General features: G+C 55.6%; 1 protein-coding gene across 1 annotated transcript; it reads right to left on the bottom strand.

Annotated features, from left to right (window-relative positions):
* Positions 1–5,420: 5,420 nt before the first annotated feature.
* On the bottom strand, positions 5,421–99,635 carry GALNT9 (polypeptide N-acetylgalactosaminyltransferase 9; the record flags this gene model as incomplete). Its single annotated transcript, XM_082640619.1, has 11 exons — positions 5,421–6,300; positions 7,196–7,363; positions 11,141–11,236; positions 13,259–13,396; positions 15,421–15,606; positions 41,868–41,985; positions 49,529–49,726; positions 54,094–54,268; positions 56,247–56,413; positions 74,381–74,561; positions 99,395–99,635. The coding sequence occupies 11 exons, from the start codon at positions 99,633–99,635 to the stop codon at positions 6,154–6,156; spliced, it is 1,815 nt and encodes a 604-aa protein (XP_082496745.1). The 3' UTR covers positions 5,421–6,153.
* Between the last annotated feature and the right edge of the window lie 20,741 nt (positions 99,636–120,376).

The following is a 120,376-nucleotide window of genomic DNA, read 5'->3' as shown; positions in this document are numbered from 1 at the left end:
CTCATCATTGTCTGACCTGCTCTGTAAAGGTGAGGCCCAGGTCCACGGCAGGGCAGGTCATCCGCACCAGGGACAGCGCACAGTGTGTGGTGGGTGTTGAATAAACGAATGAATGAAAGAGTAAATTATTGCTCGCAGTCGACACATTTCTTGGCAGAAAATTTTAAAAATACAGATAAGAAAAAGAAGCAAATGAAAAAAGTCAAAACCACCGTGGATAAGATCTCTTATATGTTTTTTCCTAATCCTCAGAGCAAACTTTGGAGCAGGAATTAACTTCTCCTTTTCAGGTTCAGACAGGGAAGGACGTTGACCAAAACCACACAGCAAGTAGAAGCCTCTCCTGGTGTCCCTCCCTAGGACACAGGGCTGCTTCCCAAAGGTCCCACAGACCCTGGAGCTGCCCCTCTGTTTATTTGTTGCCTTTGCTTCCTTCTTAGCTAAATTTTGCTCATGAACAGAGACAAGATGCTTCTCTTGGATTCTCAGAAGATTCTCCATCCCTTGTGTCTGTTGGGTCCCTGGCCAGCCCCTGCCAGGCCTGCACCCCGGCCTGAAGCCCCTGGGGGCTGCCTCTCCCTGGGCCCAATCCCACTGCAGTCTGCTTCCCCCAGGGTCACTCACTCAGACAGTCTGAGCTATAAATGAAGATGCATTGGAGTGATGAACATTTTTATTAGACAAAATTAAATTCTGATATACATTATCTCTCAAGAGCAGAGGAAAGGAAAAAAAACAACAACAAAAAAACCCAACACTGCACATTCACTGTTTCCCATCAGAAGCATCTGCTTGTTAATGGCCTTTCCCAGAAACCCGTTTATTAGGTTGGGTTACAAATGAACCGTTTTAAACAAACGACATGGATTTTTCTGAATTTGCTACAGAGCCAATTTATAATTGAATTAATGAAAAAAGCGGGCCTGTTATTAAGTTTTATTAAATTCTAGTTGCTTGTATCTTTGCCATTTAAAACACGACTGTTGTTTAAAAAGGGAAAAAAAAAACACTAGGCAGCCGGACAGAGTGGAAGAGCAGAGACTTGGGGTCAAGCAGATCTAAGTGGGCCCCCGGGGCCTGCCTTGGGCAAAGCGTGTGTTTGTGCCAGGTCACTTCACTCCCAGGGCCCCTGTTGCCCCATCTGCAAAATGGGCACAGAAGTTCTCAGCGCTACTTGGGGTTATTTCAAGAATTAAGCGGGATTAAAATCTGGCATTTTAAACATATTTCTCCCTCCCTCTCCCCTCCTTCCTTCTCCTCCTCCTTCTAGAGAATGGTTGCCAGCTCTTTCCCCAAGCAGGCAGGGGTAGGAAATCATTGGGCAGGAGATCCCCTTTGTTCTGTGTGTCTATCCTAGTCCTGGTCATGAGACCGAGAAGACTCCTTGTCGGGGTCCCAGGGGAGAACACAGCAGCAGTGTGCTGGTCAGACCCTAACCCCCGGCTCTGTGACGCCCGGCCTGGTTTGCAGCCTGGCCCATTTCCATCTACAAATATTCCCACCAGGGGTGATTTCCAGCTCCCAGCCTGCCCTCTGGGAGCGTGGAGTTGAGAACAGGAGCTCGCCACTGTCCTCACCATACGGATACATAAACGCAAATAATCTCAAATAGAGTAAATCACCAGGAAGTGGTGAGTTTTGAGTACTTATTACCTTTGCTTTTAATATAATTGAATTGTAAGTTCATGCAGTTTATTTTTAGTAATAGCTCTGGTTCACAACCGGTGCACAGAATTCCTGAAAATTTCAAAACCGGCTCTTGCCAGCTGGAGTGGTCCAGCTTCAGGTGCTGCTGCGGGTGACAGTGCAAGCCTGCTTTCATCATGGCTGCCTCTCAGCCCGGGCCCCGCGAGGGGGGAGGGCGTCCCGGGCCCGCTGCAGGGCAGGGGGACCCTCTGGCCCGGCTTCAACCCGTCCGAGTCAGGAGTCCGGTCCAGCTGAGATGAGCTGTGGCCGCCACCTCCGGGCCTGCGTTCAGACCCACCTCCTGCCTCTATGGCCCTGCCCTGCAAAGCAGAGCGTTCTGTGTCCCATGTTTCTTGTCCTTCAGCTCCGGGTAGCGTCAGCCAAAAGGATGTGCTGGAAAATTGGAGGGTGGAGAGAAACCAGGGTGTTTCCCTCCCCATCTCTGGCTTTAGGGCTCTTTCTGGAAACGCTGTGTCTCGTCCATCCCTCCTTCTGGCTGTGGCTCCTGGCTCTAGTTACACCACCCCCTCCGTGGTCCCTTCAGTCGGTGGAAGATGAGTCCCTGGGATGCCTCAGCCCTTCCGTAACTTATGTGATCAATCCCTGGTATCAAATTCCCTTTGTCTGGGCTTCCCTGGTGGCGCAGTGGTTGAGAGTCCGCCTGCCGATGCAGGGGACACGGGTTCGTGCCCCTGTCTGGGAGGATCCCACATGCCGCGGACCGGCTGGGCCCGTGAGCCATGGCCGCTGAGCCTGCGCGTCCGGAGCCTGTGCTCCGCAATGGGAGAGGCCACAACAGTGAGAGACCCGCGTACTGCAAAAAAAAAAAAAAAAAAATTTCCCTTTGTCTGACAGATGGGATGCAGGCTGGTACAACAGGGGTGGCCTCAGCCGTGGGCCAGTGGTTGGAAAACAAGACAAAGAAGAAACATTGTCCCTAAGGTAAAGGAAGTATGAACAGGAGGGCCAAACGGTTTAGGGGGCCGGGATGGCTTCAGTACTGTCCGTGGATGGCGTTAGTGGTTTTTCTGAACCCAGGATTACAGAGGCGGGGGTCAATGAATGTGCATGTCACCATGAGTTAGAAAGCTCTGTGAACTTGGCCCCAGACAGAGGCACGCCTGGGGTGCAGGCAGGGGTCTCGACCAGCAGGGATGTCCCACCAGCCGTGGCCAAGTGTCGACCACAGAACTGCAGGGACCACTCCCAGTGGCACCACCGAGTGGCCGCCCCACACACAGCAGCATGGAAACCATGGTCCATCTTCAACTCTCTTTCCAGCTGACGTTTGGGTGGGGACTCTTTGCATGGAGTTACCCCCAGGGTTCTCGGGTGGTTCTTCTAGAAAGGGGCGATCCTCACAAGAGATACACCTGCTCATGAGGCAGGTAAGGACTGCAGGGAATAGACATAAGCGTGCTCCAGGGCCATGTATTAGGATGAAGGCCACTCGGATCCGATAGACAGCTGCCTGCCGCTAGGAGACCGTGGACGGCGCTGGGCCATCATGGGCTGACTGACTTAGTCCCGCTGCCCGTGGGCCCAGCTCAGCACCCCCTGCCTGGTCAGCACCTTTGTCCTCACGTGTCCTGGTGCCAGGCAGGACCCTGACAGTACGAGCAGGGTTTCAGAACACGGGCACTCACCTCCTCCTAAGGGGAGGAGAGGTTTGTCAAGACACTGAGAAGCAATTTTCCAGGTGTCGGGCTTTCACAGGATCCTGTGTGGGCTACAAACCAGCCGACTGTGATGGGAGTGTCAATTTGCCTAATGAATTGTAACACAAGTGAGGTTTAGAAGTTCGAGCCTGTGATATTTTCTATTTTAAACCACAGGCAATGCACTTTGCATGCTAATGGCCGCGACATGTCATAATTTCACTTAAGAAACTTCTGGATTCCTGCAGACCAGTCCTTGGCTAGAGACTGGCTTTTAAGGCTTCACTCATTGCCAGTTTTTTTTGCCTCCATCATCATCTTAAATTTGGGGGACAATCTGGAATAGAGAGAGGGTTTGGAGGACTTAGGTTAGAGCTGGTAGAATTCTCTGCCGAGAATGGAGAAATTGGGACACTTCAGAGCTCTCCCAGCAGCAGGAAGCAAGGAATTGGAGGAATGGGGTCAGGATCCCCAAGGAAGGAGAAGCGGAAGAGGATGCCCTGTGGGCAGGGCACTGGGGGAGGGGTACATGCCACCGGGCTTGGGATGGAGGACAATGAAGTGTAGATTCATTACTTCACCCCAGGGCAAGGGGGCCATGGATACATCACAACTTGCCCCCTCAGACTCCGAGGGAAGGCCAGAGCCCTCACTCTCCCCAGAGACCCAGAGTTTGCTTCTGTAACTGAGCAGGACCCTGTGGGGCCTTCTTGGGACAGACCCCCTGCCCCCGCCACGTCCTCTGCCTGCCTCTTGTCTGCAGAAAAACTTTAGCCTCCTAAGCCTTCCCCAAGTTTCAAAGAATAAATTTAATCAGAGAAATGAGAAAATGCAAAAACAAAGGAAAACAGTCAAGCAAGACTATAATAGTTTAGCCATTAAACAAAGTCAAGGACTTTTAGTTCCTCCTCAAGGGCTGTAGATACTATGCTGAGCCGTGTCCTTGAGCTGTTTTGCAGATACTGAGACCCCCACCAGGTGGGAAAAGTTAACTCTATGCTGACCACAAGCATGTAGACCCCAGACCGGCTGGAACCAGAAAGTTGATGATGTTGACTCCTGATGGCCTCACTACCATCCAATCAGAAGAAGGTCCACAAGGTGATCATGCACCTGGAAACCCCCCTCCCTCACCCTGTCTTTTCCTTTCCCTGAAAGCCCTCAGGGAGTGCGGGTCTTTGGAGCACTAACTACCTAGACTCCTTGCCTGCTCCCTGCAATAAACGCTGTCCTTCCCTCCACCACACCTCGCGTCAGTAGATCAGCTTTACCGTGTGCAGGCGACCGGACCCAAGTTTGGTTCAGTAACACTTCTTCTGCTTCTTTCATATCTTCCAGGAAAAGTTTCATCTCTTCTTTGGGGAAAATTCCCCCACGAGATATAAGATCCCTGGCACTACCAGAAGGGACTTTTCCTCTCCCAGAAAGAGGCACTAGGGGATTATTGACTGAGAGGCAGGGAGCAAGAGCGGGGAGCCCGGGAGGTGTGGGGGATGGACTGGCTCCCCGTCTTCTGGAAGGATGGGCTGCCTGGCCACAGCAAAGTGAGAACAGGTAGGATCTTCAAGCCCCCAGCTTGAAGCCCTGATGTCTGGAAACCCTGCCAGCCTGCTTTCCAGGTTACTCTATACGAATGGGGAGAAACTTGGAAGTTACTGATGGTGCCCACAATTTCTGTCCCTGGGAGACCACCAAAGGGGCCAGGAGACCCTGTGCATGGGGTGGGGAGCTAGGTGGGTTGGCTTTCAGGAGCTTGGCATCCCATCTACTGTTCATTTCCATGGCTGGGTGAGCCAAGCCCTGGGGCCCCTCACCGTTGCACAGCTGAGGCCTTCCACCATCGGGCAGGAGGCAGGAGGAAGCAGCTAGCATTGGGAAGAAGCTAGCTTGGCACTGGACCTGATGGGGGAAAGGGACAGGCAGAACTTTTTGTCTGCAATTTTAAATGCAATCTTGAGAGGACATCCTAGAGGCCCTGGGACAGCCCTGGTGGGGGTGTGCTGCTTCTCAGCTCCAGCCCTGGAATGTGAAAGCCGCTGTGGACAGTACATAAACCGAGGGGTGTGGCCGTGTGCCAATAAAACTTTATTTATAAAAACAGGCAAGGGGCCGTGGGTCATTGTTTGCTGACCCCTGCCTTAGAACAACACAAGAGGTGCCTGGCCCCGGGTAAGCCGCTAGAACAGGGTTCCTCCCTGGACGGCCGACCAGCTCTGGCTCCTGTGGATGAGACATCAGGTCTGTATGGTTTAATCACTCTTTACTGGATTGAAGCAGTCACATCAGTCTCCTCGCACAAGCGCTGCCGGGGGGTTGTCTTTGAGGCCACTGCAGCTGCTGTCCCCATCCCCCCTCACCAGCCAGGGAGAGCCTTGCTCCGCTCGGTTTAGATGGTGGTGGTCACTGGGGCAGCCCCGCCAAGGGGCAGAGAGGTCAGGAGCTCAGAGTTCACAGGGGGCTATTGCTGCCTGGGGGATGGACGGGAGCTTCAGCACATGCAAGGAGGTGGTCACTGGCGGCTCGACAGGAATATCGTAGAAAAGGCACGTGATTCGGATCTGGAGCTGGCGGTCAGCTGATGCGCTCAGGCAGAGCCGCCAGCTGCGGGGGTCCACGCTCCTGGAGGGGGGGAGGTCCCCATGTCCCCAGGACCCGCCGGCAGCTGAGGACAGGTCCCCCCACCCCAAGGTGGTGCGGGCACGGCCAGGGCCCTCTGGGTTCCCGTGGTGGGCTGAGTGGGAGGGGCCCCACGCCTGCCCCAGGTCCTCGGGGTCTGCGCTGGGGCGGGGGCACAGGGTGAGCCTGGGGGTCAGTGCCGCCCTGGCTTGATCCAGTTTCTGATGGTCCACTTCTGCCCCGAGCACCTCTGCACCACCAGCCGGAGCCCGAAGTGGGCGTCCTTGGACATCTCCACCTCCAGGCACCGGCCCGTGTCTCTGCTCACGATGGGACCGCCCTGCATGGGAGAGAGACCCAGTCAGCCCGGGGGTCCCATCGCAACAGCTTCCAAGGAGTGGGGGCGATACCAAGGCCAAGCGGGCCACTGCACGGCCACCTGAGACTCGGGGTCCTGACTCTCCCAGTCCCTCGGTCCCCACTGACCCTCGGTCCCTCCTGACCTCCTATCCCCATCCCTCCGTCCTCCCACCCCCGCCCCCATCAGCCATCTCCCGTCTCCTGGAGTCCCAGGAGTGATCAAGACAATGGACTCCAGGGCCCCGAGACGGGCGTTTCCCTCACAATGCCTCCCTGACCCCTGGCACGTCTGATTTGCCCATCGGCCACCTCTGCAGGCCCTCGGGTCCCCCAAACCCAAGGACCCCCGAGCTCGTGTCCTGTGTGTCCTCTATCCTTCTCCAGACAGGTCCTTCCCATGCACACTCTGGCCCTCAGCGTCCTGGCCCCAAACACGGCCTCCTGGGGACCACTGATCTCGTTGGCTCCACTTGAGACAGTGACAGCTCGTCACTGCAGCCTTTCCTGTAACCGGGAGCCCCCAGACGGGACCGTGCACACGTCTGTCCCAGGGGTTGGGAGGGGTTGGGTCGATTTCAACAAATCCCTGGGGAGTCCAGTCTGGCCCCACTTGGCCAGCAGCTGGGGCAGGGCTTCCGGGGCAGTCAGACCCCATCCCTTCTGCCTAAAGCCCTTCCCCAGGAGGCCAGAAGAGGCTGCCACGGGGCTGTGAACAGCCCGGCCCTTCCCTGGCTGTGGCTGCAGGCAGGTCCCCTAACGTCCGTGAGGAGGGTCACGTGGGAGCAGCTGGTCCAGCCCCCGAGCCCGGCAGCCCCCGCTGCCCTCAGCTCCCCACAGGCTGGTCCAGCGCCTCGGGGTCCCAGCAGCCCGCTGACCTGGGTGAAGTCCCACAGCCGCTGCGCTGGCCGGGCCACGTCCTCACACTTCCTCAGGGCGGGCATGCGGCCCCTGCCGTCATCCACCAGGCACTTGGAGTCGGGCAGGAAGGCGGTGGAGCCCAGGGGGCCCAGCTGCAGCAGGCCCTCGGCGCTGTACCGCACGAGCTGGGGAGAGGCGCGGAGCGGCGCGTGGGCGGGGCTGGCCTCACAGGGGCCGCCCGAGGCCCTGGAGGGAGTGGGCATCGCGGGCGGGGCCAGCCCAGTCACAGGGCCAGCCTTGCTGGGGAGGGGCCGGGCCGTCAAGAAGCCCCCTCGGCCCCAGGGCGCCGGGGAGGCCGTGGGCGGGGAGCCCACGGGGGATGCCTTCCGGTGGCCCAGCGACCCCAGCCCCCTTTCTTCCACAAATCCCCCCAGCAGGATGCTCTTGGACTCCTTCCCCGGAGCTCTGCTCGGACCCCTCCCTGCATGCGGCCCAGAGCCTCGGCCTCAGACGAGGAGGACTTCACACGTGCCCCGGGCCGCCCATCTGCCCTGGAACCGGAGGCCGCCCCAAGTTCATGGTTCCAGGTCACGTCATTTGCCAAACACCAGCTAAGTAACACCTGTGCGCTCACGAGGAAACCAGTGCGCTATATTCCTCCGCTCCCCGGCTGTGTGGCTTTGGGCAAGTCACGTCACCTCTCTGTGCCTCGGTTTCCTCATCTGTGAGCGGGAGATGATGACAGTGCCTGCCTGGCAGGGCCACCGTGAGGAACCCACGGGCGTGCGGAGCGCAGGCTGAGCACAGCAGGTGCCGGGGTCGGTGAAGTGCTTCTCTCCTCTCCTTTCTCGCGTTTTCTCTCCCATAAGAGTGGGTGCGCGCACACACACTCTGCTGTGTTTTCCAGTACAATCTGATGGCACAGCACCTCCCCTGCGTGTTCGCGCGGCCCTGCGACTCTGCCACCCCCGCCTAGCATGGGGCCCACGTTCTCTCCCGCGTCCTTCTGGGGGCGGCGTGTGAGCATTGCGGAAGTGGTGCCGCCAGACTCAGGGGGCTGGGCGTAAACGCACGTGACACCTCCCACGTCTCCTGGGACGACCGTCCTTGGCATCACTGCTCCAAGGTGAGGAGGCCAGAGCAGTGGGGGGAGGCCGTGTAGGGAGGGGCCGAGGCCCCGGAGCGGCCAGCCCACGGCAGCTCAGAGGTGGCCTCACCAGCCTGCCGGGTGGCCTGGGCAGTGCCATGCAGACAGTGGGTCCTGCTGCAGATCTGTGAGCAAAATAAAGACTGTGGTCCTTGCGGGCCATTCTGCCTGGGGACAGGTGGTCACAGATACGCTCGTGTCCCTTCTCTGTAAACTTTCTGAAGCCACGGAGGTTTGAATATGGGGCCCGCAGCCCCTGAAATGTCCAGCACAAGCTCCAAGCTGGAGCCCCTGCCACCTGTAGCTTCAGCCTCGCAGGTAAGGACCTGGTGGAGCTCAGAAGCGGGAGCCCCAGTGCCGGGGAGCCAGCACGGCCCGTGCTCAGGGGGGTCTGTGCCAGACGCCGAGCGGGGCAGCGAGCCAGGCTGGGAAGGACTTCGGTGACACAGGAGTCACCGCTGGCTTGTGGGGAAGCTGTGTACTTTTAGAGATGCGTTCTGAAATACTCCGAGGTGAAAGGACCTGATGCCTGCAACTTGCTTTAAAATGACTCAGAAACAAATAAATGATGCAAATACGGCCCGATCTGAACACCACTGCCTCTGGGTCAGGGGTGGAAAACCGTGTCTGTGAAGGACAGGGAACAAGCGTGTGGGCTTCGTGGATCCTGCTTTTCCCTCCATAAACCTTTAAAAAGGTAAAATCTTTTCTTTGGCCGGCAGGCTGCTGTTTGTTGACCCCATGAGTGTGTGGTTGGTCATCTGAAGACTTTTCTACTTTTCTGGAGTTTGAAAATGGTCAGAATAAAAGCTGACAGGTTAAAGGAAGGGCCTCCTAACGACCCCCAGGCTACGTCGAGTCCAGCCCAGGAGGGGCCCCCTGCCCACACGGAGGGGGACGCGCCTGCCCCGGGCCCCTCTCACTCGCACTGGTCAGGCCAGCGCAGCGGACAGAGGACAGAGGGCTGGGCCCCATCGTGAGGGGTCCACGCACTGGCCTGTGTCTGCTCCCTGAAGCCTCTTTACGAACCATCTGTACGTGTGCAGATTTTGGTCCGAGACTGGCTTTCTTTGTGTTGTAGGCTGATCTGTTTCCCCCCAAAAGTCATGTTGAAGTCCCTAACCCCCCGGCACCTGTGAACGTGGCCGTATTTGGAAATAGGATCATTGCAGAGGCGCTCAGGTAAGATGAGGCCATACCGGGTTAGGGCGGCCCTAATGCAACATGACTGGTGTCCTGATAGGGAGAGAAAACAGAGACACAAGGAGAAGGCAGGGTGAAGACCCAGCCACAGGCCCGCACAGGCCACGTGATGACGGAGGCAGAGACTGGAGGGATGCGGCCACCAGACAAGATCTGTGGGACCACCGGGGCGGGAAGCACGGCCCTAGAGCCTCAGGAGGGAGCACAGCCCTGCCCGTGCCGTGATTTCAGATTTCTGGTCTCCAGAGCTGAGAGAATAAACACCTGTCCTTTAAACCAGTTCCCAGCTGGCCCCAGGACACTAACACAGCCGGGGATCGGGGTTTGGGGATGTAGCTTGTCCCCGTGAACACTTCAGCAGCCTCCACTGAGACCAAACCAACTGAGGTCATTTGCAAAGGAGACACCACCGCGGGCGTGTCCGGCCTGGTGGGCACGTGGCTCCATCCGACCTCTCCGTGGGGAGCGGCCCCGTGGGCTGGCCTCTCCGTCCACGTTCACCCCGGTTCCAGCAGCGAGGCGCCAGCCGCCCCAGGGTCCACTCGCGGGGGCGGGGCTCCCCCAGGTGTGGCGCGGCGTCCTTGGAGCACCCACACCTCACTCAGCCACTCGATTCACTGCCCCAGACACCTCCGAGGCTGGCCCTGTGCTGCCTCGCTCCACAGCAGGGCTCGCTGGGAAATGACCACCGTCCACCCAGCCACCTGGAGCCGCAGAGGAGCAGGGCGTGTCCGGCAGCGCCCCACAGACGTGGCCTCTCACCTCGGGTCTGTGCCGGCCAGAGGATTCCCCTCCTGCAGCTGAGGGCCCAGCAAACTGGATTTCTCCCGTGAGGCCACGTCTGCGCCTCGATGGGTGATTCTGCTTCGCTCTCTTAAGGCCATGTGCCAGCGGGGGTCCTGTGAAGAGTCTGCAGGGCTGCCAGGGGAGCACGGTCTTCTCCGTCGCCACAGGCCTGGCACCTCGCGCCCGCGATGGACCCCGCGCAGCTGTGTGGATGTGTCAGCACCCGTGGATGCCCCAGAGCGGGAGCAGATTCAGAGAACTCCAAGGGGGCCGAGTGTCATTTCGGGGGTTAATTTAAATAACACCCACTGAGAAGAAGCACTGTCACCGCAAGCGGAGGGCGGATCCACTTGGGATTAGAAACATCAGGCTCTGCATCGGGGTCCAGCACACCAGCTCCACTGCCTCTGCAAACATACCTGCCTGGGGTCTGCACACCTGTGCGGCTGTTTTTAAAGCCCTCCAGGTGAGTCTGAGCTGGAGCATCGCTTGGTAGGCATTCAGCTGATAAGAACTGGTGGTTAATGTGATACTTCCTGGGTTACGTCTACACTGTGGCTACCATTTACCCTCATTTTCCACTTCAGTCCACACAGCAGCCCTGAGAAATAGGTACCATGATCATCCCATTGATGGATAGGGAAACTGAGGCACAGGTGTCAGGTGATTCGCCCAGAGCAAAGCCGTTGCTCTTAATTTACCCCGGTCCTGAGCTCACAGCCTACACGGCATCAGAATGCCCCGGCAGGCCTGCCTCCGCCCCCCGGGAGCCGCCTCCACCTGTGTTCGGGGCTGTGACCCTCAGGAGCATCACCGCCACCCCTACCTGGGAGGACATCCCGTGGCAGGGGTACAGGATGGCACGGTCATCGTCTTCTGCCCCCTGGTCCAAGCAGTAGCCACTGGCTTTGCTGTTTCTCACCTACGACCAGAAATCAAAGGAGAGGCCCCATCACATGGGTCCTAAAGGCAGAGGCAGGCTAGAGGGAGTTTTACTGACCTGTCCCCTGCCCAGGGCCTGTGGTCTCAGGAAGGGGTGGCCCTCCTGGGATAAGAGGAGGGACGGTGGTGGGGGGGAGGAAGGGAAGGGGGAGGGGGAGAAGGGGGAGAAGGGGAGGAGGGAGGGGGAGGAGGGGAGGAGGGAGGGGAAGGAGGGAGAGGAGGGGAAAGGCGGGGGGGAGGAGAGGACAGTGCTCTGGCCGGTGGGCTGGCTGTGGAGGGACTGGCTGGGCTCCTCCATGCCTGGATCTGGGGGAGATGTGGACAGATGTGCCGTGCGTGCGTGCGCGTGCAGACCCGGCCACCCTCCCTAGGTGAAGCTCGCCACAGAAGCGGTAGCCTTGGAAAACAGCGAGGAGGGCCTGGCTGGCTCCCGGGAACAGCCTCCCCACATTCACGCCTTTTGCCGCGTGACTGCAGCTCACCCCCTCACCGGGGGTCGGGGGGCTACTCCCACAGCCCCCGAGTCTGGTCTGGCCTGGAGGCTTGCTCAGCCAGTAGACGCAACAGAGATGGCTGTGTGCAGCTCTGAGCCTCAGGACACCTGCAGCTCCCACTCTGCCTTGAACCCTGACTCTACCCTGAGAACAAGCCGAGCTGCCCGCTGGGGGTGACAGACATGTCACCTGCGCCCCAGTACCCTGTTGACAGCCAGCCACCCTTCAGGTGTGTGGGTGAGCCTGTCCCCAGAGACCTGATGTCAGACTGGCCGAGGTCAGCTCAGCCTGCCCCAGGTCAGGGCTACCTGGATGACCCCTAGCCTTGTGAGCAAGCACAGAGGCTTACTGCCTGAACCCTCTGTGTTCCAGGGATGTTTGTTTGGCAGCACTAACTAACTGACACAGCACTCCCACCCCAAGAGGTAGCACAGGTTTGAACCCTGTCAGCTGGCAAAGTTCCTAACGTTACAGCTTCTGTGGGTGGGCGATGCATGAATTTGACTCATCGTGGTCAGGAGCACGCAGGGCAGCCTGGGAGGGGCTGGGAGGACAGTGGCCTCCTGCCCACGCTGCTGATATGCATCAGTGGAGCTCCCTGTCGCGTGGGAAACCTCTGTGTCCAGAGGAGTGGGAATCTGGCTTGGGGGTGGACCAGGAGCTCCAGGAACAGACAGGCCACCTGGGATTATCCCCCGCCCCCTGGTATCACTTCTGCTTGGCCCACCTAAGTTCATGCATTCCTTCGCCTTGGGGAGCCTGGGTCCCCGTGGAGGAGCTGAGGCCTGGGGTAGGGGGAGGCCTGTCCCCCAGCACAGACCAGGACGAGTGGGCAGGAATGCAGTGCCCTCCCCCGGCTTTAAGGAGAGGTGTGCGTGGCCATGCACATGGGGGCCGGTGCAGACACGTGGGTCTTCCCACAGCTGGTGCCTGTACTGGTGTGAGTCTGTGTGTCCTTCTGTCGTGCACTCACATGCAGGTACTGTGGCACACAAACGCGGCTGTGTGTGTGAATGCATCCATGTGCAGGCCTCTGAGCATATGTACTTCTGTGTTCACATGTCATTTTGTCTCAGTAACAAGTATTTGTATCGTTCAGGGCAGGCAGCTTGGGTGGGGTCTGCATACACAGGTGAAGATGTACAGGTAGCTTTTTGTGTGTGAGCAAAACTGTGTGCAAATGTACACTTCTGTGTCTGTGTGCACTTACACCCATATGCATGTTTGCACGGATCAATGCATGTGCATGAGGGCATGTATAAACACATGTGTGCAACACAGATACATATGCACACACGTGTCTCTGAATCTACTTTGTGTACCTCGGTATGCAGGCACGACTGTGTGTCCCTGTGGATCTTACACTGGTGTGTGCCACGTGCGCGTGAGTGTGCCCGTGCGCTCTGCCCGCTGCTGTCCGTGAACGTGTGCCCGGGGACAGGCCAGGACGCCGGGAGGTGGGGCGCGGGTGCGGGGTGCAGGCTGCAGCCACCCCTCGGAGGCGGTACCTCTCCGTACGTGAGCGTGTCGTTGTAGGTCCTCATCTCCGGGTACACGTTGTCCAGGTACCACTTGAAGCTGTGGCACTTCAGCCTCTGGCGCAGGGCCAGCCGCTCGGACACGTCCCCAAAGTCCACGCCGGGGTTCTGCGAAGCCGGAAGCGAGGCGGGACGGGCGCTGCTGTGTGCAGAGCCCGCACCAGCCAGGCCTCTGCCCGGGGCGGGGGGAGCCCCAGGACCTGCAGGCCCCCCACCACAGAGCATGCCCGCGCTCAGGGCTTCCCGGCCCCGAGCCTCGTCTGGGGACCCTCTGCCCTCCCAGGCTCCTGGAAGGTCCAGGACAGCGGGGCCGGTGGGAAAGGCCTGGCATCTCCGGCCCGTTTGCAGCAGGACCAGCTGGAAGGCAGCCGGCCTGGACAGGCAGCCACCGGCGGTGTGTGGGGGCCAGGCTTGTAACACCCTGCCCCCTCCGAAGGAAAGACCGAAAGACCTGCCCTCAGCCAGCTCCCGGGAGGTGACTTCAGACATCCTGAGTATTGTTTACAGGGGCCAGGCCAGGTCGTCTGTGCTACAGGGTGGTCTACGGGGGTCGCCGTGGGGTATCAGCTTGACCTCTGCAGGGGCTGGAGACCAAGGCCGGGCACGTGGAGGTCAGCCACGTGCACGTGAGCCCCAGTAAATTCTGGATGCTGAGGCTCGGGTGAGCTTCCCGGGTTGGTGATACGCTATACGTATCGTCACACATTGCAGCTGGGAGAATTAAGCGCAATTTCTGTGACCCCCTGGGAGTCGTATCCTTTCATTATAATAAACCACAGCCCCCATGTAACAGCTTTCCTGAGTTCTGAGTCCTTGTAGCGAAACACTGAACCTGAGGGTGGTCCTGGGGGCCCTGACACTCTGTGACAGGTTGGGGACGTGGGTGGGTTTGAGAAAGCCCCCTCCCCAAGCCCAGGTCCCCGAGGCTCTGATACCAGCTAAGGAAGCCTGATGTGAATGGCAGACCCTGGGCTGGACGCGGAAGCAAGTGCCCTTGGGAGCCCTCCACCTACAAGGCGGCATCACCCAGACGTGGGGCCGTGAATCCAACTCAGTTCAGGAGGTTGCAGTGAAGACGTTTAAAATACCAGGACATTTTGCACATAATGAAGATAATGTTTCTTAACTTTTTGTTATATATACGAAGCTCTATCTGCAGACAGCTAGAAACCCATGCACACGTGTGCCTGTGTGTGTGTGTCTCCTAATAAAAGATCAGCTCCTTCTGTGGGTGAATGTAAAAACAAAAGCTGTTTCCAGGAAGAGTCTACGCCAGAGACTCGAATCCTCCTGTGTCCAGGGGAGCAGGAGTGCATGAGGCTGGTCCTGCAGCCAGTGGGGGTGAGCGGGACGGGCAGCCTGTCCTCAGCACTCCCGTGCACACAGTGCATACACACGTGTACGCCCAAGCCCCTTCTCCGGGCTGCCCCGCCCCCCAGGCACTGGTTAGGACCCCCTGGCGCACACCCAGACCCTGCTTCCCGCCGGCCACAGGCAGACCCCTCGAACAGACCCCTCCTGCCCCCGCTCCCTGCAGGGCAGGCAGATCTGGCTGCAGACACCGCACGCGGGAGAAGCCGCCACCCCCGCAGCAGGCGGGCCCCGGGAGCCGCGTGACCGGGTCCTGCGCAGGACCGAGTGACATCTGGCTCTGCCCCCTTTCAGCCGCGCGCCCTCGTGTGCCTCAGTTTCCCCGTCTGCCGTGTGGAAGTGGTGGGGTCATCAGTACGGTCATCGCATCACCGTGGCCTCGTGCAGAACTGACGGGGAGAGGCTTCTGCGTGGCGGGGGTTTGCTATGTGTCCTAGGAGGGGCTGTGGTCACCCTGGGGCAGCTGTCAGCGCAGCAGCGACTGCGACCCCGCAGTGCCACGTCTGCAGCCGCTCAGGGGCTCACACCATGGAGGGAAGGAGCTCTCGTGGCGGGAGGGAGGCGTGCCAAGCAGCGTCACAGCTGCTGGAAACAGGCTCTGCTTGGTGAAGGTCATGACGTTCCTGAGACTCGTCCTGGCTGAGCTGTCCAGGAGGCCCCACCTCGCGTGGCCGGGCTATGCCTTGGATGACCCCCGAGGCTGTCCCCGGGGCAGCCCCCGCCCCCAGCCCTCCCCCTCACCGCCCGGTCCGCCAGCTTACGCTCATGGGGATGTTCCAGGCCATGTACACGTGGGACTTGAAACCGTCCATCCACACCTCGGCCGCCCGCAGGGCGTTGCGCTTCGCGTAGTAGTCAATGTCGTTGTTGTAGGGCTTCCTGGTGCGCTCGATGTGGGCCACGCGGGAGCAGGGCAGAACCTCCATGCTGCCGCCGCACTGCCACACCTGTGGGGACCCAGGCCTGGATGGCGGGCCGCCCCTCCCGGCAGCCCCCGGGGCCAAGGGCACCCTCCTCCCTCCCCGCATCCCCTGTTTGCACTCCCTGGGACAGGCCTTCCAGAGGGCAAGGAGGCCCAGCCGCCTGGGCCGTTCCAGCGGAAGACGCCAAAGAGAAGCCGTGGCCTTGGGTTAAGCCCACCAGAGCCTGGGGGCAAGGCTGCCTCCCCTTCCGGATTTCCCACCGAATTTCATTTCTCTTGCACGTCCCACGATCTAAACAATGGAGGGATATTTTCTGACATCCTGACAATTCATTATTATCCCTTTCCTATGGCCCCTGCCCCCACTCAGTGTTTGCTCTGGGCCCAGCACCTGGCCTGAGAGGGGTTATTTCCCACCAGCAGCTGTCCTCCCCCCGCAGCTGGAAGAACCGACCTACAATCTAATTTTAAAAGAGCAGCTTGCGGGACTTCCCTGGTGGCGCAGTGGATAAGAATCCACCTGCCAACGCAGGGGACATGGGTTTGAGCCCTGGTCCGGGAAGATCCCACATGCCATGGAGCAACTAAGCCTGTGTGCCACAACTACTAAGCCCTCATGCCACAACTACTGAGCCTGCGCTCTAGAGCCCACAAGCCACAACTACTGAGCCTGCGTTCTAGAGTCTGCACACCACAACTACTGAGCCCGTGTGCCACAACTACTGGAGCCCGTGTGCCTAGAGCCTGTGCTCTGCAACAAAAGAAGCCACCGCAATGAGAAGCCTGCGCACCGCAATGAAGAGTAGTCCCCGCTCACTGCAACTAGAGAAGAGAGCCCCTGTGCAGCGATGAAGACCCAATGCAGCCAAAAATAAAATAAATAAATTTATATATATAAAAAAGAGCAGCTTGCTATGCAAACAGTGCTTCAAGCACCCCAGACACAGTCTCGGTCTAAAGGAAAAGTCTAAACAAACAGCCGTTTCTTCTGCCAATAAGGCTCCCCAAGGTCCCTAACTGCTGGAACCCTCACTTGCAATAGAAATGTTATCTTGCACCAGGATCTCCTTTCATGCCTGCTTGCTTCTGCACGGCTTCACCTAACAAAACTTAGCCTTACCAGGCATGGGTTGTGTTAGTCTATTCTATTCTACCCTATCCTACGCGATCCTGCCTGTGCCATGAGGCGCCCAGATATTTGGTTCACACAGCTCTGGGTGTGTCCAGGAGCATGTTTCCAGGTGAGATGAGCACAAGTTGGTGGGCTGAGTAAAGCAGATTGCCCTCCTCAGTGTGGGTGAGCCCCAACCAATCAGTTGAAGGCCTGAACAGAACAAAAAGGCTGAGGGAGGGACAATTCACTCTCTTTGCCTGACGGTCATCGAGCTGGGACGCTGGTCTTCTCCTGCCTTCAGACTTGGTCTGGAACCACACCCTCGGCTCTCCTGGGCCTCTAGCTTGCCAACTGCAGGTCTTGGACTTCTGAGCCTCCGTAACTGTGTGGGCCAATTCCTTAACATCTCTGGAAAACCCAGACTAATGTCCTACCCTATCTTATCCTACCCTGCCCCATCCCACTGAAAAAATGCTGGTGCAACCCACCAGGTTGGCTTCACCATGAACAACTCAGTCTGATCAACTTGGCCCAAGCTCTCTTCGGTCAGATTCTTACCCCTAAGCCTCTTCTAATTCAGACATTTTGGAGGTGCCAGGCATGTGCTAAGCACCTTACTCGCCTCATCTCACTCGACCCACCACAACCCAGGAAGGACGGGTACCACAGGCAATGTTCTCCTCACTGTACAGAAGAAGATACCGAGGGTCAGAGAGGTTAAGCCAGTCACACGAGCTCAGGGGACCTGACTGATCCCACAGCCTCTTACTGTCAGTGTTGTGCTGCTCACACCTCCCACACACAGCCACTGTCTTCTGGAAATTGTTGTATTTTATACTTGAAATATAATATCAGTTCACAAACATTTGTCCATGCAGCCACACTTGAAAGTTGTCATTTCTTTTTTTTTAATTTTTATTGAAATATAGTTGATTTACAATGTTGTGGGATTTTTTTTTTTTTTTGGCTGCACTGGGTCTTTGTTGCTGCGCATGGGCTTTCTCTAGTTGCGGCGAGTGGGGGCTACTCTTCGTTGCGGTGCATGGGCTTCTCATTGCGGTGGCTTCTCTTGTTGCAGAGCACAGGCTCTAGGCCCACGGGCCTCAGTAGTTGTGGCATGCACGCTCAGTAGTTGTGGCTCACGGGCTCTAGAGCACAGGCTCCGTAGTTGTGGCGCACGAGCTTAGTTGCTCCGCGGTGTATGGGATCTTCCCGGACCAGGGATCAAACCCATGCCCCCTGCATTAGCAGGAGGATTCTTAACCACTGCACCACCAGGGAAGTCCGAAAGTTGTCATTTCTTATTGCAGAGAGGATGGGCCTTAATTCACTTCCCTATTGCCCCAGTTATTAGACATTTAGATTTTCATCCTGTAGTTTCTTCACTATTAAAATCAAGGCTGTACTCCACATTAGAAACACTTTCTTGGGCTAAATTGTCACCGTAAGTTGGCAGGCACGGGTACTTTAAGCTAAAGTCTTGCTGACAAGCACAACTGGGTGTTTCTCAGTCTTGGGCATGGATTTCACTCCTTGGGTCCCTTTGGCCTCTCGTCTAGCCTTCTTCAGCCTAAACGTTCTCCCTTATGCCCGGTTTAAGTGGCGCCGGCTTCATCAAGGCCCATTCCTCCTGGACAGCGACTGCACAGAGTGGCCTTGATGCCTCGGGGCTCCAGCCTGAATTTCCAGAACCCACTTTGGGGCCCATGAGGAGAGGGGCTTGAGAAGCGGGGCTGGCTTCACGGGAGGCATGGAAGGCAGAGCCTGCTAGAGCTCACACCAACTAGAGGCCACCTTTGTTTCCTGGGGCCGCGTAACGAGGACCACAGACCAGGTGTAAACAACACATTCTCTCACAGCCCTTGAGGCCCCACTCCCTCTGAGGCTCCAGGGGAGGGTCCCATCTCCCTCTCCCAGCTTCTGGTGGCCCCAGATGCCCTTGGCTTGTGGCCTTATCCCTCCCGTCACGCGGCCTTCCCGCCGTGGGTCTGTGTCTCAGGTTCCCCTCTCCTCTCTCGGGTAAGGACAGCAGCCATCAGATTTAGGGCCCACCCTAATTCCAGGAGGATCTCATCTTGAGCCCCCTCACAGCTTCCAGGCAGAGGTCTCTGGGGCTGCCATTCACCCACCACAGACGCCAAGCCCCCGTCTCAGGGAAGAGCACGGCCCAGCCCTGCCTGCTCCCTCGGCCCTACTCTCTGCCCCCGGAAAGCAGAGGAAGAAGGCAGGAAAATCTCGCAGCGGGTGACGGGCGGCCCCTCCTGACACCACCCACGGCTGGGATAAGAAATCACCTGAGGAGGGAGGGGAGGCTGCCCGCTCCTCGTGGCTCTCTGAGCACGTGCCCAGCACGCTCTCCCCTGGCCCGGCTCATGGCCACTCGGGACCAGTGCTTGGCACCCTGCAGGCTCAGCGGGCAGCATCCATGGCCTCCGCCCGATGGTGAGAACCGCGCATGCTCTGTGTCAGAGACGCGGCGGATGTTTACGCCCAGGTCCCGAGCTGCAGACGCGGTCTTGCTTCCACGTGGCTTTGCTTCCACGTGGCTGGAGGTGGGGCCGCAGGGGGAGGGCTGAGGGCCCTGCCCAACTCCCACCACGTCCGCTCACACACCTCTGTCAAACCCCGGCACGTGGCCCAGCTGCCCAGGAGGCTGGGAGCGCAGGTGGACACCTGGTGAGCCGGGAACCTTCCAGGAGGCCAAACACTGAAACAAACAGAGGAAGCTCTGCACACCCGTAGGGCAAGCGCCTGGTCCCCCTGCCCATCCTCTGTGGCCACCGTCACCGCACGTTTCCGGACGGGCCTCCCTGCTGTCCGTGCCTGCCTAGTCCCCAGCCGGGGCCGGGGGTTCTGTCCAGCCGTCCAGGCCTCTGAACCTCCCAGGACTCGCCACCCCTCGCCCCTGCTCGTCTCAGAGCCCACCCCACCCCACCCCACACCCCAGGGCCTCTGTGCTGGCCGCTCCCTCTGGCGGGACGCCCTCCCCGACCTCTGCCTGCCCGGCTGCCTCTCCACCTTCAACTCTGCTCGATGTCACCTCCTCCGCGATTCCCTCCTTACCACCCCATTTAAAGCGCAGCCCTGCAAGCCTCATTCCCCGGCCAGCCCTGTCAGCCTCTGTGGCTTTTGTGTCTTTCTAACATGTGACACCGTTTACCTGCTGATTCCATGTTGTCTGTCTGCCCCACTAAAATGTAAGCCTTGGTTAGTGGGGTTTTCCATTGCTGCATTCCCAGCTGACAAAGCTGGACCAGGAGGCAGCCGTGGGATGACGATAAACCCCAACAATGCCACGCGGGGGCAGGCAGGGGATTAACCTCGCCCTCGTTGCAGATGAAAATAAGAACTGAGGCTCAGAGACGTTAAGAGACACACCCAGGGTCACACAGCTGGTTCGTGGTGGGACAGGGATTCAGAACCCTCGCACGAAGGCCCTGAAGTTGCTGCTTCACCCACAGCTGTGAAAGGTGTCATGGGGACGATTCACACGGTCTAAGTGTTCCTGTCACACCCACCCTGTGTCTCAACCACTAATTATCTCAATTGACTTGGTTAATTGCCACCCAAACAGAAACAGCAAACACGAGGCAGAGGACCAGGTGTCAGGCCTTCAGGCAGCTGCTTGGAGGGAGGGCGGAGGGCACGGGGTGGGGGGGAGCCCACCCCGCCCAGAGGGACCCCTGCCCCTCAGCCAGCAGATCTCAGCTCCTGGAGCCTTGGTGATGGTTTCTGAGGCTGGGATTCCAGAGCAGCAGCCTTTATACATAAGCCCTTCTCCTTACAAAGTCCAGAGATAATGGCCCATCAGCAGGAATGCCAGTGAAGGTTTATTTACCCTCCAGCCACCCTGGTAATGCGAGCCCGACAGGCGCCCCAATAGGAGCCGAGGGGCTGGGACCAGGACCCGGTGACAGGGCGGCCGCGTGTGGCCTGGGGATGGCAGAGCGGGCGACAGGGCCTGAGTGCCTTTCCTCGAATCGACGCTCTTAGGACGTCCATCGTGAATCAAGCTGCCGTTTCTCGTGGTTTCTTCCCCACCTTCTTCCTGCACCACAATGGGCAACATGACATTTCTGGAGAGCCCTGCTACTAAAAAGCCAGTGCTTCCTGAAACCTGAGCGGAGAAGGAAAATGGTCCCAGCCACTTGGCGGGAGAGGCCACGTGTCTGTGCATCCTTTGTGTGGAGACACTTCTCTGGACTCCGAGTTCATTCCCTTGGCCGCACAGCCCAGGAGCGTGGCACGCGGCCCCTCGCTGGCCCCGCCTCTCTGTGAGCCTTCCCGTGGGGGCCAAGGAACACGGAGGGGGACTGCCGCGCTGCCAGCGCACGAGCTCCCCAGTCTGCTCTGCGGTAGCATCTCCTGGTGGGGGTTAAAATCCCCACCCCTGCGGACCACTTCAGAACTGATGGTCTGATGGTTGGGTCCCTGGGGCCCGAGTCTGCACTCAGGGGAGGCCGTGCTGTCCCAGGGGCCTCCTGGGGAGGTGGAAGGAGCAAGCCCCGCGGTTCTGTTTGGATGTAGCTGAACACAGGGGCCTCTGCTGCTGCAACCAGGGTTTCCAACTGAGTCCCCCCAGAGAAGCGACGGGGCCTGCGGCTCGACCCTGCAGCGAGACCCGCAGGATGGCCAGGTGGGTGGGAAGGACACACACGTACACGCACGCACACACACATGCACACTCACACCTGCCGCTGGGGACAGCTCGCCCTGTGGGCGTGCAGCTGTTCTGTGGAGCAGCCCCCTGCCCCGTGGGGGGGCTTCAGGAGGGACATCCACGAGCCCCCCGGGGCCTCTGCTGGAACCCTAGGGCCCAGCACGCCGGCCACTGGGACAGAAGGCAGATCTGCGCAGACACATCTTGGACCCGAAATAAAGAGCTTCGGGCCCAGAGCAGAGACCCAGCAAATCTCAGGTCCGTTGGAGCTGGCGGCCCAGCAAACAACTGCAGCTGCTTCTCCAGACGCAGCCCTGGTCCCCGAGGGGGATGGAGGAGGAATGGGGGTCGGACGTCTGCTCCCCGCTGCCTCAGGGCTGACCCCGAAGGCCTCAGGGGTCCCAGCGTCGAAGCTGGAGAGAGGCCGGGGCTGCTGCACTCCTCTCCCCGCAGAGTGGTCTGGGGGCCGGTCAGCAGTGCGGATGCTCAGGCCCGTCCCGCCCTCCCCGATCAGAGCTGAGAAGCGCCCCTGGGAGACCTAGCGGAGGTGCCACGGTGGCCGTGCTCCTGTTTATGTATCCAGTCCCACCACAGGTGGGTGCTGACTGGTGAAACAGTGCCGGATAACAGGCAAACAGATACACCACCAGGCTGCGGGAATTCCCTGGCGGCCCAGTGGTTAGGGTTCTGCACTTTCACTGCCATGGCCCAGGGTTCAGTCCCGGTTGGGGAACTAAGATCCCGTAAACCACGCAGCGTGGCCAAAAACACCCCGAAAAACAAAACAAACAAAACAAACAAAACAAAACCACTGGGCTGGTCCAGCAGCCTGGAAATGCAGGCAGGCTGAGCCTTGAGCCCCTCCCCAAACGTCTGTCCATCCTTCCTGTACTTGCAGAGAACCTGGGGAGCACCGCTGGCGTGGCCCAGCCTGGTTCACGTGGCCACTGCCAGGCTGGGTCAGGGGAAGGATCACCCCAAAGGGCATTGGAAAAGAGGGCATTGATTCATGTGCCCAAATGCAAACATCCATGACCTATAATGCTGGCTCATTACGAGACAGCTGGCCTGGGCTTGCACAGACTCGAGACAGGCCAGAGGGGAGCTATGCAAGGGGAGAGGAGGGCTGGCCTGTGTGGTAACTGTGTCTTTTTTTTTTTTTTTTGGTGGCTCCAAGCAGCCCGTGGGATCTTAGCTCCCCGACCAGGGATCAAACCTGGGCCCTCGGCAGTGAAAGCTCGGAGTCCTAACCACTTGACTGCCGGGGAATTCCCTGTCTTTTAAATTTCTTTATTCTGATACTTTGACATCTGGGGCCTCGCTGACCCGGAAGGACGGCCTCTCCCAGGTTCCCGATTCCAGGAGGCTGTAAACCACTCATCTGAGCGCCCCGTCACATGTAACCCAGCCAGCCCGAGCCCCACCCTGAGCCCCCTCTGTGGGCTCTCACACCCAGGGCAGGGCCAGCCCCGCGCCCCAGAGCCCCGGGAATGGCTCAGCCAGCCACTGCTGGGCTCCCCTGGGAAGCCCAGTCAAGGCTCTGAGCCCGGTGCACCCCACCCTCTGCCTCCTGACCTCCCCACAGCCCCTCCTCCTGGGAACTGGGAGTAACCCTCTCCCGTCAGTGGACGTGATCTCCTGATCCGCTGGCCGCTCCATACTTGAGTAATAATAAAACAGCTGGCCAGGGCTGGCGGCTACCTGGGGGCTGGGACAGCAGGTGACAGCGGGGGCCTTAGGCCCCAATTCCCTCTCAGCTTTCATCTCACAGGGGAGGGTGCGCCTGGTCACTCCACAGAGGCCCGTCCCCATTATTATTCTCCAGCTGCCCTGGAGGAAGATTCTGGCTGCTGGGCAAACTCAGAGTGTGCTGCTGGGAGACCTGAGAAGCTGCTGGGAGACCTGAGAAGCTGCTGGCGCCCACGTGCGGGCCTGGGAGAAACTTCTGCCGGTGTTGGTGGCCTTGCCAGCATCCTCGTGACTGCTCTCTGGTCCAGCCTGTTTAAGGCCACTTGGGAGGGAATGATGCACAAACTCTGGCTCTCGGGGGTGCACACCTCAGTCAGGCGCCGTGGGCCCCGCCCAGGCCACTTTGGCAGAACAGAGGTCATCAGTTTCACAGGCGACCTGCTCGGGACCCTCAAGTCTTTCTCACGTGATTTGCAGGTGATACGGGGAGGCTTTCAGTAACACAAAGCATCCCTGGCACGCATCCTGAGCTGCAGCTGTATCAGCCCTCCCCGTGTGCGCAGAGATGCCTGCTGGCGTCGGAGTCACGGCTGTTCCGCGGACTCTGCTGTGCGTCCAGGCGGGAAGGGTTCTCTGAGCGCGGCCCTCGGCTCCCGGTGACGCTGTTTCTTGGCAGCTGCCTCGGCTGACGCGTGGACAGGCTCACCCAAGCAGACGTCCTCTCCCGTCGTCCGGGGAGCTCACGCTGCTGGGTTCTCTGAGGGCCCAGCCCAGGCTGGCATGTCCCACATCCACCCCGATGGCCCCAGCTGGCCATTTAGTCTCTGAGCCCTAGACCTGAGGATGAAGAGAATGACCCTTTGCGATATCAGGATAGGCTGATCGCTCTAATCAGCAACCAGATTTCACTGGATGCGCACAGGAGTTCACGCCTGGCTTCCGTCTCAGCGCCCTGCAGGCAGCGGGGCACAGGCCGGGCGGCTCCACGCAGCCACTGGGGACCCGGCACCTTCGCGGCAGCTACATGCTCTCCCAGCGGCTGTTGGATGGAGGAGCGCGGGCGCGGGCGCGGAGGACAGCGTGGGAGGACGTCCCTGCTCAGGTCTGAGTGTGGAGCCGCTGCCCCCTCCCCGCATTGCCCCATCTGGGAGTGGGGGGCCGGGGGTGGGAGGCCACACCTAATGGGGTGGGCTGGTGCTGGACTCCAGGAAAGGGAGGCTTGCGATCACGCAGGGGAGCTTTGCTGCAGGGGGAGGGGAGGAGAGGGAGGGGAAGGGGGGGAGGGGAGGAGAGGGAGGGGAAGGGGAGGGGAGGGGGAGGGAGGGGAAGGGGAGGGGAGGGGGAGGGGGAGGGGAGACAAGCAAAATGGAGGGGGGCGATCCGGCCTGCGTGGGAGACCCCGTGGAAGAGAAGGAGCACGTGCTGAGTGAAGGCTGGAGAAGCAAATGAGAGGTCCAGAACGGCCCACCTCCATTCATCCCTTCTAAGGGGCGTCTGTGCCAGAGCTGGGGAAGGGCTGGCGTTTCCGAGGCTTCTCCCAGGGGGGCTTATCCGCGTGAGTCAATTCCTTGGTTCTGAACAAGAGGCGCTGCAGCAGTGTAACAGGCAGAGTGGGGAAGCTGGAGGTGGGGTGTGGGAGCCCAGCCTGGCATCTCCCTCTGCACCACCCTGCAGCCCTGAAAGGCATTTTCTATGGCAGGAGGCTCGTGGCAGATGTCGTGGGTCCCCAGGCCTGCAGCACCCAACCCTGGCTTCCCCTCAATGTGTCCCTGGCCTTCACTGGGCATCTTCCTCCTGAGATCCATGTGCCCTCGTCACCTCTCTGGGAAGGGGCTCCACAGTCTGTGGGGAATGTGTTTTCTCTTTGGACCAGTGAGCAGGGGACTCACTGGCAAGGCCAGAGAGAGCCACAGGGGCTGAAGCTGATGTCTTTACTGAGTGTTATTCTGAGTTTAAAGCTGGCATTGTCCAGGCTGTGTATTATGAGGAACATCTTCTTGAGTCTCTGGGCTTGTCGTCCTTGAGCTAGCCTGCGTTTGTAAATGGTGAGGACAACTTGGGGATAATTTAGTTCTTAACTCCTAGGTTTACATGTGATGAACACACACATTTCCTTCTGGGTGTTGGGATCCACTGAACATGAGAGAAGCTGGTTTTCACCTTGAAAATACTTAGGATGGGACTTTGCCTGTCAAGCTATGGCCAACATCTACTCAGGTTGGCCTCTCTCTTTTTATTTTTATTTTATTTTATTTTTTTGTGGTACTCGGGCCTCTCACTGTTGTGGCCTCTCCCGTTGTGGAGCACAGGCTCCGGACGCGCAGGCTCAGCGGCCATGGCACACGGGCCCAGCCGCTCCACGGCATGTGGGATCCTCCTGGACTGGGGCACGAACCCGTGTCCCCTGCATCAGCAGGGGACAGATCTGGTGAGGCCACATACTAAGAACCCGAGCACATACTCTCAACCACTGCGCCACCAGGGAAGCCCTGGCCTCTCTCTTTTTTACCTTTGTAATAATCCACGGATCCAAAACTGATCAAACTGTCCATCTATCCACCCATTCACTCACTGATAAACCCATTCATCCACCCATCTACTCGTCCATCCATCCATCCACCACCTATCCACCAACCACCAATCTATCCATCCACTCATCTATCCATCCATCCACCCATGCATCCATCCTTCCATCCATCCACCCACCCATTCATCTGCATTAGTGCATACAATCAACATGACTCTAGGCAATGTGCAAAGCTGTATTAAGATCAGGAAATCAAATTGAGAGGTGAAGCAAGCTCAGTGTTCCTAGCCCAGGCCTCAAGGAAAAAAGTTGGATGCACCAGTGGTCCAGGCTGAGGCTGACAGGAACCCAGGCATCCTGCCTCACCCCTGGCACATGCCCAAGAGGTACCAACCATCATCTTCCTTTTGGCAGTACAGAGTTTCCACCTTTAACAAAAAAACAGGGCTTTATATTCACTCTGAAGAAAACGATGTGCCTCATTTTTAGAGACTTCACATCTGAACCTGATTTTTAAAAAAGATTTACAATGTGCTCAATTGCCCCCCCACTCCAGCCCAGGTCCAATTTCAGGAAATAATTCCTACAGGGCAGCCAAGGCTGATGCCTCCCTCTTGTCACGCAGCCTCCTCGCTCTGCAGGAATGATTCATCTCCAGGGGCAGAATTTGACTGTATTTAGCTTTGGAAAAGCAAGTCCCATCTCCCAGGGCTCAGTTGGGCTCAATGTATAAATTTTTGACATGAAAACATCTCTTCCCGGACTATCTGAGGTTATATATATATATATATATATATATATATATATATACACATATGCTGTAAAAACTGCTGTTTCAGTGTTCTGTTCTTATGCCAGACACACAGAAACTTTCAAGCTGAGCTTTCATTCCAGATTCCTCCCACTTGTTTCACTGAATGCTTTGAACTTCTCAAAAAAAAGAAAAGAAAAAAACAGTTTCCTTCCTTCTAAACAAGTGGTGCTCAAAGTGTGGTCCTTGGGGAATTCCCTGGCAGTCCAGTGGTTAGGACTTGGCCTTCTCACTGCCAGGGGTCCAGGTTCAATCCCTGGTTGGGGAAGGCGACCACAAAAAAAAAAAAAGTGTGGTCCTTGGACCACAGGCATCAGCATCCCCCAACACTCCTTAGAAATGCAGATTCCCAGGCTGCACTCCGGCTGCATTCCTGCTGAATCAGAAACTCTGGGAATGTTTTCATAAGCCCTTTGGGGGGGGGTTCTGATGTTTGCTGTAATTTGAGAACAGCTGTGCTAAATGCTGAGGCTTCTCATCCCTCCCCCCACCTTCTCGTTAGTACTTTGAGCACTTGGCTTAATCGTCTACTTCAGAAGCTCTGTCCCTTGAACACTACTTGAGGGTGGGAGCACATCTTACTGAGTTTTCTGTCCTCAAACAGAAGTGAGGCTATACTTTTTAGGTCATGATTCCCATGGAACCAAGCCCACTGTAGCTGGATGAAATGACAAAGAAGACATCTAGCTAATATCATGGATGTGAAAATCTCCCCTATCTGCCCCAAACATATAGAAATGATAGACAAAATGATTTTAAAAGTTAAAAATATATACTAGAAAACAAGATGAAATTCCGCTTAGCTCAGAAAGAGCAGAAATGCACTGATATAAGTGAGGCTGAAGCTCTAAGGCAAATGCATCTAACCCTGACGAGGAGCGGGGGCTGAATGTGTAGTCAGGATCCTTGTGTGAAGCCTGGGGCTGAGACTAGGTTCCCTGATTACCAGTAGAAGGTGAAACCAGATCTGACTGATCCCTGGGGTTCAGCCAGAAATAATCTACCAAGAGAGGAAGCAGACGTGTACACAGCACCTGGAATCAGTTTGGTTCTCTGCATGAGAAATGAAACTGGAGATCTCAGGGTGAAAACTATCACTAATCAACTATGGTTCAATAAAAAGAAAAAAAGGAAAAAAAAACCTAAGCCACTAAATTCTGAGCCATGGATCTGGGGACAAGATAACCTGAAACTTCCTCCCAGGAATAAGTGAGTGTGTTGTGAAGATACAGCTCCCATGAAAGATGAGCTCTCAAAAAAATTACAAAGCACACAAGGAAACCCGATTCCAGGAGAGTCACCAACAAATCCAAAGATGGGTGGATTTAAACCCAAGGAAAGAGAGAGAGAAAAAGTGACTAAAAAGGTCTTAAGTAGACTATTGACATTTTTCAAAGAGATGAAGGAATGAGGGAAAAGCACTCATCAATATAGAACAGGAGGTTGTGAATCAAAACAGTCAGTTATAAAAAAGAACAAGCAGATATGAAAAATACCACTGGAAGATCTCATAAATATAAGATGTATTCATTAAAATTAAAAGGCAAAGCTAAATTAGTGGCTTAAATAATCATCTGGACCTGGCTGAAGGTAGAATTTGTTCACTGGAATATGGGGCTGAAGAAATTACCCAGAGCACATGGTAGGATGAGGAAGATGTGGTAACGTGGATGAGGTCTGAAGAGACCTGGAGGGTCAATGGAACAGCCTCACCAGGCATCCAACAGGATTTCCAGATCAGGTGAGGCCACATACTAAGAACCCGAGCACTTTCTGGATCTGTAAAACAGAAGCCTCAGGTTGATGACGTACACCAGGACTCAAGAAGAATACAAGGCAACGGGTCATAGGACACGAGGGATTCAGGGCCCAGGACTATCTTCCCATCCATTCCTGTGTGACACTCTGCAAACTCAACTGATGTACAGGTGGACAGAGTCTGATAAAATGTTTCTAAGTTCATACAAAGGAGGAAAAGCAAGAGAGCAGCCAGGAAGATTCTAAAATGACAATGAGGAAGCATTCAATTGCTAGACATTAGCATATTTTATAAAGCAGGAGATAATGGCTAAAAGTAGAAAGTTCAAAATAGACACAAGCGTATCTAGAAGCACTTAGAATATGATAAAGGTTGCCTTTCTCATCAGTGGGAAAGGATGGAATGTTCAGCGGATGGTGTGAAAGGAGACAGTCCATCATTTAAAACAGTATAAAGAAACATCACAACCTTACTTATATAAAGAACATATTCCAAATGGATTAAAGATTTTAATGTAAAAAAGGAACTATAAAAGTGTCAGAAGGAAATGTGGTCAAATAGTCTTTCAAATAGGCCTTTCTAAGAAGGACAGCAAATACACAATCCATTTAATAAAAAAGTAGGTACTTACATTAAAAAATTCTCTCTATAAAAAGTCAACATCATAAAACTAAGAACAAGGAAAGCACTTGTGTCACACAGTAAAGAGTTACTATCCCTAATGTATGAAGTGCTCTTAAAATCTACTAGAAAATGAGGGACGTCATGAGAAAAAAATTAGCAAAGAAAGAAAAATATGTGGTCAACAAATGTACAAAAATATTAACCTCATTAGTAATTGAAGAAAAGCAAGTTAAACAACAAGACATTCCCTGTGTGTCTGCCACGTATGAAAAAAGGAAGATTATATTTAATCAGATCACATGTGTTATATGCCTGGGAAACTGCCTCCTCATGTACCATTTGAGAAAACAGACACACACCACACACACACACACACACACACCACAGACACACACCCCGTACTCAGGGGCACACACACCACACACAGACATGTACACACACACACCACATACCACATACACATGACAGACACACACCACACACAGACATGTACACACACAGACACACACCACACACAGACTTTTGTGGGGGGCAGGGAGGAGGATTTGGCAAATTGTATCAAAAGCCATAAAATTATGTGTTTCAGCTGATCGAGCAACTCCATTTCTAGAAGCTCATCCTGAGGAAATGCTGAGACGTGAAGGAAGATCCAGACATGAGAACACGATTTCAGAGCTGTGCCGTGGGGAGGGGCTGCCCCATTATAGACAGAGACCCACCGTCGAGTAACTGTTGGGGTCATGGCTTTCAAGAAATGCACACATATGTGAAACATAAGCAAAAATGTGGCACACATTATGTGTACATGTACACGTGCACATGGAGAGAATTTTAGACACACGCAAGTCACCTCTGAGAGGATGTCCACCCTGGCGACGACAGAGACTGAATCCTGGGTCACTTAATTTTGTTCCTGTTAGTTGACCTTGTGTTTTTCTAATAAAAGTCGCTCTTATAAAGGGAAGAAAAATAGTATTCCAGAAATCCCTGCACAAACAATGAGCACCGTCACATGCTGGTTACGTTTCATTTAATCCCCAGCCGGCCCCAGGAGTTACGTCCTATACGCCCCTTGGGGACAGAAGTGGGAACTGAGGCTCAGAGAGGAGGTGGCCCAGGTGGCTGATGGCAGGGCCCCCTCCAAAGGCAAGTCTCAAGGGGACATCTGAAGACCCCATGTAGCCACGGGGCTTTTCCACAGGACACTCAAGTGGACTGAGACTTTCCCTCCCCTGCGTTGCATCTGCTTCCGCTGTCTGGAGGCCTGGGTCATCTGTTTGGGGGAGCGGAGGCTGGCTGGGCAGGTGAGGGGCCCCCCTGTGGGCTACTGGGGAGAGGACGCACGTCCTCACCTTATCAGGCAAACAGACCCACTTGTGACTAGAACAAGTCCTTCCTGAAGCAGAAGCAGAATGGGACTTCACAGTCCACTCCCCACCGCCACCAAGAAAGGTCCAGGACCAGCCTGGGGGACACCCACAGACCCTCTGGTGTGGAACGTGGAGCAGCGTGGATTCCTCCACAAGTAACGAGGCCATTTCCCTGCTCTGGCAGGACAGGAGCCTGTGACGACCCACTCCTGGGGTATAGGGAAAACCTACCACGCGGCCCCCAGATGTCTAGCGCTAAGACAGCCCCTCAAAGGGTTGGGAGTTGAAGGCGCAGTAATTGCCCTCCGTGCTGAGAGGTTTGCCTGTAACACCCTGGGAAGGCAGCGAGTCGGAACATTTTAAAATAGAGAAGGAAACGATTTCCAGTTTCTGTGCGGCAGAGCTTGCCTGACCAGGCGCGTGCCTCTTGATTCTGTCTTGACCTTTATTAAACCTAATGGACGCGACGGATTCATTTCCCACTAACTGGCTCTAGGACTTTCCTCATTACGGGACGAGCAGTTGGCATTTCGACAATCACAGAAATGTAAATTAGCCCCGAGACCACAGAATTACTCCTCTAATTGGACTGAATCTATCAGAAGGGCTGCGTGGCCATCTGTGTTAACGACGGATCGGATTCAGCGGCGGCTTCAAGGGCGTCTGGGCAGGAGCAGGGGTCCAGGGAGGCGGGGGTGGAGCACGCGCACCAGGGCCACCTGTGGGCTCTGCCAGGAGGGCTCTGCTCCTGCCACAGGGCCTTTGCACTTGCTATTCCCTCGCCGGGAACACTTCCCCGTAGCCACACAGCTTGCTTCCTCTCCTTCATGTCTGCTCAGATGTCACATCTCTGTATTCCCTTCCCAGATTATCCCTTTTAAAATGACAGCCTCCCCCATCCCAGACATTGCTACCCTGGGGATGAGGGGACGCGTGACTGCTCTGTACCCTGCTGAATCCCCAGCACCCAGGGTGGTGGTCGGCACTCGGACACTCGTATTCATCAACAGGACCCTGTTCTTGCTTCCCTTTGACGCCCCCCCACCAACCCAGCACTTAGCACAGCGCAGAGGCCCCGCTTTCCCAACTGGTTCATCTATTTATCCTGTAAGTAAACCTAAACGTCGACGGCCAGTCGCATGCAGCAGTGAAGGAGACCCAGCCCCGGGCACAAGGACTCACTCACATCCCAGCTGGTGACGGAGCGGGGAGACAGGCAGTAAAAAGTAAGCAAACCAGTGAGACAGTGATGGATAGAGCCACGTCGTGTGAGGAGACGCAGCCAGGCTTTGGTGGGCTGTGGCTGGGCAGGGCCAAGACCAAGGGTCAGAAAGCAGCCAGGCTGGGCAGGGCTCCTGGGCTGAGGGGGATGGAGCTCGGTTTGGATGAGGGAGGCCGAAGGTAAGGGGCTGGTGCGGGTGGGCGAGAGGGTGGGCACCGGGACACATGGTCAGCAGGATGGTGAGAGGGTCCTGCACACCATGGCAGGGAGTTTGGGATTCATTCTCGGGGTGGGGAAGCCCTAATGAGGTTGAAATAGCCCTCTCCTAGCTTTTACGTAGAATGGATGAGAAGGGAGAAGGGTGCAGGCCGGAGATGAGCTGAATTCCAGGTGGGATTGACACCGACCTGGGTTTTTTAATCAGTAGACGTTGATACTGAAGCACCAGGGAGTGAGAACTAGTAACAGGGGCCCTTGCTAGCTCCCGGGGAAGGTGGACTGGTCCCTTAAATGGGGAGCAGGTAGGGGTGGGTCCAGGCGTCAGGCCGGAGGGGTGCCTTAGGTGGTCTGCCCACCCACTCAGTGATGCCGTGTGCAGGGATCGTGGGCAGGACCCGGTTTTGCTCCCTGCACCTCAGAAATGGCAGCTGGTTTGTGGCCTTTTTGTACCTTATTGTTCAAAATTTGCCCCAACTGAGCATGCGTGCAGTTATTTTTAGTCCCTTATACTTTCTTCGTATTCTGTTGTCCAGCTGCAAGCACTCCAGTAAAGGGTCCCAGGTCCCAGCCTGTCTCAAAACCACACTTTTGTGACTTCCCTGGTGGTACAGTGGTTAGGAATCCACCTGCCAATGCAGGGGACACGGGTTCGATCCCTGGTCTGGGAAGATCCCACATGCCACGGAGCAACTAAGCCTGTGTGCCACAACTACTGAGCCTGTGCTCTAGAGCCCACGAACCACAACTACTGAGCCCGTGTGCTGCAGCTACTGAAGCCCATGCGCCTAGAGCCCGTGCTCTGCAACAAGAGAGCAATGAGAAGCCCACGCACTGCAAAGAAGAGTAGCCCCCGCTCGCCGCAACTAGAGAAAGCTTGTGCGCATCAACGAAGACCCAACGCGGTCAAAAATAAATTAATTAAATAAATAATTTTTTTAAAAAGAGTCAATATAACTTATAAAAAAAACAAAAACAAAAAGTACCAACAAACAAAAGTCCAGGACCAGATGGCTTCACAGGCAAATTCTATTAAACACTTAAAGAGCTAACACCTATTCTTCTGAAGCTGTTCCAAAAAATTGCAGAGGAAGGAATACTCCCAAACTCATTCTACGAGGCCACCATCCCCCTGATACCAAAACCAGACAAAGATACCACAAAAAAGAAAATTACAGGCCAATATCACTGATGAACATAGATGCAAAAATCCTCAACAAAATACTAGCAAACAGAATCGAACAACACATTAAAAGGATCATACACCATGATCAAGTGGGGTTTATCCCAGGGATGCAAGGATTCTTCAATATACGCAAATCAATCAACGTGATACACCATATTAACAAATTGAAGGAGAAAAACCATATGATCATCTCAATAGATGCAGAGAAAGCTTTTGACAAATTTCAACACCCATTAATGATAAAAACTCTCCAGAAAGTGGGCATAGAGAGAACCTACCTCAACATAATAAAGTCCGTATACGACGAACCCACAGCCAACATCATACTCAACAGTGAAAAGCAAAAAGCATTTCCTCTAAGATTAGGAACAAGACAAGGATGACCACTCTGGCCACTTTTATTCAACTAGTTTTGGAAGTCCTAGCCACGGCAATCAGAGAAGAAAAAGAAAAAAAAAAAAGGAATCCAGATTGGAAAAGAAGAAGTTAAACTGTCACTGTTTGTAGATGACATGATACTATACGTAGAAAATCCTAAAGATGCTACCAGAGCTCATCAATGAATTTGGTAAAGTTGCAGGTTACAAAATTAATACACAGAAATCTGTTGCATTCCTCTACACTAACGACGAAAGATCAGAAAATTTCAAGAAACGATCCCACTCACCATCGCGTCCACCCTCAGGGCGGATTTGCGGTCCGGCCTCCTTCCTGGGCTTTGGGCCCGCGTTCCACTCACTTCCGGTCCCTCTTCGTGTCCTGTGAGGTGGAGGCCTTCTACCCAGGTCCCCCTCCTCCAGGGACAGGTGGCTTTTCTGGGAGGACACTGCCCAGGGCTGCGAGGCGCCCCCGACCAGAACAGAAACTGCTCCGGTCGTTTCAAACAGGGGATGCAACACAGGACTGGTCACCGGTAGGGCGGGCGGTGAGGAGGGCGGGGCTCAGGCAGCCAGCGACCGGCAAGAGCGGGGCTGTGAGGGGCACGGGGTGCACAGCGCCCAGGCCTCTCCCTGGAAGCTGCCGGAAGCACCTAGGGACTGTCAGGGCAGGAGCTGGAGCCCCAGGCATGGCGGAGGGATGCCCAGCCCGGCCCCGCCAGAGCGTCTCCAGGAGCTGGACGTGCAGCCCGCAGGGTCCCCTGCGGGCACAGCCCCGAGACTGGGAACGTGGAGGACAGCGTGGCCCACCCCGCTCCCCAGCGGTGGTGTATGGAACTGCTCCGGTGCCGTGGGTCGGGGATGGCCACGGGGACACATTGCTGTATGATGTTAAACAGCTGTTCCACTGAGAACGACAGTTAGGAAAGGCGGCTTGAAATGACTCTCGTCCCTGCTCTACACGGGGGCGGGGCACACCTGCCCACTCTGACCCCCCCCGGCCCGGGCCTGCTGCCTTGTTCCTCTGCACTCTGCTGTGGCCCACGGGCTGCTGGGCTGGTAAGGAGACCCTGCCCTACACTCAGGGACTGAGCCAGAGCCCCGAGCCCGGGGGACAGACAGTGGAGCTGCTGCCCTCGGGCCCATGGGTTTCCTGCCACTGGCTGTTAACAGCCGAGGGCAGCCTGCAAACCACAGGGCAGACATCACCCAGGCCTCCCGCCGGCCTTCCCCACCCCCAGGCCTCTGCAAGAACAGCCTCTGCTGCCCCTGGATGGTGGGCCTGCCTTTACCCGACGCCAGAGGTGAGGCCCTGGGGTCTTTATGCCGGCCTCTGGGCTCGCCTGTGGAGGTCCCACCTCCCTTTCATGTCTCTGTCTGATTTTTTCTTTCTTCTTTCTTGCTATTTATAATTTACTTTATCTTGCTGGGATTTTTCTGTTTCCTGGCAAGCTACCTTAAATCCGGTCAACAATTAAAGTTTATAAAAATAGAGTTGCCATATGATCCAGCAATTCCATTCCTGGGCATATTTCCAGACCAAACTATACTGCAAAAAGATACATGCACCCCCATGTTCATAGCAGCACTGGTCACAATAGCCAGGACAAGGAAGCAACCTAAATGTCCACTGACAGATGGACGGATAAAGGAGATGTGGTACATATATACAATGGAATACTACTCAGCCATAAAAAAGAATGAAATAATGCCATCTGCAGTAACATGGATGCAACTAGAGATTAGCATACTAAGTGAAGTAAGTCAGACAAAGACAAATACCATATGATATCAGTTACATGTGGAGTCTAAAACATGACACAAATGAACCTAACTATGAAAGAGAATGGACTTGTGGTTGCCAAAGGGGAAAGGGGTGGGGGAGGGATGGAGTGGGAGTTTGGGTTTAGTAGATGTAAACTGTTATATATAAGATGGATAAACAACATGTCCTACTGTAGAGCACAGGGAACTATATTCAATATCCTGGGATAAACCATAATGGAAAAGAATAGAAAAAAGAATGCATATATATCTATAACTGAAAAAAATAAAAGTTTAAAAATATATATACATATATACGCACATCTGTACACTTAATGTACATAAGTGTGTGTGATTCTGTATATGCATATCTATCTCTATCATCTGTATGGATTCTACATGCCTGTCTATCCATATCTATATCCAGATCTACAGCGATATCTGTATCTACGCCTCTGTAGCTACATCCATACCCATTTCCACGCCTAATCCGTATCTACACCTACACCTGCCTCACCCCAGTCAGCAAACGTCCCCTGATGTCCCACAGGAAACGCCAATCCAAGACCCCTCCCCGACAGCTAGGGGGACCCTGCCCAGCTCAGAGCCCAGAGCCCCCTTTACAAAGTGGAGACCCAGGCCAGGGGTGTTGGGGACCCGCCTGTGGTCAAAGCACCAGGGCCAGACAGAGCCTGCTGCCGGGCCTCCTTTTGCTGGATGTGCCTTCTTCAACACCTCGGAGGGTTTCTGCCTTCCTTCTAACATAACCCCTGGCCTTCCAATCCCTTGTCGCTGTGACCACCGGCTAGAAGTCACCCAGGTGAGCACCATCCTGGCCCTTCCTCGCTGTCTAACAGCCAAACCCGCAGTCACCGTGTGTTCACAGAGCTCAGGGCTCCCAGCTACAGCTGGGTGCAAGGGAACTTCCACACCTGGACCCCTCCCTGCCTCACCAGCTGGGACCGGGGGCTTTCCCTAGCTCCGCCCTCCCCCTGCGCCGGTGAGCACCCCGTGACCCCCATGCGGCCTCGGCTGTCCCCCATGTGCCCTGGGCACCTACCCCACTTCCGGACGCCCCCTCAGTGCGGGACGCGCACTGTACGTGGTGGGCGTGGCCACTGCTCGTGTTACCTTCGGGTCACCCCCCCGCCTGTCCATTCTGTCTCCCCGACCCCTGCACAGGGTGCCCTCTCTTCCCAGTGAGGTGTCTCATGCCCCCAGTTAGTTACCAGGGCAACAGGCTCCTGCCTCTCCTTCAGGAGATGCTTCTTCGTGGAGGCTCACCTCCTTCCCCATTCCCCATGCTGCAAAATCCTCCAGGAGGATATTCCCACCCAGGTGCCACCAGGGATGGAGACTGGCCCGTCTCTCCATCGCCCTCTCCCAGGCGCCTACGTGGTGACACCCAGGGCAGTGCCTCCCCCACCCCCCATACCGAGTTCTTTATCAGACAGATCAGGGTCTCAGATGGACACCGACCCTAACCTTACCCCATACACAGCCTGCTTCCTGGATGCCGGTGGTGGCATCCAGCCTCGCTTCTCTCTCCCCCCGGCATGCGGGGTGTGGTTGTCGCCCTCGTCCAGACCCCCGACACCTGGCGTCTTCTCAACTCGACCACACCCACTGTTTCTCCCTCCCTGGTCGGTTCCCCCATGCTGGCTTCTGCCTGACCCTGCACTGACCCGCACTTGAGCCACTGCAAGCGCCTGGGGGTCCCCGCCCTCAAATTCCTCCTCGCGCCCTCATGGCCCACAACCCCTGGCCCGGCCCACCTGGCTGGGTTGGCAAGGCCCGGTCGCCCTTCCAGGCAGGTCTCTACCTGCCCTCGGGCTCCCAGCTGGGTTTGTTTGGAAGGAGACGGGCGCAAGAGGTCTGTCGGGGTGCTTCTCCCCTGCCCCTCCGTGTGTGGGCGCCTTGCGTCTCCAGTGGTGGTTCATCCTCCCCAGGGCGGTCCCTCCACCCAGGCGCATGTCCACTGAGCCCCCTGCTACCCACACCCAGGCCAGGGGTCAGGGGCAGCCCCCAGGGCCCCTGCAGCTTCCTTGGGACTCTGACTGTGGTTCCCGAGCTGACATCCTCTAACACTGGGAAGGATTAGAATCCAATGTAGAGGTGCAGGAATCAATCAAACACGGAGAACTGGCACTTTCTGCCAGGTTCAGGAATCATTGGAAAGAATTTGTCTTTAATGACGAAAACAGTTGAGAAAAGTCAGCATACTGAAGACTCTGCCGGGCTAATCCTCTGATTCCATTTTAACATGTATAACTGAGGATTGATTCTAAATTTGTGATTTAAAATTGGACCTTGTCAGAGAATTTAAAACATTTGCAAACAATACCGAAATGCTTCAGAGAAGTTGAGATTTGGTATAAGTTTAATATACTAGACACACTAGCGTTTTTTAAGCACTTAGGGGAATTTCTGCAATGATATCAGGCATTCAAGGTGCTTAAAGAGAAAAGAAAATACACCCCATTTATAAGTGTCATCTTAAAAGTTCAAGGGAATTTAATTAACTAAGGCAGAAATGGAACTGATCGTTGTCTAATAGCATCTAATCTGTTCAATCTGAGTTAATCAAGCATTAATCAAAGAAAAGGGGAAGCTGAGTGTTCTTATTTTATTTACAACCACAATAGTATGATCTCTAGGTTTAACTTAAAAGCTTAAAGCAAACAGGTTTGGAAAGGTGTAACTTCAATAAACTGTATATAAATTTTTAAAAACTAGCCTTAAATAATCTTTTCTGTGACCTAAGTCCCTACAGACAAACAAAAACCTGAATGAAACCCCAGAAGAAAACCACAAAATCCCAAGGACCCCAAACCAATTAGAGTTCAGCCCCACATCAGCAGAGCTCGGCCACAGGAGACCCCGAGGCCTGGCCCCTGGCCGCTTCCCCTCCATCCGTGGGTATTTACAGAGTGCTCAGTAATGCTCCAGGCCCTGTGCAGAGCAAGCGTGGCTGGCTTACGGTCCTCGGAGTGGTGGCTGGGCGGAGGCTGGTTCTCAAAGTGGGTTCCCTGGACCAGCAGAGTCAGTGACCCTTGGGAATTTGTTGGAAATTAAGATTCCTGGCTGGGCTTCCCTAGTGGCGCAGTGGTTGAGAATCCGCCTGCCAATGCAGGGGACACGGGTTCGAGCCCTGGCCCGGGAAGATCCCACATGACACAGAGCAACTAAGCCCATGTGCCACAACTACTGAGCCTGCGCTCTAAAGCCCATAAGCCACAACTACCGAGCCCGCGTGCCACAACTACTGAAGCCTGTGCACCTAGTGCCCGTGCTCCGCAACAAGAGAAGCCACCACAATGAGAGGCCTGCACACGGCAACGAAGAGGGGCCTCCGCTCACTGCAACTAGAGAAAGCCCGCACGCAGCAATGAACACCCAACGCAGCCAAAAATAAATAAATAAATGAATTTTTAAAAAAAGATTCCTGGGCTCCACCCTGCCGTACTGAATCCACGTCTCTGGGTTGGGGCCCAGTGATCTATTTTAAGGAGCCTCTAAGGGATTGTGGTGCAGCTGGAGTCTGAGAACCAGGCCCAGAGACCTGCCTCACCCTTCTGGTAGGTCTCCTGGCTCCTCCTGCTCTGCCTGTGAACGTGCTCTGCTCAGCGCTCTGAGTGGTGGAGCGGCTGTCACAGCATCCTGGGGCCTCAGTGAGACAGGCTGGGACCTGGAACCTGGGCCCCTTTGCTGCAGTGCTTGCACCTGGACACACGTCTCCTCCAGCAATAAATACAAAGAAACTATACGGGACTAAAAATAAATGCACGCATGTGCAGCTGTGGCAAATTCTGGACAAAAGATACAAAAAGACCAAGTAAAACCCAACTGTCACTTCTGAAGAGCCAGGAGCAAAATCAGGGTGTTGGGAGCCAAAGCAGGGCACCGCACATGCCCCCTGCACTCAACACCACCTAAGCGGTGGGCAGACCACCTGAGCCACGCCTCCAGCCCGACCCCTGAACACACCCCTACCCTCACCCCGTGTAAGGAACCAGCTGGCACCCCCTCAGGGAGCAGGCAAGCAAGGGAAGCTGTTGTTTGTTCTTTCCCCACCCACCCACACCGCCCCGCTGCAGCAGGGGCCCCAGTAAAGCCTTGCCTGAATTTCTTGTCTGGCCTCAGACCAATTTCTATTGATTGGGGAAGGTCAAGAACCCTGGTCGGTATCATCAGGACTCAGCGTCATGGCTAATTGTGATTCTTTTCCCATAAAATGTCCTAAAAATTGGGAAGTCACTGCACACACTGGCTTCCTCTTGTTTTAAATCCAGAAACAGCTCTGAACCTCAGGCTTGGTTGCTGGTGGGTGGGCAGCTCATGGCCCATCTGCTGCTGCAGGACTTGGTCAGTTCACTGGCTGTCCCCAAACCCTGAGTCTTGGTCTCTCTGAAGAGGGGCAGGAGGGCACGGGAGTGAGGTCAGAGGTGACAGCGTGGGGTTCACATCCCTGACCTCCGGCTCTGGCTTCCCAGCTGCTGGCAGCCTCGCTCCCACACAGCCAGAGCCCCGTGGGCCACCCGTCATTTCCAGGCCGTTGGAGTTGCCTTGTTTCACAGTTTGGACCCATGACCAAGCTCAGTCAGCTTCCCCTGGAGAGAGGGCCTCACCAACTGGGGCACCAACAGCTGCCTAAGTTACTCTGCCCCTGGATGGGACGCTCTTCGTACTGGCCATGTTGATAATTAAGAATAATCAGGGACTTCCCTGGTAGCGCAGTGGTTAAGATTGTGCCTGCCAATGCAGGGGACACAGGTTCGATCCCTGGTCCAGAAAGATCCCACATGCCATAAAGCAACTAAGCCTGTGCGCCACAACTACTGAAGCCCGGGCAACTAGAGCCTGTGAGCCACAACTACTGAAGCCCGCACACCTAGAGCCCGTGCTCCACAACAAAGAGAAGCCACCGCAATGAGAAGCCCGTGCACCGCAACGAAGAGTAGCCCCTGCTCGCTGCAACTAGAGAAAGCCCGCGCACAGCAACAAAGACCCAATGCAGCCAAAATATAAATAAATAAATAAATAAACAAATTTATTTTTAAAAAATAGGCCTAAAAAAAAAGAGAGAGAAAACTTAAAACAGTGTTTCTTTAAAAAAAATAAAGGGGTAATCAGGTTAAAACAAGGTCATCCAGGTGGGCCCTAATCCAGTGTGACTGGTGTCCTTCTAACGGGGAGCACACGCAGGGGGAGGGGACGTAAAGACACAGGGAGAAGACGGCCATGTGATTGGAGGGTCGCCTCTACAAGCACCAGTGTTCACAGCAAATACCGGGAGCTGGGAGAGGCAGGAAGGACCCTCCCTGGGAGCCCCCAGGGGGCGCAGCCCCGGAGACTTCAGACTCCAGCCTCAGTGCAGTAAGAGGAGGGAGCCGTGGCTTTAGGCCTCCCAGGTGACTGCACTCTGTCAAGGCTAACAGATCCAGTGTCAAAAACTCTTTGATTTGGGGACTCTGGTGTCTCCACTGGGCAGAGACAGCTAACCAGCTGGTTAGTTAGGCTTGAGCTAGGGTGGGTCTGCGTTCCGGCCCCTAGTACCAATGGCTAAGCTGCTTCCCCATCCTGGGCCTCTGAGCATTCTGTGTGGAGCGGGGTCACGGCACCTCAGAAGGAGCACTTGCGCGTGAAGGGCAAGGAATTGGTGACCTGGTGACCTGGTCGTAACCCACGACCTGGTGCTGAGGGCTCAAACCCGAACTCTCCTGGAAGCAGGGTCCTTTGGCACCCCAGGTCCACTGTCCTTGAAAGCCCTGCCCATCCCTCTCCAGATGGGCTGTGTCACGTCACGTTAATCATGCTGTGACCGCTCCTCTGAGCCGTGAACAGAACCCAGGATACTAGCCTTTGACTGGGCTCCGAACCCAACCTGATTTTATCCTAAGAATACACTGAACCAAGGCGGTGAAAGGCCTGCACACTGAAAACTACAAGACATTGATGAAAGAAGTTGAAGAAGACACAAATAAATGGAAAAGTATCCATGCTCACGGATTGGAAAAATGTTGTTAAAATGACCGTACTACCCAAAGCAATCTACAGATTGAGTACATCCCTATCAAAATGCCAATGACATTTTTCCTCAGAAATAGAACAACCAATCCTATAATTTGTATGGAACCACAAAGACCCCAGAGCAATCTTGAGAAAGAAGAACAAAGCTGGAGGCATCACACTCCCTGATTTCAAACTACATTACAAAGCTATAAGAATCAAAACATATGGCACTGGCATAAAAACATTCCATAGATCAAAGGAACAGAATACAGAACCCAGAAATAAACCCATGCACACATTGTCAGTTAATTTACAACAAAGGAGCCAAGAATATACAACGAGGAAAAGATAGTCTCCTCAATAAATGGTGCTAGGAAAACTGGACAGCTCCATGCAAAAGAGTAAAACTGGACCACTATTTACACCATACAGAAAAATTAACTCAAAATGGACTAAAGATTTGAGCATAAGGCCTGGAATCATAAAATTCCTAGGAGAAAACGTCCTCTCTGGAGCCTTCTCTACAAGCTGCCCCCCCAGGAGCAGCCGTGGGGAATTCGGATGCTCACAACCCCCATCTGCACCCTGCTTTACACACATCCACCAAGACAAGCCCACAAAACAGGGTGGGTCTCCTCGTTGTCATCACGCAAACTCCCCAAGCCGAGGACCAGCTTTTACAATTTCCAACCCCCCCCACCAGCCCCCACGTTAGTGTAACGCAACAGAACGCGTGGCTTGAGATGTAAAGTCACATCCAAAACACAATCTCTTGTTTCCATATTCATAAAGTTTCCCAGTCCCGTTGCCATCGAGGTTTCTTACATTAACCTAAGTTTTGGGGCCTTACGTCCCCCTTACTGGTAACACGCAGCTCACGGAACAACCAGGCCAAGAGGTCTGCTCGGCAGACGGTCCCCTCAAGAGGCCTCGGTGTCCAGGCAGTGACACTTACCCTCATGCCCAGCTCGATGTTCTCCCCACCGTACACCTCCATGCCCGGGTCCAGCAGGCCGATGTCCCCGAAGTACTCCCGGTCCACCACGAAGGAGCAGCCAATCATGGCCGGGGTCCTGGAGGGAAGCGGACGGTGCGTGAGCCGGCTGCTGGTGTGCGGCCCCGGGTCCCCACAGCCCGGGTGGGCTCACCATCCGCTTTCCAAGTCCTCACACCTCAGCCCTGCGCTCCTCACCTCCGCTTGGTCACTGTGCCCAGGGCTTGGGACACAGGCAGGGTTGCCTAGGACTTGTCTTTGCATCAGAGATGACAGAAACCAGTGTTCAATTCAGGCAACTTAGTGTGAATTTTTAAAAATCTGTTTAATCTGAGTTGTTTAGTTGCCCTGATGATCGGTCACTTGCCTACCTCCTTCGTTATTTTATCTGCGTTTCAGGAGTCAGGGCTGTAATGGGCAGTTGCACAAGGCTGTGCACTGCTCAGCTCTACGGAACCTCCTCAATATCGGACTCTCTCTGAATGACACACCTGGAAGTTGTGCAGTACACAACCTGTGCAGCGGTCTGCAAAAGACTGCCAACGGTACTATTATCCCTGTAACAAATCTATCTACAGCTACATATATTTAAAATGCCAGTAAATCTTGCCTTGTCCCAAGTCATTGTACCTGTGAAATCATGTGTCAATGTGCTGGTTATAGTTTTTTCTAAAATGCATGAACAATCTATCAGTGTTGAGACCTGCACGGGTCTCATGGAGCAGCGGTGGTCAAAGCAGGACAGGGTGAGACAGAGTGGCAGAGAAAAGTGGACGGTGTCCCTGTGAATAGACCTGCACATTTGCTGGCTCATTCATTCATTCCTGATACATTCACATCATGAATGCAGGATATACTGAGTGCCTATTAGTTGGAGGGGATAAAAAAGAGAAAGGAAAGAGAAAGGAAAAATATCTTGCTAGCAAGAAGTAGGCATAGTCTCTGTTTTGTAAGAAAGCAGGACCTTCCAAGCTTTTGAAGGACGTGTTTCCCTCAAAACAAAGACACCTCCCTTGTAGGCTGAGGGCTTAGTTTCTTCCGAGCTCTGAGAGGACTAGTAAAGGCTCCCCACTGGGGCTTCCCTGGTGGCGCAGTGGTTAAGAATCTGCCTGCCAATGCAGGGGACAAGGGTTCGATCCCTGCTCAGGGAAGATCCCACTTGCCACGGAGCAACTAAGCCCGCGCGCCACAACTACTGAGCCTGCGCTCTAGAGCCCGCGAGCCACAACTACTGAAGTCCGCGTGCCTACAGCCTGTGCTCTGCAACAAGAGAAGCCACCGCAGTGAGAAGCCCGCGCACCGCAAAGAAGATCCAATGCAGCCAAAAATAAATAAATAGAACAAATATATATTTTTTAAAAAGGCTCCCCATTGTCCCCGAAGGCCCCTGTGGTCCTAGCAAGGCTGAAGGCTAAGGCTGTTTCCTGCTCTGTTTCCCCCACTGTGCCCTCCCGCTGCTCCCACAGGTATGAAGTCACTCATGAAAACGCCATGATAAATTGTTCTCAATCACAATTTAAAAGAAGCATTTCTTTTAAATGTGACTAGGACATCAGAAGCAAAGGCCCATAAGTTGTCCAAGAATAACAGAGGCATTAAAAGGCGATTATCCTTTTATTTGTAAAAAGATCCAATTTGTTCAGTCATGACATTTGAGCCACAAATCTAACAGCAATGAAATTTTAATGTCATCTGTGATGTGTAATAGCAAGCGTTTGACGGTTTAAGTTATAGTTCACCAGCGAAGAGAGATATTTCTCTCATTTTCTTAACGACACAAAAATCTCAGGTGATCTCTGGTGAATAACTACCAAATCCCTGCCAAGTCTGTTGTAGCTAGCAATAATTTTTTTATTACTGCTCAGAGTTCCAAAATAAACTTAAACTCAGAAGGCGATGGAAGCAGAATCAGCTGGCACTGAATTTATTTGCATGAGAACTTCTTGCTGTGTTTACAGAAAACAGCCAGGGCGGAGGGGTTCTCAGGTTTGGCCAGGCAGGGGGAGACTTGTCGTCCTGGGGTCATCCTTATATCGGGGCTGACGTGCAGCATGCCGGGATATAGCAAGCAGCATCTCTGCAAAGGGTCCTCACCTGGGCTCCTGCCTTGTAAAGGCAACAGACATGGGGATACACACAGATGCATGGATGCACACAACACACACGCATGCATGCACAAATACACACATGCAACATACATACAGGCACACACGGGTACACGGACACATGTAGACACACACGCAACACACCGCCTACAAGGCCAGACACACACCCAACAAACAGAGGTACAGATATACAGACACATGTAATACACGTACATGGTCCCACAAATGTACCCACAGATACACAGACCTACACGTACACACCCAGATGCACACAGGTACATGCAGACACACATATATACGCACACATAACACCCAGAGAAACACACATGTGCACCCCCCGCACACATAAGCACAGACCCACGCCTGCAGTGAACACACACAGAGACACACCCAGACACCCACACATAGACAATACACGTCCTCGAGTCCGTGGAATTCCGGAGTTCTGTGTAAATGGGAGCGGATAGAATTAAGATCACAAATGGGTCCTTCAGCCTTCAGGAGAGTGACAAGGGACAAGAGAGTCATCTGCTCTTGGCGTCTTGAGGAAGAACACGTGCTCGCAGGCAGGGCACGGCCAGGCAAGCAGCACAAGCACAGGGAAGGTGTGTGCAGAATCTTGCAGACTCGCTGCCACACCGGGTGCAGGGGTCACACACACTGGTGGCGAGTTTGTGGAGAGACTGGTGTGGGTTGTGGCTCAACTGCCTTGGAAAAGTCCAAAGCTATGAATAGAGAGCCAGCAATACCTGTGCAGTGATGCAACGATGACCCGGCTCGGTGCGCACCGGCTGTGTGACCTCGGGCAAGTCACTCAGCTTCTCTGGGCTCGGCTTCCCCACCCATAACATGGCAGGATGGTGCCTCCTCCACAGGCTGCTGTGCACATGAAAACTGCATAGAGGAGTGTCTGGAGCCTGGGAACCGTTTGCTGTTATTATTTTATGCCCTGATTCCACAGCTGGCATTTATCCTAGGAGACTAATCCAAAAGCTATTCGCACAAAGCTGTGCACTGCAGCGTGAGTTATAGTGGCCAAAGGGAAATCAACTTACAGTCCATCAGTGTAGACAGTCGAATGAATTTCGAGCCATCCCTTTGATGGACTGTTACTTACCCAGCAGGCGAGGTGCTTACCAAGACCCCCAACACCACGGGAAGTGACGGCTCAGGAGAGGGTAAGTGACAAGTCAGCAGGAAAATGTCACTATCCTACCACCGTGACCGGAGAAGCAATTATGTGTGAATGTGTGTGTGCATGCGGGTCTATGTGTGGTCTTGCGCGTATGTGTGTGTGTGTGTGTGCGTGTGTGTCTGGGTGGGCGGGTCTATGTGTGGTTTTGTGTGTGTGAGTGTGTACATGTGTCTGTGTGCTTGCATTTGTACCTGTGTGTGCGTCTCTATGCACGTGTGTGCATCTGTGTGTGAGTTTGCGCATGTGTGTGTGAGTGTGCGTGTGTTACTTGGGGGCTCGTTCCACGCTCCCCGGCTTGGTGGGGGGACTGGGTGCTGGGAGGGGCCCCTCTGCCACCCCCAGAGCGTCCCCCTTTCCTCCGGGCTCCTCTGGCCCCACTGGTAGCCGACTTACACCCACGGTCCCTCCGCGTCCACCAGACACACTGGCCCGGATCTGGACTCCCCTGCGGGGGACGGGGTGCAAACCCTCACACGAGCTCCACGGCCCCTGGAAGACGTGAGCCGCGTGCGCCAAGGGGCTGCACTGCCCTCCCCGAGGCGGGGGTCCATACGGCGCAGCCAAGATGCTCCGCACCCGCACCCTGCAAGCAGTTCAGAGCCATGTGGAGACGGGGACAAACACGCCACTGGTCACGGGTCCCGTTTCGACCTCTTCAGACCCGGGAAGCAGCTCCATTTCAGTGACGGCGTTTGCGCGTGCGGCCAGCCGCCCCCAGCATGCAGGACCCCTGGGCCCACGCCAGGCCTGCGGGCCCCTCACTCCTTTCCACGTGCAGGGGAAGCCGTCTTTCTCCTTCTGTCAAGACTGAGGTACTTCCCTCCAGCAATCCAAGCCTTCTTTTCACTCCTTTTTCTTCCTTGAGCTTCAAGGATAATGAATGGTAGGGAAATTTCCTAAAGGAAATCTTCACACGCCAGCCTCTCCGGGGCTAATTTCCCACCTGGGCTCCAGGGTGGGTGTGCGAGCTGCTTCCTTCAGGAAAAGGGCGGCGGCTCCGCGCCCAGGTCCGAGGGAAACGAGAAATCCCAGGGCGGTTTTCAGGAGAGACCCTTCCAGGCCTGCGCTGTCCCCGGGGATGCAGTTTCCCAGCCTGGGGTCAGGGTCTCAGGATGCGCAGGGTGAGGGGCTCCATCAGAGGGTGGCCGGGAGCCTTTTCTGCAGGCACTGGGGTGCCAGGGCTTCTCCCGAGGGGTCTGCTGCTGCGGGGAGGTTGTGTGAAGACCCTTCCCTGAGAAGGGGGAGAGTAGGGCCGTCCTCTGGATAACAACGTTGGAAGCAAAGGACCTCGAGGCTGCCCCTGGAGTCCTGTTCCTCCTGACCCTCCAGCTCGCGGGGCGAGTGGAGCAGGCTGCTGGGAGCGGTGGGGACTGTGGCGCTGCCCCTCCCGGGGGATCGGTAGCTCCAGTGGATCGTCACCAGGTAGGAATGGGGGCCTGGGCTTTCCAGAATCTTCTACGTTTCAGAGAGTAGATATCAATTTCATGTGAAATCTCTTAAGTGTAAACATTGGTTCCAATTTCAAAACATACACGGTACAATCAAGGCAACACACTGTAACTCAGAGGCGGCCTTTTCTAGAGCTTGAAGGATGTGGTTACGCCACTCTCGGCTCCCTGGGTGCCGTGCACACTGAGATGGGATTCAGAGTGACTTCTGCTCTCCCCAGGAAGAGGGGCCGGGGGTCTGGGGGCCGTCCTGAAGCATCACAGGCAGGGCTTTGAGAAAAAGATTTATTCCCTTTTAGTTCTGAGAAGTCTCCCGTTACATAGACAGGTTATGCTTCGTTTATCTAGTCACCTGTTGGTGGACATTTGGGTCCAATTCGGGACTATTGTGAATAAAGCTGCCACCACAAACATTCGCAGCCGTCTTTTGTAGACGTGTGTTTTCATTTCTTTTGGGAAGACACCTGGGGTAGAGCAGCTGGTCATACAGGAAGTGTTTTTACCTCTTTGAGAAGCTGCCAGTTTTACAAAGTGGCCTTGCCGACGCCTCCTCCCACCGGCCGTGCTGAGCGTTCCGACTACTCCGTGTCACCAGACCCCGCTGCCACCGGTCTGTCTGTCCATTCTAGCAGGCGTGCAGGGCCCCTCACTGGGACACTGTGCGACTCCGTGGTGGGCGTTTTTCTATGAGTGTGTTCGCATTTTGTCTACCTTCCTGTGTGCAGTATCTGTTCAAGGCCTTTGCCCATTTTTTATTTGGGTTTTGGGCATCAGGGTTTTCAAATGCTCTCCAGGTAATACTAATAAGGACCAAAGTTTGAAACAACACACAATCTGGCCAGAGCATCCTTCCTGCAGCTCGGGGCATCCAGGCTGCTCTGAGACAATTTCTCGCTGGATGGCTCTTTGCTAATGGAGGGTAGGTGCCCGGAAGCCCCCGTAAGACACTCCTAGGGGAAGAGAGAGCTATCAAAGGCGCAGTGAGGGATGGTCTCGGTCACTTGCGGGCAGAGTGGCTTGTTTCAGCAGGGACACATCAGTTTGTACAGATGAGGCAGGAGGGGTCCCAGCCCGAGGCCCTAAAATCCAAACCTCTACAGGGGGAGACCTGGTCAAGGCTCCAAGGTGTCAACAGATCCTGCAGATGCATATTCACTCCAGGAAAAAAATACCTCCATCCTGCTGGGCCCCCAGGAGGAAGTGGTAGCCCCACTAGATTTTGAAACATAGATTTCCCAGGGGCTCAGCAGACTAGGGAAGTGGAAGGAAAGGCTGCAAACTACAGAAGCTCAGTCGGTGATGGAAACAAACAAAGCAAGCCAGGTGCAAGAAACGACAGCACAGGCAGGAAGGCAGAGCATCAGGGAGACAATGGGGAGTGGTGGGGATTTCGGGAACTGGAGACCACCACCCTGTTTAGACAGGGGACTGCTTCTCAGCCCCAGGGACTGCTGCCTTGTGAGAATGTGCACCTTCCCATTTTTATAAAGATGCTGGGCTGAGTTTTTTTTCTAATTTATTTTATTTATTTATTTGTGGCTACATTAGGTCTTCACTGCTGCACACGGGCTTTCTTCTCTAGTTGCGGCGAGCGGGGGCTACTGTTCGTTGTGGTGCACGGGCTTCTCACTGCAGTGGCTTCTCTTGTTGCGGAGCACGGGCTCTAGGCATATGGGCTTCAGTAGTTGTGGCATGCGGGCTCAGTAGTTGTGGCACGTGGGCTCTAGAACGCAGGCTCAGTAGTTGTGGCGCACGGGCTTCATTGCTCTGCAGCATGTGGGATCTTCCTGGACCAGGGCTTGAACCCGTGTCCCCTGAATTGGCAGGTGGATCCCCAACCACTGTGCCACCAGGGAAGCCCTGGGTTGTGTATTATTTTTTAATATTTTATTTATTTATTTATTTATTTGGTTGTGCCGGGTCTTAGTTGCAGCAGGCGGGCTCCTTAGTTGTGGCATGCAAACTCTTCGTTGTGGCATGCATGTGGGATCTAGTTCCCAGATTAGGGATCGAACTTGGGCCCCCTGCATTGGGAGCGCGGAGTCTTAACCACTGCACCACAAGGAAAGTCCCTGGGTTGTGAATTTTTAACATGTGACAATCTCTCCGTTTTCATGTTTGGGACCCGATTCAAAACAGAATAAATGCTTTGCAGGCCAGTCTCTGGGGTCTGCGGAAATGCCTGGGGTCTCCGTAGCACACACACAGCATCTGTGGCCTCCAGGTCTCTGCCCCGCTCCCCAGCTCGTGTTTTTGACCCTTGTGGCGCTGTCTCTGCCTCTGTCTGTCTGTGTGTCTGTCTCTCCCTCGTTCTCTCTAGGTCTCTGTCTCCTTTCCCTCCCTGTCTCCCTCTCTGCGTCTCTCGTCCTCTCCACTCCATGACGCCTCCCCGGTTTTGTCTCTTGGTCTCCCTGCCCCCTACCCTGACTCTCTCTCCCTCTGTGCATCTCTCTTTCTTGTTCCCTCTCACTTTCCTTGGCGAGTCCCCTGTTCTGCTCTCTCCATGTCTGTGTTCCTTTTCTCAGTCTCTTTACTGGCTCTTTCTCTTTGGGTGTTAGCTCTGTCTGTCTGTCTGTCTGTCTCCCTCCCTCTCCCCTGCCCCCGCCCGACCCCATCATCTCTCAGGTCACAAACTGGAGCCACTCCCAAGTTTCCCCATCACACCCCCATGTCCCTCTGCACATCTGGGCAGACGCTGCATGCCACGACATGTACTTCCCCACATGGCGCCAGGCCCTGGCTTTCTGCAGAGGAGCACCCCCGTCCCTCCAGCCCCCGAGCCCCCCCGCGGCAGCCCTGCCCCACCGCCACCTCACGCTGTCCTGGCTCCTTCCAGGGCAGGCCCTGCCCCAGGGGCCTCGGGGGTCGGCTCACCTGATGGGCGCTGCCTCGTCACCGCGGTCCAGCCAGTCCTGGGGCGGGATGATGTACATGCACCAGAGGCCCCAGTTGTAGCCGTGGGCCGCGCTGGCGTACTGCTGCACCTCAAACGTGTCGTACTTGATGTTGTCGATGGCCGGCAGGACGATGCGCCGGCGGTCCTCCCGGATCCGCGAGAGGGCGGGCTCGGCCCTGCGGGGCGGTGCATGTCCATGTGGAAAGGCATGGATGCCAGGACCCCCCGCCCCATTCCCCCAGGTGGGGGGGCCGGAGCCAGGCCTCCTCCAGGGAGGTGGCCACACCAGGGTCTGATGGCGCCTGCGGACGGCAGATCCAAGGGCTCCACCTCTGGAAGGCCCGGGGTCACCTGGGCTGCAGAGCCGCCTGCCGAGGTCTCGCCCTTCCCGGGGCAGCCCGTGGCTGAGGACTGATGGACACCAGGGCTATGGGCACACGGATTGGGCCCAATCTCTACGGGGCCGTCCTGGCTCCAGAGGCCCTGTGGGTCAGCTCGGTCTGTCCCTCCACAGCTCGGCCTCCCCGTCCAGCGCAGCCCACTTCCCGGCCCTCCTTCCCTGCACGGGTGGCCATACGTTCATTTACAAGCATGAATTGAGGACCTGTTATGTGCCACACCCTGCTTTAACACACCGGAGTACATTCACGAACTAGAAAAGAAAAAAAATCCATGCCTCAGGGAACTTAGGACACACTGAAGGGACGGAAAGGCTACCAGGGGCTGTTGTGCAGTGCACAGCCTACACAGCAGTATGTGGTGGCCCTGACTGGGTGGGGGTCAGGGGACAGACAAGAATCTATAAATAAATGATATAATACATTAGGAGGTGCTAGCTGTTGTGGTGGAAAAAGACAGCAAGTAAGGGTGATTTGGAATTGCACTTTTAAACGGGGTGCCTGGTGTAAGTTGGCCTGGGTGGTGACCAGAAGGAGGTGTAGGAAGTAGCAGGTGGTTGGGAGAGCTGTGGGCAGGGGGGGGGGCGGTGCTCCACGCAGAGGGAGCAGCCAGCGCTGAGCCCCTGGGATGTGCTGGTGCACTCGGGGAGCGGGCCAGGGGCCTGGAGTGGAGAGGTGGGGGCAGTGGAGGCAACGAAGCCGGAGAGGAGAGGGACCAGAGGCCATGGGCTATCGGTTGCGGATTCTCCTTGCAGGAGTCCAAGAGGCGAGCAGGTGCAGCTTGACCCCAGAGACGGCCTTGTCTACCGCAAGGATGAGATGCTGCCCGAGGGCCTGTCACCGAGCTAGAGTTCAACGTGGTTGTGAGCAGGGCACTGACGGGGCAGCCAGAGAGACGAACGCTGCAGGGGGACAGGGGGCCAAGCTCAGGCAGGGACGGCGGGGTCAGGGTGGGGCTGGGGCAGTTCCCTGACCCTCTGCCTGACGAGATTCGCCATGTGGCCCACCTTCCTTCCTGTGCTTCCAAGCGAGAGCCTGGTATTTACCTGCCTTTCAGCTTCGTGAGGAGGATTAATTAATTACTGTTAGCAGAGTGCTTCAGAAATGAAAAGCTCTCTGCAAATGCCACATCTGCTAATAAGGCAGGATCTTTGTGGAGGCAATTCTTGGAGGGGAGGGCTATTTGCAGATGGATAACCGGGTTTTCAGTTGTGAAAATTAAAGTTACACCGGTTTAAAGCTGCCTTTTGATGTGGTAGACTTGTGGTTCTCCCAAATGCCCTCCAAGTGCTCCAGGGAGTTTAACGTATATTAGAGGGACGGAAAGGCCTCCGAGTACAGCTGTGCAGTGCACAACCTGAACAACAGTATGTGGAGTGACCCTGGTGGGGAGGGCAGACCGTAACACGTCATTAATGATAGACGGTGATAGGTGTCATGGGAAGAGAAGACTCGCTTCCTGAGGGTGGCAGAGGAGAGGGAAACGGGGGCCAGCAGGGGAAGTCAAAGCAGAAAGAAGTCGAATCTCGGTCAGGAACGTACTGGCACAGAACCAGCGCTGAGAACAAACTCGTGGTCCTGGGGTGACTGAGATGCCACAGCGAGAGTGGAGGGAACGTGGAAGGAGAGGGCTCCACTCACCTGCCGACCAGGCACCAAAGCCCTGGTCCAACCAGCAGGAGCCGTTAGGAAAACCAAGAACTTTGAGAGACCCCGAAGGCCAGACCCTCGCGGCCCCCAGCTGGGGACACCGGCCAGGCGCTGTGGGGCTTGATCAGCGCATCCACCACGAACGCCTCCTTACGGCATCCGCAGCCCTCGCATCTCCCCCAAGGGAGTATCTCAGTGAGCGTCTTAGTTTAGGCTTCACAGAGTTTGAAGGTATAATGTGGGAGATTTGATATAAAAACGGTGAGGTTTAGTTTCTCTTGAAATAGGGCAAGCTGCCCACCCACCGTGGGGCTGACTTTTCCTTGCGGCTCATCTGGTAGGTGCTGCAGGCTGCACCTGGGTGCAGGGCTCACACGCCCCGCCCACTGTAGACCCCCTGCAGACCCTCCCACTGTGGGTTTAACTTAAGGATCTCGAGACAGGATCATCCTGGGTGACCTGGGTGGGCCCTAAACCCACTGGCAAGGGTACTTAGAAGAGAGAAGAGGAGAGACACAGTCACACAGAGAGGAGAAGCCGTGTGAAGACGGAGGTAGAGATTGGAGGAATGCGGCCACAAACCAAGGGACTCCTGGCGCCCCCAGAAGCCGGGAGAGGGTTGAGCGGTGTCTTCCCGCAAAGATTTGTCCATCTGGAACCTGGGATGGGACCTTATTTGGAAATAGAGTCTTTGCAGATGTAATTCAGTTAAAAAGCCCAAGATGAGATCGGCCTGGATTGGGCTGGGCCCTGAATGCAAGACGTCTCCTTCTAAGACAAAGGAGAGGGAGGTTTGAGATGCGGACACAGAGGAGAAGCAGCGTGATGACGGAGGCGGGGATGGAGGGACGTGGCCACAGCCCTAGGCCCCTGGAGCCACCAGAGCTTGGAAGAGGGGAGGCTCCTCCTCTAGAGCTTCTGGGGGGCGTGCAGGCCTGCCCGCACCTTGACTTTGACTTCTGGCCTCAGAGCTGTGAGAGAGTGAATTTCTGTTGTTTTGAGCCACCAGCCTTTGGTCATTCATTAGGGCGGCCCCAGGACACTCACGCCCTGGGTGACCCTCCCTTCACCCGCTCGTGTCCCAGCCTGCTCCAACACAGGTGGTCCCCTGGGGTCCTGGTTTGCAGTCCCAGTTAGACACTTGCCTGACGCCTGTGCGCCGGAGCCGGCACCGTCGGGTGCAGGGTGTGGCTTACAAGCATCACACGTGTAATCCTGGCAACAGTCTCACTTTGTAACATCCCCACTCAGCACTGGAGGAAACTGAGGTCCCCGCCCCCTGCCAGGGGCTCAAGCCCTCGCATCACGTTGGCGGGCCGAGCGTCACGCTACAACCCTGCACACCGGGAGCCTTCCCGCGGGGGGTCCCCCTCTGCCCTCTCCGCCTGCTGCAATTTAGTCCTCTCGCATCCACTGCAGGTCCTGGAGGGAGTGAGGGCTGCCGGGGGCGGGGGGTGGCGCCTTCCATATGCAGGCGCCAGAGAGGAAAATAAGGAAACATGCCAAGAGCCCAGTGGGCGCTTTCCAGAAAACTCTGAAGCACATCCTGCTGCTCTATCAACACATCCTCAGGCACTTGCTGTGAGAACATCAGCTCACGGCTGGCCCAGCGACCACAGGGTCTGGAGAGAGGCACCAGGACCAAGCCCAGCTCTGACGCCCCGTGTGGATGCCCGCCTCCCCTTTGGATGTGGATACTTTGCTGGACAGATGCCTCTGTTCTTAAAGCCTCGCTGGCCACCTTTGGGCATAGCCTTGTGAGAGTCCCGGGTGGGAGAGCACAGACCCCTGGGTCCCACCCAGAGAGTGTAGGTCACACAGAGCTGCATATCCTGCGAGCTCTCGGGGGCTGCGGATGCTGCTGGCCTGGGGTCCACACGGAGTACTGAGGACCTGTAGGGCCCCTGCCTCCCCAGGACAAACACAAATCCAGGACAGGTGTCCCAGCCTTCCTGCGGGGCGGGCCCCGGGGCACCGCGCGGGTGCTCCTGAGTCACCGAGGTATCCCTGCCGCTCCCCTGGCCACATCCCCCTCCAGGTTTCTCATTAGAAGCCCACCTCACCCCTGCATGGATGGGTGGGAGAGAATGGGTGGACGCTTTGATCTAGAATTTTCCATAAGGATGAGAAATTGCTTCCAACTTGTGCCCTAGACTTAGGTCTCCATTAACTGAGACCCCACAGACCACGTGTTCATGCAGCAACTGCCCCCAACCTTTGTGTATTCCCCTGGCCTGAGGTCACATGAACAGCCTCATTTGACTGTCACCTGCTGGAATGACTGGCCAAATTCCTTTGGGGACAAGGTGGGGATACAGATCAATCTTCATATATACACAACACAAACAGGGTTCTGGGTCCAGGAGCTGGACATGGACTGGCCACGTGGCTGGACTCAGCTGCCCCCAGCCCTGCCAGGCTCATCCTCTTTGTGGGGGTCCTGCAGGCGCCAGCAGACCCCGCCGACCCCGCCCAGGGCCCGGCCCCGCCCTTACCAGCCCATGCTGAACTCCACGTGGGCGTCAAAGAAGCCCACGACAGGGGCCGTGGCGACCTTCCAGCCCTGCAGCCGAGCCCGGATCAGGCCTTCTCTCCTGCTGTTTCGGACGATTTTCACAAGGCCCGGGTACCTCTTGCTGACGTACTGGTCCAGGTTGAGCTTGAGTTCCACTGCGGGGGACACAGAGATGTTTCAGGCGTGACACCTTGGGAGGGCCTGAGGTCACCGAGACCCACGGTCGTTGTGTGCCCTGGATCCATATTTCATGAACACTTAAGAGGACCCACCGTTGCTGGATGTGGGTTTGGGGTGCTGGGGGGTACCTCGGAGAGATAAGAGCCCACCTCATGGAGCTGCATTCCAGCGGGAGAGACAATGAACAATCAAGCCAGACTGATTCAGACAGAGGCACGTGTTATAAAGACAGGAGAAAACGGGGCTGAATTACTCAGCTGTAGAAAGGAAGGCAGTCCATGGACAGATGGATGGATAAACAAAGTGTGGTCCATCCATACAATGGAACATGATCCAGCCTGAGAAAGGAGGAAGTTCTGACACATGTTACTACGTGGATACACTTGAGGACATGATGCTCAGTGAAATAATCCAGTAGCCAAATGACCAATCCTGTGTGATTCCGCTTATTTGAGGTCCCTAGAGCAGACAAATCCACAGAGACAGAAGGCAGGGTGTTGGGTGCCAGGGGCTCGGGGAAGGTGGTGGGGAGTTAGTGTTTCATGGGGACGGAGTTTCACTTTGGGAAAGTGAAAACGTTCTGGAGATGATGATGGTGACGGTTGCACAATGATGTGAATGTACTCAATACCCTGAACTCTACACTTATTTTGTAAATGGTTAATTTTATGTTATGAGAATTTCAACTCAGTAAATTATTAAAAAACTGACGAGGGCACAGGCGTCTATGTGAGGAAGCTCCCAGTGGCCAAAAGTGCAAGCAACAGAATAAGTCACAATAATAACAGACTTTAGCCGGTAGGAAAAAGAAAAAGGGGAAAAGGGAGTGGGCATCTGAGTGAGGCGGGAGCTCCTCCGGGTCGGCTGGGCAGGTGCAGGGGCGGCCTGTCTCCATCCCTCCCCCTCAATCACCAGGCTCCAGTGGACGCTCCTGTGAGGGCAGTCCTGGTCCCAGGGGTGCCCCCAGCCGCAGCAGCCAGGGGTTCCAGGAGCGGCCTCCCTGTGCTCTGTCCTGCCCTCTCCAGGGCCCCGCAGGCCGGCGCCAGCCGCCCACTCCCTGCTCCCTTGACAGTGTTGGGTGGGGCTCTCCCCTCCCGGCGTAGACACAGAGCACACGCAAGGCTGGAGCTCCTTCAGGCCCAAGGGCGGCACCTCTACCATCCTGGAGGGCTCTGGGAGGCCTCTCCCCGCTCTCCTCCACCTGCCCCCCGCCCCCCGAGGTGAGGAGGAGAGGCTGCTGTGATGGGAGAGACGGAACCAGGAGGGCCCGGCAGGCCCGGCTCGGCGCAGCAGGACCTTTGTGTGGGGACCGCAGTCGAGGGCAGGCGGGGCACCTCCGGAGCCCTGTTAGGGGCTCGGAGCCCCTGTGCCTGCTGGGTGTGGACAGCGCACTGGGCTGGACCGAGGCTGACGCAGGGCCACGCTAAGGGCCCAGGTTCCGGCCGTGAGCGCCAGTGCAGCTTCCCCACCAGCAAGGCTCCCACTGGAGCTTTGTCCAGGTACGATTAGCATATGGGAGAACTCAGCACGCTGGGGGGCCTTCCTGGCTGGAGGAGTGGAGTAGCACCCTGCCAGGTCCACCCAGAGCCTCAGAATGAGACCTCAAGTGGAAATAGGATCTTTGTGGATATAACTAGTTCAGGATCTTGTGATGAAAGCCTTCTGGATTAGGGTGGGCCCTAAATCCAAGGACAAGTGTTCTTAGAAGAAGAGGAGAGACACAGACACACTGGGAAGAGGCCTCGTGAAGGTGGAGTCAGAGGTGGGAGGGATGCGGCCCCAAGCCCGGGACACCAGGGAGGCCAGCAGCCGGGAGAAGCTGGGAGAGGCAGGAAGGAGCCTCCCCTGGAGCCCCTGGGGGGAGTGTGGCCCTGCTCACAGCCCGAATTCAGACTTCTGGCCTCCAGGGCTCTGACATGCTTCCCTCGCGGGGGGCCGGCCGGTCCCACTCACCATTATCACTGCTGTCGTCCACCAGGATGACCTCCTTGAGGAGCCGGGAGGGCGTGTGGTTGACCACGCTGTGCACAGAGCGCAGGATGACCGAGAGGGCTTCGTTGACAAAGATGAACACCACGGAGATCTGGGGCAGGTCGTCCGAGTAGGTCATCTGTCTGCACCTGCGGGAGAGACGGGGTTGGGGGCCGTGGTCAGCGTCGGGATGTGATGGGGAGGTGGGAGCCTGGGGCCCCCGCGGGACGCCCACTGGGACCAGTTCTAAATCCTGCTCCCAATGGAAGAGCAACAGCAATGTCACAGATGGGAAAGGACCGAGCGCGGCGAGAGGAACAGCTCGATGACGTTGGTCCCAGAAGCTCTGGACGTCAAGGCTCTGAGCCTGAACCCCGCTGTCTCCGTGCAGGAAGGCAGGGAACCTGCACTTGTACGGGGTAAAGTCCCACTGGGATCACACGGAGCAGTTTTCCTTGATGCCCTTGGAAGGCGTGGAAGAGAGGTGAAAGGAATGGTGGTCATCTCACGGTGCAGTCCAGTGGAGGGCCTGGGAGAGAGCCCCAGCCCGGAACCCGTGTCAGCTCCTGAGGCCCAGCTCTATCTGAGCGCCGGGTGGTCACGGCGCAGGCGGCTGCTGGACAGGTGGCCTCTACTGGGTGGGTCCTGCACTCGGCGGGCACTGTCGCCTGAAGTGGGGTCTAAGTAGACGGTGCTGGGCTGCCCAGGAGGGTGGAGCGTTAGTGCCAGACGAGGGCTGCTGAAGTAGGAGAGATGTCTGCGTGGGACAGCCGAATCGTGGCCTCCGCCTGACCTTAGCATCGAGGGTGAGATAGAAGGATGAAGTATTTTCTTCCAAAGGTCTTATCTTGGCTGTAGGGTTGTGAGAGGGGAAAAGATGGGGGGCAGGGAAAGCAAAATATTCCATCTTGGGTGTGGGATGAGGTCAGTGAGTGGCTGTTAATGTAATAATACAGTGGAATAAGTTCACAAAGGGGCAAAGGGAGCTCTCAAAACTAGAGAAATGGGAAAAAAGGAACAAAAAATAAAGTAAGACAGAAGGCACCCAATCAAGTACGTTGGCTGCTACAATAAATGCAAATAAACTTACTCTCTCCTTAAAATGGCAGAGGCTTTTCTTTTTTTTTTTTAGAGGCTTTTCAATGAAGTTAGACACATACACACTAAAGCACACTTATCCATGCACACATTCACTCAGTCACACACAGCTCTGCTGTGTGCAGTTTACAATAAACACAGTTCAAATAGAGTGATTTTTTAATTAATTAATTTTATAAATTATTTATTTATGGCTGCGTTGGGTTTTCGTTGCTGCGTGCAGGCTTTCTCTAGTTGTGGCGAGCGGGGGCAAGTCTTCACTGCGGTGTGCGGGCTTCTCATTGTGGTGGCTTCTCTTGTTGCAGAGCATGGGCTCTAGGCGCACAGGCTTCAGTAGTTGTGGCACATGGGCTTCAGTAGTTGTGGCTCATGGGCTCTAGAGCACAGGCTCAGTAGTTGTGGCACACGGGCTTAGTTGCTCTGCAGCATGTGGGATCTTCCCAGACCAGTGATCAAACCCGTGTGACCTGCATTAGCAGGCAGATTCTTAACCACTGAGCCACCAGGGAAGTCCTCGGATATTTTTTGTTTGTTTGTTTTTATGAATTTATTTATTTACTCATTTATTTTTGGCTGCGTTGGGTCTTTGTTGCTGCGCGCAGGCTTTCTCTAGTTGCAGTGAGCGGGGGCTACTCTTCGTTGCGGTGTGCGGGCTTCTCATTGTGGTGGCTTCTCTTGTTGCGGAGCACGGGCTCTAGGCACACAGGCTCAGTAGTTGTGGCTCGTGGGCTCTAGAGTGCAGGCTCAGTAGTTGTGGTGCACGGGCTTAGTTGCTCCACAGCATGTGGGATCTTCCCAGACCAGGGCTCGAACCCACGTCCCCTGCATTGGCAAGCGGATTCTTAACCACTGCACCACCAGGGAAGTCCAGGAGTGATTTTTTTTAAAAAGGATTGGAAATATAATCAAGTGAGAAAGGGATGCCAGACAAATACCACCCCACCCTAAACCAGAAATTCAGCACAGATATCACATAGGATGAAGGAGGTAGACTAGTTATAAACCATTATCACAAAGTGACCTGGCAGCTGGGTATAAAAGGAAAAACTACTAGAAAAGTCTACAAGCATGCATCACCTTCAGACTGGGCAGACTGAAAAAGTAAGACCATGAAGGAATTACATAACGAATCCCCTAATTCCTTCTCGGAAAATTTTTTTCTTATGCCCATAGGACATTTACGGAAAGTGGTCATGTATTTGCAGAACAGAAAACCTCAGATTTTTATGAAGCAGGGATTTTGCAGGCAGGGCCATGTCTGTGGGCGTGTGACCTGGGCAGTCCCACGGGGCCCACGCTGGGAAGGGCTCGCTCCCATCACAGCCTTCTCCTGTGTGCCCATGTGGTTCCTACTCTCATAAGGTCATTAGATTAGTGGCCGCCCTGCCCCAGTATGACCTCATCTTAACTAATTACAACCCCATTTCCTAATCAGGTTACACTCTGAGGTCCTGGGGGTAGATGTGGACATAGCTTTTGGGGGACACAACTTAGCCCATAGTCTGTTATTCTTATCCCACACCTGGAGAAAGAGTTTTATTTGAAGGTGGGGAGGTTATTGCAGTTATCGGGGGCTGAGGATGGACGTGGGCCAGAGCTGTCTGAGAAAAATAACCCATACTGGGGCTAACCAATCATGATAAACAATAACTACATCAACCAATCATGAGGATAACTGATCATGGTGATAGATAATAATGATGATAACTGATACAGATGATAACCAATCATGATACTACTAATGGATAATCAATCGTGACGACAACCAACCAGGATGAGAGCAACAGCTAAGGGCCCCCGGCACGCAGCACGCGCTCTGCTTTCCCGAGCAACCCTAACAAGAACCTAATATCCCCGTTTCGAAGATGAGGCTCCTGGGGGGTAACGCCTCCCTTCCATAGCTCACGCTGGCGTCAGAGCTGGACCCAAGCCACCAGCTGCAGGCAGAAGTGGTGCTCCTGCCTGCCCTCCCAGGCTGCCCTCTGGCCCCTGCTCACAGCTGGGGTTTGAGCGCCAGACTTCAAGATGGACAAGAGCCCTGCGTCATTGTCGCATTGATATGGGCTGCATTGTTGCTGGGGAGATTTCATTACTCAGAAAAGTGCTTTCTGACAAGAAAACTTCACTCCATTTTTCTGTAGAGGAAAAAAGCTGGAATGCACAATTTTCATGAACTTGCAAATTGTGTAAAATAGGAAAAACACCACCTTGAGGAAGGAAATACATCTTGAGAGAAACTGTGGCTGCAGCTGCATACGGGAAGGTCCAGTTCGCAGGTGCCTTTGGGGGAGGGGCTGCAGTGCCCCCGCCCCTCCCCCGCCCCAGAGGCCTGGTCTCTGCCCTCCTGTGCCTTCTCCCCAGGTTACCATCCTTAGGCGTCCTCACGCGGCTTCTTTAGGGTCTCTGTACCCCCAACACATGCCCCCCAAGAGCTGCTCCTTCACCGCCGTACCCCAAGACCCCAGAGATGCGCACACAGTAGGGCTTACGAGCATTTGTTGACAAGGGGAAAGAAAGAACAAGAACGAGTGAACAGGCTGCCACGCAGGGCCAAGTCCTGACACTCATGGCTCCCCCCACCCCGTCTCAATGTGAAGCATCCTCAGCTCAGCAGGAACCTCCACGCATGTCCAGGGCGTGGGGGAAGCAGGTGGACTCGGGGGGCATGGGCGTTGTCACCTCCTTCCTCTCCCTCCACAAGCAGGTCAGGAGGCCATGGACCTCTCGGGCTTGGCCCCTGGGCCACGAGGGTCTGTCCTAAGAGCTTCCAACCAGTAGAGCCAACTCGTGCTGCCCGTGGAGAAGCCTCCAGCGTCCACAGCCATGTCCCGGGGATACACCCGCACAAGACACCCTTCCAGGGGCTGGGGGCAGGACAGGGGTGTGCCTGCCCGCACAGCTTCCACTGGTGGGGCACAGGGGAGAAGCAAGGAAACAGGATCTGACTTCAGAGAGGGTGGGCCTGTGGAGTGACAGAACGGGGCGATGGGGTCAAGAGGGCCAGGATGGGGAGGTGTCTTTTGACCAGGCCCGGGGGAGCCATGGGGAGGTGCCGGGAGCCCAGACCTGCGTCACGCTGCTAGGGCCGCCGAAGCAAACACCCAGACATGGTCCCACATCCTGGAGGCGGGAAGTCCGAGATGGAGGTGTCGCAGGGCTGGTCCCCCCGAGGCCTCTCTCCTGGGCGTGTAGACGGCCGTGTCCTCCCATGTCCTCATACAGTCGTCCCTGCGCGTGTCTGTGCCCTCATCTCCTCTTCTAAGGACACCAGTCCTATGGGGTGAGGACCCACCCTAGGGCCTCATTTTACCTCCGTCACCTGTGTAAAGGCCCGGTCTCCACACACAGTCACATCCTGAGGTCCTGGGGTCAGGACTTCAACCTGTGCATTGGGGTCGGGGGACACAACTCAGCCCCTAACGAGACCCAAAGGCTAAGGAGGGCCCAGCCAGGCCAGGACCGGGGCCGTCCAGCGCGGCAGGAGGGTGTGGGCACGTCTCCCGTGGGGTGACGCACTCTCTCACTTTATTCTGTTTATCTACACGTCACAAATCACTCCCGTTAGAAACATATGCAGCTTACAAATGGTTGTTTAAATTAGAAATCGTGCAACATATATGGCTCATTTTTGTCCAGCACAAATTTGCATAAAAAAATCTGTTTTCCCTATAATATAATCCCCTTCTCAGTTGAAAACAAAATTGGTTGTGTTAAATATTGAGCAGAGGGAATGCCCTGGCGGTCCAGTGGTTAGAACTTGGTGCTTTCACTGCCGTGGCCTGCGTTCAATCCCTGGTGGGGGAACTAAGACCCCGCAAGCCGAGCAGTGCAGGCAAAAAAGATAAAAATCAATCAGTAAATACTGAGCAGATCGAAGGGGATGTTCCTCACACACAGGGAGGTCTGACGTCAGTGAAGAAGTAAGAAACCCATGCCTAAAACCCCGTGGAAGACAAAGACGATTACCATCCTCCCCCTGAGCTTTTCTTTACAGTCTCTGATCCCAGGCACCTGGCCAGTAGCGCACTTGGACTTGACCTTAGGCCGGAGTCCTCCTGTCCTGCCTTTGCACCCGCACAAGCTCCTGTGGCCGCTGGGTGGGACTGTCCCACGATGTCCCTGCTTCCCTCCTCCGGGCAGGAGGTGCTGTGTTTCTGGGTTTCCTTCTGCACCTGAATTGGCCTCAGTTTCAGGGCTCAGTGTCCTCCCCACCCTGCAGGGACCGTCCCTGCGCTGAAGCCCGGGAGGCACCCAGTGGGGCGGGGGAAACGAAACTGGCCGCCACGCTGCAGCCCTGGAAGAAGTCGGTCTAAGCGGAGCCGGAAGGTTCTCCTCTGTAATTGAAAGCCCTGTTCCTGTCCGACAGAAAATAAACCACGTTTATGGTGCTTGGAAAGAATCAGAGGTCAGCAAGAGGGCGGCTCTGAGAGCTTGTAAACCTGGTGACCAGGGTGGGCCCCAGGAGTGGGGCAGCGGCCAGGACAGAGGGACTCGGGCCCTGGGGCAGGAGGACCCCATCGGCCCCTCCAGAGCCTCCGGAGATGGAGGGAGACCCAGAGCGCTCCCACACGAGGAGGATCTTGGTTCACCGTAAAACTGAAGGAAGATGGGTGACACACTTTAAAGGTTTCAACTTGACCGAGTAACATGTCTACGTTCAGACTTACAGCCAACAGGTACAAGTCAGGAGAGAGCCAGACGACATCTCCCTAAGCCCTCCCTCCTGCTGCCCCCGACCTGCTCCCCTTAGCAATGAGCATGGTCCCTTTCTGGCCCACCTGCTCTGGCAAAGCCTTGGCCTTGACTGTGGTCTCCCCCGCCTCTCCCTTGACCCTCTTCCTGGATGCGCTCACCGTCCGCTGAGAAAGGGCACGGTCTCTAGGATGTGCGAGCTGGGCCCCCTCTGACCTGACCTCTTTGTCTGTTTCCTCTTGCTCACTCAATGGCCCCACGTGGCCCCAGTGCTTCCAGGAGCACGCCGGGCCTGCTCCTGCCTCAGGGCCTTTGCACGCCCTCCCCCACTTGGCACACGTCTCCCCCACGCGGCCACGTCACTGACTGCTCTTTCTCCCCTGGGCTGGGAGCCCCCGGGCAGGGCCTCTGGTTTGTCAGGTCACTGCTTCACAGCATCTAGAACGGCAGACACTCCATGGGCTTCAATCCACAACATCTAAGAAGCTTCCAATCACAGCTCCTGGTGGAATCAAAGGTGGGGCATGAGGTGCACATTAAAAGCTGTGACATGTGTCGGAGCTCTGAATAATTTTGTATGAGGGAAACATTAAAAGTCTAAACTTGAGCCTTGAGCTGAATTTGAGGATACATGTGCACGTACCACATGGGCACGTGCATGCCCACACTCACACACACCACACACACCCATGAGCCCTTGATAGGGCTGTGCCCCCGCCCCGCTTGGGGCATCTGCCTTATTTGGGGGTCTCTCCCGTCCTCGCTGAGCCACTTCTAATCCATCCAGACCAGGGTTTCCCAGTCTCAGCCCTATGGACTTTTGGGGCTGGATAATTCGGATAATTCTCTGTTGTGGCAGTCGTCCTGTGTGTGATACAGTGCTTAGCAGCATCCTTGGCCCCCACCCAGGTTGAGACAGCCCAGAATGCCTCCAGACATCTCCAAATGTGCCCCGGGGTGAAATCGCCTGGTGAGAAGCCCTGGTCCAGGATCTGGGGTCTGGCCCTGGGGGGGCTGGGATTTGGCAACCGTTCCAGCATCATGAGGCTCCCGGCACCCAGCCCGGCATGCCCAGTGACTGATTTTAGCTGGAGTGCAACCCTCCCTAGGTCCCTTCCTCCCCCTGAAAGTCGAACTCCAGTCGAGTCCTGTCCATCCTGTCTCAGGCTGTGGACGTCTGCTGTGGTCCTGCGCAGTATCTTCCTTGTCCCCCATAACATGTGTGGTTCACCCCCCACTGTCACATTCTAAGTCACTGGGTGGAATCCCAGCTCCTGATGAAGGAGGGGGATGTGACTGGGTCTGAACCAGGCAGCTCAGCAATAGGCTCAGTAACAGACACACAGTCAGAGCCATGGAGAGGTTGGCTGGGGCCTTGGGGAGATAGGATGTGAGGCTGGAGCAGCTGCATCCATCTTGCATCCAGTGGTCAGGATGAAGCCAATGAGGCCAATAGCAGAGCAGAGAGATGGTGAGATGCCAGGTCCAGATGACATCAGCTGAGCCTCAAATCCAAGTCTACACGAAGCCAGTGCTTCCTCCAGGCTTTGTAGTTGCAGGAATAATACATTCTCTCCCCGTCTCTCCCTTTCTCTCTCTTTTTCCAGCTTAAGCCAATTTGAAATGGATCTTCTGTCAGTCCTGATCCTGCACAGGTCCTGACATGTGCATGATGCAGGGACACACTTGTGAATGCCCCTCAGGAGGGGTCTGCCCAGTCAGCCACACCCCAGACCAAGCCAAGAGGAGAAGACAAGGGACCAGTGGGTCCAGTGCTCACAGAGGTTAGTCTGGCCACTGCCTTGGCCATTGCACACCCTGTCTCAGGACGTCCCCATCCAGGCGAGCTGGGGGCTTTCTCACATTGTTGGTAGAGATGACACCAGCTGCTTCATCCTAACCCTGTCCTTGTCTAGGACACAGACAGTCCCAGCTTGGGACCTCGGCTGCCTCGAGAGGAGGAGAGAGCCAACTGCCAACCTCCTCAGCTAAATTCTCGGCAAACCCCATTCTCTGAGACTTGGGTGTCCCTGCCATCCTGAGAGGCAAAGACTGAGCAAACTAAACACTGGAGGGGCTCTGAGAAGGAGCAGGAAAGCATCCTTGCCTTCCATGGTGCAAGGTGAGACACACAGACAACCCAGGACACATGACAGGATGTCTGTAGGGGGCTCTGGGAAAGAGTCCTCTGTTCTTAAAGAGGGACAAGATGTAGGAACATATTTATTCTAGCCCTTTGGAAATTTGACCTGTGAAGATGTGATGCTGAGAGCTATGGCGACCATATTGTGACCATTAGGAGATAAGCCCAATGCGCTGAGCGTGGCAGACCAGAGAGTTGGGAAGAGCCCAGGTCCCTGATGATGTCATTGAACCACCAATGAACAACCCTGCCCCCCCCCCGAGCTGTGGACTTCTCACCATCCGAGATCAGGAATCCTAGTATTGTTGCAGCCACTTCAGACTTGCTAGGTTTTTCATCTGAAAGCATTCTGAGTGACACAGAACATCCATTCTTTTTAGGGAAATCCCACTCCTCCCTCGGAATGTCATCTAGCCCTTGTACCCTCAGACGTCACCTCACGACAGTCCGAGATGGGTGCTGTGGCAGATCACGCTTTCCAAAGATGCTGCAACAACCGCCCCCAAGTCCCTGGGGACTTTGCCACCCTCCCTTTGAATGACAGTGGGCTCTGCCACCCCTCACCAACAGGATACAGGGAAGGGATTCCTCTGAGCTGAGTCACGAAGAGCAACAAGGCTTCGTGTGCTGGGACTTTGTTCCGGGGCCATGTGGCCCCAGAGAGGCAACCGGACTCTGCCCAGGCCGCCATGCTGTGAGGAAGCCCAGGCCACACAGAGGGTCCACGTGTGGGTGCTCGGGTGGACCGTCCATCTGCTGCCAGGCGTGTGCACGATGGCCCCCCCAGATGATTCCAGCCCCCACCGTTGAGCACCCCCATCACACCTTCCCAGCTGAGGTCTCAGGAAGTACTGCTCAGAGAGGCTATTCCCCCTGTGTCCCATCTGACCTCCTGCCCCTCAGTACCTTAAAACGTGGTTTAACGCAGCTGACTAAGCAGCAGTCGTAACCAGGACAGGTTCGTTCCCCAAAGCCCGGCGGCCCTGTCCTTTTCTTGGACACACGCTGTCCTGCATCGTGCTGGGTACACGCTGGACGCTTCCCGCACGGTGCTGGGTACACACTGGACGCTTCCCGCATGGTGCTGGGTACACGTTGGACGCTTCCCACAGGCTGGCCAGCTTCACGCCCGCCCCATCAGGTCAAGGCCGGAGGAGGGGCTGGGCTGTGGGCCCCAGAGAGGCTCTGGCTTGGCTTCGCATGTGCCATCTGGAGCCGGAGAAGCAGGACATCCTCAACCACCAAGCCGTTTCACGGAGGCTTTATAAACCCACGCGGTTTATAAACCCACAGAGCAGCCCGCGCGGTTACGAGCTCTCGAAGCCACTTCCGAGGCCGTGACTGGAATGCGTCGCACGCCGCGTCCCAGCTGGCCTCTGGGGAAACGGGGCCATGGCAGCGACACTGATGGAAATTGATGGGGACGCCCTCTGTGCCGCTGGAGAAATAAATGCAGGATGGAGCAGGGATGAAGTGGCGGTGGCCTCCCGGGGGGCAGCAAGCTTTGCCTCTGACAACAGGACACACATCCATCTCCTGCCAGAGGAGACGGGTCTGGGCTGAGCACAGACCCAGGAAGCTGTACCATCGGAAACCGAGAGGGATGTTTCTGGGAACGGCTGTCAGGAGGGGGTTCTTGGAAGCGCGTCACCGGGGAGTGGGGATGCCTTCCTGGCAGCAGCATCTGCCTGCTGGGTTGACATGCTCCTGCCCTCTTGGGAACATCGGTGCGAGCCTGGAATCCCAGACCAGTGCATCCCACACCAACGCCTGGCATTCCTGCCAGCCCAAGGCAGAATCCTGGTGGGCACAGAGACAGGGCAGCCCCACGGAAAACCGGCACAAGAGAGGCTGCTTGGGAAGGCGGGGAGGAGGGAACCTGAGCAACGAGAAACGCCAGAGCCTCCTGCTTTGGGGTCTTGTCTTTCCCAGCCTGAGGCCACCCATCCGTCCAGGCAGCTGGCTGCAAGACCTCCCAGAAACAATATGTACGTGCACACACCCAGATGTGCATATACTACACACGTGTTCAAGCACACGTGCACACAAGTAAAACACTATGCAAATACACATACATACAACTGCACACACACAACATAGATGTACACATGCGCATTACACATGCCCATGATGCATTCACACGCATGCACTCTCAGGGCACCTTACGCACAGCCACACTCTGTGGAGACATTAATGGCTCATATTTATTGGAGGAGCCTGTGCGCGGAGCTAAGGCTGAGTACAGATCTCAGACTCCCTCGTCCACACCCAGGCCCTCACTCACAGCTGCGGGCAACCCACACGCACCTTTGGAGAGACACTTGGGCTGAGATGCACGAGAATCACTGCACCACATGTTCAAGGAGAAATGAGCACACACGCCACCCTCAGAGCTCAGAGCAAAAGCCGGTCAGAAACAGAACACTGGACCGTGCACAGAAAGACCCCTCACACACCCCTCATAGGAGCCCGGTGGGACTGTAACATGTGGGGTCATGCGCTCATGGGCACGGTCGCCGTCTGGCTGCCTGGAGGCCTGCCGGTGCCCAGGAGAGCAAGTGGACTGCAAGCGTGGCCAGACCACACATCCCTGGGTGCAGTGCTGCAGAGGACCCCTGGGCCCACCTGGAGTATCTCTGCCTGGGCAGTGAGGTCCATCGGGGCCCAAGTGTGCGACCTTCAGGGCCTGTGACCTCCAGCCCCTCCAGAGGGCAGTCCCTGGGGTCGCTGGGCCAGAGGCCGACGACCCGTCCCATGCCAGGGTCCAGCTCAGCACAGATGTCTTCTGTTGCCCCAGCAGGGCCTTGAGGATCATCAGTGAGCCCTTAGGGTGGACAGTGGAAGGAAAGGGAGAGGCGGGACCCCGGCATTTGTTTGTCCGGCCCCCGACGGGGTCTGGGGCAGCCCCACATTGAGTGGACCCTCCACGGGGCCCTTGAGTGGGCTCCCTCTTCCCAGCAAATCCCCAGCTGAGATGGAGCCATGGGGCAGGTGGCCCCCAATTTTCCTGTCTGGCTTTGTTAGCCTCCAACCCTGCTGCAGGGGGACCAGCTGGCTCTAAGGAAGAGCCCGGCGCACAGGAGGGTGAGCGGGTGGGGGCTGTGCCCCTCGGCGAGCATCCCAGGCCGAGGAGCAGGCTCAGCTGAGGGGCCCCCGCCCTCCCCAAGCACCTCCTGCCCTGAGCTCCTAGGCCTGGTGGGAAGGGAAGGGGGTCCACCGGCTGCAGCAGGAGGAAGGACACCAGCCCGTCTCCCTGACAGCACCTTGCTTTCCATCCCGTCATCTGGGACCCTTGCCTCCACTTGCAGACCCTCAATGCCAGTGGCATCAGAGCCCCCACGTGGAGCCGGATTGGCACGTGGCATGAGGTGCCTGCTTCCAGTGCTTCGCGATCACCATCCACTAAATCCGCACTCATTACGCTTGACCGTCGAGCCATGCTCAGCAGAGACGATTCCTACGCACTAAGACTTCTCCAACACCTAATGGGGGAGCATCACTGCACGGGAATGCAGGACGGGGCCTCGGACGGGGCCGTTCATTTTTATGATGCTGTTTAATTTGGGTTTGCCAGTCTTCCTTCCATTATCCCGTGGGCCAGTCTTAATAATCAAGATCTTTGTTATGTGCTCTGTGGCATAATTAAAGCCACCGCTTAATCAGAAAAGCTATCTACCTGCAGACAAAGGGAAATCAATAATGTATCTAATGGAGAAAGGTAGAGAGAACTTTGGTTGGAGAGTGGATGGAATTGCCAGTTGAGGTGGGAACACATGCCCACACACGTGTGCCTGCACACACACGCACACGCTCCCACACCCGCGTGTGTTTCTGATGACTACACCTGCCAGATTGGATGGATGGGCTCCGGGGGCTAAAGGCTGTTCAGGAAACCAAACTCTGAAAGTTTCAAACGGGCATAGACGGAGCTTGCATGTATGTATTTATTCATTTAATCTTCTATGAATATTTCCTGAGGGCCTCCTAAGCACCAGGCACGGCCACCGGTGTGTGACAACGCGCAGCTGCTGCTGTTTGCGGAGCGGAAGTCTCCCCAGTGCCCGTGAGCGAGCCTCGCAAGCCCGCACGTCAGCCTGCTACAGCGCCAGCCTCAGCGCGGGATCGTCGTCATCTCATTTCCTGCCGCGGCCCCTTGGAAGGCCTCGGCTGGCAGTGCCGGGTCAGGGACTGGGGAGCGGGCTGTCGGGTGGGCCTGAGGCGGCCCCGGCTGGCCGGTCTCTGAGAGCCGGCTCTCAGCGCCCGGCCGCATGGACGCTTCGCCGGAGCGCGCGGGGGCTTCCTCACAACGTGGCGGCCCCTGGTCCAGGGCCCCTGCCGGGCTGGCGGGGAGCCCTAGAGCTCCACAGCCTCACCTCCGCCCTCCTCGACGGGATGACCAGCCTCAAAAGCCCCCCTGATTGCAACGGGACGGGCGCTGTCTCCACCTCTTGATGCGGGCAGGGCAAGGTTCCAGACGAGGGGTTTGCATCCACCTTTGGAAAATACGATGGGTCACACCGGGTGACGTGAGGAAGGTGAGGCTCTGGGGGGAAATCACGCCACACAACAGGGTTCAGCCAAATGCAGGCTGCCTCCTGGATTTGCAAATAAAGTTTTTTGGGGCCAGAGCCATGCCCGTTCATGTACCTATTAGCTGTGGCTGCTCTCACGCGGCCCCAAAACCTGAAACATGTACTATCTGGTTCATGAAGTAATGAGGAACATGCACTGGTCTCTCACGCCCGTTTCTCAGACACAGAGCCGCACCCTTGGAACCTCCAGGGCGATGGGCGAGGTCGGAGCGTTCATACTGAGCTCCCCAGTGCCTTGGGAGCCCCTGGCTGACGGGAGGGAGTTTTGTTCTAATGAGGCAACTCTGGGTGGGCTCCTGGTTGGGGACTGGTCACCACAAGGACCAAACCACGATTAGAAGTTGGCGCTTTCAGCCCCTCCTCCCCACCCTCTGGGGACGAGGGGCTGAAAGTGAAGCTAAAAATGGATCATGCCAACGTGATGAAGCCTCCGTAAAAGCCTCTAAAGTACGGGATTTGGAGAGTTTCTGGGGTCCCAAACACATCCAGTGCCAGGAGGGTGGGATATGCCAGCTCCTCAGGGACAGACGTTCCTGTGCTCAGGACCCTCCCAGACCTCCCGCCGTGCAGCTCTTCTGGCTCTTCCTCATGTCCTTCATCACGTCTTCATTCTACAACAGGCCAGTAAACACAAGTGTTTCCCTAAGTTCCGTGAGCAGTCCTAGCAAGTGTCTGAAGCCGAGCAGGGGTCAGAAGTGCCGGGGCAGCCTGGATCTGAGGTTGGCATCTGAGCCCTGCACCTGTGGGGTCTGATGCCGACTCCAGGCAGATAGTGTCAGAAGTGAATCCAAGTGTAGGACACCCAGCTGGTGTCAGACAATTGGTTGGTGTGGGAAAGCCCCACACATCTGATGTCACAAGTGTTGTGAGTGTGGCAGTCTTGTGAGAGTAAAGAAAAACAGTGAGGTTTTTACACGTGGCCGTTTTCAGGAAAAGTTTTCTGAGACCGCCTGCAGAACATCAGGCACAAGGATATTACATTTTACTGAGCAGCTTTTTCACCCACTGCTGCACTCCCTGGGTGCCTCAACATCCCTCGTGGGGTTCCTAGATTCTGCCCCCATCCCTCTTGAGGATGTCACCAATTTCCTTCCAGGATCCTGGCTGACCCAAGGGCCGACTTGAACACAGGCAGAGCTGAGGGCTAACAGCAGCATCCCCTAGATCAAGCCGTGCCTGAAAGCCTACCCTTCGGGGCCTGAGCCAATAAATTCCCTTTTTTTGCCTAAGCCGTTTCAAACTGGGTTTTAGGTCTTACCAGCCCAGCCCCCAGAATGGTAGACAATAAGGGGAATTCCTGTTGGAGGACTAAGCTTCAGGGAAGATCTCGTTTCCAAACGTAGAAGACTGGATGCCTGGTCATGCTCATGAGGAGACCCCAGTTCCTCGTCAGAAAGGCCCCTGGGGGACTGGAGCCCGTGTTTTAAGCGAGGCTCTCATGAGGGCTGTCACTGCTTTGAATAATCCCCGTGATGCAGTCCCCTGAGCGCAGAGGGAAGCTCTGGGCTGAGTGACAGCGGCAACAAGCTCCAGAGAGGCCCCGGACAGAGCCTGCGGGACAGGAGGGGACTGGGGGGAGGGGCATGAGGGGCGGGGCGTGGGAAGGCCCCTTTCCACTTCTGATTCATCAGCCACATCGCCCATGGGGGTAGGAGGGGTGGTCTGCACATGTGCCCGGTGCCAAAGCTTCCTCATTTCTTTTTTGGGAAGAAATGGGATATAAACAACCAGGTAAGTAACTAAATAAAATCCACATTCTCTAATTCAGGGAGGCAGAGAGCTCTGCCCTTTTAAATCAGAGTTTCTGTAAAGCAGGTTTCTATCAATTAAGGCAGATTGTAAAGGTCAGCTCTTTCAAAGTCCGCCCTGATGTCTTCTTTTGTGACGTGAGACTGACAACCGGGGTTGATCACTCTGTCAGGTTTTATTTCCGCAGGCTGAGGTTTCTTACGGGGCATCTGAATTCTCAAAGGGAAAGCCAGAACCACTCCTGCTGCTTGAGCAAATTCCAGGCCCAGCAAGACATGGGAGGCGAGTGCTCCCAGGGACAGGAGAGTGTGCAGTGACACACCACACACATCGGGTGGAGCCCTTTCAGCTTAAAAAGCAGAAAATCCAGTGCAAATTTGCTTAAGCAAAAAATTTAAAATATATATGTGTATACTAATTTACTGCAGAGTCTAGAAGACTTATTTTTAAAATTTATTTGTAATTTATTGCAAGTGGCTTCAGGGACAGCTGGATCCAGGTGCTCATAGCACTGGAACCCAGTTCCTCCCCACCTCCCATCTCTGCCATGCCCTGCAACGGGATTTTTTTCTTCGGTTTCACAAGTGCGCCCTGGGAGCTCAAGCTCTCCCCTCATGATGATAAGATAGTGCAGATCCCCAGGCTCCTAAACTTGCAGTTTTACTTTTGGGGAAAATCCTGATTTTCCCCACCATGGCCTCAGGTAATTCCAAGGCTCACGCTGGACTGGCCTAGACCATGTGATCTCCTTGAGCCAATCACTGTGGCTGGTGGACCGTGAGCTCTGACTCTGATTGGCTTAGCCCTGGTCATGTAACCCACCCTTTAGCAGGGGTGGGACGTTTTCATGGGTCCCCACAGGGAAACAGTGAACTACTGCCCAAAGAAAGAGAACTGGATTTTGAGGAGGCGAACGACGAGCGTCTGCTACATGCAGACGTACATCTGTTCTGTAAGCGCCGCTGCTCTGATGCTGGGAGATGCGGCAGGACCGTTAGGAGACCCCTGCCCTTGGCCCAGGGCTCGGTGGGGTGGGCTGGACAGTGAGAGGTCTGGTGGCCTTGACCCCTATGGGCTGGGACTGCTCTGAAAGCAGGCCCTGGGGGGATTCAGGGGGTCACAGAGAGGCTTCAGCTTCATCATAATTTGGTCATGACTGGACTCAAGCCCAATGCCCACTGGGCAAGGGGTCCAGCCATGCAGAGGCAGCGTGGAGGGGTTCTAGACGGTTCTGCAGAACCACCAAAAGAACACGATCTCTGGGAAACCGGGCAAGAAGGGGCTTTCTTCAGTTTCTTCAGGGGCTTTCTTCAGACAACAAACGCTATGAGGTGAAGGAGGAGACGCAGCAGGAGAACGCCCCCCCCACTGCCTCCGACCCAAGTCCAGGGGCTGCAAGGCCCCCGGAGTCACAGGGACGGGGTGCTGTGACCCGATGTGCCACGTGGCTCAGGAAGGTGGAGCACGGCGCCACTTCCGTACCAAGTCGGCTGAGGTGTCCCCACTGGTAGCACGTGCACAGGAAGGGGTCAAGGCAACAGGTCTGGCCGGTCCAAGCCCTGCACCTCCTGGGAGGTGACCTCTGAGCCCTTGCAACATCCTGCCTGAGAAGAGCGTCACCTTCACCTGGTGAAGGCCCCTGCCTGGGGCCTTGCCAGGTAGTCTTTGCCACAGTGGGATTCATGTGGGGTCTCAGCTTGACCTCTGCAGGGGCTGGAGACTGAGGTCAGCCAGTAAAAACCCAGACACCAAGGCTCAAGGGAAAAAAATAAAATGGCTCGAGGGAGCCCCCCGGCTGGCAGTATGTCATAGCGTGCTCACACCTCGCTGCTGGGGTAATCCGGCAGCGTCCCTGTGAGCCCCACCATGAGGGCCAGCTGGAAACTGCTGCCTGGTGTCCTTCAGCGGTAACAAACTGCATCACGTGTGTAACAGCCGTGCTGAGCCTTTTGAGTCCTTTTAGTGAGTCATCGAAATTGAGGTTGGCCTTAGGGGTCCTCCGAACCACACCAGGGCTGCCCAGGTGCTCAGAGCTAAACGCCAGCAGCTGCGCTGACCCCGCTGGTGGGCAACTTAGTTCATCCTCCAAAAGTCAGGACACAACGGGGGCTTTCAGAAATCGACTCACACTCAAACACATGCACACGCACACACGTGCACACACAACCTCAGAGCACCTGACTCATTCAGGTCTGTGTCCGGGACTGCCGTCACATCTCGGCACCACCTGCGTTATTATTTACTTTGTTTCTCCAAATTGGGCTGTTTTATACCTAAATGCATTTTTTAAATTCAACATCCCTGCAAATGGAAAGCCGTACTACTTATGCTAAATCGATGGCAACCATGAAAATAAATGTGATGAAAATAAAATAGCACCATCACGAGCCGCGCATGGTCGAGGCAGTGGGAGCCGCCTGCTCCAGGCTCTCTGGGTATAACGCGACAGAAGGGGGCTTCTCAGGAATGGAGTCACAAGAGGGCCTAACCTCCCACTACGCAGCTCAGGCCAGCCAGTTCCCACCATGCATCCCAGCTGTGCTAGAACACGGAAACTAGGCAGATGCACTGGTCCCCGCGCCCCAGGCCCCAGCACTCTCTGGTGCCACCGCACGCTCACTGCCAGCCCTGCCCCAGCGCCCTAGAAACTCGTTTCTGGGCATCTCACCTCACTCCTCGCACAGCAAGCCCTCAAGCTTGGAGGAACAGGAAGTCTGTGAGAACCGCTTCCTGGCCCTCCCTGGGCTGGGGTAGCCCCGAGGCCCTGTGTCCCCAGTGGAGCTGATCCGCTGCCGACCACCTGTACCCGCAACGATGATGCACCTTCTCATGTTCTGGGCCCTTCCCTGTCAGCCTTCCCACCCCCTCCCAGGGCTTCTGGGGCCACTTCCCAAACCAGAGTCCTATCTCAGAAGCCACAGCTGGAAGAGGGGCAAACCAAGACAGGAGCTAAAAGGAGACACTCCCCCGCACCCCCCATCCACCTTTCCTTGAAGGCTGCTCCGCGGACTTAGGACTCAGAGTGGCAACTCTGACCACATGGCTGCCCGGCCCAGCCCAGCCCTGAACTGCAGCCCCTGCCAGGAAGAAGGTGCTGCTGAAAGTGCTTTCCTGTTCAAGGCTGCCAGCTGCAGGCTGAGTTCCTGTGGCCAGGGCCACAGAAAGGAGCCTGGCTTCATGTCCAGGGTGCAGGCGCCCTGCTTGGCTGAAGTTATTAAAGCAATGAGGTCCACTCAACACGGAGTTTTGTTCCAGTCTCGCCTCTGCTTTACTACAAGATGCAGTGATCTGAGACCAGGAGTCCTGAGTGACCAGAAGGCAAGGCACAGCCATTGAGGGGTCTGACTTTTCTGACTAATCAACCGCTATGGCTTTGGGAGTAGGGGGGACAGGGGTTTACAGGCAAGTGACAGAAACGGAATGCCTTTTAGACACGGGCGATGCTCATTTCAAGCAGGACCTCCACCCACCATCGCGGCTCCTGCACCAAAAGCGGGAGGACAAACGCATTTGGCAGAGACTATGCTTCAAGCTGTGTCACTTGTCACTTGTGTCATTTGTATAAGTGGCGGCACCTGGAGCATCGGAGATGGCGCTGCCCAGCTTCCTGGGCAGCACCGTCCCTGAGCAGCCTCAGTACTGTACTGGGCACCTGCAGAGGATGCCCATGGCCAAGAGAAGAGAAACCAGAGAAGAGAAGATGGATGGGGAGGGCCCCACCTGCCAGGGCCCCCCTCCCTCCACTCTGCCTGTCCAGCAGCTCCTGTGAACATCTGGGGGCCAGGAGCCCAGGCCTGCGGGGGGCTGCCTGGAGGGGTCTGTGGGAGGGGCCGCGTACTCACTTTTTGGGCCTGTAGTCGGGGATGGTCCTGTCCAGGGAGATGCGGTCGCTGAGCTGTGCGTTGTACCCATATTCCTCGAACTTGCCCTCTGTCTCCTGGCTGTTGTCACGCAGTGTGGCCGCCATGCCGCCCTGGCCCAGGCCGCCCGGCCCCTCCACCAGACCGATGGGCTTGGCGAGCCCTGGCGGAAAGGAGAAAAGAGGGGGTCAGGCACGTCCCAGGACCGACCGTGTCCTTCCCCCACGCTTCTCCCAGCCTCACCCTAAAGGGCCCTTTCTTTCAGGTGCCAACTCAGCAAATTCCTTACATACAGCAGGATTCTAGCTCTAGGACATTGCAGGAAAGGCAAAGCTATGGAGACAGTAAAGAGATCAGTGGTTGCCGGGGTTTGTGGGGAGGGATGAATAGTCAGAGCGCAGAGGACCTTTAGGGCAGTGAAACTACTCTCTCATTCTGTAATGGTGGGTACATGTCCATGTACATTTGTCCAAACCCAGAGCAAGTACGGCACCAAGAGTGAACCCTCATGTAAACTGCAGACTTTCAGTGATTATGATGCGTCAGTGCAGGTTCATTAATTGTAACAAATGCACCACATTAATGCAAGGTGTTAATAACAGGAGAAACTGGGCGGGGGGGCGGGGCTGTGTGGGAACTCTCTGTACTCGCCACTCAATGTTTCTATAAACCCAAAACTGTTCTAAGAAGCAAAAGCTATTTTTAAAAATATTTATTTATTTATTTTGGCTGCCCCGGTCTTCACTGCCACGGGGTCTTTAGCTGTGGCATGCGGGCTCTTAGTTGCGGCATGTGGGCTCTTAGTTGCAGCATGCATGCGGGATCTAGTTCCCTGACCAGGGATTGAACCCGGGCCCCCTGCATTGGGAGCAAGGAGTCTTAGCCACTGGACCACCAGGGAAGTCCCATGGGTCTTTTTAAAATATAAAATAAAAATAAATTAACTTAAAAAATGCAAAGCAGCTGCCCCACTTGGTCACCAATCCTTGATATTGCTGGTCTTTATAATTTAATCTAATTGTACATCCACACAATGGAAGGCTACTTTGGGATAAAAACAAAGGAACTAACCAAATATGCAACAATCTGGATGAGTCTCAAAAGCATTATGTTGAGCAAGAAGCCTCCAAAGACACAGAGGAAAACATACGTACGACTCTATTTACAAAGTTGTGAGAACAGGAAGCTACTCTATGGTGACAGCAGGGACCACCGGGGTGGAAGGTGGCATTGGCTGAAAAGGAGCCCTCCCGGGATGACCAGGGTGTGTGTGCATGTGTGGGTGCCTGAGAAGGCCAGGCTAAGGGAGTGTTTTCTGGAATGTTCCATTTGGTCACTTGTGCCAGGAGAGGAGACATCATCCCCCTGATGCCAGGGACCAGAGCAGTGCCAATCAAGCAAGGACAACACCCCTTGCTCTCTCTGGGATGGATGATTCTGGGGCATCTTGGTTTTGGGAGTGAGGTCCAGGGAGCAGAAGTTTAAGCCAGAAGGAGCTGGGATGAATTCCCATCCCGGAGATGCATTTATTAGCTTCCACAGAGAAGTCTCTGGTCTTAGCTCAGGCCACTAGAAGTATAAACTCGGGGAAATATCTAACATTGATGTCACACGCTGCCCAACACTGGGTACCAGGATCTTCTTTTGTGACACCCACTCCCTCCTTAGGTTTTTAAATTAAACAAGGAGGCCACTTGTCTGAGGGGGTCTAATACATGACCTCTATGCAAACAAACCCAAACCTAAGCCTGTGAATGCCTCAAGGTTACGAAACGGAAACCCAACCACACACAGTCAATCACACACAGCGAATCACAGACACCCACACACAGCCAATCACAGACACCCACACACAGCCAATCACACACAGCTAATCACACACAGCTAATCTCAGCCAATCACAGCCAACCACAGACAACCACACACAGCCAACCTCAGCCAATCACACACAGCCAATCACAGCCAACCACTCACAGCTGGGCTTTAAGCCATACCAGTTAACGATCACTTTTGCTTTGCTTCAGCGCTTAATCTATACTTTCTCCAGCTGCTATGGGTGGGGCGCTCCTAACCACTTCTAGTTCTAGGTTGCCCCATTCCAATCAATTTTTGTCCATATATAATCCTTTTTGTTTGTTTTTTGGCTGGCAGCGCGCATGCGGGATCCCAATCAGGGACCAAACCCACGCCCGCCTGCAGTGGAAGCCCGGAGCCCTAACCCCTGGACCACCAGGAAGTTCCCATGTCCAATATAATCTTAAGATTTGCAATATGCCTCAGTTTGTCTTTTAGCGGTTCCCAGCGAGGGCAGGGGTGGGGAGCCGACCTCCATCCATCCTCCACACAGCTGGGGGCTCCTCTGATCACCAGAGCCAAGGCCGCAGGCTCCAGGGACCGCCCCCCGCCCCCAGTTCCCAGACCAGGGATCAAACCCGTGCCCCTGCATTGGGAGTGCAGAGTCTTAACCACTGGACGCCCAGGGAAGTCCTGGGAATACTCCATTGTAAATGACAAATGTAGCGTTGGTATCTATGTAGGACTGAAGGATATTCACTGGATGTAAAGCTGAAAAATCACGACACAAATCACTTCCACTTATCTTAATACTGCAAAATATATATATAGGGCTTCCCTGGTGGCGCAGTGGTTGAGAATCTGCCTGCTAATGCAGGGGACACGGGTTCAAGCCCTGGTCTGGGAGGATCCCACATGCCACGGAGTAACTAGGCCCGTGAGCCACAACTACTGAGCCTGCGCGTCTGGAGCCTGTGCTCCGCAACAAGAGAGGCCGCGATAGTGAGAGGCCCGCGCACCGCGATGAAGAGTGGCCCCCGCTCGCCACAACTAGAGAAAGCCCTCGCACAGAAACGAAGACCCAACACAGCAAAAATAAATTAATTAATTAATAAACTCCTACCCCCAACACCTTAAAAAATATATATATATATAATCATGCTGTGTTTAAACGTCTGTACTGTACTTGCAGTTTCTTTGAAAGGTCTGTAAATAGACGTCTCCCACAGGCAAATGTACTTCCAAACCTGAAGAGAGAGTCTCACTGCTCATGGCAGCCCAGCCTCAGAGTGAGTTCAGGTGGCCAGAAGGCAGGGGTTGCCCAGAGTGGGACCGCCTGCAGCAGCCAGGCCCTGGCAGTGTGGCTGAGGCCATCACACCAGTTTCTGCTTACAGAAGTAAAATATGCATATGTTGAAAAATTCAAACCATCCAAAAAGCTATAAAATGAAGAGCTAACGTCTCCTGTGCTCTCTCCCTCTCTCCAAAGGGAATGATTTTTTCTGGTTTGAGGCCTTCTCATTTTGTCCACTGTGGACACACATAGTCATTTTATGGGTCTAGTTTTTGTCAGCCAGAGACTATTTCCCTTGACTTCCTGGCATGAAAGCTGAGGATTTAGTCCATTTCTCCTGCCGCCTACATCCCGCTCCTGCCTCCCTTGATTTTTCTTAGCTATGTTATTATTTTTAGTTGTTCTGGTGGTTACTTTTGTGACCTTAAAAGGAACACTTAAGGCTCTATTTCTGGAAGTATCAACGTTAGCTGCTGTCTATCAACTCCTTACCAGGTTACAGGAGAAATTAACATACTCCTGGGTTGCTGTTCAATGGGTATAAAGTTTCAGTTATATATATTTGTTTCAGGGGTATACACACACACACACACACACACACACATATACCTCTGAATAAACTTAGAGGTCTGCTGTACAACACTGTGCCTAGTTAACAATACTGTATTGTGCACTTAAAAATGTGTTAAGAGGGCTTCCCTGGTGGCACAGTGGTTGAGAGTCCGCCTGCCGATGCAGGGGACACAGGTTCATGCCCCGGTCCGGGAAGATCCCACATGCCACGGAGCGGCTGGGCCCGTGAGCCATGGCCGCTGAGCCTGCGCATCCGGAGCCTGTGCTCCGCAACGGGAGAGGCCACAACAGTGAGAGGCCCGCATACCAGAAAAAAAAAAAAAAAAGTGTTAAGAGGGCAGATCTCATGTTGTGTTCTTACCACAATAAAAATAAATAAATAAATAAAATGAAAGAAAAGACATTAACATACTTCCTTTGCGTCTCCTGCTTAGCTGGGCCATCCCTTTTATGGTGTCAAAGATCATTTGTAACATCTACATTTTGCTCTGTAACTGCAATTGGGCTTTCCACAGATTTGTCCATGGGTTGATTCCAAAACGAGAGAGGAGTCCACATTTGCCACACTGTGATTATGTAAATATTATTTACTGTGGAGACAAGCAATGAGGGACCATGAGGACTCAAGTGGAATTCTACCACTAACTGAACCCGTGCACTTAGTGAAGAATTTCCAAATGTCAAGGCAGTATTGATTGCTTTTGTGATACTCTGTTAATTTCCCCGAAGTATGCATATTTTGGTTTGCTTTAGGTTTGCATCTTGACTTTCTGTACAGCTTTTTAAGATGAACGTATAAGAATAACAGTAACATTCAGCTAGCATGTGTCCTTTAGATACCAGCACATTCATTCCCCACAACACCCCTGTGAGGTAGGGCTATAATTCACCCCATTTTGCAGATGAGTTAACTGAGGCACAGAGAGGTCCAGTGACCTGCTCAAGGTCACATAGTTTGCAAGCGCCAGAACCTGCATCTGTACGCAGGCAACGTGGCACCAAGGGAAGGCGCTTCACTCCTGTGTGCTGCTGACTCTCCCAGGAGCTTCCGAATCACCTGCCTCGTGAGACAGGGTCCAGTTTCCTCTTGCAGACACTCCTCATGGCAGAGCTGGGACTAGAGTGAGGGGCCTGGGGTGCAAGATTCAAGGAGGTGCCCGCCTTCAGGGTCCCCGTCTCTCAAAGTCCTCCACGACTTTGCTCCTTGAATCAGCCATTTGCCAGGTGCCCATGTCCGCAAATGACCACAAAAGCACTGCTGCGGACGCGCTGGTGGGACCAGCTGGACACTGGCCATCGTTGGAACCAAAGCCCCGGGAGCCTTGTCCATGCTCTTCATTGCTGATCTCCCAGCAGCCACAGAGCCCGGAGGGACGTGAGCTGGGAGAGTGGATGGAGAATGAATGACTGAGCCCGACGGACAGAGAGGGTGGGCAGGGAGCCAGCACGCCAACCCCAAGGGGCTGTACCCCTGAGACACTCTCCTGCTGGGCCCTGGAGTCGGGGGCTCCGCGGAGGAACAGCTGCCCTTAGATGGCTGTTCTCAAACGTGGGCAGCGACCCCTGGAGGACACAGACTGCAGGGGTCCGCCCGGAGCATCTGATTCCGCAGGTCCGGGGTGGGCCGGAGAACTGGCATCTCTGAGAAGCCCCCAGGGCATGCTGATGCTGCCGGCTGGGGACGCCACTCGGAGGGCCTCTGTCGTGGAACAGGCGCTCACCGCTTTTCACCCCGCCACGGGTACAAGACGCACTGCAGACGAGAACATGGTGCACACCCTGCCTTTGGGCTCCAGTGGGGCTGGCAGCAAGGGGAGGATCCTGGGTCGTCACCTTCTGGGCCTCACCCTGGGCCCTCTTGGCCCTGCGGTGATGGCTGACCCAGAGGAGGCTGCAGCGGCTCTCAGAGGCTGGCCCCCCAGAGCACCCTTGCGGGGAGGCAAGGGGTCAGAGCTGCCCGCCGCGGGTCTCCGATGGTCCCCCTCGTAGTCTCCGGAGCAGTAAAGATCTGTAACCGCTCGCCTGATTGAGAACCCCCGGATCTCGTTTCGCTTTTAAGGAAAGTCGCGCACATCGGTGCTTCCCCGCGGGGTTCCCGGAGCTCTCATCCCCCCCCCTCTTTTCTCGTATCCCAGCGTTGACTCACATCTCTTCTCCCAGAGAATTCCTTCTAAAGAGGCGGGATTGATTGGTACCCCCGGGAAATGAGGGAAAACGGAGAGAGAAGAAAATTGTCAAGATCAAAGATGGCTCGGCCGTTGCTGCAGGGTCTGAGGCCCACTGAACCGATGGCCAGGCAGGGCCTGCCGAGGCCTGCTGGAGCCACGCCCGCAACTGGACTTTTGTCCTCACATCTCTCAGCTCCTGGCTTCACCAAGCAGCCCGCAGGGGGTGGGGCCGGGGGTGGGGCCGTGGGCGGGGCCGGGGCCAGGGGCGCCGGGGGGTGGGGCCGGGGTGGGGCGGGGGCGGGGCTGGGGCCGGAGGGGTGGGGGTGGGGGTGTGGGGAGGCAGCAAAGTGCCCTGGTTCCCGCCCTGCCTCTGGGGGCTCCTGCTCCAATTAGCCAGCCTCGGTGCGAGGGCCCCTGAAAGAGCAAGAAACCAGATTCTCCAGACGGTTCTGGGTTGAACTGTGGCCCCCAGAGATACGCCCAAGTCCTGATGCTTGGGACCCGTGGGTGCAAACGTATTTGGATATAGGCCTTTACAGATGTAGTCAGTTACAATGAGGGCATCCTGAATTGGGGTGGGTTCTAACCCAATGACTTGAGCCCCTTAAAAGAAGGAATTCTGGACACAGACACACACAGAGAAGATGGCCATGAGACCACAGAGGCGGAGTTGGGAGTGATGTGCAGGACACCTGGGGCCACCAGGAGCTGGAAGAGGCAGGAAGGACCCTCCCCTGGAGCCTCCAGAGGGAGCGCGGCCCTGCACACGCGTTGGCTGCAGGTTTCTGGCCTCCAGAACCGTGAGGGAACGAATGACTCTTGTTTCAGGCATCCGCGTGTGGCGCTTTGTTAGGGTGGCCCCAGGAAACGAACACACAGAGCCACCACTCACGCCGCCCGCTGGGACGTGACCTGCAGCCAGTGGATCCTGAGCACTGCACGTGCCAAGGTGGAGCATCCCTCACATCCGATGGACGCTCAGGCCATCGTCAGGCTGGCCTGCGCGGATGTGGGTGCAGATTCCAGAGGCGCCCGGCTTCCTTAACAGGAGCAGGGGGTTGTCTTTCCTGTCTGGAACCCTCCACTGCCTCCTCCAGCGGAGGGTGCCGCAAATTGTCATTTCATCCTTGAATAGACGTGATTTTGAGAACAATGGGAAATTTGCATTCACTAGCTCGGAAACTTCTGTTGGACAGCTTTTCTGACAAAAGAAACAAAAGCCAGCATCCTCAACGCAGTTCTGGGACTGGAGGTCAGAGCTGACGTTTGCTGCACTGGCCCGCCCGTGCCAGGCACTGCCCACACCTGCTTCCTTTACTCCCTACGGACCCTTCTATGCCAGGTGCCTTCATCCCCCCACTTCACAGAGGAGACCACCAAGGCTCGCCATGGCCACAGAGCCAGGAGGTGGCGAGCCCAGCCTCTTAGCCACGTGCTGTAAACTTCAAAGCATCTCATAGAAGCTTCTTAGAGGGGACTCATAGAGGTCACTAGCTTTTCACTTTGACATCAAGGACATTTTAATTACAATTACTTGTCACTATGACTACCATCTCATGAAAGGAAGGTCCTGCACTACACCCACCCTGGGCAGGAAGGATGCACCTCATGACAATATTTTAGTGAAATACATCTGGCCTTCATTTTGCCCAGGCAGGTGGAGGGCGCTGGGGTATCAGGCCCACACTACAGATGAGCCACAGGAGGCTCTCCCAGCACCTGCGGGTCCACGGGGCTCCTGGTTGCACACTTCCCCTCCAGGCAGGTAAGGGGCTCCCTCTGTGGGTAGGGGGGGAATGCCAGTCAAGGCTAGAGGCAGGGATGGTGCTGGGAACACCCACAGTCAGCATGGCATGAGGACCGACCAGGTGACGGTGGATAACAGGTGCAGCCATGTCACAGCACCCAGACTGAATACGAGCCCTGGTCAGGAGATCTATGGAACCTCTCTGCACACCCACAGGGGCCTCACATCTCTCTCAAAAGATGAGCTGCCAACTGGCATTCAGGAAGCTTCTCCAGCTCAGTGGGAGTCGGATGACGCAGCCTTCCCCGGCGCCCACTGGCTCCCCGCTTCTGCATTGCCTTTGGGGAGGGGCCGGGGGGGCACCAAGGGGAAATTCTGCATCCTGCTTTTGCTGACACTTCAAGTTATTGTGAGTGTCTCCTACGCTGTTTTATGTGACTCGATAATAATTATAATTAATAATCACCTTTTAAACGACCACGATATTTAAACATTTACTTAACAGTTCCTATGCGCTTATACATTTACTTATTTATTTATTTATTTTATGCATTTAGGTTTGTTTCCTTATTTCAGATACTGAACTACTGGGTCGAGGATGAAATACTTTTGTGGATCTTGGTGCCAAATTACTTTCCAGAAAGTTTAGACTTGTTTTATATTGTTGCCAGCAATATATGTTCTTACTTTTATCATTAGAAAGTGCATTTCTTCTTATTGAAAAGATCATAAATACTTATTGCAGAAAATTCTGAAGCCACACACACACACACACACACACACACGCCCACAGGACTACCCAGGGTCCCACTCCACAGGGAAAAGCAGTATCAGTATTTCAGTGCTCTATATTATTTTTATAAGATTGTATATAATAGTTTCAACTAAGTTTAATAAACACACATGATGTATATACAAGTCTGCATTCTGGTCTTATCACTACATCCTAAGCATTTTCTTATGTCACAAAAATTCTGCGTAAGCATAACTTTTTATGACTGCAAACATAAAATCTCATCTTGTGGCTGTACCATTTATTCCTTCAACCATTCATCAAAAATATATGAAGCATCTCAAATGCCAAGAGCCGTGCCAGGTGCTGTGCGTAGGTACCCGGGGGAAAGGCACAATGCCTGCCCTCAAGGGGCTCACTGTCCGGGCAGGAGACAGTCACACAAACAGGCAATCGTGGGCCAGTGTGCTGAGGTCCGCCACGCTCATGGGAAGACACACGGCAGCTGGCCCCGCAGCTTGGGGTTGGGGGTCAGATACGGCCTCCTGGAGCCTCCAGGGAGCTTCTTGAGCTGCAGGAAATGGGCCCACAGAAGGGGCAGGAACACTAACCATCGGGTGGGGGGGCTCGGAGGGGCCTGTGCTGTCTGATGGTCTGGCGGCAGTGTCCAGGTGGGAGAGGATGAGGGCTCCCTGCGGGCAAGACGGCCTGTGGACACGGATGACCCAGTACCTTCCCTCCCTCTCTCTCCCCGCGACCTCAGCAGACCCTCTCTAGTTCTTTCAGGAACCAGCCCTCTCCATGGCTGTCACCCATGTGGCCTGTCTTCTCCACCACAGGGTTCCAATGAGACACTTCATCCCCTGGACACTGGCCAACGGTGGGCACGTGCCCCTGGAAGATGAATAACCAGGAGACACAGCCCCCTCCTCTGATATCTTGAGCACCAAGAATAAGGGGTTTGAGGGCCATCTTGGTCTACACAGAGGGAGGCTGCCCGTTCAGGTGTGCTCCATCCCAGCCCGGGTGGGGGGCCCACTCAGGTGCACTCCAGCCCAGCCTAGCCCAGGTAAACAGGAGCTGAGCTGGCCAAGGCAGAATAGAGCCTGAGGCCCCAGCACAGAGGCCTGGTGGGTGGGTGGCTCTCCCAGGGGCCCAGATAGCTGGGATCCCAGGCGGAGGGGGCAGAGGTGGGTCCCGAGCTGCAGGAAGCAAGTCGTCAAGGTCGGGTGGAAAGCAAGGCTCCAAGGGGCAGGCACAACTCAAGGCCCTTTCCAAATCCGAAGACCCAGCGTGCTCCTACTGATGGAGTGCCCGTCGGGGTGCCCACTGCTTCCAGAACATTCTCTGCTCTGCTGCTCTTGCCCAGAGCCCGAGGGGACACCTCTGGTGAAACCCATTTGGATTCAGAGGCAACAATTTGACTTTCCAGAGGTAAAGTGTCTTCCGTTTGAGGGCCTGGGTGAACCGTCTCAAATTCATCATCTCTGCGGTAACTGGCAGGGATCGTGCACTTATGTGAAAGGCCGCCGATCGCCCACAGCAATTCTACTTTTATGGAATAATCATTTGAAGTTCCTTTCCCACGACCTGAGGGAGCACACTTTTCTAATTACAAGAGATAATTTAGAAGACGCAGTGGCGAGGAGATGGCTCTATCCAAGCGCGGGTGGGAGACCCTATTCACACGGGGGTCAGGGGACTGACTCTGGGTCGGAAGGCAGGACAGCAGGAAGGTGCAACTGAGGAGACGACTCAGGAGCTGAGGGGAGGAGTTTGGAGCCCGTTTCCCAGACGCTTTCTCTTGTTGTGCCCCGAGAAAAGTGACAATGGCATTTCATGATAAATAGGAAATATCGTTCGGCATGTGTCATAGGGCAATAGGGAGGGGTGGGGACTGCGGCGAGTGGGTGCACACATCCCACCTGCAGGGACGACTGCTCCAGACCTAACAGGTCCAAAGACACCAGATCTTCTAGACTTTTGAGAGAAAGCAGCAGTACAGATTCATCTCTCTAACTATCAGCAACTCATTCATATTTTGGAAAAAATCGCATAAGTTAACTAACAAATAGGGTCTCTATCTGTTAGTTAGCCAGGACCGGTGTGGTGGGCTAAGTAATGGCTCCCAAAGATACCAGGTTCTAATCCCCAGAACCTGTGGACACATTGCCTTAAATGGTAAACGGGACTTTGCAGGTGGAATTAAGTTAAGACCCCTGAGATGGGGAGAGACGGGTTACCCAGGAGGGCCCTAAACGCCATCACAAGTGTCCCGGAATGGAGAGGGTTGGGGGAGATTTGACAGAGACAGAGAGGGAGCCACGTGACGTGGAGGCTCAGCGGGCGGCGAAGGCAGGAAGGAGCCCCTCCCCCGGAGCCTTCAGAGAGCGTGGCTCTTCCCACAGCCCGACTGTAGCCCAGGGAAACCCATTCTGGGCTCCTGACCTCCAGAACTGTGAGAGAACAAATCTGCGTGGCGTTAAGTCCCCAGCACATGAGTTGTCACAGCAGCTCCAGGAAATGAACTCGACAGACAAAGCTGCTGTAACAGCAGGGGAAGCTGATGTCCTGGGTGATTCCTCCCTCGCTCCTCTGCCCTGGGGCCCTGACGTCCCCAGGATGTGGCAGGGGACCAGGCAGAGCGCTCGCTGGAGACCTGCCCGCCAAGGTGGGGAGGCGCCCAGAGCTGGGGTCTTGGGCTGGTCCGCTCTCACCAGCCCTTGCCAGTAACCCTGGGCTGGGCAGTCGAAGCCATTTTATCTGCCGTCAGCACATGTGAGCCGTGGTGCCCCAGGGGTGGCGGGAGCACAGATTGTCAGACCCAGAGGTTTGGGGGGTGGAGGGGCAAAGGCATCTGCTGAGGAGCCACATGAGCTGGTGGAGGCAGGGCCAGGCCTGGAGTCCAGGTGCTCTGGAGATGAGCCCTGGCCCGGGGATTCTCCAGCTGCTGGGCACCTCAGAACCTCAGGGCAGCCGGCTAGAGTGCAGGTGCCTGGGTTCTGAGGTGCCCGGCAGCTGGACACACCTCAGGACCCTCGGGCGCTGACCCTCAGCTAATGCAGACAGTTCAGACCCCACAGAGGAGCAGCCAACAGGAGGAACCAGCGGGGCTGGAGTGGGGATGAAGTCCCAGGGGTGCCACTGTGGGGTCATGGTGTTTTCCCCACGTGGTGCTCTTGGAAATCAGCCCAAGCAGGTTTCACGTGGAAGCCTGACTCCAGCTTTTTGGAAGGATCCGGCATGCTGGCCGCATGGGCCTGCTTCTCCACAGGGCAGCGATGGGCTGCAGCCGAGAGCTCCACCCCTGACCCAGGCAGGGCCTCTGCTCTCTCGCCCTCCCTGCAGGTTTTGCATGGTGCCCTGGAGGTTGAGAGGGTGTGCCCCTGGTTTAGATGGGTGGAGAGGGGTGCTGGGTTGAATGGTGGCCCCAAAGGCGCTGTCCAGCAGGAACCTGTGAAAGTAGCGTTATTTGGAAAAAGGGTCTTTGCAGATGTAACTAAGGTAAGGACTTCGGATGAGATCATCTGGATGAGGGTGGGTCTTAAATGCAACGACCTGCGTCCTTACAATTTAGAGAGACACAGAAGGAGAAGCCACATGATGAGGGAGAGAGAGACTGGAATTAGGCGTCTACAAGCCAAGGACTGCCGAGGATTGCTGGGGGCACGAGAAGCTGGGGAGAGGCCTGGAACAGACGTCCTCAGAGCCTCCAGGAGGGATCAGCCTGCCAACACTTTCATTTCACACTTCCGGCCTCCAGGACTGTGAAAGAAGAAATTCCTGTTGTTTAAAGCTACCCCGTTTGTGGTCATTTGTTATAGCAGCCCCAGGAAGCTCCTAGGAGAGGGAAGGAGGTGGGGGGGTGGAGAGGGAGGGGTGGGTAGGAGGAGGAAAAGGGCCAGCTGCAGACCCTGTGGTTGCTTGGCCAGCATCTATTCTCTCCATCCTTTTTATTAGTAGAACCTCAATTTGTTTTGGAGAGAAATGCATTCAGCTAAAAGGCTCACCTCCCTGGGCTGACCTTGCAGCTAGGAGTGGCATGTGACCAAGATCTGGTCAATAAAATTTAAATGGAATTTGCTGGGTGGAATTTGCTGGGTGGAATTTCTGGGAAACGTGTCTAAAAGGGGCAGAGACTCAGCTGGTATATGTGGGGTTTGTTTTTGTTTTTTGCCTTTTATCTACAGCCCTTCCCCCTTTCTCCTACCTGGAACTAGGAACTCAATGTCTGGGGCTGGAGCAGCCATCGTGTGACCATGAGGTGGAACGCCACACAAGAGGAAGGGGGGAGTTGCGATTCGAATGGGGTTGGGCTCTTGAGGACATCTAGCAGCCTCGGGATTTCATGTTCACAAGAAAAACAAAGCACAGTGCAGTTAGGTAATGTCAGTTGGGGTTTTGTCAGGACTCTGAATTCTTCACCCAGAGAGGCAAGGGGGTTCAAGTTAGGAATAAGAGGACACTGCAACAAGAAAGGCCAAGCCGCCTTCCCCAGCCAGTGGCCTCCCCCCCAAGGAGGACTTGGCCGCCCATCCTGAGCCGAGAGCCTTCCAGGGACGTGGATGGAGCCGCCAGCTCCCGAGGACCACCCCCCTGAGCATCCTCTCCCCCAGAAGAGTCATTTCACACTTGGCCAACCCACTCTTTCCAGCACAGAAACCTGCGCTATGTGGGCGGCTGCGATTTTTCAACTTGGAAGGAAGCGTGGCTTTCAAGCTTCCAGCTTCTCTTTGAATCACTGATTTCCATCTGTCATAGCAACTTAAGCCAATATTCTGAGAGAGGAAACAGCCCCAATGGAGAGGCTGCTGGTCACAAGATAATCTGAGAGGAAGAAGCAGAATGAAGACACCTCTGGGAACCGGGTTGGACAGGCCCATGAGGTACGGCCTCGGTGTTGGGACACCCCTGGGGACACACACACCCCTGGGCCCAGAGAAGGGGACTCCGTCAGCAGGGTCCCCACAGGGACAAGCCAGGCCAGTCGGACTGACCCGCTGCCCTAAAACCACTAAGATTTAAAACAAGGTAACAAAATCAATTGTGAAAAAGCACTAAGTATCTGACAAGACGGGAAGAAATTACTGGGACGAACGTGAAGAGCAGTGGAGATCTGGGAGATGAGTCCAGGACTTGCTTTTTCCCCGGAGGATGTTTTGAATTCTGTGGACTTGGGGGCACAGCGGGGAGGAAGTCAGAGGGCCAGACGGACCCCCGTGCAGGGCATACAGCCTCCGTACGGCCTGGGGAACGGCAGGCCTTGAACGGGGTGGGAGGGGCTCCACTGAAGAGACCCCCCCCACCCCCAACCCCGAGCCTGGAGGAGCAGATACAGATCCTGCCCATCCAGGCCTCCAATGAGGCCACAACTCCATGTTTCCTGACGATGGCCAGCACGCAGCAAACACAACAGGACACTCGAGAGAACAGAGACGGGCTTCAGACGGGCGCTGCCGGGTGGTGGGTCCTCACGCTGCCCTCGGATCAAAGAGGCCATCAGTCTCCTCTCCTGACATCACCCAGCAAGCGGGACTCCACAGTGTGCAGTGGAGAAATCCCCTGTCACCTGTCCGTCACCTGCCGGGCTCCAGGTAGTGTCCTTCCAGTGCCTGTGACCTTGGGGTTGGGGGATGAGGGGTGGCAACGGTGGCCCCGGCTTCCCTCTTTTCCTCCCCTATGAGAATTTAGGCTGATTTAACGTGCCTGATTATTAATTTGGATGATTACAAAGAGGAGATTAAAGCGAGAGCCCGTGGTTCGCCTTCAAAGATAGCGTCCCTCCCAGCTTCAGTTGTAGCCACTCTCCAAACACAACGGCTAATTCCATCACAGACAGGTCTTTTAAGATGCCCTGGGGACCCAAACCAATAACACATTGTCAATAGTGGGAGGACGGACTGCCCTTCTGAAACTATGAAGTCATGAATATTTTGCAGGACACGGCAATACCTGTAAAGTATATTCTCAGTGAGACGAATATAGTATTTGATAAATCTTCATACATAATACTCATGTTCAACTAATATGAATATTTATGGGGCCAAAGCCTGGGAGATAAGGGATGACTGGAAAAATCTGGCGAAATGCGTTTCTAGCTCTTTCACTTTGTAAAGCACGTGGGCCGTGGCATGTCCCTCAGCCAGCTCTTGTGCCAACCTGCCCCAAATTTGGGCCTGGTCACTGCTGGGGAGTGGGCACGGGGGACATTTGGGCGTCCTGTCCCTTCAGTGGTGACCTGGCTCTGAGCGAAGCTGCCCAAGGATGTCAGGGTGGCTGGGGCCCGACCTTCCCCACGCCCATCGCATCGGGCTCCGGTCCCGACGGCAGAATCTCCCGGGAAATGCTTGTCCCGTGGGTCAGCCCTGCTCTGGGGGTCACAGGCAGGAGGAGACCTCAGAGCCCCCACTCAGGTCCCCAGGGAGCCGAGAGTCTGGGCAGCCCAGAGAGTGAGTCTGGCTCTGTCCCCATAGCCCCACTGGGTGGGTACAGAGGGCCCGGCCCCGCCCTGGGCCTAGCTGCTGACCTCCCGGGGCAGGGGCTGCCTGCCTTGCTCAGGCCAGAGCCCCAGGACCTTGTGCATAGTAGGTGCTTAGGAATGAATGAATGAAGGCACACATGCATGAATGAATGGGCCACTGCCGGGCGCCCACCGAAGGAAACGGAACTGGAGCCGGGGTGTTGCCCCAAGCTCCGTCTGGAGAGTGTGTTTCCAGACAAAGAAGGATGGACAAGCCTAAGAGCTCGCGCCGACCCTGAAGATGCAGCGCGCCCCGCGGCACGGTGCCCCCCGCTCAGTCAGCTTGGGCTTCGTAACAAGTACCACCGACAGGGGACCTAAGAGTACACATCTGTTTCTCACGGTTCTGGAGGCTGGAAGTCCAGCTCAAGGCAGCAATTTGGTTCCTGATGAGAACCCTCTCCCTGCCTTGCAGATGGCAGCCTCCCTGCTATGTCCTCAGAGGTCCTTCCTCGGTGTGTGCACGCAGAGAGAATGAGATCCCCGACCTCCTCTTCTTATGAGGCCACGAATCCCATCATGGGGGCCACGCTTATGACCTCACCTCCCCCTAACCACATCCCAGAGGCCCCACCTCCTAACACCAGCCCACTGGGATTAGGGCTCCAACATAGGAATTTGGGGGACACAGACATTTAGTCCATTGCATTCCACCACTGGCCCCCCCAAATTCATGTCCTTCTCTCATGCAAAATACACTCACTCCTTCCCAACAACCCCCAAAGCCTTCATCCGCTCTAGCATCAACTAGGAAGTCTCAACTTCCATTGCATTTAATCCATTGCATTCCACCACTGGCCCCCCAAATTCATGTCCTTCTCTCATGCAAAATACACTCACTCCTTCCCAACAACCCACAAAGCCTTCATCCGCTCTAGCATCAACTAGGAAGTCTCAAGTCAAGGGCTTCTCTAAATGTGTATCAGCCACTCACATGCCCTCAAATCTGAGCCAGCTGGACGGCTGTGGTGCTGGGCTCCCCAGCACCCAGAGCAGGCCGGGGCCGAGTCCGATGTCTCATTTTGCTCCTGGTCCAACCCCTCCCCCGCCCACCCTAAATAAAGCTGGAATGTGTTTGAGTTGGGGGCTGGAGCCAAGCCACCAAAATTCAAACCCCACCTTCACCCACGTCCTAACTTCAGGCGAAACGCTCAGCCTTTGTGTGCCTCCATTGGGGAGAAGGGGGCAGTGCCCCCATCCCAGGGCTGCTGTGGGGTTGAACGAGATGGCGCATGTGACACTCAGGACGACAGGTGCTTGTGTTATCTGTCCTTCTGGCAACACACAGTCGAATGTCTCCTGACACAGGGGCTATTCGCATTTCCCTGCCGTCTGGGTTTCTCTCACCCACGTTTAGCATCCCAGCCACTCCCACCAAGACAGGAGAGTCATGGGCCCACTGTCAAGTGCCTTCGGGAAGACCCGAGGGCAGAGTGGTGCAGGTGCAGCCAGACGTGGGCAGGCACGGCGACCACAGTTACGTGGCTTGGGCGGAGGAGGGAACACATGGCTGGGCGAGGCTACAGTAGGCAGACCAGCTCCTGCTGGGGGACGGTCTGCCGGCTCCAATCTGCAGGACCGCTGTGAGCAGGGCTGGTTGCTGAGTCAGGACAGATCAGACCGGCAGTGCCTGTCCCCGACCCACCCTCAGAATCGCCCTCGACGGCTCCAAGTTCACTGAACACAGCTCTGTGGCCTCCTGGCTCCTCGCTAGAGCTGGGATGAAGTGAGACCAGGAAGAGGGCTGGGGACCTGTGGTACCCACCGGCCCGAGGGGGTTCCCTCTAATCCCCAGAGGCCCTTCCAGCCGCAGGGCCCCAGGTCGGGGGCAGAGTCCTGGGCCCAGAAGAGCTGCCTTTCCGGAGGGAGGTGGGGTGCAGCGTGAAGATACCTGCTCTAAGTGGCCCTGACTGAGGACCAGCAGGTCCCTGCTTCTTGGGTCCTTCTGACCCCAAAGGCCACCAGGTCAGGAACAGAGATGCCAGCCCTTCCAGCAGCGGAGGGACCTTGGAAGCGAGGAGATGGAGGCCTAGAGCTTGGCAGTGTGACTTCCACAGGTCTCAGAACCGTGTGAATTTCCTCTGGGTAGCTCTCCGGACACACTCACTCCCAGCTGCTCTGATATCTGCAGCCCGGGAGGGAGCACGTGCCTCACAGCCGTGTTCGCGGGGGCAGCGAGGGCTTCCTGCAGCCCCGGGCAGTGCCTAGCGCTCTTTGACTGTGCCACAGGGCGGGGCCGCCCTTACACCAGCGCCACGCCGGATACGAGGCTGTCCTCCTCACGCCTGCGCCAGGCCAGCTGTTCACCTCCACGAGGGTGCGTGGGGCCCCCGCCTTCCTGGCCCCCTGTCCTCCTCCCGTATTCATTCATCCATCATCCATCCACCTCCCCACCCATCCCCCTGTCCACTCAAACATCCTCCCTCCCTCCCCCCAACTATAAATCCATCCACCCATCCAGTGAACAAACATTTATTGAGAAACTATTATGTGTCAGGCATCATGCTAGCCATCTGTCCAAATTCTGCCTCATTTCAATTCTTTTCCTTCCATTGTCTTTGTTCACATTTCTGAGGACCTATTATGTGTCAGGCACTTTCACATGTATCATCTTGTCTAATCACCTCAAAATCCTTTCATGGGGCTTTCCCTGGTGGCACAGTGGTTGAGAGTCCGCCTGCCGATGCAGGGGACACGGGTTCGTGCCCCGGTCTGGGAAGATCCCACATGCTGCAGAGCGGCTGGGCCCATGAGCCACAGCCACTGAGCCTGCGCGTCTGGAGCCTGTGCTCCGCAACGGGAGAGGCCACAACAGTGAGAGGCCCGCGTACCGCAAAAAAAAAAAAAATCCTTTCGTGGAAGGATGATCACCCTTCCCATTTCACAGATGGGAAAACCGTGGCTCAGCGAGGGGAACTGACCTGCCACGGTCTCCCAGTTGGGGTTTGGGTCATCTATCCAACTCCAGTGTGCAGCTCCAAACTCCTCTCCTTCCAGGAAACCCTCCTGACCTTCAACACAGCCCAGCAACACAAAGCTCTTTCTTGTCACTCACACTCACTGCCTTAGAGAACAGAGAACGCCAGGCAGTTGCCTCCCCACTACCTGGCTGTAAACTCTCAGAGGAAGGCACCCAGGCTCTGAGCTTTGGGCACCCTGTCCTGTGCTCTGCACAACAGCCAGCGTTGGTTCTGTGAATGAAGTGTGAACTGGATGAATCCACCTCCCTGATCCCCACTCCCCAACTTCCCGTGGATGCCTGGGGGCCATGCGTTTTTCTGCAGGGGTGGGGCTGCATCAGAAAGGGAACCACAGGGCTGGCGGAGTCGGTGGGGGGAGGGTCAGGGGACGGTGGACAAGCGGAAGGAGAGCTGGAGCTCTCAGCCAAGTCGGCTGAGCAAGACCCACATGCCAGGCATCGCCCAAGAGCTCACATGCTTCCCTCACTTCTCACAGTGATACTGAGAGATAATTAGTATTTCATCCCATTTTACAGGTGAAGAAACTGAGAGCAAGGCTGTGAAGGAAACTGCCCAAGGCTGCAGGGAGCAGGGCTGCTGACCCAGGTGGCCTGGCTCTGCAGCCACATTTTAGCTGCAAAGCTCTGCCCCACCAAGGAAGATAAGCTTTTTTCCTTCCCTGCGTCCACTGCTAAGAGCTCAAGCACATGGAATATTAACACATTTTCCACAGTCTGCTCACATAGTGTGAAAATAGTCCCTTGCATAACCCAGGCACTTTCTGTTACTTTCTCTGAAATAAAATCAAGGCTTGCTGGGTTTCAGATGCAGGCTGCACCCAGAGCTGGCTTTGACTGGACTATTCTGCTAAAAGTACAAGCAGTTCTTTTCGCTCTAGCCGGAGGCATAAGCCCTCACCACCGAGCTGACCAGGCTGATGTCTTCCCAGTCCGTCCCCAGGGAGGTGGTCCAGGGCAAGGACCCTGGCGCCAGCGTGCAGGGCTCCAAATCCCACCACTACGTCCCCCCTGGGACGTCAGCCCCGAGAGGCAGGAACCTGTGCCTCAGTCACTCCTGACTCAGCATCAGGAACACGTGAGGAGTGAACAATACACGGATAAAAGATTTCCCATCGGGCTTCCCTGGTGGCGCAGTGGTTGGGGGTCCACCTGCCGATGCAGGGGACACGGGTTCGTGCCCCGGTCCGGGAGGATGCCACATGCCACATGCCACGGAGCGGCTGGGCCTGTGAGCCATGGCCTCTGAGCCTGCACGTCTGGAGCCTGTGCTCCGCAATGGGAGAGGCCACAACAGTGAGAGGCCCGTGTACTGCAAAAAAAAAAAAAAAAAAAGATTTTCCATCATTCCAGAGAGGGAGAGCTTCCTGCAGGGGGGTTTCCGAGGACCCCGCTCCCGTGAATCGGCCTTGCCCCTCCCTCCTTTGACACCTGGCCAACCTCCCTTCAAGGGTACCTGTGCTTTTTGAGAGCAGAACAGAGAAGCTGACCAAGAAGCTGTTCCAAGACCTGGACCCCATCTGGGAATGTCCTCAGTGGGACATCGGATATGGAAACGGATAGAGACTTTTTTTTGTCGAGTTTCCAGCCAACGAAGGATAAGCTGTCCTTTCAGAATATAGTGCCGAAACTTTGAAATATGCAGATGGCTGAGCTGAATTGTAAATGCAATCACTTAGCCCCAGCACACTCCCGAGGCGGGGATCAGCGCGTGCATGAATTATTCCTAGAAGCGCGGCCCCACTGGATCTGCAGACAGAAGTCTGCGGATAGAGCCAGCCCGGGTGAGGTCCGCTCCTCCCAAGGGAATTACGTGAGGTGTGTTTATCTCAGGGTGAAGCATCCCTGCCTCTTGTCCCCTGAAAATGCCAAGGCCCAGGTCTGCACAGCGCTAACCTCTGTGACTGGAAGTGGCCTCGGTTGTTCTGACTCACCAGTGTGGCCAGTTGGGGTCAGAGCCAGACCAGCAGGCAGAGGATCACAGGCAAAGAAGAGGAAAAAAAGCAAAACCAACATGCTCTTAATCTTCTCAGGGTGAGTGAAATGTAATTGCAGGCAGCTCCAGCGGAGGAGAAGGGAAAAGGTGATTCTTGTCAAACACCCCGCCGGCCGAGGCTGTGTGAGGCCTGGGCTCCTGTTGGGAGCACCGACTACCTTCTCACTTTCTGTAGTAAATCAACAACAGTGGGGGAGGTGTGAGACGGATGCAGGGGGATAAGGCCACTCAATTAATGACCCGGCGGTGGGTGGGTGGGAAACGGCCAACCAATTAAATGCTGCCATTTTGAAGCAAGACCTGCCAGGACCCGTGATTAAATCCCGAGCGAACGGCAGCTATTCTTTCAGCCACGGTGGCTTGGACTGTTGGGATCGGCAACGCAGGACAGTTTAACTCATAAAGCAGATTCAAGGCGCATGGAGATAGATGAACTCAAGCTGGAAAGGCCCCAGAACCAGCGGGGAGCTACTTCTGGAATTAAAACTCACAGTGACTAGGGAAAGCTTTCTGATGAAATGCACATGCCCTACAGGTGGAATATGGTCTTCAAAATGGAGCTGCTCATGCACAGAAGGAGCTTGGAAACCCCTCTTGAGAAGCCGGCTCTCAGGGGTGGGCGGGCTGGGACAGGAGTGCCACGGAGGCAAGGGGTGGTCCAGTGGGGCGGCCAGCCCCTCTCAGGCCTCAGGAACCTTCCATGCGCTCCTCAGACTCCCACCCAGCCCCTTCTCCACGAGGCTGTCCTGCAGGCTCCACCCAAGCGTGTCATTCACACTTTTGTCACGTAAATGGTACTGATGAGGCAACCTCCTGGTGCCAGAGCTTGAGGCACTCGCTGTCCTCATGTGGCCTGTGCTCTAGTGTGATGTCTGAATCCCCGTCGCAGGTGGGGAAACCTTGGACGCCTCCCCAAATTCAGCTTCTCAGCTGTGACATCTGCCTACTGCCAAAGCAAGCACCACAGCACAGGGAGGACGGCTGAACGAGGAGATACTTGTTCCCTCTGTGGCCCGAGGGTCCAAGGTAAATGCATTCCCTCCACCCTTCTGCTTTTCACCTTCCCCAGGGGGCCTCCTGGTCCCAGGTCCTATAAGCTTCGATTATTAAAACTCATGGTGCTCAGACTCTTGGTAGGATTTCAGCTTCCCGATCTGAAACCTGGGCCCCGCTGCAGCGGAGGCAGCCTCGGGGACACACGCCCCTTGGCAACATGACAGCCCAGCTCCCCACTCTTCCCAGCCCTTCCTCCACGCCCGCACCCCCCGTACCATCCCCTCCGCTGCTCTCATGCAGACCCGGGCTTCCCAAAGTGTGGGGTCGGAACCCTGGCAGGACCGGCACGCAGGACAGGATTGTTGGCAGAAAATGAACACGGTGTTAAACAGCACTGACGCGCGCCCTGCGACTTATCCCCTTTTAAAGTCTGTCTCAATCTCCCGATTTCTTCAAGGAGAAAGTCTTGGTTTCATGCCAATATATCCCCCATACTTGAGAATCTCCCTTTTAACAAAGAGAGGGCAGGCTTCTGGCTCAGAGCCTCCGGTGACAGCTGCGTCACGCTGGAATTAAAGAGCATGATTTTGTTTCCATTGCGTTCATTCACATAGTCCCCTCCTGCTTATGGGTACAGTGGTGATTTGCAATTGTCTTGTAAAATAAATTTATTCTAAACAAAAACAATCAATTGTTTAGAGAAAGATCTGCTCACTCGCTCATCCAACAGATATTTATAGAGCAGTAACTATATGCAAGGTACCTCCCTAGACCCTTGGCATTTAGAGTTGTGAAGAAAACAGACAAAAATCCCCACCCTGAGATGAATAGCAGAACAGGTGTCGTGCACAAATATGGTAAAACAGTACCAGGCTTCTGTGAATGTCTTTCGTTTGAGAGAGAGCAGGGGCAGCAAGTACCTCTTCCCAATGGAGGGGAAGTGGCGTTGGCAGGGCTGGCGGGAGGGGGCCTGCACCTGAGATGCCCAAGGCCCTTGCCACAATTGGACCTTCTGCTATTTTAACTTCAACTTTTAGTAAGTGCAGAAATGTAGATCATTCTGAAGCAAGTATGCTTTTAGCAGCTGCCACCACCAACTTTCTAAACAACCTGGGGCAAGTCCTTCTGTCTCACTGGCCCTCAGCTTTTCCATCTGTACAATGGGCCCATGCCTTTGACTTCTGACTAATGGCTTTGACCTCTGACTGTAAAGCACTTGGGCTGGGGTGGGTCTGGTTAGAGGGAATTAACGCACATGTGTCTGAATTTTAAAAACCAACCAACCAACCCAAATGGAAACCCTCCCATCCCATCCCCAGCTTGCATTCAGCCTCTGCTCCTAAGGGGTCATAAGAAGGCAGAAGGGCTTGAACATACGATCAACTGAATGGGACTCTCCTTCCCTTCTCACTGAGCTTAGAGGTTCTCCAATTCCACTTTCGAAAGACTCACTGTGCCAGTTGCAGGCAACGGAACCAGGGATAATGTATTTTATGTGCAGTTTAAGATATTCAGAAGGATGATTTTTGTCTATAAACATTTTTTCTTGCCTTGAGCACTGAATTTAGAAGCGAACTCTCGTGTACATACAGGATGTGACTACACTGCATTTCCTTAAAGAATATTTTCCCCCAGGGCCTGTGAATTTGAATCTACACTCACCACTTAATAAGTCTTTACTGAGGTCAAGAAGACATCTCGAGTAAAGGTCACTGGACCAGCTAAAGAAACGGTGTGGGGAGAGATGGGGAGAATACCCTGCCTCTGGGCCCTGCTCCCAGGGACAGCCTTTCCTTCCCACCAGCTCCTTCAAGCCAGGAGAGGTATTTCTAGAAAGCAGTCAAAGCAAAGGAAATATAAGCCATAAATCAATTTTGTTTGGGTTTCTCCCTCTCCTTTCTAAACTCAGCTGAATTAGTGTCGACTAGAAACGCCAGGAATCCATTTCATATTTCTTGGATCTAGAACACAACAGACTCTAGTGCAAAGGGCAGCGGCTCGCCTCTTCCAGGAAGCATTCTTTGCCGTTCTTCAACATCCTTTAACACAGGAATCGGTGCCAGTTTGAAGGGGTGAGCACGGCTTTCACACAGCTTCTTGTGAACAACGGTCAACCCCACTCCTGCACTGTCCTATCCTTAGGGACCGACCTGGGATGAGTGTTAGAGTGGGGCTCTCTTGTCATTTCCAGGAACAAATACTGAATGACCCCTGGGTAAGATGCTATGGCCTAAGAGAGGGATGCAAGATGGACTCATCAAAGAGAGTGGCGTTGGGGGGAGGGGACACAGGGACAGACAGCAGGAGGAAGGGGTGGGTAGAGAAAGGAGAAGGAGAGAGGGACACTGATGAGGAGGAAGAGGTTTGCTGAAGGGAAGAGGGAGGAAAGACTTTAAAAAGAAAAGAGGAGAAAGGGTGGGAGGAGGGGGAAGAGGAGAGCAAGGGGAAGGGAGAGAGGAAGGAGGGAGGAGCTGGGAGACAGGAGAGGGAGAGGCTGGGGCGGGCCTGGGGATAACAGTCCACTTTCCCAAAGCCCTTCACCATCTCCCATCAGTGTCGGGACAGTCGGTCGAAGGTCTTGGCTTTTTCTGCCTCCAAGAATCCTGGTCCCTTCTCACCCTGAAGGGTGGGGAGAACGGCTCTCGGTGCTGGGCTGGTCGTCATGACGTGACACAGCCCGACGCGCTGCCAGTGTTTTTATATAATCCTCTGATTTCCCCATAAAACAGACCATAACACCCTGGCAAGTACACTTCAATAAAGCTGTGTGCTATTACTGGGGCACGCCGCCTTCCCGGAGATGAATCACTGCCGGAATGGTCAAGTGGCAGTTGAACCAAACTTTTCTCCCTTTGTGGCTTCAGCTGAGCAGGAGAGATCAGAAAAGCCACGGAGCCCAGCACAAGTACCTCCAGAGAAAAACCAGGAGTTCGGGGGTGGTGAGAAGGTGCTTGGGAAGTCAGAGGATGCTCTGCCTTCCCTGAGCAGGTGGGCAAGGCTGCGGACAACTCCTGCCTCCCGGGCATCACCAAGTCTCAGGTTCAGAGCCGCTGCTCCGAGGCCGGCTGGGCCTCCAGGAGAAAATCCTGAGATGACCCTCACATGGGGGGGGGGGGCGACATGCAGAACAGGCCCAGCCTGTGCAAGCTGGCTCCCGGACAGCTCCCGCCGGAGCTGTTACTGATGCTGCCTGAGGGGTGTTGCTGGGTCTGCTGATGCAGAAACCAGAATAGCACAGGACAGAGGGGAGCCCACGAATGAGGCAAGCACAAACTTGCCTCCTTCCCCCTTGTACCTCGGCACCGAGTGAACCGAGGGGGGGGCAGTCGCTTCCTTCTGCTCCGCTGCATCCCCAAATGGAAAAGTACTCCTCCCCCCTTCCCCTCACCCCCGGCTGCACATTGGCCCTCACCCTCCTTGGCTCCCACTCTGACTCTCAGGGTGACCCACACCTGCTTGGGATGAAACAAGGAGCCCACCTCCAGGAGCTGGGCTTCCTGTAGAAGCTCCCAAGGACTCCAGGGTCCATCTAGGTAACTAACACCTGCCAAGCCCCTGCTAGGCCCTGGAGTCTCTTCATCCATGAGCCACAGGCTCACGGCCTCAGACGTGGCCCACGACTCTTTGTGGAGTGAGCCCCGAGCATCCCCAGGACAGGGGGCTGAACGGGCCCAGTGGCCGGGGGTACCTTTCTCCACCAACATTTAAAGGACACCTCTGAAGGGCACTGTCACCACCCCACCTCTCTGCACTTCCTCCCCGAGGGATGGGAGTGAGTCCGGGCTAAGCCCCGATGCTCCACATCTCCCGGGGCATCGCAGCTCTCGTCCTGGGCACCGCCTGCTCTTAACGCAGGTCCTACAACCTCTAGAAGTTCTCTCACATCCCCTCGGGGGACAAGGCGGATTCCCCTCATGTGTGCTGGGGGGCGGGCAGTACTCAAGGGTCCACTGGGCGAGTGAATGCGTGAGTGGCCAAGCAGGCCAGTGCCCTCTGCCACACGGAGGCTTCATCGCTATCGGCCTCCTGCCTAATTCCCTCCCAAGAAACAGGAGTTCGATCCCAGCCCTGGTTGGCCATAGGGCTCCTGGGGTCCTCGGAGGGTCTAGCGGTCGGGCGCAGTGCAGCGTCCCAAGCACGGGGACGCTTCCCCCCTGCCCAGCGCCCCTGTCCCGAGCGCGGCGCTGGCTCGGCTCACCGTTCAGCTGGGTGTAGACCACCTCCTCCAGGTGGTCGAGGCGTTGCAGAATGGCCTCGCGCTCCGCCAGCGCGCCCACCGTGGCGTGCCGGCTGCGCACCCGGCGGTCGGCGCTGCGCACGACCTGCACCGGCCCCTCTGAGCGGTCCTGCAGGCGGCAGTACACCGAGAAGAGGATGATGCCCACGAACACCAGGATGTTGACCGTCAGCAAAGTTTTGATCTTCCTGGCCACCGCCATGAACGCGGCTGGAAGCTGGGGGCTGCCTCACCCGCGGGGCATCCCCGTGGGCCCGGCGGCCGCAGGAGCCTCCGTCTGGCCCGCTGCTTCGGGGACCATGAGCCAGCCCGGCTTGCCGCGGGCTGGGGGCTGCGGACCCGCCGCGCGCTCTGCCGCCCGTCCCCGGGAGCTGTCCCTTCAGCACCGCCCGCGCCGGCTCAGCACGCCCCTCCGCCTCCCGGGTTCCCCACGCGCAGGGGCTGCGCGGGGCCGCGGATGCAGGGGGCACCCGGCATCCTCCGCAGAGGGGCGCGGCCCAGTCTCGGGGGCGGCGGGGAGGGGTCCTCGGGGCCCGGAGAAACGACGGAGGTGCGGGCCGGCTGGCGCTCGGCTGGCGTGCGGCTCCTGCCCGCCCCGCCGCCACGGCGCCGGTGCGGAGTGACGCGGCCGCCCAGCTCATCAGCATGCAAGCGGGGCCCGCACCCTCCCCCGCAGGCCCGCCCTCCTGGGACGCCCCCTCCGGTACCACCCTGCCCTCCCCTCCCTCCCCTGCGGGGCGCAAGGTCCGGCGCGCGCTCCGGGTGCCCGAGCAGGGTGGGGCGGGGCCTCGCGCTCAGGGGACCCAGACCAAGGGCATCCGGGCGGGGGCGGGGGGGGGATGGGGGCGGAGCGCGCGCGCAGTCTCTCTCCACGCCCGCTCCCCAGACTTGACCGGCCGAAGCGGGGTCCTGGGGACCGCCTTGACGCGGATGAGCAGGGGTAGGCGGCGGCGTCTTTATGAGCAGGAGGGGGGACAGTAGGGTCAAAGCCACCTCGGTGGCTCGTCTCCCCCTCCCCTAGGCCAAACTGAATCTACTCCCGGCCTCCCTCCCCTTGCCCCTCTCTGGGACTGAAGGCTGGGCAGAGCTGAGTCCAAGAACGGGCAGGCCGCGCTTGAGAGTCGGTGGTACCTAGGGGCACCTCCAGGCAGAACTGCGAACCCCACCAGGAGGGGGAAAAGGCGCAGACCCTGGGCGTCGGGTGCTCCAGGTCGGGGTCCTCGGACCTCAGGGGAGAGCAAACCCGGCTCACCGCGTCTCTACTCCCATCTCCAATCTAGCCCCAAGCTCGCGTTTTATAGATGAGACAGCTGGGCTCCGCTGGAAACTAAGCGGCCAGAAGGCAGGGGGTTCTGTCTGCTTCACGCTGTCTCACCAGTGCCTGATGTTTAGTTGGTGCTCAGTAAATATTTGTTGAGTGAATAACTGTGGGAACATGCACTAAGAGCTGGCTTTGTGGGGCTTCCCTGGTGGCGCAGTGGTTAAGAACCCGCCTGCCAATGCAGGGGACACGGGTTCCAGCCCTGGTCCGGGAAGATCCCACATGCCGCGGAGCAACTAAGCCCGTGCGCCACAACTACTGAGCCCGCGAGCCACAACTCCTGAAGCCCACGTGCCTAGAGCCCGTGCTCCACAACAAGAGAAGCCACCGCAATGAGAAGCCTGTGCACCGCAACGAAGAGTAGCCCCCGCTCGCCGCAACTAGAGAAAGCCTGCGCGCAGCAACGAAGACCCAACACAGCCATAAATAAATAAATAATTTTTTTTAAAAAAGCTGGCTTTGTGCTGGTCCCTCACTATACAGAGATGAATAAGATACTGGCCCTTGGGCTTCAGGGAGCTCTGGCGTGTGTGTGTGTGTGCACGTCTGTATGCACGTGTGTCTCTGTGAGTGCATTTTGTTTTTTGGCCACATCACGTGGCATGTGGAACTTCCCTGACCAGGGATCGAACCTGTGTCCCCTGAAGTGGAAGCGCAAATTCTTAACCACTGGACCGCCAAGGAAGTTCCTCTGTGTGTGCATTTGAGTGTGTGTGTCCATATGTGTGTCCACGTATGTGCAATTGTGTGTCCAAAAGTGCATTTATGTGTGTGCATATGTGTACTTGTGCATATTTGTCCATGTGTGCATTTATGTATGTGTCCATGGGCATGTGTCTATGTGTGTGTTCATGTGTATATGTGTGTGTATCCATGTATGAGTGTTTAGGGGAACTTTGGGGGCTTCTGGCTCTTAGTCCAGTGCTCTTTTTCTTTCTTTTTTTTTTTTTTTTGCGATACGCAGACCTCTCACTGTTGTGGCCTCTCCCGTTGCGGAGCACAGGCTCTGGACGCGCAGGCTCAGCGGCCATGGTTCACGGGCCCAGCCGCTCAGCGGCATGTGGGATCTTCCCGGACTGGGGCACGAACCCTGTCCCCTGCATCGGCAGGTGGACTCTCAACCACTGCGCCACCAGGGAAGCCCCCAGTGCTCTTTTTGCAAGCATCCATTTCTAAACGTCAGACATACTAGCCTATCCAGCATGGAGGTTTTGTGCCTCTTGGTAGATTCCCTTGAGCCGAAACACCCCTTGCTCCTCTCCCTCATCAAAACTTTCTTTTCTTTCTCAGGGAGTTTGTCCAAGAAATGCAGAAGACCATCACCAGGAAGGACCCAGCCATTGGGACTTGAGGCCAGCTGTCTACAGGGTGTTCACCAGATAAATCACTTGTTCTGAGAGGAAGCTGGGATTCTGTTTTTCATCATCATTCTGGGAGAGTCTCACAATGCAGCAAGTTTGATAAACACTGGTCTGTTCTTGATAAATAACCATCCCCCTGTCCCTCCTTAAGAAATACTGTATCTTTCTGTTTATAAAATGCCAAGTTGTAAGATGTTTCCCCATTTTACAAGGATGGCTTTTGGAATAAAAATACAAACGGCTAACATTTACACAGTTGGTAAGATTGTGCCAGACCCTGTTCTAGGTGCTTTATAGCCATTAACCGATTAAGACCAACAGCAACTGGCATGACCTAATTAAACTATGAGGAAACTGAGGCAGTGAGAGGGCGAATGCCTTGTTCAAGGTCACATCAAGGGCAAAGCATGGATCTGGGCTTCAAGCCCAGACAATTTGGCTCCAGAATCAAATTTATTAGCCACTGTCACTCAAGAAAAAAAAAAAATCAAGCACTTTTCATTATATATCTATTGAACATGATGTTAAAGTGTTTTTGTAGAAGGAAGCATTATTTTGGTCATGTAAATACATTGTGCTGCATTCTAAGGTTTAGCAGGAAATGATACATCCCCAATATGCATTAATATATGGCTACATTTCATTTGAAATACAAGCACATTGACTTGGGAAAATTGGGGGGTACTTTGCAGGGAGGGAAATGCATCAGTCCAGCAAACTGGCATTCATTTGATTTTTTAAATCTACTGAATGCTCAGCAGTGAGTTGTGAGATGTGCTGCAGTAATGTGGATCTAACGCAGGACCATGGAAGGAGAAGAACCACCCCCCTTCCACCATGACCATCTTCCCTCTGACAAAGCTCTGGCTTCCCAGGGGCTTCCTCAGATGCCAGCCCTTCAGAAGCCGCAAGGGAGCCTGCAGTCCAGAGTGCTGATCTGCCAGCCTGGGAAAACCCTCACTGGAATTGCGGATACCAAGTGCGAAGGCATCCACGGGACTAAGGGAGTCTTGTGGTCACAACCTTGCGGAGGGCAGGCGTCTGTGCTGGTGCAGGCCACGGGTAGGCGGAACCATGGAAACACGAAGTGGCCCTGGGGAGGGACGTGCTAGGTCCTCTGATGGCCTTGAAGTCAGCCCCCTCCCGAGGTTTGCCTTGAGACAACACTCTTGTCTGAACAGCAATGCTGTCTGAACAGCATTCACTCTGAGTTGGGCCTTGCCCTTTTGTGGACCACAAACTGAAACTCAAGATTCACTAGATGATTCTCTCCTAGCTCATGGAGAGGAGGGCACTTCCTGTTCAGAATTCAGCCTGAGTATATGGCCTGCGGTGTTTTATTATCTAAACGTATCAGTCAGGAGAGCCTGGATGATGCTGCGGGAACAAACGGCCAAATCTCAGCAGCTCAAACAATGCAGGGCTATTTCTCGAACAAGCTGCATATCCACGGGGGTCAACAGGGGAGTTCTGCTGACTACTCACCTCGGGACCCAGTCTTCCGAGAGCAGCCATCTTGAGGGTCGCCTGCAGCGCTTAGGAGGGCCTCACGCTGGTCACTAAACCCCCAGCCTAGACGTGACACCTGCTATTTCCACTCAAAATGTATCCTCCAGAAAGTGTCATGTGGACCGCCCTGCACGAACAGCTGGGGTAGAAGTGAAATTCTACTGTGCACTTGGAAGAGGGCGATCTGGAGATATTTGGGTAACACTCAGGATCTGCACAGCAAAAACCTTCCAGAAAATTAGGATTTTATTCCAAACTCCCCCCACACTCCCAAATACCAGGCTCCCCAGGGTAGCAACACATGATTGTTGTCAAATTAAAATTTAATGCAACCATTTTATGGAAGACTAAAGCAAAAAAACCAAAAAAGTGCAGTGAATTTTGGTTTAGACAAGACTCATTGATGAGGTTGGATCTCAGGCATCTGCTCCTGAGCCAATATCCTCTGAGAATTGAAAGTTGAGCTTCTGAATAATGGGGATCCTCCCCATGGGGATTCTCAGCTGGCAGGGGCCCAGGACGAGGGCAGAGGTTGTGCAGCCCAAGTTCTCGCTGAGCAATTGACCCCCAGACGCGGAGCTGCAGGAACGCTCCAACAGCTCCAGTTCATGACCAGAGACAAAGTGGGGAGCTAATGACACCCCAGGATCCCAACTCCAGTCTTGTCTTCCCCTGCCTCTGACTTAGGCCACCAGATCTGACTCTAAGCAGCTTTAAAGAGGCAACAGAGATGTTGGCAGAGTCGCTTCATTAACCACAGAACCCTTCGGATGCCCCCCATGCCAGCTGGTGGGCCCGCAGCCCTTTACCCCCACAGATGGGTACATCAGTCCTCGGGCAGGTGATGCAGGTCCACAGTGGGTGGAGAGGCAGGGAGATTTGAGATCTGCAGGCCAGGCCACCACCTGCCTTCTCCGGGCACAAAGGGCACCTTCCACTGAGCCAAGAGAGGAAAGTAGTGCCAGGATGACCAGAAGGTGAGTGCAAGGGGTGGGGAGGGGGGAGCGGGGGGCTGTGAGAGAGAGAGATGGACAGGGAGAGAAAGAGGGGAAGGGCGGGGAGGGCGGAGGAGAAAGAGAATTCGGTGGGAGGTGGGGTGGAAAGGAGCGTCCATCGCGATGGAAGACGCTGGGTGTCTTCCTGCTGTCATTTCTCCCCAAGGCATTCTCAAATGGTGATCGAATTTGCAAGCATCCTCACTGCCTGCATCACCTCTGGCCCTTGGGCTCGGAAGCTATAACCCAGCTTCACACCTGCTCCAGCACACAGCACCGTCTACTTCCCGACAATAATTGTCAGCAGGTTCAGATGTCTGTTCCTCACTGGTCTCATGTACAACAAAAACCTCATCTAGGAGGCCTTCCCTGTCTGACTCTTCATTTATTTACCAGACACTTAAAGAGCGTTTACCACATGTCAGACACTGGTCCAAGTACTTTACAAAATACATTCACTTAACCCTCATAGCAACCCTCAAAGGGAAGCGCCATTATGCCCATTTTGTAGATGAGGAAATAGAGGCACAGAGAGGTTTAGTAACTGCCTAAAGTCACACAGGTATCAGAGATGGAGCTGGGATGCAACCCAGGCCACCTGGCTCCAGCTTTTAAACTCTACTCTCAGATGCCTCTGCTGCCAGTAAGCTATCTAAAATATATTCTTCCTTTTGTCATAGTGAAGATTAATCTCTCCCGTTTCCTACTCGCCCATAATGCTAACTTGTCCCTTCATCACAGGTGCCTGGGCTGCTGAATCATTAATCCACCAAGATATTCAAAGCGCCACCAAACAGCAGCTTAAATCAACAGCATCCAGTCATTCAGCAGGTGCGTCTACAACCAAGGCAGGGCTCACAGGTCAGGCTCATCTCTGCTCCATGATGTCTGGGGCCCCAGTTGGCATTAAGGAGTGGAATGGGATCATATGAAGGTTCATTCACTCCTGGCTGTTGTTGTGGCCAGTGGTTGGCTGGGACCTGGGCTGGGCTACCGGAACACCCATGCTGGCCCCTCCGCTCACACTGGCCCCTCCACGTGGCCGGGGCTTCCTCACAACGTGACTGCCAGTTCCGGGACCAAGCCTGCCTAGAGGGCCAGCCACACTGCCTCTTGTGACCCAGCCTCAGAAGTCACACAGTGTTGCTTCTGCCACCCAGATTGAGGGGAGGGACACAGACAACATCTCTTTGTGGACGTGTTTTGGAATCACTCTACCTGGGGACCTCTCCCCTAACCAGTCTGATGAAATGTCTCTTGCTTGCACCTCCCAGCTGTTGGAAGTATATGGCTCAAGTCTAGCTGCACGGAGGACCAGTCCTCGGTGGAGCCAGGGGTCTCGTTCGTATGGGCATTATTCTTGATTGCAGTTAGGTTTTAACAGCTACCCCACTTGAGCAGGTGAGTCTAATGTCATAAACCCCGGGCTGGAGTCCCAGCGGGGCAGATGCCATCAGTTGCTGACCCAGCCTCCCTTCCTTCCCTGATGCAAGAGCAGCAACAAACGCCTCTTGGCCACAAACGCCTATTTCAGACCAAGAAGTAAATCTTGATTAGTTGAAACCAACCCATGATAGGTCTATGGAAGGTGCTATGGTCTGAATGTTTGTGTCTCCCCCCGCTAAATTTCATATGTTGAAATCCTAACCCCCAAAGGTGATGGTATTCGTAGAAGGTGGGGCCTTCGGGAGGTGATCAGGTCATGAGGTGGAGCCCTCATGGGTGGGGTTAGTGCCCTTATTAAAGAGGCCCTAGAGAGCTCCCTCGCCCCTTCCACCATGTAAGGACACAGCTAGAAGTCGACAGCCTGTAGCCCTGGAGAGGACCTTCACCCGACCATGCTGGTGCCTTGATCTTGGACTTCCAGACTCCAGAACTGTGAGAAATAAGTATCTGTTGTTTATAAGCTACTCAGTCTGCAGTATCTTGTTATAGCAGCTCAAATGGACTAAGACAGGTGGTCATATTAGCCAGCTGTGACCTAGAGCGTAGCCAGAAGTCTTCAGGGTAGAGCTTGTAGGAAAGGTTTTCTTCTGTGATTAAAAGGCACTGATTCTACTGATCTGGCCAATTTTCCCTTTTCCCCCTTCCATTTGTCCTCTCTGGAACTCAAATGTGATGCCTGGAGGGACAGCAGCACTTTGGTAACCATGAAGCTACAAGCATATGGATGAAGGTCAACACCCATTAAGGATGACAAAACAGAAGAATGAAGGAGGAAGGTCCCGACAGCATCGCTGAGCAGCTCTCCAGGACGGGGCTGCTGGCCTGTGGAATCCTGTTATGTGAAACAAATGAACTGCTATCGCTTGAGCTGCTATTAGCCAGGCTTTCAGCCCTGCATTCCTAATTAATATACCTCATGAGCTGCTCCACGGTTTGGGGCCGGCTGAACCACTCAATCATCCACCACAAGCACAACTTCCATGGTCCCCTGACTCACTAACCCCCATAAATGTCTACCGCCCTAGCTGGAGAACAAGGGTGATGTGTCTTCCCTGTCCTGTGTTCTGAGCAAGGAGCTTTTAGTGACTGCCACTAGCAAACTGTTGCCAAAGCAATACTTATAACCTGGATCTGCCCTGAGCACCCATGGCCTGCTTGGGGCTGTGTGCATCCAGGGCTGTCACTTCGCCCAGGGCACCCAGGCTACTCCAAGGCCAGAGGCTGCAGGCAGCTTGGTGCCCTTGCAGTGAAAGAGGCAGGGAGGGAGCTTCCCATGACCTTGGCTGTCCTCGCCCTCAGAGCCTTGTCATCAGCCGAGTGCCCTGTGGGTTGAGGAGGGGCACCTGCACCCAGGTGGGAATGCTGCTGCAGGCTCTGACAGCCCCACATGGCACCACCCCCATCCTACCTGTGCCCACCTTGCCTGGGCGTGGCTCAGCCCACACCTGCTTCTCCCTGATGCGGCCCCTTCTGTGGTCTGTGCTGACCTGGAGTCTGGCCCCCGTGAAGTAGATGGACCACCAGGGCCTCCTGAATCCCTGTCCCTCTCTCCTGCCCTCTGTGGCTAAGCTTCCTGGTGCGGCTTCCTTCACTTCCTGCTTGGATTCCCATCCTTGGTTCCCCTTCAGTGGCACCCCTGCCTTTGCACCAGAAGGGCTCTTGTGAAGGTACTTGCCCGCGCACCTAGAGCCCGTGCTCTGCAGCAAGAGAAGCCCGTACAGCACAATGAAGAGTAGCCCCCTCTCGCCGCAACTAGAGAAAGCCCGCACGCAGCAACAAAGACCCAACGCAGCCAAAAATAAATAAATTAAATAAATTAATTTAAAAAAAAAACGTTGTTCCCCGTGACCCCCATCCCTCTTGCCGTCCGTCATCGATGGTGGCATGAGGATTCCTTCCAAAGCACAGCTCCAGCAGGGGTGCCACACTTCCTCACACGCATCCATGGCTCCCTAGTGCCTCCAGGATAAAGTCTGCCCCGGCAAGCCTCAGGCCTCTGCACGCTCGCCCTCCGCTATGTCCCCAGCATCATCTCTTGCTGCGCCCCATCACCCCTCACCACTGGCCGATAAAATGGAAACCTGCGCTGTTTCCCCAACACCCTGCCCCGTGCCCCTGTGCTCGAGCTCAACTGCCCCTTCCCAGGAATCCCCGGACACGGCTGGCTGGTAATGGTGTCATCACTACCAATTTGCAAACAAGGAAACTGAAGCTCAGAGACGTGAAGTGACCAGCCAGGCCACACAGTGGGGAAGCTGCACAGCCAGGATCGGCACACGGGCAGTCGTATGCCAGGTCCACACCCCGCCAGGAGGCTCTGCCCCGTTGGAAGCGAACTTAGATCCCAAGACATCCAGAGGGCGGGGCCTCCGTCATGCAGGCCCAGGGCTGCCACCTCCCCCTTACCTGGAGGACACGTTTTGAGGTGCCCGGTGTGCTGCCAGGACGGGACAAGGGGGCTCAGCCAGTTCCTGAGGCCCAGGAAGACCACGACGAAGGGCCTTTGTCCAGGGTTCCTGCTGCTCTCATGCTGGGAAGTGATGTGACCTGGGTCAGCGTGCTGTCAAAGACAAACAGACATCTTTGCATCAGGAACGTGAAATTACCATCATCTGCAGAGGGAGGTCTTTGATTTCCCTTCCTGCTATAGGTAGAATCAGCTCAGAGCTCACAGAGGACACTTCAGCTGGAAAAGGCCATTACTGGACACGCTTCCTTCTACCAGAGGAGAAAATCTCCGCCTAAACAGTTTTCATTTCCATAGGCTCCCAGGCCTGGAGTAGACCTGTAAGCTGGCCAGCCCGCCTTTATCGGGTCCCTTGAAAGGGTCTAATAACCTAGGCTGACTTGAAAATACAGCATTCACAGTTTCCAGGGACCCACGGCTCCCAGTGGATTCACTGCCCAGCCTTCGTGGGGTCCTGTCCAAGCAGAGGGAGGCTGCGGCCTCTGGGGAGCAGCCCCAGCGCGGAGCTGTGGGTCGCCGATGGCTGCGGTGTGCTACCCACGCAGTCGCCAAGGCCGGCCGGAGTCAGACCTTCGTGGGCCGCGGCTCCCAGGGCGGCATGGGGCGCGGGTGAGTGAGCGAAGGTGGCCCCGGGCCACACACGCCCCTGAGAGGCTGGGAGCGTCCAGCCTGGACTTTCGTGAGCTGACGGCGGGGTCTGACCACAGAGGAAGCCGGGGGACACACAGTGGCTTGGGAGCGAGCAGAAGGCCCCCAGAAGGGGCCCCTGTCCCAGGGACACGCTCTGTGGCTCCACCTGACCTGGAAAGATATCAGTGTCGGGGCGGAGTTGGAGGAGGTTGTAGACACAGAACAATCGCACGATAAAATCGGGGTTTTTCCCCAGCTTTATTGGGGTATAAATGACAAATAAAAATTGTAGATACTTAAGGTGTACAATGTGATGATTTGATACGCGTATACACTGTGAACCGATCACCACAATTAAGCTAATAGCACATCCATCACCCCACTTCGTACCATTCTGTGTGTGCGGCGAGAATAATTAACATTTCCTCTCAGCAAGTTTCAAGTACACAGTGCAGGGTTGTTACATATAGTCCCCACACTGTACGTTAGATCCCACCCGCACCTGGAACTTTGTGCCCTTTGACCAGCATCTCCCCATTCCCCCCCTCCCACCAGCCCCTGGAAACCAGCATCCTACTCTTTTTGCTTCTCTGATTTCAGCTTTTATACAGATTCCACGTGTAAGTGAGATCATACAGTGTTTGTCTTTCTGTGTCTGGATTATCTCACTTAGATCCATCCATGTTGTTGTAAATGACAGGATTTCCTTTTTTTAAGGCTGGACCATATTCCTTTGTACACACATGCACACACACACCCATGCCACACGTGTTCTTAACATGGCCTTCTTTTTTGTAATATTTATTTATTTATTTGGAGTCTTAGCCACTGGACCACCGGGAAGTCCCAACATGGTCTTCTTTTTAAGCTCCATGTAGGAACAGAAGCTATCTGAGGGGCCCTCTGACTGCTCAGTCGGCAGCCTTGCAGGGGGACGGGGGTGCTGAGGCCTGGACAGTGACCGGCCCTGTGGTGGACTTCTGTTTTCTTGCCACCCACCCGTCACCCCTTCTTCTGGAAACAATGTCTGTTTGGGGGCGCCACCCCTCATTCAGCCACAGTCCAGGGGCTTACATGGCTCCCCTCCCACCCCGCACTCACCCCGTGGCAGGCAGGCATCAGGTGGGCGGATCAGACGCTGCGTTGTGCTGGTGACCATGATCGGCTCGCAAATGGACAGTGACCAGGCTGTTGGATCTGGTCAGAGGTGACCCAAGACTTCCGCTTGAGTGACCAGGAAAGACGGATTTGGGGGCTGTGAGCTGTGACCCTGGTGCAGCCAGTGCCGCTGCATGGAAATAACCCAAAGGACAATGCAGCCAACCCCTGGGGAAACTACAACCTTGGGATGGGAAGAGCTAAGACCCTGAGGGAGTGATTGAGCCTCTGGATCAATCTATGCCTGAAGCCAGTACACGACTGTGTCAGTTCAGTGCCAAGACCAGATGAGAGGTACAGGAAATCTATTGGAAGAAATGCCTGCAGAGGGTGAGAGGGAGGAAACCAGAGTGGGCAGGGACGTCTTCAGACCGAGCAGGTCTGGCCCCTGCGGGACAGCAGGAGGAAGGAGCACCAGGGCCGGGGAGCCCAGTCGGAGGTGCATCTGGAAAGTCTCAGCCAGGCTGACGGCGTCCTCAAGCCAGCGCCGCCCCACGTCCCACAGGAAGGCCTGCGCCCATCCCAGAAAGAGACTTCACAAAGGAGGAAAGACAAACAAACGGCCAGTGCACTTATGGGGAAACCAAAGAAATCCAGATTAAAACATCCATAACTATCACTGTAACCGCTAGACCGGCTGGGGCTGAAAGAACAGCATGAGGTCACGGGGAGGGAGGGGGGCGGGCACTGCCTCTCCCGCTGCAGGGAGAGTAAGTGGGCGCTTTCTGGGGGTGACCTAGCCCTACCGACCCAAGTGCCCACAGTCACAGCCCGCCTTTGACTGCAAAACCACGTCTAGTCATGTGTGCTTCCAAAACAGAGATGTGAACAAAGACGGCCAGGCATGCAAGGAGATTTGAGTGCTGTTTCAGGATGGGGTGGGGATCGCCTTTTTGCCAGGTGTGCACGTGTGTGTGAGTGTGTGCAGTGTGTGTACGTGGAGGTGACTTGCAAGTGGGTGTTGCTGCGCGTGCTTGCACACAAGTGTGGTGTGTGTGACTGCGTGCGTGCGCGTGCCCGTGTGTGCCCCCCCCCCGGCGACAGGGCCTGACTGACTTGGCCGGAGTGGGTGGCATGCGGCCGGGTGGAGAGGGGAAATGCTGGTTTGCATAAGTCGCCAAGGCTGCTTTGCAGAAAGCAAGGCCAGGGTCAGAGGCCAGGAGGCCGCAGCGCGTCGTCTCGGCGTGACAGCCTGACGTCTGCGCAGACTTTGGTTCTTCTGGGCACGGAGGATGGGCGCCACGCCTGGGAGGCAGGGACGGAAAGTGGACTCGCGTCTCCCCGGCCACCGGGGTGCAGGCGCGTCGCTCTTGTTTCTGGAATCCTGACCTCACGCAGTCAGGCTGCCGCGCCTCTCAGGGCCCACATGCACAAGCATCCCCCCACCGCGCACCCCCAGGGCTGCCGTCCTGCAGTCTGACGTCCGCCCCGTGGTGGCTGTGACCCCACACGGGCCCGTCCGAATGCAGAGGCCCTGGCCCTGCCCGAGGAGCCGTGGAGGCCCTGGCGCGGCCCCTTCTCTGAGTCAGACACAGACCCACACCCTCGGCAGCTCGGGCCCCAGCCTCACTCACACGGAGCACAGGCGCTGTGCACTGGGGAGGGCCCGCGGCTGCACGTAGCAGAGGGGGTCTGAGCAGCCGGCAGGTGCCCGGCTCCTTGGAGGAAGCCGCCGAGCAGGAGGCCCTGACAGGTGAAGAAGGGAAGGGTCATCCCGCGAGAACCTGCTGAGGACGGGCTCCGCGCGGGGTCGGGGAACCTTCTGGAACCGGGGGCAGGCTGTAGTGGCTGAGCCTCGGCAAGAAAGAGGGAAGGGGCGGTCAGGACGAGGCAGGGAGGCCAGAAGCGTGCAGCCCGAGGCGCAGTTTGACCGTGTCCTGGACGAGAGGGGCGAGTTCCAATCACGAGGGCATCTCACGCTTCGTCAGAGAAGGTCAGGCTTTCTGCCCTGCGGTGGGCGGTCGCGGGACAGAGTGCGAGCTCACGCAGCGTGGCTGGGAAGCATCCAGCGGGCGGGTTGGATGTGCAGGAGAGCGAAGTGAGGGCGGAGATGCCACGGGATGGAGGGGCTTCCGCAGCCAGGAAGAGGCTCCTCAGGGGGGGGAGGAGGGGAGAGCTTCCCCCGTGGAGAAAGGAGCAAAGGCAGGCGCAGGCAGGGCTGGTGGCAGGAACTTCAGGCTTCGTGGCTTCGGGTTTCTCCCTGGAAGAGGTGCACACTGGTGTCCAAGAGGAAGGGGAGGAGGGGGACCTGTCGTGCTCCTGGGGACATGGGTGACCCCGAGCCTGGACCGGGCGCGGACAGGGCTGACCTGACTTCTCCTCTGAAGTCTCTGCGCTGCCTTCCAGGGCCCTGGCTGAAGCTGTGAGCAGTCACCTGCGGGAGAACAGGTGGGGCAGGTGGGTCGCAGCGGCCTCCGACTGTCGTGGGCCGAATGGCAGCCCCCCAAACGCACATCCATGTGCCAACCCTGGGGCCTGTGAATGCGACCTCGTTTGGAGACGGGGTCTTTGCAGGTGGAATTAAAGTGAGAATCTTGAGATGAATCATCCTGGGTTAGGGCAGGCCCTACAGCCAGTGGCTGGCTCCCTAAAGGAGGAGAGAAAGGGGGGATGGGGGCCCACGGAAGGGAGGCCAGGCGAGGCCAGAGCAGAGACCGGAGTGCGTGGTCCACAGGGCCGGGGCCGCCGCTCCAGGAGCGGGAGAAGCAGCAGCAGATCTGCCCTCAGATCCCCCAGAAGGAACCGGCCCTGCGACACCCAGGTCTCAGATTTCTGGCCTCCAGAACTGAGAGAACAAACTCCTGTGGTTTTTAGCGCTCAGGGAATTCATAACAAGACTTTAAAACAAGCTTCAAATATAAACAGTGATAACAATGGACATCAGAATACATGAGGGAAGTCCTATTTTCCTGTACAGTCTGTGGCGGACCCTGCAGGCATGAGATTAGACAGGGAGTGTCTGCCAGTGGGGGAGGGAGGTGACTTTATTTCATTGGATGTTTATATGGTCCTCACTGTTGCCAGGGCTTCACAAATCTCATCTCCAGCCAACTGTGGCCCCAGTGTTGTCAGAGGTTCCAAAATTTTCAAGAAAACTAGAAATTTCAAATTCCACATGAAATTTCTCAGTATTTAAATGTTGGCAAGAAGCAGCACGTGCTAAAATGCTGTGGGTCAACACCGCGTCTGAGACACCTGGGGCAGCTTCTCTGGAGACCACACAGGGCTCACACCCGCTCTTCACCCGGGAGCGACCCTCCAGTAAGCAGTGAGGGCTGCCGGGGGCTGGTTGACGTCCCGCTGGGGCTTGAAACTGGCCGTGGCGGGAGGTTCACACCACAGACCCTGGCAGAGGCTGCAGCTCCCGCCGCCCCTCCACCTCCACCCCACAGTCTGGGCCCCTTGCTAACCCCTTGCTCCCCAGCATGCCCTCCCCACCAGGGCCAGCTTGGCCCTCTCTTCCCCACAAGCAGGGCCCTTTTCCATGCAATGACCACAGGGAGGTGGGCTAATGTCAGGCTCTCCCCACCTCTAATCCATGGGCCCAGAACCCACATAGCCCACCTGGGCTGACCCCGCTCTCTCCGCCTTGGGTGCGGTGGGCCGCCTGCTTGGCTGTGGCCGGGATGGCTGCCTGCACTTTCTCTCTCTGCTGGGGTCACTAAGGGGATGAGATACACACCTGGAGGTCCTGGCTGCAATTCTGGGAGGGAGTCTGCCTGAGAATACAGTCAATGCCCAGGGCAGCAGGACTGAGGGAGGGAGGAAGAGGGAGACGCACGCACACACAGAACACTCATAGTGTAGGGAATCCATGCCTAGCACGTGCATACACACGTGTGCAGTCCTCCCCACTGTTGGAGGATTCCGTCCTCGCGCCTGTGCCTGCCCGCTGGAATCTCTCTGTAACCTCGCGATCGGTACTCGTGGTTCTTACTGGTCACTCGGGGACGTGGCAGAGCGGGAGAGACGTGACTGGCCCGACTCGCGTTTTCCTGGCAGGGGCGGAGCCAGGCGATGCTGCCGTCTTGTGTCAGCTCTGGGGCTGTAAGCCAGTGCACTTCGTGTCTGTTTAGGGCCATGCTTTTTGCATTTTTGTGCTTTCTGTGGGTGATTTCACTGTTTAAAACAGCCCTCAGCACAGAGCTGAAGCGCCATCCAGTGTCCTAAGGACAAGAAGGCTGTGATGTGCCACTGAGAAAATGCGTGTCAGAGGGGTTTTTTTTTCTGGTGTGGTCACAGCGCTGTGGATGTGAAGTCCACATTCCTGAATCAACAACATAGATTAATTGAGATTTCTTTAAACAGAAACGCACATAAAACAAGGTTATGTATTGATTATTTGATAAAAATGTTGTGACCAGAAGCTCACAGGAACGCAACTCTGTTTTACCCCTAAGAACAGCAGTTTAGTATCCGCTGATTCAGTATTTGCAGTGACTTTATAGAACGTAACTACTGAGAATAATGATAATAGACCAAATACACAAACGTGTGTATATGTGTGTGTGTATATATATATATATGGGTGTAAATTGTAATGATATCATTTAAGCCCCTGGATCCAGCTATGTCTGAAGCCCTAGAGCCATCACACAACCCCTGGTTATATAAATCAGTACATTTCCTATTTTGGTTAAACTTGTGTGGGCTGGGACTCTACTGCTTGCTAACAAAAGCTTTCTTTTTTAAAAAAATTAATTTCTTTTTATTTATTTATTTACTTATTTATTTACTTTTGGCTGCGTTGGGTCTTTGTTGCTGCGTGCAGGCTTTTCTCTAGTTGCGCCGAGTGGGGGCTACTCTTTGTTGCCGTGAGCAGGCTTCTCACTGTGGTGGCTTCTCTTGTTGTGGAGCACGGGCTCTAGGCGCACAGGCTTCAGTAGTTGTGGCTTGCGGACTCAGTAGCTGTGGCACACGGGCTTAGTTGCTCCGCAGCATGTGCAATCTTCCCAACAAAAGCTTTCTTACTAACACATTACCCAGGATGTAATTTCTTAGTTCTAAGGAGGGGTCTCCCTGGGAATCCCAGAAAGATCTTTCCTTGCCAAGCCCTTTGTCCGAGCTGACAGCAGGAAAGCTCAGCCCTTTCGGTGACATGTGGAAGCAGTGAGAGTCAGGGTAGGACACGGGCCCCACTGTGGGCCATCTGACATTCCTCTCCACTCTGGGCGGTCTCCCCAACTCTGGTTTTCCAGCTGAACCCCCCAAGATAGGCAACAAAGCAGAGCCAGCATGCAGGAAGATTTACAACAGACTTTTGTACACGCGTGTGTGCTCGGGATGCAGCGCCCCAGCCGCTGCCTTTCCTTTCATTTAGTGTGAAGGAGCAAGCGGGTCCCAAACTGCATGTCCTCAGTCCTCATAAATCAGACATCTCTGAGCGCCTGCTGGGACGGCCAGCTCTGGGCGGGGCGTCACTGCCCTGCTCCCGGCTTTCTTCTGGCCAACGGAACGGTCCCGAGAACCGGTGGGTGGGGAGACCCCTTCCAGAGTGCAGGGGTGGGTGTCAGTGCACCCTCTGTGATGCATCCATGGAGGAAGAATGCGTGGGTGGGCGTCCACGAGTAGGAAGCTATTCTTCCCGCTTGTCTCAGAGTCCCAGCTCCAGGCACCCTTGACCCGCTGACCGCCGTACGCGGCATTCACCCGACTCGCACCTCCTCACCTCTCAGGCCCGAGCTCTGGTGTCATCGCCCCCGAGCATGCCCCGACCCCCCACTGAGCCCCCGCAGTCCGTCTGTCTCGCTGTCCTTCACGGTCCTCGTCACCACGGAGCAGGCATCCAGGGGTCCTGGCTGTGTATGCCTGGGCTTTGTCTCCAGTTCAGACTCCGGGCCTCAGGGACAGTGCCTGGCCCTTGGGGGAAGCCTGATAAACACTTGCTTCCCATTTCCCGGGATGGAGGATAGGTGAACTGCACGGTCTGCCTCGGAGAAGCCAGTGGACACAGACAGGTGGGGTGGGCAGTGGAGGTGCCAGGGACCCCAGACTAGCCCTCTTGTCAAGGAGCCAAGGGTCTCGAGGGGACCCTAACCAGCTCCTGTAACAGTAGGAACCTGGTCCCGAGGCTGGGGACTTACCTCTGGGAAGTTGCCCAGCTCCACGCCCTGTTCCCAGCTGGAGGTTCGGGGTGTCTGCAAACACAGATCCAGAAAGGAGGGGAAGGCGCTGGCCGGGGGTACTGGTGAAGGCGAGCTGGCAGTGAGCTCTAATCAAAACCTCAATTCCTCACCAAGTTAACAGGGAAGGGGGTGCCGGAGCAGACGGCAGAGAAGGCGTGTGGGTGGCTGAATGGTTCCAAGCTTTGGAGGACACCCGGCTTTCCACCCTGTCGTAACTCGATGAGTTAATTTTTAGGGGAAATCAACGCTCTTCTGTGCTGGCCGAGGAAACATTTCTGCAGCTCTTCCCATCTCTGACCCGATGGGATCGGATTTGGCCAAAGAGGCGCCTGGGAGGGTGGCAGATGGACTCGCGGCCCCCCCCAGACATCACCTGCCCTCTGCCCACACGCATGTGTCCCCTGCGGGTGCACCCATGACACTCCAGGCAGCGGTCACTGGAACCCGCCAAGACGGGTCCAGGTCTGAGGCTGAAGGAGATCACGGCCTCTGCCAGAGCTGGTCCCCTGGGGCCACCTGCATACAAAGTTACCGTCGTGAGAAAGCTGGCTGCTCAGTGTTCCCCACGGTCATCTCTGGACCTCTGGGGGCTCGGCCATCGCAAGGGTGTCCGGAGAAGGTGGGAAAATGGGAAGCCAGCAAGGAACGGTGGGAGCGACGCCCAGCTGCTTTGTGCCGGGGGTGCGTCGTCGTCGCAGAGCAACTGCCAATGCTGCTGCCGGGAGACTTGCCAGGTGTCCCCAGGACGTCCTGAGGCCATTCAGGCACAGGAATGTCACCTGTCCTTTTTTCTAAACAAACCATCTAGAATAACCTGTAACAACCTCATTAGAAAAACAATCTGTGCTGCTTCAAGGCTTCCGGAGCCGAGCCGGAGCGGGGCGCGTGGGCTTCTCAGTTCTGTGAGCGCAGGCCTGGGCCTTTGCCAGCTCTCACTACTATATAATTTAATCTAATTGATCAATTAAATCCAAATAATTTTTCAACAAGCTGTAATAACAGTTATATAATTTCAGTTCTACATATAATTTTCTTAACGACTTTATCAAAGGAAATTGCTCCCTGGGACTTGCTCTGTGCGTGGGAGCTGGCATCTCCACGACTCTGAGAGCCACGCAGCTGCGGGCAGCAGCCCCCGCGCAGAGCTCGCTGACAGGGTGGGGTCGCGTCCCCCCCGAGGAGGCAGCTTCCCGTCTACCTGACTGGTGGCCCTGCTGTGTCACGTCCGGGCGAAGTGTTCAGGTGGGCTGGTCATCAGACCTTGTGGAGCTACTGTGGCTCTCTGTCTCATCCGTTGAATTGTGTTCCGCTACGCTGAGTCAGTCAGGCGCTCCGAACAGCAGAGGCCCGCACTGAACAGTCACGTTTGTCCGCGGCGAGGTCAGCCGGTTCTCCTGGGCTGGCTCGGCCGGCGCGAGAGGACAGCTCTCCCCTCCACACGTGTGGACCCTCGGCTGAGATGACCCGGCTCCCCCCGCGGGCTGGCCCGGGCACCTTCTGGAAGTGCTCCCGGAGAGGCAAGAGAGGGCCTGAAAATGCACGAGGGCTGTCTCAAGCCTCCGTCTGCATCTAGGCTGCTCTGCCCGTGGCCAAAGGAAGGCGTGCGTCAATGGTGGGGGGCCCGCAACGTGCGCGGCCAAGGGCTGAAGGGCGGGGCTGCTCCGGGGGTCACAGATGCCACCCATCTACCCAGGGCTCTTTGGTCGCTGGTCACAGACCCTGATCCCGAAAAACAAGCGCAGGAATAGGATCTACTGGGAAGATGTGAGCAACATAGGAGGCGAAGGGAACAGCCGAGCTGGGAGAAAGGCCAGCCCCCGCTGGACGGGAGTGGGTGGGGGCAGAGACTGGGGGCGGAGCTCCGTGGGCCTCTGGTTGGACCAGCGTTAGCCCTTCTCTGCTCAGGAGCCAGATGCTAAGGAGACAGAGGCCAGCTGGCTTCTCTTTGGAGGGCAGGGAATGGCGTCTGGCGGGTCCCTCCGAGACTTCACACAGTGGGGCAGCAGTGACCGCAAACAGAAGAGGGCTGCAGCTTCTGGAAGTGGAAGGAGCGGGTGTGGGCTGCAGAAACAACGCGAGTCCCTCGTGCGAAGCTCCCTCGCGCAAACTTTCCCAAGAATGCCCCCACGGTGCCCCCACGGTGCCCCCAAAGTGCAGCTTCGCCCTTGGGGCAGCTCTCGCCATCACTGGGCACCCCCGTCCCAGCCGAGCCCAGGCTGACACGCATGCATGTCTGTGCACGCACTCTGTGGGCGTGTGCATGTGTATGCGTGTGCGAGGGTGTGCACACACGTGTGCGTACATGTGTGTGCAGGCATTGTATATGTGCACACCTTTGTGTGTGCATTGTGTGTGTGCACACGTGTGGTGTTCAAGAATGTGCATCGTGTAGTCATGCGTGTGTGTATTGTGATGTGCATTATGTGTGGACGTTTGTGTGGTGTGTGCGTACACGTGTGGAGTGTCATGTGCCGCATGTGTGTATTGTGTGGTCATGTATATGCATGTGTGCGCGTGTGTATATGTGAATGTGTGCGCGCGCGTGTTACGTGTTGTATACGTGTGTGCACATGTGTGCACGTGTTTTCATGTGCACGCGTGTGGTGTTTGCCTGAATGTGTGCTGTGTGCTGGTGTGTACTGGGATGTGTATGTGTTTGTGTATTATGTGTGGCGTGTGTGCCAGTGTACATGTGTGCACACAGGTATGTGTTGTGTTATGTGTGCCCCTTTGTGCATGTGTGTGTTCCCTTGTGATGGTGTATGTGTTGGGGGCTGCTCCTGAGCCTCTGCCTTCCTTCCAGCATTTGGGGTCTGAGGGCTCTTGGGTGGCCTGGTGGTGCTGGGCAGGCCTCTGGTGTGTCCTTTGAGATGGGGGACATTTAGAGACTTCTGTGTCTTGGAGACCCCACATCAAGAGCCACTGAGGGACACAGCGGAGTTCAAGCCTTGCTTCTGTGACCTTGGGCAAGTCCCCTCACCTGCCCGTGTCTCAGCCTTAACCTGTTTCACCTGTGGAACACAGGGATGAGCGGCCACCAGAGGGTCACTTGGGGCGCGTGTGCTCGGGGCTGACCAATCAGCACGGGTCCTGCCCAGCCCCCAGCCTGCCTGTGAGAGCGTGCCAGCCCCCATTCTGGGGGGACAGGGCTAGAGGAAGAGCCGGCTGGAACCGCCCTGCCTGGTTCCGTTCTAGACCTGCCGCTGTGTTCGTCTGCTGGGCCACCCTACCGAGCACCGCGCACAGCGGTCCCCCCAGCAGACATTTCTTCCCTCATCGTTCTGGAGGCTGGAAGGCCCAGATCCTGGTTCTCAGGGCTGGTCCTTCCGAGGCTCTCCCAGTGGCTGCTGGCAGTCCCTGGTGTCCTTGGCTTGGTGCCTCACCCCCTCCACGTCTGTCTTTGTGTGGCCTTCTCCCTGGGTGCGTGTCTGTGTCCAAATCTCCCCTTTTTATAAGGACACCAGTCCCATGGTGGATGAGGGTCCACCCGCTCCAGTACAACCTCATCTTAACTTGACTAATTACATCTGCAAGGACCCTGTTTCCCAGTGGGGTCACGTTCTGAGCTACTGGGGGTTTGGGACGTCAACGTGTGCATGTGTGGGGGGGACACAGTCTGACCCACGATAGCCAATGAGAGGCTCGTGGCCTTGAGCGGAGCACCTCAGCTCTCTTGACTGCCTTTCTGGTCTGAGAAAGGGGGTGCTTTCCACCTAAGGCTGTGAGGATTTAAAGAACAAACGCATGTAAAATGTGAACAGTAGGGCCTGGCGCTTTGGAGGCACCCGGTAAACATCAGCCATCCTGTTATTCATCAGGATGAGAGTGCGGCGCCCAAGTCCCAGCCTGCTGCACCCGCCACTGCCGGAGAGACACCAGCTCCTCTGGCCCTACCTCCCTGATCCAGACTTCCTTCCCTTTCTGTGGCCTC

The sequence above is a fragment of the Mesoplodon mirus genome (genome assembly GCF_964341445.2).
Source record: "Mesoplodon mirus genome assembly, chromosome: 13".
NCBI classification, from domain to species: domain Eukaryota; kingdom Metazoa; phylum Chordata; class Mammalia; order Artiodactyla; family Ziphiidae; genus Mesoplodon; species Mesoplodon mirus.
The sequence above is the reverse complement of the archived record's forward strand: the minus strand, read 5'-3'. Positions and strand labels throughout refer to the sequence as shown.